General features: G+C 40.5%; 3 protein-coding genes across 3 annotated transcripts; 1 reads left to right on the forward strand and 2 right to left on the reverse strand.

Moving 5' to 3' along the window:
- Positions 1–1,695: 1,695 nt before the first annotated feature.
- Positions 1,696–16,773, forward strand: LOC140564315 (solute carrier family 22 member 13). The gene is made up of 10 exons (XM_072689668.1): positions 1,696–1,926; positions 2,094–2,194; positions 2,302–2,456; positions 5,121–5,289; positions 5,375–5,477; positions 5,618–5,748; positions 11,252–11,469; positions 12,116–12,224; positions 13,168–13,401; positions 16,160–16,773. Exons 1-10 carry the CDS (start codon positions 1,717–1,719, stop codon positions 16,260–16,262), a joined length of 1,533 nt encoding a protein of 510 aa, XP_072545769.1. The 5' UTR covers positions 1,696–1,716; the 3' UTR covers positions 16,263–16,773.
- A 2,084-nt stretch (positions 16,774–18,857) lies between these two features.
- sh3yl1 (SH3 and SYLF domain containing 1) lies at positions 18,858–55,978 on the reverse strand. The gene is made up of 10 exons (XM_072689669.1): positions 55,726–55,978; positions 39,827–39,937; positions 37,655–37,768; positions 35,623–35,687; positions 33,240–33,352; positions 31,234–31,362; positions 30,945–31,095; positions 30,264–30,336; positions 29,932–29,997; positions 18,858–19,875 (listed from the first exon to the last, which is right to left on the reverse strand). Coding segments are annotated over exons 1-10 (1,014 nt in total). The 5' UTR covers positions 55,727–55,978; the 3' UTR covers positions 18,858–19,684.
- A 16,120-nt stretch (positions 55,979–72,098) lies between these two features.
- Positions 72,099–76,301, reverse strand: alkal2b (ALK and LTK ligand 2b). The gene is made up of 6 exons (XM_072690466.1): positions 75,864–76,301; positions 74,990–75,285; positions 74,174–74,227; positions 73,980–74,060; positions 73,738–73,811; positions 72,099–72,883 (listed from the first exon to the last, which is right to left on the reverse strand). Exons 2-5 carry the CDS (start codon positions 75,237–75,239, stop codon positions 73,747–73,749), a joined length of 450 nt encoding a protein of 149 aa, XP_072546567.1. The 5' UTR covers positions 75,240–75,285; positions 75,864–76,301; the 3' UTR covers positions 72,099–72,883; positions 73,738–73,746.
- Between the last annotated feature and the right edge of the window lie 46,214 nt (positions 76,302–122,515).

Here is a 122,515-nt window from a genome sequence, read left to right on the forward strand (position 1 = left end):
TGTCACCGGTTTACTGGTTGTCCTTTCCTTGGACCATTTTTGGTAGGTACTGACCACTCTATACTGGGAACTCTACACAAGACCTGTCTGCTGTTTTAAAGATAATTTGGTTCTTGGTTCTCAAAGTATCTCAGATTTTTACACTTGCTGTTTTTTCCCACCCCTTAACAGGTGCCTTAATGTTATGGCTATATGTCTTGCAATTCGGTTCTGAAGTTCATCATTATATGTTATTATAAGGACTAACCTGTCCTTTTTTTAGCACATATATTTCTTTCCATGATCATTTGGTGACTTATGCTATGCTTATTATCATATTTAATGACCTATTAATAATAAGGTATTCAGATAAATTATTTATAATAAATCAGACTAAAAACCTCAGACATACAAAGGAAAACACATTTCCCAGTGTAGTTAGAAATATACTGAATAAGCACCAGAACATGCATGAAACTAATATGTCTGTTAATTACGTATTTTTTTATTGGTGTATAACGCATTAGATTTCATAGCAACAGCTGTAAATGTAGAATATTTTATGCGCCTAGTTTTACATTTAAACTACTATAGACCACGGCCTCCCGACATCACCCTCTCCCCACACTTGCCCCATTTGCACCTAGTTTTACGTTTAAACAGCTGTTGACTTAAAGCCTCCAAACCGTGCCCCCTCCCCACACTTGCCAGACCAATTTGGCACCATGGGAGTAACAGAAACAAGTGGATCTGCGACTAGTTCATGAAAAAGCCCTTTCTTATGTGATACGATTCAGCTAGGCAGCATAAACAAGCCGGTGGACTGAGCCGGTGCCCTGTCAGCATGTTTCTTCTTGCCCTCTGCTATCCGAAACACGTTGATGACCACGGGTTTGAGTTCAAGGGATAGTTGGTCACTCCCTCAAATAACCCCAAAAAAGGGGTTATTCAAAGGAACCTCATTAAAGATACTATTATAAACAGAATCGTGACAACTAAAATCATTGGTTAGGTGTTTACATGGGATTTTATGGTTCAATGTTTATTCTTTCGGGTCAAAAAAGCACATTTTGTGATACTACATAGAACCGCTTTGCGGTGTCCTGTAGTGCTGGGAGAAAGCTAAAGCCAAACTGAAAGGATATGCTGAAATCATAGGGATTTAAATCTATCTACAGTCTCTTATAGAGAAACTACAGTGCTCCACACACCCCTGTCTGCTGTGTGATCCTTAGAAGACATTACCCAGAAGGTGAAAGAGAGACCCCTAAGCTGTTCCTGGATGTTCTGTTGAAAACCTTATGGGGTAATTGTGGTTGCGAGGTGTTTTAAGCATTAGCCAAGCTCACTGGAAGCAAAATTACTGGTACCAGAGGTAAAATGATGTTTTCTTTCTCAAGTACCTCTGCAATTCCCTCCAGCTCTAACTTTAAAGACTTTTCAGGTTGTTATCAAGTGATTAACTTCCTCAGACGTCTTTCTTAGGAGGACCTCCCACGTTTTAACCAGCACAAATAAACACACCGACACTGGGCTGAAGAGCCCCAGCTTTCTCACTCCTGTGCCTTCGGGCAGTTCTACTGGGGACTTCACCGGCGAGTTAGAGCTGGACGATGATAACCACATGGGCTGTAAGGTCAACACGCTGACATTACATCTCCTTCAGTCCTCTGAGGAGCTAAACTCCCCCCCCCTGCCCTGTTCAGGCAAACGGCTAACGGCTAACGCAGCAGCTCCATGGGTCCCCTTCAGAGAGACGTGTGCCTCAGGCTCAGTTTGCCCATCTTTTTCACGGCTTTCCTCTTTTTCGTCGACGTGTTTATTGAAACCAAATCCTGCCATACGGACACGAGCGACCAGCTCTTCAACTTCAGCCAGGGAATCGACGGAGACTACATCTCCCAGCGGTCCCTGGAGTGGCGGAGTAATACCAGTAATCACATTAACGTAAGTAGTCTGAATGTGCAGAGCCGCAGCACGGCGGCTTTCGAGTAGAGCCTGTGGTTTTAAGTCTTTCTGGAGTCAAATAATAATAAGCAGAAAATGTTTCACCTCATAGTTGCCGTCCTATACGATGGTCTTCTGCTGTGACTGAGTCAGTTGTGTGCCTGTAGGGCTCCGTGTGTACAGTGGAGAGCTCCTTTGCTTACGGCCAGGCGACTTACATGACCGGGCTGCTGGTTGGCTCTATATTCGGAGGCGCTCTGTCTGACAAGTGTGTGACTATTATCCAAGTTTTCTATAATCCAGAATGAGTGAGATGAATGGATAATGCGTGTGTGTGTGTGTGTGTGTGTTTATGATGACGTCTCTAATATGCAGGTACGGGAAGAAGTTCCTGCTGGTGTGCTGCTCAGTGCTTCACGCCTTGGTCGCGCTGCTCACCGCCTTCCTCCCCGACGCGCTGTTCTACCTGTGCGCGCGCTGCGTGGCGGGCATCGCCTGCTGCGCTGTTCACATCTGCACCTACAGTCTGGGTTAGTGTTCACTCACGCGCGCTCCTGTTTATCATTCACCAACACTGAAGACAGTGTTCTAGGAATTTAGCTAGTTTTCTTTATTAAATAGAATAAAAAAAACACCTGAAAACAAACAAACAAAAAAAAAACAACACGATTTTTAAAACCTTTTCTTAAAAGAAAAAAATAAATAAATAAAATAATAATAATGTTCCTAGATTTTTCCTTAAGGGTACTGTGGCCTCATACTGGTCTTAGACTGCATGACCAAAAAAAAAAAAAAAGCCTCTAAAATTCAGTTTAAAGAGTTGCTCAAACTATTTGATAAAATTTTAATAGCTAAAACTAATGTCTAATGTAACAATAGTAAAAGTGGAGATGACATTCGTGACAACTTGCAAGGCTACTGTACAACCGGCCTATGTAAGAAAACCATGAAGAGTGTGAAGAAACTCTCCAACACTTTCTTAAGAGGGTATTTGAGAATGATATTTTTTGGAGATTTGTATTAAAGAACAGTTTATGCAGTTTTCATGAAGATTCTGACATTCACCAGTGTTGTCTTATTTGGGATTTGTTCAGTTTACGATGTATAGCACCTTTTGCTAAGTAGTTTTACAGAAATCCAGTAATGAAACAAAGCATCAAAAACCATAAAAACCCCGGTAAGCAAGTCAAAAGCCACAGTGGCAGTGAAAAGCTCCCTCAGAGCTGGAGGAGGAAACCTTGGGAGGAACCAAGATCACGGGGGGGATCATCCTCCTCTGGTCTAAACTACTTATGAATAATTGAGAAAAAGTGATAGTAGAAGCACAAAAGTGTGTTGCTACGCTCAGGTATACTGATGTGGTCATATTAGTTATGGTTAATAGTAGTAATAGTAGTAATAATAATAATAGCAGCTATTTGAAGATTAATAGAGTGTGAGCAGGCAGCATGTACCGCCTGCCACCAGCAAGGGCCCAAAGTAGGAAAGCTGGTGGGGTTGGAGCAAAGAACTCCAAGCCCCAGAATTCCCAGCGGTAATCAACGCTGACCAGACCCACCTTTGTGGCACGGTATAAATTCACCAAGCACACACCACAAGAGGAGTAGTTTCATTTACTCATAATAAAACTGCACTTGAGTCCAAACCCCACACCACACCGTAACATAGAGTCCATGTAACTTCAATGGAATCGGTAATGGAGGGTGGGTAACTAGTCCGAGGCAGGTAGCAGTAGCTGGAGGGTGAACAGCTGGTCTGTGCCGCGTAACAGGGGAGGCTGGACAGGCGGGCAGTCATATACTTGGAAAAGGGTAAAGGGATGGAATTTGTGTTTGGACTGATGGAGTACAGAGGATGTGAACAGAAAGTAACACAGACGTGGGAGTACCCTGATACTATTGGCATCCGTCCACCTGGTTTTAGCAAGGGTCTGACTGCAGCATTTTGAACTAGCTGAAGTTTCCTGGAGCATCCTGACAATAGTGCAATGCAATAGTCTAGCCTAGAAACAAGAAAGCCATGTAGTCATTTTTCTGCTTTTGAGCCCGAAAGGAGCCTGTTTTCTCACTGTCTAGGCGGAGTAAGTTACGCAATATCCAGCATTTCACGCCTTTTACACATAGGGTTGTCATCAGGTTTGGCAGATATGTACAGTTGTGTATCATCTGTGTAACAGTGGAAGTTAATGCCATATTTGCTTATAACTTTACCCAGTGGCAACATGTATAGTGTGAATAATAACGGTCTTGAGATAGGGCCTTGAGGGTTTCCACTTTTGTATAATTGGAAGATGCATCATTTACCTTGATCTTATCTATTGTGGAATCGTATCTGTTGTGAACATTTTATCTCACCACAGAGTCTTGGTGTGGTTTACCCATCTTTCTTAAGAGGAACAGATTTGTCAGTACCCAGGTTTTGTGCACATTTATGTAATGGCCAAAGCACCTGTAAAATCACACACTTCCAATCTCATATACTTAAACATCTTTTAACAGCTAGCTCTAACACAGCAATTCACTTACTTTTTCTAGCCTGAACTGTGAATGTTTACTCAGAATGCTCAATAAAAGATATGAACAGTCCAACTGCTTGAGCATTATTGCTTTAGAAAGATTGTGACTTAAATAATGATCAGACCACATTTTATTAGTACTCAGTGCAGAATTCCAGTTCATTCCAAATGGATAAATGACATACAATGACTACTTGAAAAGGTTTTATATGAAGTTATATAAATGGTTTTGTTGAGGCAGTGGCAAAATCCATTTTGTGCTACTTTTACCAAAAAATAGTTTTAATATGAAATTATTGAAACTATAGTCTTAAGAACTTTGATTTCACATCCTGTAATTTTCCTGTAAAACCTTTTTATAGTAATTTATAATACATTTATTAAATAGAATTTACTTTACTGTAGAAATGCCTGTAGTGATGGTTCATTTGTTTTTCATAAAGGTACTTTTGAACAAAAGTGTGGGCTGTATAAAGCAGCCCAGGTGCTGATTCTACCAGAACAGAATTATAGATAAAGAAATCAAGAACTAAATGTATGAATGGCCTTAAATGCAACTGTGGAGAATGTAGATTTCTTTGCTTAAAAATATATGGAGTATAAACTAGCCACAAAACCTCAGTGTGTTGGAATATCATTCTAAGGAGGCAGTAACTGATGTGCTGATCTGCTTTTGCAGGGGTGGAATGGAGTTTACCGAAGTATCGCATCTGGCCGACCACTTTACTCTCCTTCATCTTTAGCTTGGGCATGATGGCGCTGGCTGCTGTGGCTTACCTCACCACAGGCTGGATGCAGTTCCACCTGGCCCTGGCCATTCCACAGATCCTCTGTCTGCCTCTGTACTTGTTAGTATCTGTGCTATAGTTGTTATTACGTGGAGCTTTTTCTAAATGTGCAGATTCATTCAATTCTGATTTCCTTTACGTTCAGCTCAATTCCAGAATCTCCAAGGTGGCTCCTTCTGAATAAGAGGATGCATGTTTTAGAGGACTATCGCAACAGGAGTCCTGAGGACAGGCATTATCTTGATTTGGTAAGATGACTATGAAGCTCACAGTGAGTAAGAAATAATGTAGATATGTGTGCTTTTACTTATAAACACACTTCTTCTAACGTAAGATTTATGTATTTTTTTATTGATGACTGCAAAACTTCATTGTGTTTCATTGACAGCTTTTGGAGACAGCAGGGAATGAGAGTCAGAAGGCAAACAAAGAGGAGACAGATCGTAGAAAAGTTTCTGATTTCACCCATTTTAAATCACCCACTATACTCCTGCGCCTGTTCGTCATGAGTTTCATTGGGTAGGTAAGTTTGTTCAGTTTTTGTGTTGCGCTTATTAAAAAACAAAACCGTCCCCAGCTGCTTTTATTTCATGGGGTTTCATAAACAATTTTCTAAAATAACTGATTCAATATTTTATGGTATGATATTCCTTCAGAGACAACAAAACACTATTAAATAAGTTTAGTCATTTTTCAGGTTTTCAGAGGAATTTTTCAGTTTCCGGGGGGAAATGACCTTTAGCCCTTAAGAATGTCTTTCATGTGGTGTTGTCGCAAAGCTCAGGTTTCTCAGTGGACAACTTAGAGTGACATAACTGTTTACTTTGTGGCTTTATTCAACTGAATCCACTGGACAGTGGACACGGGTGCTGTATGTGTTGCAACGCAATCATCTGCATCATCTGATTTTACTAATTAACTCTTCATTTCTGTAAAGGAGAGTTGATTAGTAAAGTAGTAAAGAGGGTTTTTTTTGCTTATTTAAGTTAAATGATGCCTTCGAAACCCACCCAAAAAAAAATGAAACAGCAAGCTCTCCATACATAGTTAATTACCATTAAGATATTGTCGGCCTCTGGTTTTATAATTAGATGTTTATTAAGGCATTAAAATTAGGGTTTAATGAGTTTTAGTGATGCCTATAAATAACCTCACTTAAGAATATGGGACACTTCTTGTTGTATTACTGATTCATTAAGCTCATGTTGACTCTAAAGCTTCAATAAACTCACAGTAAGCCAAAGTGAACCAAAGTGCTGGCAATGACTCCCTAAAAACATAGATCATTCATGCTCAGTGGTTTGCATAACAGGCTTTTAAGCCTTATCCATTATGATCTGTACTAGTACATACATACATACATACAGACAGACAGACAGACAGATAGATAGATAGATCACTTTATTTGTCCCATGGGGAAAGTCAGTTTTTACAGCAGCAAAATCAAACAAGAGAGCAGCATAATAAAGGCACTTAAAATAATAGTAAGAAGTGGCAAATAGGAAACAGTAAACCTGACTATAAATACAGCTATATTAATAAATACAGCTATAATATACATAATATAACCCAATTATATAATAAGAAGTACTACAAAAAGTGATTACAGTGCAGTAATTACATTAATATAATGTAATATACAGAATGATTTATGTGTAATGTAACAGTGCAGTAACTACATTAATATAGTACAGTATAAGTGATAAACAATAGAGTTTTAAAGTGGCAGTGCAGATGACAGAGCTGTGTGGCAGAACATAGTGATGAACAGAATAGTGTCCAATTGAGAAACAGCGGGACTTTTCTGTTAGTACACTCAGTGGACAATAATTTCCCGGCACAGTGACGAGGCGTTGTACAGTGAGATCGCTGTTGGGAGAAACGATCTCCTGTACCGTTCCTTGCTGCAGCGGAGCTGAAGGAGCCTGTTACTGAAAGTGCTCCACTGCTTGACCAGTAGATCATGGAGGGGGTGGGAAGTGTTCTCCAGAATGGCAGTGAGTTTGCTCAGAGTCCTCCTTTCCACAACCACCTCAAAGCCTTCCAGAGAGCAGCCCAGGACTGATCCAGCTTTCCTAAACAGTTTGTTGAGCTTACTGGCATCTCCACTCCTGATGCTGCCTCCCCAGCAGATTGCAGCAAAGAAGACAGCACTAGCAACAACAGACTGGTAGAAGGTCTCCAGCATATTGCTGCACATGTTAAAGGACCTGAACTTCCTGAGAAAGTAGAGTCTGCTCATCCTCTTCCTGTACACAGCCTCTGTGTTGGCCTTCCAGTCCAGTTTGCTGTCCAGGAGGACACCCAGGTATTTATAGGTGTCTACCCGCTCCACATCCTGACCCGTGATGGTAATGGGACCGGTCGTGGTCCTCTTCCTCCTGAAGTCCACCACCATTTCCTTGGTCTTGGCCACATTGAGAATCAGGGGATTCCTCTCACTCCACACAACAAAGCTGTTAACCAGGTCCCTGTATCCTCCATCCTCATCATCCCTGATGCATCCGACTACCACAGAGTCATCAGAGAATTTCTGAAGGTGGCAGAGTTCTGACCTGTACTGGAAGTCAGTGGTGTACAGGGTAAAGAGAGGGGAGAGAGAACAGTTCCCTGTGGTGCTCCAGTGCTGCTGACTAAGCACTCAGACCGGTTGGATCCCAGCTGCACATACTGGGGTCTGTCAGACAGGTAGTCCATGACCCAGGCAACAGTGGACCTGTCCACCTGCATTCTGTCCATCTTTCCCCCCAGCATCAGAGGTTGGATGGTGTTAAATGCACTTGAGAAATCTAAGAAAATGATTCTCACTAAGGAGTTGTTCTGGTCCAGATGGGCGTGTACCTTCTGCAGTAAATAGATGACAAGTCAAGTCAAGTCAAGTGGGTTTTATTGTCATTTCAACTACATACAGAGTACACAGTGAAACGAAACAACGTTCCTCCAGGACCATGGTGCAACATAGACAGTGCATACAAGACACAAGTGCAACACAAACAAACAAGTGCGGACAGACAACACAACACAGTACAGACCAGAGAATAATAAATAATTACGGTAGTGTGCAAATTGTGCAATGTGCAATAAATAGAGTCCAGTGAGGTAGTAAAGTTATTAGTGCAAATGCTTGTGCAAAAAATGCTTCCCATGTTATCTGGGGTAAAATGGTTGGAAAGAGAGAGAGAGAGGGAGAGTGTACATGTACCAGAAAGATATCAGTTCGGAAGTTGAGTTGTGTTGAGGAGTCTGATGGCTTGGGGGAAGAAGCTGTTGCAGAGTCTGGTCGTGTTGGACCGGATGCTGCGGTACCTTCTTCCTGATGGCAGGAGGGAGAACAGTCTGTGTGAAGGGTGGGTGGAGTCATCCACAATGCTGGTTGCTTTGCGGATGCAGCGGGTGGTGTAAATGTCCATGACGGAGGGGAGAGAGACTCCGATGATCTTCTCAGCTGTCCTCACAATGCGTTGGAGGGACTTGCGGTCAGAGGCTGTGCAGGTCCCAAACCAGGCAGTGATGCAGCTGCTTAGGATGCTCTCTATGGTTCCCCTATAGAAGAGGGTGAGGATGGGTGGAGGGAGACGGGCCTTTCTCAGCTTCCGGAGGAAGTAGAGACGCTGTTGGGCTTTCTTGGCTGTAGAGCTGGTGTTCAGGGACCAGGTGAGGTTCTCCGCTAGGTGGACACCAAGGAACATGGTGCTCTTAACGATCTCCACAGAGGAGCCGTTGATGTTAAGCGGAGAGTGGTCCGGTCTTGATTTCCTGAAGTCAACAACCATTTCCTTGGTCTTCTCTACATTCCAGTGAAGGTTGTTGACTGTACACCAGTCTGTCAGCTGCTGCACCTCCTCTCTGTATGCTGACTCGTCGCCTTTGCTGATGAGACCCAGCACAGTTGTATCATCGGCGAATACCACAAGAGAGGACTCAGTACACTGCCCTGGGGTGCCCCAGTGTTCATGGTGATGGTGCTGGAGCTGCTGTCCCCGAACCGGACTAACTGGGGCCTTCCTGTCAGGAAGTCCAGGATCCAGTTGCAGAGGGGGGTGTTGAAGCCCAGCAGGCTTAACTTCCTGGTGAGGTTCTGTGGGATAATGGTGTTGAATGCTGAACTGAAGTCTATGAACAGCATTCTGACGTAGGTGTCCTTCTTCTCCAGGTGGGTAAGGGAGAGATGAAGGGTGGTGGTGATGGCATCGTCCGTGGAGCGGTTGGATGCAAATTGCAGGGGGTCCAATGAAGAGGGCAGTTGGTTCTTGATGTTCCTCATGACTAACCTCTCGAAGCACTTCATGATGATGGGCGTGAGAGCTACGGGACGGTAGTCATTGAGGCAGGACACCGTGGACTTCTTTGGCACGGGGACGATGGTGGTGGTCTTGAGGCAAGTTGGGACAGTGGAGCTGCGCAGGGAGACGTTGAAGATGTCCGTGAGAACATCTGTCAACTGGTCTGCACACTCTCTGAGCACTCTGCCGGGGATGTTGTCTGGTCCTGCAGCTTTCCGTGGGTTGACTCTGCGCAGTTTTCCTCACGCCCACTGCAGTCAGGCACAACACATGCTCGTCCGGCTTGGGTGTGGTCTTTCTCACCAACGCGTTGTTCTGTGCCTCAAACCGTGCATAAAAGTCGTTCAGGGCATCGGGGAGGAAGGCATCACTGTCACAGGACGGTGGCATTGTCCTGTAGTTTGTGATTTCCTGGATGCCCTGCCACATGCGCCGTGTGTCACCCGTGTCCTTAAAGTGGTTGTGGATTCTCTGGGCGTGTGCGTGTGATGTGAGGGCCACAGGTCTATAGTCGTTTAAGGAGGAGGTGGTAGACTTCTTTGGAACAGGAACCAGGCATGATGTTTTCCACAGCACTGGCACCTTCTCCTGTTTAAGGCTCTTGTTGAAGAGGTGCTGTAGGATACATACATGGAGATCTGCGAAAGAATTGTGAAAGAATTAATTGTAAATTGTAGTTGTAATAATGCACAATTAACACTTTGTTAAGACCCTGTTACGTAAATTATTAGTCTAATAAGTGAGTAGTGATGAGTGTAACATACAGCACCTAAAATGTCCAGTACACGATTTGCGGAAGATGGGCAGATGTTAGTTTAATCCTTTTAAAAACCAAAAGTTGATGAAATGTGAATATAATAATATAAATAATAAACAAATTCTTGCATGGAACTTTTAATGACATAAGAGATTTAATTTTTTGCACCTAACGTACTGTTAATAGATAGTAGAGTTCATGATGCAGACTGACTGATTAAATACTTATTTTGTGCTTTTTAGACTCTACTTTAGGAGGCGTAGAATATGAAACACTTCCAGTTGTGTTGGTGACTAATTAAACTCACAAAATTTATCATTTCACACATACCTAATAACTGGTTGTGCCATCTTTAGCAACACAAAAGCAAAGCTTCCTAGAACTGAAGATCAATCTTTTTATTGCTGTGGAGGAATTACAGCCTTTTTTCCTTCGCAGAATGTCTTTCATTTAGCCACATTGGATGGCTTTTGAGCATGTCCTACCACAGGATCTCAAAGGGGTTCAAGTCAGGACTTTGAGCAGGTCACTCCAAAACAGTAATTTTATGGAATTTCCTAAACCATTGCTAAAAGCATGTGTAAAAAAACAGCTAAATGTGGTCTAAACAGCACAAAATGTCTTTAGGACCAAATCTGTGTGTAGCTGCTTTAACAGTCATGACAAAACGCTGTGACATTTTTACCAACCAGCAAAAACAACAGACCTCAGACAGACAGTTCTCAATGTGGAACAGCAGACGAAATCCTGAAATAGGTTAGAGATCATGTGCACCTCTGTGCACCATGTTCAAGAAGAGTGGGCTACAATGGACTCTGATGTAATCCTTACCTGACAAAATTGGCGCTGTTATAGGCAGGGAGATAATGGCGTTATAAAACTAGAGATGTGGCATAATTTTTATGTTATACTAAGCCAACATATAAAACATATGTCCCCAAACGTTTACTGGCCAGTGTATGAATTTTCATCTTGTTCTCAGGTTAGCATCTGCCCTCACCTACTATGGGATCTGCTTCAGCATTGGGAGTTTTGGGGTGGATATCTACTTGGCTCAGTTCTTCTCAGGGTTGTCAGAGTCTCCGTCCCTCCTCCTACCCCTTCTGCTGGCACGATGGGGACGTAGACCTTTCAGCATGGCGAGTCTGCTGCTTAGCGGCACTGGCTGCTTGCTCTCTCTCCTTGTCTCCAGATTCTGTGGTAAGGAAGACAGTCTGCAGATATAAAAATGTTCCATTTAATGTCATAGACTAGACATGGAACAAGAGGTAGGAACCTTAAGAACCAAGAACCAAAGGGGAAACCACCCTTTTCTGATTGATGCTGGAGAGCAAGAAAGCAAAGTAATCAGAGAATACCAATGGTTATTGTGATGGTCAATGTGAGAGCATGACAGGAGTTATCAAGGTAGAGTGAAGTTAAGGAGAGTACTGATGAGAGTCCACATCTTGTGGACAATCAAGAGGTCAACAGACATCACACACAAAAACCTTGTATCCCCAAAATTTTACAGGAGGAGGACAAAACCTTCTTAACTTTCAATGGAGGTCAATGTACAAATATTAGATTTTTCATTTTGGAGCATTTCTGTCACCCATTAATCTTGAAATTCTGACACTGCAAAGTGAACAGTGAAAAACAAAAAAAATGAGATTTAAGATTTTTGCAGGTCAGCAAATATAAAAACATAATAAGTCATAGGAATTTAGCCATGTTTAAATGATAGCATCCATACATCAGTAAACTAAATAAATTATCCATGTTACAAGAGGTTCAGCAAAAACGTATTTAGTAGGTATGCTTTCAGTCTAGAAAAACTGCACATGCCTCATTTCTATGTCCTTAGACATACCTGCTCTGGTGATGGCACTGGCTCTGATAGGGAAGCTGTGTGTGCAGGCAACCACTTGTGTTTCTCTTCTCTATGGCATTGAGCTCTTCCCTACTGTCATAAGGTAAGTCCTAAATTTTCCAAAAGAAGACTGTCATTAAAGGTACTCTCACGCTATAATGTGACTACAATTCATGCTATGCTGTTCCTAAAACAGATTCATCCGCTACACCGTCAATTTCTGTGGTCTTTCTGTGGTTCTGTGGGGGCTGCAAAGTCACACCTCAAAAAAACAATGTTTTTTAATGAGGCTGTGCACAACAGCACTGAGGCTGAAATCCTGGCACTGTTTGAGTTCTCTATGCATCCTGCAGGATTTGTGTCATTACTGTGTTAAATCAATAAGAATGAGACCACAAAAAGGCATAGTAGATGACATGGGCTTGACATTTACAATGACAGTGATTCCTAGTAGTTGCTGTATGCCTGGCAGCTTCCAGAGCTGGCTAAAAATTAGGGGTGGAAGAAAATATTAATAATATATCAAAGTACTAAGATATTTCACTTTTTTATTTGACTGAATTTGAATAGATTCTGCAAAACACACAGATTTGACATTAATAGTTTACATGTAAAAACAGATGGCAGACAGTAGTTCATTTTATGTTGTGCTGTACTCGGTCTTCAGATCCCACTGGTCTTATACTCAGATTGTATGCATAGGATGGTATGTTCAGTCTAGTATATCGTCTTACTTACAGTCTCACAATATATCACTATATATTAATTTGTAACCCCTGTATCATGATACATATCATATCATATCAGTTCTTGCCAATACGTAGCCCTATGAAGCTTTAACTGTAATTATAAACACTTATATATATACTATGTTTATGAATATATTACCATGGTTATGAATGTTGCAAAAGATTTATATTGCAGTCACATCTGTTTCAGAAACTTGTGGATACAATCTACAGTATGCTACAATCCTCATTAAATTTTATCTCAGTGTGAAGCAGCATCTGTTATTAAACACTACAGTTACTACAAATCTCTTACAGGCAGAAGTGTGTTGGTCTAGTCAGCCTATGTTACCGGGTGGGCTGCATTGTCAATGCAGTGGTGGCCCCCAAAGGTGGGGTCTCTCTTGGAGCCATGATCTGTTACAGCAGTGGGCCCATCCTGGGTGCCGGACTATGCTTACTGCTCCCAGAGACCAGCGGCATCCCTTTACCAGACACCGTCCAGGACTGCGAGAAACAACCCAGGCTGGAACTCGGGTCCTGCTGTCCTCAGTGAGACACTCTTGTATTTAACACTTGATGTCATGTCTACAGCTCTTGATTTCTGTGTTGATGAATAATAAAACGTAGTCTGTTCATTAAATGTAGTGACAATTATAGACACACACAATCTGACTAAACTAGTAACGCACAAACAGTTGGACTGTTCATGCCTGAGCACATTGAGTAAACATCCACAGTGCAGGCTAGAAAAAGTAAGTGATACTCTGTGTTGATGGCTTCAAGAGGTAACTGGTAAAAGGTGTTTCAAGTAAGCAGATGAGATTGGAAGTGGGGGTTTTACAGCTTACCAGGCACACAAAGCCTGACAAGTGGATAGTTTCTAAGAGGAACAGATTTGTCAGTAGCCAGGATGTGTGTGCCTTTATGTAATGGGCAAAGCACCTGTAAGATCCACACTTTTAAATCTCATCTACTTTAAGGCAAACAACATTTTACAAGACAGCAAAGGACATGTTATGAAACATGAAACTGGACAATTTCTAGCCTTCTCCAGTTGTACATCTCTATGTACAACTATTTGTGTGTTTTCAGTGTAGTTAGGCTGCGTTTGTCAATAACTGTGACTTTCGTAATGATCAGAGCACATTTTTATTAGTCATCAATGCAGAAATCAATGGTGTGATGCAACAGGTAATACCACTGAGCAACCACACCATGTCGAAGACCAGGGTTTGATTCTTGGTCTGGGTGACTATGCTGCGCTACACCAATAAGAGTCCTTGGGCAAGATTTCTAACACTACACTGTCCCACCTCCGTAATATGACAAAACCTTGTATGTCACTCTGGATAAGAGCATCAGCTAAATGCCATAAATGTAAATGTAAATCCAGCTAATTCCAAAGAAGTTAGAGTTAGTACACTTACTTTCTTCCCTTTATATATATATATATATATATATATATATATATATATATATATATAAATCAAATATAAAAAAGTACAATGTAGACCCTATTGTACTGATACTTTTTACATGATCCAGAATGCAGTTGTCTTTTGAATATTTATATGTAATGATTATGAAATTATTATTATAACTGAATTCTGTCAGTCTAAATTTATTGCATCGTGAGAAAAGGTTCTAGAAATCAGCTCTTGTGGAGTCTGGCTCATTTGGTTTGCAGTCTAGCAAGCTTTTCTTTTTGTGCAGCAGACTGTTAGATGAGCTGCTCTATATTGAGCAATGTGTGCTTCCAGATCCTTTTTAGCTTCCATATATTTTTAGTCACTTGTTTTAATAGTACTTGGAACTCTCTATTAAAAAGGTCACTGAGCTTTCATCTGTATGGACCGTTCAGGCCTGCACAATATTGAATCCTCTGCATATAACAATCTATTCCTAACCAGTCACGTTCTGTTTAAAAAAATGGAATAATGGTGTTGAAGACACTAAAATCTAACCTCTATAACATCTAAAATTCTGCTGTCTGGTTCTTTTAAATAAGCCACAGTCTTCTGAACTACAGTGATCTTAGCCTACAAGATGAATGTAGTAATCTTTGTGGTAATCTTTAAAGCAGATTGAAAAAAAGTGACATTCATTTTGTAAAATACTCCATATTAAAGTATGTATTAGCATGCCAAAGAATGCTTTTTTAGTATTCAAGTTAGTATTTAGAAGTATTTATTGTTCCTTATTTATTGTTAAATATCTGGCTTTGGTTGGGACAAAAATGCTCAGACGCAGTATTATGAGTCTGTTTACAACCCTGTTATTTTGCCTCAGAATGAACCCCCCTGCTTTTATTAGCTGGTTCACGACACCAGGACAGCTAACAGCTTCTAGCATAGCTTAGTGTAGCTTTTTGTAATAATTCACAGGTTTTGCTGTCCTCTCTGGGTCTTCTCAGTGTCCAGTCTGCATGGTGCGTGGTTAGGTAGCTAAAGAGATCATAGTAAAGTCTGGTAAGGTTACATTTTAGCTCCCCCCTCCGGCTGTTGCATCCAGCTACCTTTATTGGCTTCCCTCAGTGCATGGATTTCCACGGTCAGCTGTAGCTTCCAGCTACAGCTTTACCAGGTCGGCTAACATTAACTTTTAGTCTTTTTAGCCTCGAAGTAGCCATTGCACTTAGCCTCAAAAGGCCTTCACCAGCCGGCTGGGTGTATGTAAACTTGAAAGTGTAAATAAAGAGTCAAGACTGTTGTGTAACAGTTTTAAAGCTTTGAAATTGGCACATTTTACAGCTCACTGAGGTCCACAGTATGTCCACAGCACGTCCATGTATCAAACTCTCATTATTCAACTCTACCAAGACACAGTTTTCCATTCTAGGACATGGAAATCCTTCTCAAGCAAGTCAAGTTTGTCCATACTGCTGCTGTGATATTTGCCATGATGCTCAGGGCAGACAGATCAAGCTGTCTTTTAAAGACTTGAAGATGGAACAATAAGCCGTCAGACTTATTGGGACTGTGTTGTGAATCACTTAACTGCATTCTGCAAAGGAGGAAAACATGGTAGTCTTATATATCATCTAAAAGTTAAAAATGCTGATAATTCTCATTCTTTGAACGAGTAAATGTGCTGCTCCAAGTGTTGAGGTTTATGAATTTGGCCAATTCTCTCTCTAAATAAACACAGATTTATCCTTAAGGTCACTCAGTGCAAAGACAACAGCAATAGTTTCCTATTAGGCACCACACTGTGGTATAGTTCTACACCCATTTTCTAATGACGCTTTATAAGCTACAGTCATTGTTACTGACTGAACCATTAATGTGGTTTTTGCTCCTTTTGACAGGTGGTCATCAAAGCGCAAGCCAAAACAGGAAGCCGCTTTTACTAAGGTAAAGGACTTGGAGAGCCAACTGGAATCCAACCCTTCCTCCAGCACTTCACCATGAACGTTGAATCTTCTGCAAAACAGGTCTACTCCATTGTCCCTTTCAGCAAAGATGTGAAGTGGTCTGGCTTAGAAACTCTGCTGCCTCGGCTGCCTTCATAATCATTATAATCTTAAGTGTTTATGTATATAAAATTTGAAAGTCCCTGAAAAGTGCCAACCAGTCGAAATGCAAGCAGCAACCGTACTTTGGACCGCAGGGCAGAATTTCATAGATGTCCGTAGATTTTTGTTTTGCCTCTGCTGTTCAACAGGGCAAATGCTTTTCACATGATGCTGTAGACAATGTTACGGACTTCAGTGCTTACTGACCATATGAATGTGTCCTGGAGACACAGGATGTCCTGGAAGAACCTCTCCCTTAGTGAGAACTGTCTGTGAACCCAGATCCATGTGCTGCATGCCGGAGGCTGATGCAGGAATGGTTACAAAAGCCTTTTTCTTCAAGATGGTAACACAAATGCCAGTAGAACCTCTTTACAGAATGTCTTACACAAACACACACACACACACACACACACACTTGGGTCAGTTGTTTTTTCTAAGCTTTTTTCAGCCTTTTAATTTGAGCACCTATTTGTTCAATATGAATTTTATGCTTATATCTATTCATTTTCATAAAGAATAAAGCTCCTTTTTGTAACCATCTTGACTGCCATGTGTTGATTATGATGTGCTAATGAACATGATTCCATACTGTTGGTCTAGATCACAGGATCCTGGAGTACAGCATACCCACTGGAACTTAGAAAGGACCCAGTATCCCAAAAGCAACCTTTAAAGAACATTGATCCAGTCTTTGTCCCCACTTTCCTGCAGCCTCTACTCGTCCAGGAAGGCATTACACTGGGGTCCAGTTTCCTAGACTCCTAGGGATTAAGACTAATCCTGAAATACATAGCATTCCATCCAAGCATCATCTTATCTGCTTCTTCCTTGTCAAGAAATCTTCATTCATTCTGAATGGAGATTTCCTATTGAACAAAAAATACTGTTTATTACTTACTGCGTGTCCAGTAAACTGGCATGTTAAATGTTGGAACATTGCATTCAAGATTTGATTGGATTCAGCCACAAAAATATTAGCAGTTGGTTACTGAGGTCATATAAACACCACTCCAGCTCATTTTAGGAGGTACTAGATGGGGCTGAATGGCATTGGACATAGTGACCTTAAGCTCATGTGCAGGTGCTCCCAAACGTGTTGCACTTTATTGCTATTGTATTTCTCACACTCACACACACACACACACACACACACACACTGACCTGTGCAACCAATGGTCCACTATTCAAATAATACCATCAGTGATATTATGGTGGTCCCTTTCCATTGATGGAATAGAGTAAGGGTAATTAATTATGCAGCAACAGATGAGCTACAGTTAGTAGCATTACATCTACCTAGTACATCTATAGGTAGGTGGACCTGATTTGGTGCAGAGGTGGCTCAGCAGTTCCAGCTCTGGGCTATTGATGACAGGGTTCGATACCCAGGTTCGGCCCTTGAGCAAGGCCCTTACTCTCATTGCTGTGTGTCCACACATGTTTGATACAAATGGTGAATGTGAACATGTGGTCAGTTAGTTAATTAATGAGGATTCATTCACCATTCATTGGTGGTTCAAGATTTATTACATGAGCGCACTCCACACCTTATTCAAATGCCTACTCTACAGGCATTTGTACAGTCCTTCTATCAGAGAAAACAGATGATCAAAAGGCAAAAAAAAAAAATTAAGGAGGTTGCATCAAACATCTTTAGCATTCAGGCAGCGGTGTGCGAGTAGTGGGAGTAGTTTTCTTTGGCTTTTTTATAGAGATGTTGAAGCTTATCGGTCCAAATGCTTCCTTATATGATGGTCATTTGTAACTTATTGCAGTGGTTTGTGGTAATGGTATGATAATTGATGAGATGTGCATGCGTAACCTATTTGCGAACCATTGTTACTCATTAGCATACGCTCGTCCTAAACAAACTGCTGGTGGAAAGTTTTCGGGAAGGTCCATTATACTTGTAATTTACTCACAGATTTGCTCATGTTTTCACAAAGGATTTATGAATGGAGAACGCTGAAACCTCTTTCCCATAAAGAAATAAGTACAAGTTAAATGATGAAACTAGGAATGATTATTGGCTGTTTGTATTTATACATACACTGTGTCTGGTCTTTGCGGTGTGAGGTCATTTTAACTCTTTAAAGCCTGGACCCTCACATAACTGGCTGAAAATTCTAATTTGTGAAAGCTGGAGTGTTCATTTGGCCTTTTTAAAATAACATTTTCCATATATGACTTTAATTTTTTGTTCCACACTCAAAGCCCCATCTCCAAAAGTGCATAGCTCAGAGGGTAGAACAGAAAGCAGGACAGGTATCAGAGGACCGGAAGGGAAACTTTCAAACATATAGAATGAACGACAGCCATTGTCCTACTTGCTACTAGTGGAGTTAAGACAAAGCATTGTCTGCCCTCTTGTGGGAAAATACACTGGCAGTTTCAACAGTTAGAAACATCCAATGTGTGGTTTCAAAGCATCACAAATCAACCAAGTATTATTTTAAGGTATTTATTAGAATCACTATTAACATCAGCAGTAAAAAGAATGATGAGTACATTATTCCCATATTAAATCACCCAGTAATATCCACTGTATAATTTCTTATGTTCTGATCTGCTAGCATTACAGGGCACAGCAAATCAGGAAAAATATGGCACACTGAAACCTTTGCGATAAATATATAAGCACTATATTTCTTATTTTTTCCTTCCATTACTTGACAATACTGATCATATGATCTGTTAATGTATCCTCAAGAAACTGGCACCCACAGCAACAAAATTCAAATCCAGTCATTATATCTATCTACACACACACACACACACACACACACACACACATTATTTTTTTGTATTAAAGGGTATGTGTATAAATGAACGCCATGTCAATGAGTGTATGTATAATATTATGTTTTCTTATTTGACTACTTCTAGATTTACAAAATCTATATTAATCTGTTAATCAGCAGAAAACAAACTATAACTATATAAAATATACTTTAAGACCAAAAAACACAAAAACTGATCAGAAGCACTAAATGTACCACATGATCTACAAGCAACCTCTAAACCAAACCAAAGGTTTATTTTTATGACCTGTTTAAAATAGTTATATCATACGACAATAGATCTCAAACCTTAAAAAGAGAATAATACCCTTCTGACAGCAGGTTAACACTGAAAACCTTCTTCACTGAAAGTTGACATCTGAGCGTAGCCAAGCACCCGCTTAGGTTGTTAATAATAATAATAATAATAATAATAATAATAATTAATAAAAACAAACCAAACCAAAAAAACTTCACTATGGAGCCTGGACCTTAAATCCCCAAGCCATACGCAAGGGCATTCGCATTAGTGTTCTCAGTAGGACACAAAGTTGGCAGGGAAAATGCCCACCTGGCCCCTCAGCTCTCCTTCCCACCAGTCGTACTGCGAGTCCGTCTTGGTGAGGACTGTGATTCGGTCTCCCACCGCAAAGCTTAGGTCTCCTGGCTGCTGGCCAGCAAAAGGGTGCATGGCTGTGACCACCAGAGACCCGCCGGACGCTTGGCCTGCAGTGGAGGTAAACAGGAGAGGGGAAGACGGGGATGAGATGGAACATAACTAGGTTAAAGTGCTTTGGATTAATGCCAAAGCGGTACACACATGTTCAGCAAAGCATCTCATTTACACTCGACAGCAGCCAGTGGATATTTTGGTCCCTGAACTCTAATGCAGTAGTTCTCACTTACAGTCCTGATTACAACAGTAGGTCAACGTCTACTGTGAAAAATAGATCACTGGACACTAAGACTTAAGGTCAACAGAATTTCAGATTTCTTCTAGTTTTACATATTTACTCTCTGCTTGTATAAATCACAAACCCACTATACAGCCATTGCACAGCAGTACAATGGATTTTAACCCTTCTGTAGTGCTGAACCCACACCCTCACATACTAGTGAATTCAGGGGTGAGAACACCTATCCGGAGAGGTGGTCAGAGGTGCCTTGCTTCCAGGGTATGGAACCAGGCTTAAGGCCAGAAGGTCACTGTCTCTTTAACCTTCATTATAACTTTGACAGGGACCAATCATTTACTTTTAAAAAAGATGGCAGCTGACCTTCAGATTATAACACTACACTTCAGTTATATCACCTGTTATAGATTTACAATGCAGCTCAAAGTGTTAAATGCTAAAAGCAGACTAATTCTGATGATATAAATGAATAAGATAAGCTAAATTATCTTGTATAAGCTCTTATTATCGAACTTTAGCATATTTAAAGAAGCTCTCTTTGACTGTCTCCTGAACAGGGGGACTTCTTGATCCTGGAGGGCTGGATTCCTACACAGTTTTGGTGTTTCGCAGTTTCTCACCTCTGGTCTTTACACTTGCACAACAACAAAAAAAAAAAAAGAAGAAGCTTACCAAGCTTAACACTAGGGGGCAGTGTAGTATACCTACTGGAAGCTTTGCCAGGGACTTGAGCAGAAATTGAGTACCCAATAGATATACACAGTAAGGTAAATGGTCTTGTTCTATTACCTGCAGGAAAGGGAGATTCTTATTTTCATATTTGTATCTTACAGACCTGTCAGTGGCCCTGATATGAATATGCACATCTGGACAAAAGTATTGGAACAGCTACATGGGTTTTTATGACATTCCATTTCAAATCCATAGGCAATAATAAGGAGTTGGTGCCCCTGCAGCTCCTCTGGAAAGCCTTTCTACAAGATTTTGGGGCAAGTCAGTGGAAACTTTTGCCCATTCGCTCAGAAAGGGCAAAGCCTGTGAGGTCAGACACTGATGGTGAACGAAAGGGCTTGGCTTGCAATCTCCGTTTCAGTTAATCTCAAAAGGTGTTTGATGGGGTTGAGGTCAGAGTTGTTTGCCGGCCAATCATGTTTTTCTACACCACACTCATGCCTTTATGCACCCTGTGCACTGGGGCACAGTCATGCTGGAACTGAAAAGTCTTGGTGTGTTGAAGCATGATGACTTCCCTTCATTGGAGCTAATGGGACTAGGTCCACCCCTGGAAAACAACCCCATAGCATTATCCCTCCTCCACCAAACCTTACAGTTGGCACAATGCAGTCAGGCAGGTAACATTCTCCTGACTTTCACCAAACTCAGACTCGTCCATCACGACTGACAGATACAGAACACTTTGCATGCAGCTGCTCGGCCAAGGAAACCCAAGCCATGGAAGTTCCCGGTGCACAGTTTTTGTGCTGATCAATGCCAGAGAAGGTCCGGCCCTCTGACTTGGGGATTTGTAGACTTTTATGCACGGTTATGTGCTTCAGCACTTTGCGACCCCACTCCCTAACACATTCCAACAGCAGTCAAGGTTGCTGTTGTTCTTCAACGCTCCCACTTTTCAATAATGCCACTCACAGATGAGTGGCCCTGTGGTCATGGAAAAGGGGCAGTTATTTCACAAACTGACTAGTGAAAGAATAGGTGGTTCTGAAGAGTTCGCTGTTGCAACTAGTTTTTAACTACTGTGTGTGAATGATTAAGCACCTAGCCACGCAGTCTGCCACATTAATGAAAGAATGGGTGGTTCCAAAGTGCTCACTGAACCACCCATTCTTTTACTAGTGTATGCAAAGGCAGACTGCCCGGCTAGGTACTTTATTTTACACACCTGTGGCAAAAGGACTGGATGAAACCGAATTCAATGATTAAGAGGCATGTCCCAATACTTTTGTCTAAACAGTGTATGTATCAGTTGGGTTTTCGGAGCATGAACAATTACATGAAGAAGCCTTTTTTAAAACAACAGGAAGAAGGTGCGAAATATGTGGGTGTACATACTAAATGTCTCTGGTTAGATCACTTTTGTGCCCGCTGGGGCAAAATCATTCTTCGTCATTCTTAGGCTGGCAATCTTTGCTCATTACAATCTGAGCTCATTACAATATTTTCCATGACTTTTAAGAAAATTTCAAATTTTGTCATTTTTCAAGGACTATTCAGTACTGGTTTATTTTCCATGACTTTCCAGCACCCGTATGAACCCTGAAACATCACCAGAGAAGATACCTGTTGATGTCATCATCATAAATTGCCATCATTGGCATTTTGCAGTCATCACACGCTAGATGTATAAGTACTAAACATGACTGCTCTAAAATCATGCTTATTAATGCCATGTTCCAAACATTCTGAAATGCATGCAAATTACCCCCCCCCCCCCCATCCCCAATCACCTTGTAAAAAGTCCAGGTAGAATATAGAACACTGGAGGACATGGAATTTGAAAGTCTGGTTAAATTCATCCCAGACTGGAACATACTAATCAAGCAGCTCCGGCATATGAAAAAACTGATGGAGCAGGACGTGCTGAAGGGATGGGAGGGGAAAACAGGTGGCACGGGGAATGCAGAAGACATACACATGGGAGTACAGGCCTAAAGTTTTTTTTCGCTTTTGGCACCTGCGAAAAAAACGCAGGCGCTGCCAGGAGCTGTAGTCGGCCGTTTTCATGCTAAACACTTTTTGACTTGAATCCTAAAATAACTGCATCCAGTCAACGTAACGTTCGTTCCCCCGCTACCACAAGCTACAAGACGCAACAGGTCGAGGGGGAGTTTGACAGCAACACAATCCACAGAGTTTCTTCAGATCTGTCAGGTTCGTGTGTTTTGGCACAGTCATGACATTCAAGCTATGCGGTTTTCTGCTCGCACACGCAACATCCAAAAAGTGACAGCTCATGAAAGAGGGGGGCTGGTGGGGGGTAAAACTCAGTCATCTCTTATGTCTACACCTGGGTGCACTCTATGATTAGAGCTAACCGAGGCCTGGTCCCATCACGCATACTGTCAGAAAGCTAGCAACTGTTTTTTCTTTTCCCCCCTAATGCAATTGTCAATCTTTGGTGGTACCTGAGAAGCTTGGTGGTGAAAAAGAAGAAGCGAGGAAAGTTTAATAAAGGTCAATCATTTTCTGCCAGCTGATCTTATGTCGCAAGCTTGTGTATTTAAAAAAAATTATATTAAAAAAAGCAGAAGTTGGATCAGGCCAGTGAAAGCTGCAGTACAGCCTGCCCTTCACATCTTGGGAAACCACCAGAAAACAACACACTCAAAGAACTCCTACTTCCCAAAGTCATTGCCCCCAGATAAACCGCACTCGCACAATGCTCTCCATTTATACAGCGAGGAGAAGTGGTGTCTTCGAAAAACGACTGCGTCTCTCCTACTTTTCACCAGGAGAGTGTCTTAATTACAGTATTTGCTACGTGCTAATGACCTACAGTGTACGGAAGGAACATTAATGAAACGCTGATGAGTGAGAGTTTTGGAGGTCTCCTCCTTCACCAGCTCTGGTATAATGATAGCTGAAGGAGTGATGAGCCTGACAACCAAGACACAGGTTGTAAACATGACAACCAGCAGAGGTAGTGTTTGGAGTTTCCTGGAGAGAGGCATAAACACTACGCTTTTGCAGAGACATCTTTTTAAACGTTAGCTATATCATATCCAGCTTTATAGGAGACGCCAGTCTGCATTGTGAATGTCTACAACAGCTCGAATAGTGGTTTTAAACCTGTGAGCTGCAGCCCCCCAGTGGGCTGTAGTGGTACTCCAAGGGGACCTTTGACCATTAGTTAAAATAAATAAATAAAAAGTCCCAAAAAAATATACAATTTTTTATTTGTTGAAAAAAAAAAAAATACAAAAATCATTAAAAAGCTGACGTCATTGTGATTTAGCGGCAATAAAAATATTTTTTTTTTGGCAATAGATTTTTTCCCAGAGCATTTTTAGTTCATCCCTCATGTATAAATGGGTTTGTAATAATGATAATGATAATAATAATAATAATAAAAATGGGTGTGGGTGATCTATAAGACTGGGTCAGTTAAATCATCTTGTGGTCCATTGAAGCGCTTGTGGTCAATTGTTTGGCAACTTGTCAAAAACCTAGCTGTTACTCCATAGGCATGTCTGGATACACCACGTTGGTGAGCTGGCTAACTGCTTATCCACACAATGTTTCCCAATAATAAATACATAAATTCATAAAAATGTTGAATTATTCAAAACACCTTTGAAAATGACTTTTTTTTTGCAATATTGAGTCAGCATTACATGTATTCACATGCCAGACAAGCAAATCTCAGACGTAGTCTTACAAAACAGTGGGGGAAGGGGAGGGGGGGGTAAATAAATAAATAAATAGACATGGTTAAGTTATGGACAAAACAATCTAAAAAAATTGAGCTTTTTGGCCAACATGCACCCCATAAAATGGTAAATACTCAAAACCATAAGAAAGAAGATCACACCAACCATGCTGCATAGTGATGGTAGGGTGATGGTTTGGAGACACTTTGCTGCACCAGAACCTGGACATCTCTTTACTACTGAGGGAACCAGAAGTCTTGCTTTTGCAAGCTGCGTTACTTCTTTAACTGAAGTCAGGTCATCTTTTAAGTGCTAAGCTCCTCACAGTAACAAATTTTGACCAGGGTGCCCAAACATTTGCATGCCACTGTATATTAAGCACCACCCAATTCCCATCAGTTCTCCTGTTATAGTACAGAGAAGAACTTCTGGTTTATGTAAAAGAACCGGTGCATTAACTGATTCACCATGTGTATCACTCAATAAGCCTAACTAATGAGTCTGAATTGGAGACAGAAATAACAACAGAAATGCACCACAATGATGCTTAAACCAATTAAAAAAGTGAAGACGGGAAATGAGTGATACCAGAAAATTGTTCTAATAATAAGAGATCATGGCTCATGATTACACATGGGAGGGAGGGAGCGTGCACAAAATGCACCTATTCAAGTGAGGCTATCATTTGATATTGGAGGCTTAAGTTGTGATATTTTAAGCAGGGCTGCCTGGGTATGAATGAAAACTAGAAGAGTCTCCTTTTCTTTTCTTTTTTTTTTTTTTTTAAATCCACCCACTCCTAGACACGACAGGTGATAGGTAAAATTAAAAATGGCAAATAAATAAAATAAACATTTTTACAATCCAATTTAGTAATGCTGGTTGGTATTTTTTAAAAATTAGTGTCACATGACTAATTTAGCATAGTGTGTTGTCAACTGGTGATATAAATGTCCAAAATGGGCCACTTCATTTCTACAAAAACATTTTAAAAAGCACCAAGCACACATGAAAAGAGAAAATGATACGCAATATTTCAAGTATGGGTTTACTTTCATCAAAGTGTGTGGGGAGGTAAGGCTGCATTGTCATCTGTCCATGAACAACTTCAAGCTTATGTACAAGCGTCCGAGTTTGCAATCCGTTCAACTTATCATCTGAAGGACTGAACAGGAATTTAGGCTACTTATGGGCCGGACTGGAGGTGAAATAGTTCTAAAAGTCCAGAATAAACAAAAAATAGAATAGAACAAAAAAAAAAGGGCAAGCTGTGATCTCTGCCAGATAGCCGATTTCCAAATACTGACTTGGTGTCCAAACAATTGTATATTTTCCATAGCACAGTTATTAGTTTATTTATTTACCCCCCCACACACCCTTTCAGGTCCATCAAATTTAATATAACTTTACATATACACTCCATATATGAAAATGTAGCTGAAAAAACAGCCAATCACTTTCTCTCTGATGAGAGATGTTGCTGCAGAGGTAGTGTTTATTACCTTATCTTAATTTTTCCATATTTTTACACAATGTGACATTTATGTAATCTGGCAGTTGTTCTTTACATTGTGTGGTGAATGGATCTTTGCCAGGGGTGCACAAAGATAAAATAGAACTGTACAAATAGGTTGTCCCAATTAGACGTCCAGAAACTGATAAATCAGTGTCGGACCAAACAAAAAAGTAACAGCAAATAAATGTTTAGTGCCCCGATAAACAGCTTCTCATAAAAACGTTCAGGTAGCCTTAGCCTTTAGCCTGGTTCTGCATACACGGTCTGTGTATGACAGCCAACATTCTGATGCTGTTGCTGTTGAGTTAAATCGCCAGCACCTTCACACTGAGGCAAGGACCCCAGTAAACACCTCAAACTGTAGTATAAACACGTGCCGGCGCCAGGCCCACAATAAACTACAACACCGCAAGAATTCACACACATCCATTTGTGAAATCGTTTTTCCATACCATGACTTTGAAAATTATCAATTATTATGATATGTAGTGTCAAAAAGGAAATGTATATTTATCATCTGATTTATGAAATCAAGCAAATTCCACAATGCAGACGTTTTGTTATTCTAACCCACCACTATTGGGGAAAATAAAGCAAAACATTTGACCAAAAACAAAAAATATAATAATAATAATAATAATAATAATAATAATGCTTTTGGCTTTAAGGCTTCCATCAGGTCTAACAAGGTTTTATCAAACTTTGTGAACATCAAATGGAGATCTGTCAATTACACCTAGCGGCGGCTCAGTAGTTTGACTGCAGGGTCACAATCACAGGATTATGGGTTTGATACCAGACTTTATCAAACTGCCACTGTCGGACCCTCTGTGCGTTGGCTTGTAGAGTTTTTTTGTTTTGACCAGCAGATGTGTTTTCATCAGCTTGCAATGTTTTAAACTTCTCAGAACAGTAAATAATTTTCCTTCATGATTAATTAAATAGTTTATTAGCTTAAAAATGCGTCCAGCTTGTTTCAGAGGTGAACACTGGGAGTGTATGGTACACGTATGTTGCAGATTTTTGAATTTAGCACAAGTGAAAAAACACTTGTTAAGACTATAAAGCAAAAGTGAAGAAACTTCTGTAGGATTTACAAAGGTAAAGCAACAATCGCAAAGTAAAGACGTTGCGCTGGGAGTAGTAAAAGATATGCAATCCATATGCATCCACAAGGAACACACAAAACCATTTGCAGAGCAAAAAAAAAAAAAAAAAAACCTCTGGGCACTGCATTTTAATACAGGCTGTTTATAGTTTTTCTAACACATGGCAAAACATATAAAAACGTGCCGGCGGGCACCCAACATAAAGTCCTTACTTGTTAAGACTAAATGTGAGGACGTATTACGTATTTATGAGCTGCCAATGTTCTAACCATTTTATTGTTCTTTCCTGATATTTCTCTAGCAATCTTAGAAAGTCACAAATACCGTCATGCATTATGACTCTGATGGGATGCATGGAAAAGGGTGTTGTGTGGATGCAAAAAAAAAAAAAAAAAAAAGGTCACACTCAGTTTCTGCCTTCCAAAACAAAAATGTCTAATTTGCATGTATTTATGTACATGTATAAACTTTAAGTATTTACAGTAGTACTTCAATATGGTACTCTGGTTGGAAACAAAAGCTTAAATCTTAAAACAGGAAAGGGAAAACAGTGATATCTGAACTGACAGAGTCAAGCAACCTCTTTCATTGGCTAGGTCTCCAGGAGCAGAAATGAAGGCCTTACACATTCAACAAACCCAAGAGAATTAGGAACCTGACATGTGATGGACTAGTTACATGAGGAAATGCTACTTTAGACCCTCTGAATGTCCTAATAACACAATATACAAAAGTAAAGCACATGTTAATCTTAAGTTCCAAGTTTAAGAAGCTTCATATCTCCAAGGACAGAAACGTTCATGCGCACCAGCATTAGCTTAGTGCTAGTGTACCATAAGAAACCCCATTAGGGCTAGGCTCCCGCATGGTACAGCTGTCTAAGCGTTGGCCCCATTATAATTTAGGCTCGCTGATGATGCCACAGCCATCCGCAGCTGAAAGTCCTAGACAGCATAACTGCCCTCACTCCCCCTCCGGGAAGGTAGGAACTGGAGGCTCATATCTAACGGTCAATTGTTCTTCCCTGGGCAAGCTGGAATACTTATCGGTAATCATATGAATGTGCATGCAGCTACAAACACACCCTTACAAAAACATAAAAAAACAAAAGAAATGTTGTTATGAGTGAGTGGCTAGATTTGCATCTCCGCCTACTGGACCAGAGAAGCAGCTGTTTAAAATGTAAGATCATGGGGGAGGAGGAAAGTCAAATAATGAGCCTTATGGCAATTATTTTTGATAACCATAATTTTATCAAGGGATCTAGTCCTACTCATACATACAAACTGGTGACACTTTGCTACACCAAGAGACAGGTTACATCTCACCATGCATACTAGTGAGACAGTTGCTGAGCTACATATTTCTACAAGACTATAAAAATCTTGGCCCTGTGACACGGTTTTGATTGAGGGAAAACAAAACGATAACCTGCTGCATGCTACCTAAATAGTAACACCATTAAGATAATGGCAGCAAAAGATCAAGACTAAACATGGTCCACGGTGAACTTGTTTTTCTAGGTCTGTTGTCGCTCCTCGTTTCGAGACAGATGATGGTGGAATCTGACCGTTTTGATATTCTGGGCAATGTGTGGAGCGTTCCATCTAAGTCCTTCACTCATAAACAGACACCAGCTATTGGCCAGCATCGTGTGTAATCCTCCCTCTCCCTGTCATCCCTCTGTGGGAAAGAATGCGCCCGCTGCGCAGCTGACTTCTGACACGGCAAAGAGCATGGAGGCCTTTCCTATGAGGAGATGAGATGGGAAACAGGCCAACCTCCAGCTCATGGGGTCTGTTGAAATCTTCCCAGACAAGCCAAGTGGCTTCCCTCAAAAACGAGGGCAGATGGGGCTGTGTTCGGTGCGTGCTTTCTTATTTAATCCTCGCAATTCAACTGTAAACACAGGCCTCTGTGAGACTTATGAAAATAAATGCGCCTCTCTGACTGAAGAGAACACAAATCATTCACCACATGCAGACCTGGATGAATGGGAGCTTCTAGCGTTGCAACTGATGCATTTTACAGCGTTAATTGTGCATCAGTAATTACCACTAACGCTTATTAGATTAGCATTTCTTTACACGACTAGCACGGGTGTCCAGCACTGTTGCCTCGGACTTCATGGTTGTTAAACGCTCTGTAATTATGGTCGAACGATGGAGTAGAGAGAATTACTCGTAACAACATACGCTGTGTGTTTAAGACATAAACCCCAAAAAAAGGATTCCAGAGGACAATGAAAACTGATTCTTTTGAGCCCCAATAAAATCTGCTTGTGAAGGGATTTAGAGACACTAGTCCATTTGCCAGGTCTATTGGTTCAAGGCCTATTCTTGGCTCAGAAGACTATAAACGCTTATAAATTTTGGAAAGACCGTATAAGTTTTCACTCAGTTAAAAACAATGGGAAACATTATCCAAGTTTTACAGACCAAACAGAAGGCGTTCTAATGTGCATCACAAAACAAAAGTTGGGAACATTTTCTGCTTGTTTAGTTTAAGAGAGTGTAATGTGTTGTGCACAGTGTTCTATAAAATCAGCTTAACAATGTCCCACAGACATTTCTGGACAATGAAAACTTTGTTTGACTCGCTAATATAGAATGTAGTGTAGTACCGTAGGCTCCTCTGTGAAGGCAACAGGATCAAATCTGGGTTATACATTATATACACACACACACACACACACACACACACACACACACACACACACACACACACATATATAATATAATGTCATCTCCAACTCATATTTTAGTTCACTCTAAACTACCATTCTCATTTCTAACTCTTTTCTCTTAATGAATATTCTGTGGCCTATACACCTGTTAGACTGTAAATTCACTTACCCGAGCTCTCAGTTGACCAGTTGGAGATGTTAGGATAGAGTGCTGGTTTTGTTTCTGCAAAGGAAGCTGTGAAAGTAATGACTGTTATTAATAGAAGCTAATATACGGATAGATATTCATGGCCAGATTCTGAACTGTGTGCAGAGGGCTATTTCAATATTACTCAAACTAACTAAAATAATTCAAACCCCATTAGGATATCAAAGAACAACAGTAGTGTTATGGACTTAGTGGGGAACAAATGACTCATCGTGAGCATCATGAGCCAGTCATTAAGTCAAGATTCAGCATTTCTATTCTTAGGGTTCGGTTTCATCACTCTAAGGTCTTACCCGCTGCCCTTGGAGTGAAGGAGGAAGTAACCTTCTGTCCTGGAGGCCTTGGTCTAGTTGGGGCTGCACTATGCTGTGGAAAATAACCAGGTCTGTGTTACACATAGTTTATTAACCTGGATCACTCAAATGGAATGGATTGAAAATGTACCTTCTCAATGAATTGACAGTGATTAGAATGGCATGTACTGTCTGCATAGGACAGTTTTAAGGGGGGCTTTAGTTAACCTAATTATTTAGCCCCCCTAAATGTGAAAGATTTACAAATGTACATTTACTTATTACTCAGCAGTCCCATCCAACTCCAAATTCAAATTCAAAGACCTGAGGGAGGCGCTGTTGCTTCTGCTCTTTTCTAACATTGGCTCTCTGGCTGCTGTACATAGATATACAAACCTGTATATGGCTACAGAAAATGGAGAAGCCAGATCAGAAGGCCAGCCAGGCATGATTTTGCCAGTCTGATCAGGTACCAATCCGTATAAGTGCAGTTTACATGACGAACACACATTTTGGCCCATGTTAACTATGAACCTGCTATTAACCTGACAATCAGCCTACAGAGCCAGCCGATAAGACCCACAACTGTATCTGTTTATTCCCAGAACTAAAGTCTTTAAGGAACTGTAGAAAAGTGATAAGCAAGCAAACACTGTTTCCAGTGTTCAGCACTACACTGACCTTGCTGGAGGACCGGAGGTGTTTACTTTGCCATTCACTGGTGTACTTGTCTGCATAGTCCTCCAAAATCGCATAAAGGTCATGGGCTTCAGGGGGAGGTTCTACGTCTCCATTAAGAATGGAAGATGCACGAATGTCCTGGGAGTAAAACCTTCCAGAAAGAAGAAAAGCAAGGCCAACATGAAGAGCAACAAAAAGTGCTTCCAGTCCAAACAGAAAGTTCAATAGCAAAACATCACATACAGTGCATCAGTATTGACCTAATAATAAAAGGTTCTAAAACACTTACTTTCTGTTTGTGTCTTTGCGTTCAATTAGGTATGATCCAACAAGTGACACTCCAGCATAGAGGCCACGGGACTTGCAGTAGGAGAACACAGCCGCTGTACTGCGGAACGCCACATCGGCCTCTAAATTCCTGTCACAGATGCTTAGTCAGATGGGCTCGTCTGAGTGCATGTAGGCAGTGTGCAGCACAATCCACATTCTAAACCTACAGTCAATGGAGGGATTATACCAGGCCAGTCGCACCTGCAAAAACTAGCTGGAACCCACTGCTACTCAACCATCCAGTTCAATTCCTGTAGACTTCTGTTCACATGTTTATTTTCTGTGTTCAAACATCGGTCAGGTTTCAAATATTTGAATTATTAAGAATTTTGGGTGCATCAAGATTAAATGAACAGAGCTGCAGATCATTCTGCAATAAGTGAGAAAGGGTTTACAAGAAATGTAATATTTTCAAATGACATTTGAAACATACTATTTAAGATAACTTTATTAAATTTATTTTAAAAAATGCCAATACAGTATTAGTCCCTCCCTGACCCCAATACACTTGAAACACTGAGTGAAATATCTAAATACCTTCTGGCGTCCCAGCTATATTGTCTGTCTGTCTAAAATTTATATATATATATATATATATATATATATATATATATATATATATATATATATATATATATATATATATATATTTATATATATATATATATATATATATATATTTTTTTTTTTTTTTTTTTTTTTTTTTAGAAATTTCTATATATATAGAAATTGAGTATAAAAAGAAGTGATTCCACATCCTTTATTTAAACTTATAAAATGGACAGATTCTATAAGTATAATACTAATACTGACATTATGCAAAGTGTGGCAAGTGTTTTTTATATAAATGCTTAATAAAATACCTTCGAGACTTAAAAAGGTCATTTTGTTCCAGTATATTATTTTGTCATTTCAAAACTGGTAAGCTTGGGTTAACTGTTGTTCAATTAAGTCCATTTAAATTGCTTCATCGGTTCCTAATAATTCTGATTACGTAATTACTTGAACAACAATATAATTGGTCATTTTGATGATAAATTTACTGGGTTATGATTTGTATGAGATATATGGTTATAGAATAGAATCGAAAGTTATAACCCTTGGTCTGTGGTTTTCCTAATTGAAAAAGCTGGCTGGTTCAGTCAATAAAGTGCACAGTCACTGTTCTAAAAAGTAGACAACTCACAGGATAGCAATAAAGCCATCAATCAAACCACCAGTTCTTGAAGGAATATAGTGCTTAGCAAAGGTTCCCGTCATTATATGCAATTCTCACAGAAATGTCTGTACGTGCTCATGCTTGTTGAATGATGGATAATTGGGCTGCCGGTTAGAGCTGGTGCTGGCAGCGCTACCGGATCTGTTCTCTATATAAATCACCTTTCATCAAGGGTAATAGGTCTCTTGAGATGCCAAAATTAAAATCAACACAATACAAAAGACAGCTATATTTATCCCCATCTGAGAGAACAGGAGCTTCTCTTTGAAATATTGCAGTCTGAAAAGCGAGGTGTTCTGCTACCCCTCTCGCCTTCAAAATAGAGACGTCTAATTACAGATTTTACCACAGAAAGGAGTCTCTGTAATCATTAATAGGGGAATTAAGTAAAAAAAAATTTCGTTCTAAAATTCAAGTGAATTACTGGCCAAAGCCTAGTCTTTACTCCTCCTCCATTCATTCAACACTACAACGCTACAATCAAAATAAATACAAATCCTCTTAGCAGCACATCAACAAGCTTGTCTGCAGCCTCAGGGCACACCTATTGATTTCCAAAGATAACTGCACCGGCCAGAACGCAGCCACATGAAAACTGCAGTAATAACCACGTCATTTGGTTTTTAAGCTTAATATACAAGGTAAACGCCCACATTTCCAGCTCATTAAGCGTTTCAAAGCTCCCTCTTGCTCACTGGCACCAGGCTGAAGATGTCTGGCATAGAAGGTGATGTCAAGGCTCCTACCTGCCAAGAGGCCCAACGGCCACAGTGCAATTTCCTCCAAATGTGAGATTTCCTCCTTTGCTGAAAGCTTCCACAGCTCTGCGCTGATTCAAGATGATAACAAAATCGGATGCCTGAAGATGAAAAGCAATTAAAAGACAGTGAAACAAAAGAGTGTACGCGTGTAGGATTACAATTGGCTAGTGAATTGAATTCAGAAGACATGGTGTACTCTTTTTCTGATTTACCACCATTTTACCATAGTCAACATTATAATGAAAGACCGTAAGGCCACAAGCATGTCCACTGGCCATTTAGGATAATGAATAAAAGGATGATAATAGATATTGTAGCTCCTGGCTCCCAGCACCACCAATCAGTGGCTATATTCTCAATGCACAATTTGTGCAGAGAAGGGTGTTTTATCTACGAAAAAACTGAATAACTGCAGGATGCATACAGAGAAACATAATCTGGCAAATATTCTTTACATTGTGTGAGAATTTTACCATGAGCAGCCTAACAGAAATATTCTAAAATTAGTACTATAATGCTCCATAATTTTCATTGAAAAGTTTATTTTTTCCCCTTTAGTAAAGTTGCCGTTTCTGAGATACAAGGTTTGTGCGGTTTCCATAAGATGTTGGTAATATATTTGTTGGTTGGGTTCCACTGGAAGATTTATTTTAATGAAGGACTGGATATATATATATATATATATATATATATATATATATATATATATATATATATATATATATATATATATATCAGATGTTTAATAGTAACTACATATACTGGGATTCTTTGAGGAGCGTTTCGGAACAGGAAACACATAAAATCACATTGTATTGCTAATGTATGTATATAATATTGGTGCGTTTTGAGCAAATAAACACTTACTGATGATTGTCAAGCTTTTTATACAGCACTGTATACTGCATAATATGCCAAAACACTGAAATACCAGCTGAAATACTGAAATAGTGTACCAGCCACCAAACAGCACTGCCTTTACCATCCCCATGAATTGTGAAAGTCAGGTTCCATAAGATCTCATCCATGAATTACATTCTTCTGAGTAATCTGCTCATACATCACTCCGACAGCCACCATGACATCTATTGTGCATCTGTCATCAGCACAACATCTAAAAAGCAAATGTATCTCCAGACTCAGTGAGTGCTTCTTTAATTGGTCTGAGACGATTTGGATGGGATTCAGTTGCAGTAACATGTTGTACTGCACTTTTAACCACTTGCAACTGAAGCTGTGAGGCCACTGCAAGAAATTAATCAAGACAGTCAAACCGCACAGGCACTCGGTACACAATGAGTCATCCGAAGCTGCAACTGCACATGGCCTTGAAACTGTGCAACTTTCTCTTCCTGGTGCTGACAAATGACCTCAGCAGGAGCGAATGCTCGTGATTTCCTGGGCCTGAGAAAGGAGGATTCGCTCAGCACGCTGAAAAATGATGAAGCCAGTGCTCAGGCCACAAATAGCTCCTGTATAAAGGGAAGCGGTTTTTGAGTGTATAATACTTCAACAGAAAGTCAGCGGTCAAAGCAAAGGGCAGCCTGTATTTATGAGAGTTCTGAGGGTTTTGCAGGTGTCCTGTTTAGGGTTTTTCTCTGCAGGGTTTTTATTTATTCAGGATTACAGGAGAAATATGAATAATAATACAAATAATAACAACAATAATAAGTAGATCCAGTCTACCTTGAAAGCTTCATGTGTTATGAAGCTTATTCTTTCATCGTTTCTGCTCCTTGATTTGGTTGGATGTTTTAAGAAAGGCATTAATGAGAAGCATGAGTGACACCAACTAGACATAGTTGGGCTCACGTCTACACTCTGGACTCTTTGGGCTCTGGAATCAAACTCTGATAGGCGATGGTCTCTCTCCTACTCAGGAGATGCCTAGCGTGAGAGGTGCCGGGTGGATGTAGAATACACAAAGGGCCCTGGCCCTGGGTAGCCTCACAGTTGGAGGTTCTTGGAGAAAGTGGGTGGGATTCTGGAGAGGGTCTTGCACACTCCATTGTTCCGATGGGTGACAGGGAAACCTGGAGAGGAGTGATCTGCCTGTTCTGAACCTGAATAATAGGATGTTATTGGACTTCTGTGCTAGTCATGGTTTGTTATGGACAAATACCACATTCTCTCATAAGCGTACTTGTTAGCAGAGCCAAAAATCAATGATCTACCTTGTGGTTGACATGAGGCCATATGTTTTGGACACTCGAGTAAAGAGAGGTGCTGAGCGGTCAACTGATCACCTGGTAAAGTGTAAGGATTTGGGTTGGAGCTGAAACCTGTAGGAAGGCAGCTCTCTGGGAGGAGGGCTGGAGACCACTGCTTTAAACAAGAAAACAACCAATCAAAAGTAAGCAGAACCCACCTCCAGACCGATTTCAAAACCTCCACCAAGGCCAGCAATGCCAATGGCTGATGGAGCAGACCAACCTACATTAAGAAAAGGAAAAATGCCACAAATTAATGCTACATTATAGTCTTCTTGCATTCCATTAACATTACCCAGGATATAAAAAGTTGAGTTTCCATTACAGGACCTTTCTTTTAATGTTTTTAAGTCAACATTAGGAAGAAATCATAATGCATGTTCCTGCTTTAATGTGAGGTATTGAAGTGAAACAGGACATGCGGGCAGGAAATCGTTGTTGGCGGGACATCATTTTATTCATCCGAATTTGATTGGATCGTGGAAATAGGGCATTATGAAACAAACACGGAGTCAGACCCGTACACTAGCCTGCAGTCAACCACGGAGGAGTACTTGCCTCCTGCAACCCCACATCTACCTCCTACGCCCGCACTTAAAGAGGATGAAATTTCTTTAAGCCTGTACGTACAGCCTCTGGAGACTGGTGTAGTCTCTCAATGATGGGTGGGTGGGGTGGGAAGGAAGAAAAAGTGACTATATTTCAGTTTTCTGGGGGGGGGTTGTTGTTTTTTTGAGATGGCACAGTGGGTTACTCCTAATATGTCCAAGGACATGAACTAAAACTGAAAAGTAAGAAGGGGGAGGGACATTTAGTTTCTGTTAAATGTAAACAATGTAATTAATTTAATTAACTAATGAATGTGTAGACTATATGTTAATATATTTATAATTATACCATTTCAAAATGATTTTATTGTTAAAAGTCAGCTTATTGAAAACAAACTGGAAAAAAAACTCTTATATATTAACATATATTATACTATATTTATAACAAAATGCCCGAGGGAGCAATGACGATCAAAATGGAATTGAAGGGAAGAATGCACTTTCAGTGCCAAAATGGCTTCACTCCAAAATGCATTCCGTACTGATATATAGACATATGACCTCATATGAAATATACAGCATGTTTAGAATTTTTCCCTAAAAAAAAAAAATGATAAAAGAAAGTTCATAGACGGTCACAGAAACACAAAGAACAGCTCTCTTGAGGACACAGGAAATAAAAACTCAACTCGTCTGCTAGAACAAGACACAGTCATCCCTAACTGGGCATCCGCTAATCCGCTAAATAACCATGCCTCATATTTGTTTGCTACGGAATAATAGATTCCCAGCCATTTATTACTACAACTAAGAGAAATGGAGGAGCAATCCAAAGCGAAACATCAAAAAGATGAATGTTCTATTATAATGTCAGCATACTGAAGCCGTCTCATTACTGCAGCTATTTCAGCTCATGGCTTCAGGTTCTAATATGGATTTGAGTGGTTAGAATGTGTTGTGATTTGAGTTTTAGGAATAGTTCCATTAGGACCCAATTTTCACCTCATTTTTAGCAATTTCCAATGTCCACCCAGTAGCTAGAACTCACCCATTACAGAACTCTGAAGAACCACATGGTAACCTTCGTCCTCCGTTGTCTGAGGAAGCTCTACCACATTGTTTCAAACTGACACTTATGCTACACCACTGGCCAGCTGAATGAGCTTGGGGGAAATGCTAACTTCTAGTTCTGTTACAACAGCTAACAGACACCTACACTGACTAAAGGCCAACTTTGCTCTCTGGTACGCCAAGCTACAGCTGGCTGTGGTCTTACCAGGTATCGAACCAGGAATCTCCCAATGACCAGGCCGGTGCTTAAATAAGGAGTCCGATGCAGTGTTTTTTCTAAAGGCTGAGTCAAGAGAGGCTTGTAGTTCTTGAAATATTGTTGTTGGGTTCCTCTTGGGATCACTTCTTGGATGATCTAAAGCCCTTAAGATGTTCCATATTTATTTCATCTGGACAGTATTGCTTTGATTGAACTTTAACCTTATGAGCAGCTTTAAGCATTTTCCTGGAGATTCTTCAGTAATTTCTCTTCTCTGGTACGGTCATGCCATAGTGTTAATTTTTGCTCACACGAAACCAGAAGTGATATAATGGGATTGTAATGGGAAAGGACGAAGAGAAAACAACTTACTTCCATCTGCAAGACGAGCAATCACTATCCCACTGCCCCCTCGAGCAGTGATCATGAACCCGGCTTTGATGACAGATAAGATGGCCAGTCCCTGGGCTTTGGCAATCACATGGGCTTTGGACAGAGAAACAGAGAATATAGTCAGTCTACTACCAATCTAAAACAAAAGGGGGGAGTACAGATAGAAAAGACTGATGGATGGATAGACTGATAAACCCATAATGCAGTGGGATGGCTGGATACCTTTAGAAAGTTATAACTAAAAATATTTAAAAAACAAACAAAAAAAAAAAGCTCTTAACTAGGTGCGCTCCTAAAAACTACTGATCCCATAGAGTAAAGTTCTTGGCTCTGACATTTGGACGCTCTGAAGACTTCATTAAATAGATGAGGTGCATATGGGCAATATGGCCAACTTCATGCAACTATCTGAACAATGACGCAATAATAACACAGAGAGGTGATAATCTGCATGTTTTCTGCCAATGCTATTATATTACAGGCTTTTTTAAATAGCTATTATTTTTTAATGTTGTTGCCATAAAGTAGATACGAAATCCATCTTGGCTACAGTAGAACAATCTTATATATTATAGGGCTCTAGCGGAGCATAGGTTTTATTTATATAGGTATAGGTTTGGTTGCAATTTCCTATAAAGGAGAGAGATGAATAAGACTATTCTCAATCAAATACGAATAATCTGAGATAATAATAATTGTGTAAATGGTTAAATTGTCTGTTTTGTAAGTTTATGGATTGCAATGTGGATAACTGCACATTATGGAACAACTGGTATTATTACTGAGTTGTCTTCCATTTCACATGGTCATTAACCCTCTTCCAAGACATCTACCTTGCTATAGAGAGTATTTCTAATCCTTATGAGGACAGATGGGACCACTAGTCTAAAAAGTAGTAGGCTGGTGTATAACAAAAGGTCAGCAACAAGTGTATTCTTGTATAAAACAAGCCATTTTGGGAGCAATTGCACAGAAAGACAATTGTTTTTTATAAAGATCCTTTGTACATCTAATAACGCGAGGGAGTTTAAATGAACCTCAATGCAATTAAATTCAAACTTTAGCTATATAGCAATTTGTACAATGAAGGTCATCAAAAAGGCCCTTAACATGACCCTTTAAGTTTTCTATAGTAATTAATATTTTTTTCTGTTATAAGCAAACATCCAAAAAAGCATTCAAGAACATTTATTTTTAAATCTGAACTTCTTTGGTGGAGGGCGGTGGGCTCTGTTGGCTTTGTTTTGTTGGGATTATCAATCGAGAGGGCTACCAAGCAGCTCTGTCAGCTTAGACAGTAGTGTCCTGTGACTACTCTCCACATCTGTGGTGTACATGGTCTACAGAAGCACAACTGGCTCAGTCATGTAAGAAACACATAAAATAGTTGGCCCAAGTCTGGTACAGAGATGACAGCAATCAACTGAAATGCTCTGTGAGCTCAGTAATAGGGCTTCTATGTCAAGTATGGTTGCAATTCAGGCACGTAGGCAGAGAGGGTTTGCGCATTAAGCATTGTTTTAAAGCACTTTCTTTACTGTTGTTACAACAGCCATCTCAATCTTGGGACATAACAGGCTGTGTGAGTTTTATAACAGTATTGTTTGTGTTAAATACTCGATGGCTCCATGCCACTGTTTTTTTAATAAAATATAAAGTTATGCCCTGTTAATTTATTACACCTGGGCTTTCTGCATTATATTTTCCATTTTCACAAAGTTCACTGGTTTTGGATGTTGTTTTTAGGCACAATGTGGGTTTGTTTTATGTATTTATTTATTTTTACTGTAAGAGAAGGTAAAAGTTTATTAATCAAATGCCCAACCCACTTTTCTGTTGCTGAGGGGAAAAAACTGGATATATTTAAATATATATGTAAATTTCTTTGTCATTATATCAAAATTGCTATTGTGAATCATCAAATTTCAATGGTATTACAACAGACAACCTAATTTTTGGTATTTTCAGTACCAGAATTAGTATTAGACAATACTAATCACAGCAGATTTCTACCAATAATTAAATTTCAGTTTATTTTATAGTAAAGCTACCCCTCCCCCCACCCCCCTGGTATTTTAAACATATAAAAATAGATTTTTCCACAAATTCATTCAGTCAAAAAACACAAAAAAAGGAATCTAGGCCATTTACCTGGAATTAGCTTGTCAGGACCTTGTCTGTTTGAAATCTCAGTAAATTCTCTGAGGATTTTAGCAGCCTTCTTCGCCTCCGACTTTAAGTTAGATGGAATTGGATTGTTCACTGAAAATGGAGAGGAAAAATGTCTTCAGTTAAAGCTGAATGCCAAACACTTGTACCAACTCGCTCAAAAACTTTTCTGGCAAACTCAAAGAAATCCAAAACACATTAAACAAACAAATGGCTGGTCTGTGACCAATGCAACCACTCTCTTGCAGCATTTTGTCAATTTTACACATGAAATCTGGAATAACATGACCTAACCTATACGCGTGTGCACACACACCCCATTAAAAGTAAACATTTACAGTGTTCAGGCACACTAATTAAAATGATAAAACTACTTATTAAAGATGCTTGTATCATCACATATTGAAATAAATACACCTCTCATGTCTTGCAGCAGGGGCAGGACAAGAGCATGTCTTCAAATTAATCTAAAATAGTCTTCAAATTAATGCCAGTTCGTCAGCTTTGTGCCCTCCGGTGATTACGTCAATTACAAGCGTCTAGGCCTATTCTTGGATTTCCCCCCGGTATTGCAACAAAAACGTCATTATTTAAGCATTTCAAGGTTTTCTTATCGGACCTTTCCTCAACATGGAACACAAATTTAAATTTTATCATTGTTAAAGTAATAATAAAAAGGGTGTAAAAGTGATACCCAGAGAGTTCTAAACCCTGCATGTTAAACCCTGGTTTTGGTGATCTACTGCCTTACAGCTTAATTCTAACATGGGAGGCTCCAAAATTCAGACTGAAGTCTACTAGCCCTACTATTTCAACTACTTCCACTACTACTAGGACACCATCTACTATGATGTCTCTACTATCACTGCTGCTTCTAACTAATACTACGAGTATATCAGCTACTACTACTATCATCATAAGCACCATCATCATCTACTACGATATAATCTACTGCTGCCAGAACATCACTTACTGCTACCACTGCTACTTCAATGACAACAACTTCTTCTGCTACTACTAGGATAGGGTCTACACCTACTGCTACACTGCTCATCTACTACTGCTGCTGTTACCACTACAGCATCATCTACTACTACGGCATCATCTGCTGTTATTTCTACTACTACGGCAGCATCATCTGCTACTACTACTTACTATCTACTACTACTATTACTATGACATCATCATCATCATCATCTACTATCACTACTACATCTACTACGGCATCATGTACTACTACTGCTGCTACTACTACAGTGTCATCTACTACTACTACCACCAATACTTACTATCTACTACTACTATGACATCATCTACTATTACTACTACATCTACTACTGCTGCTGCTACTATGGCATTATCTACTACTACTACTACTACATCATCTACTATTATTACTACTACTACGTCATCTACTACTACTGCTAATGCAGCATCATCTGCCGCTACTACTACTACAACAACAACAGCATCATCTACTACTACTACTACTGCTGCTACTACTCCTACTGCATCATCTACTACTACGGCATCATCACCATTAGTACTACTGCTGCTACTACTGCATCATCTACTACTATTACTGAAACATCTACTATTATTACTATTACTACAACAACATCTACTACTACTGCTGCTGATACTACTACTACTACAGTGTCATCTACTACTACTACTACTACCACTACTACAGCATCATCTATTGCTGCTTCTACTAGGATATTATATACAACTACTGCTTCTACTATAACTGCTATTACTAAAGACACTACTACTACAACCACCACTAGAGAGTGGGGCATGACTACAGTAAGAACATATCACTATAACAAAGTATTACAATGTTTTGCAATACTGCATCAATTCCCAAAAACACTTATAAATGACACTTATATAAAAAAATATTCCATTTTCATTTTTCTGGTTCATTTTGTGCTGTGATTAAACCCAAATCGCAAGACAGTCTTCAGGTCCCACTCTTCTGACTGCACAAAGTCTCAACTTTAATTAATTTAAGGTTTATTACATATGATGAAGTGGTTTTAAAATTGAAAAACAGTATGTATCAAACAGTATTACATAAGCGGTCATTTTTTGCCTGGCATTAGATTGTGTCCTGCTCACCTCCACTACAAGTCAACAGCACTAACAGGAAGCCTTTTTCAAAATCATTTAATTCTAATCTGAGCCAACAACGTGCACAACCGTCCAAACGTTTGTTCGATAGTTCTGGAATTACTTAAGCTGAAAACACATCATCAAGCTGGTTTTTTACAAGACCATTTTATATATTCTGACAACTGCCATCATTAGAAAAGTCTAATTACCCTAATTACATTTTGATCATTTTAAAAGAAAGCAAATAAGTAGATAACAGGTTTTGGGAGTAGCCAACTTTTAATAGCCTCTGGTCAAATATCACTCCTTCTCTGTCTGATGCCATGGGTGTGCATCTGACTGCTGCCCCCACCCTCTTCTTTGTCAGAAATGACGCACTGTTGCGGTTCTCTCTTACACATTAAGGAAGCATTTTTACTGTACTTGCAAAAAAAAAAGAAACAAAAAAACACCTACGTAATCAGTAAAAACTACGATCATTTTTCTGACCTACATTCTTATAATACTTATATATTAATACTATGATAAAATACTGCCACCCCAGCACTAGCTTCTGAAAATGCACCCCCATTTGTTGGTTACAAATTATTTGGTATTCACATATTTATTTTCTTTTGCTTGTATTGGAACAACACAACACAGCTAAGAAGGGGGGAGGGGGAAAAAGTCAAAGTCAATAACTTTATGTTTCACAATAAAAATATTTGACACAAAACATGTAATCATACACTAAATACATTAGTAGCGACAAATATTTTAAAACTACTATTCAGATACTCTCCCATACTGAGTACAGTGATTTTTATTCAAAATATGCTGCACATAATCCAATTAAACCAGTCTAATTACACCGTTTGTAATTAAACATGCAGCTAATCAGTGTTTATTAAGCACAAAAAATATCCTCTATATTATTTAGAAAAACATATTGTGTATAATAAAACAAAAATACATATGATAAAATTGTCATATCGCCCAGCCCTACGTTCAACCAGTTTAAGTTGACTCAATCTTTGTGACTGTGTACCACTCTAGCACAGAGAAACGAAAAGCAAAGAATTCTTAGAGGATATGAGGATCAAAGTATGGACAGGCTACAAGTCCATCTTCAGAGGTTTTAAGGTTCTGTGTCCACTGTGTGTAACCTCATTAAGATCATTTACAGCCCATGACACTGTAGCTAACCTCCCTGGACGTGGGCGTGGACTTTGAAGACAGCGAGCGACTCTGATGTTCAGACACCCAGGGAAAGTTTGTGCCACCACTTCGGTGCCAGGACAGAAAAAAGCCTGGACGCTTGTCTCCTGTGGATTTTGAGGGATGGCGGGTCGAGCCGAGCCGTACTTAAAGCTTGAAGGGCTCTTGGTGCAGATCAGCTTTTGACCATTGCCGTGAAGTACGGCGGCAATTCAGAGCTGTTCAATGACAACTCGATCAACCCTATCCAAAATTTAGTGTTACCCAGGTTTACCTTAGTCTGTCCCAAGCCACATTAATATAGACCACCTAGGGATCTACTTAACTGATAAGCTACGCTAAAATACACTCCCACATGTTTAGGTGTCCTTCTACTCATGCATTCTTACAAAATTCCATCACACCTCTCCCTTGTTTTTGCGTGCGCCATACTTCGGTTTGCAATGACTCATTTTAAGGGGTGAAGCACTAGATTTTCAACCTGAAGATCAAACAGTCAAATGGTACAGACAAAAAGTTATTTTTGGCAATTGTTCCACTGCTTGCGGTTTACCCAGGGAGGTGCTTGCAGAACGTCACTTTCAATGCAGTCTTTCCAGTTTAGGAATTCCCGCTAAACCAGCCATGTCAACAGGACAATTCTCCATTGCACCAGGGAGACACCCGCTTCAATACCAAAATTGTAAATCACAGGGTTGCCACCAATTAGGGAGTTTTGAGACAAGATGCCAGTCTTCAGTCTGGGCCCTTTCAATACTTTCACCCATCGAAAGGCCAGCTCATGAGGAGATCAAGCTGGACGACTCACAAACAACAATGCTGCGCTGAATGCTCACAGAAGAGCACCGAGGAATGACATCAATTCATTTCATTAATTAGAAGGTGGAAGGTGAGCCGAATGAAAAAGACCACTGTCATTTGTAATGCTTGGGATAACAAGAGAGTGACTGGTCCATCATACTGTGGTGTCTGCCACGTGTCCTGGTGCAGAGTTATTCTGGCTAACAGTAAAGACACGTTACCAAGTACCAAGAACATCAACTGTATCTACTTGTAGGTCCTGTGAGGACATCATAGGATTGTTGGGACTTTTTTTTTTTCTTGAGGTCTGCTCTGGACTGAACTTGCTAGGACGTCCTGACCTGGCCAAGGTTGCAGTTGTTTCACTTTCAATTATTTAGTTTAATCGATTTTTTACCCTTTTCAGGCTCTACAATCTGAAGTTTAATTAAGACCGGCTACTCCAAAATCCTCTATAACTACATTCTAATCATCTGTAGCTGATTCTAGATTTACACATTGAGAAGTCAGAAATGTGTGAGATGTCCAAACTGCATCCTCACCAAAAAAAAAAAAAAACTGTAATTCTACTCATTATATTTCATATATTGCTTCAACCCTATGGAGTTTGAGGCAGTCTGACCAGCCTTTTCATTTTTACAAATTTCACCTACCAAACTTTTGTTCTCAAAGTGCTACACAAGCTTATATTCAGCACAATCCCAGCAGCAACAACAACAACAACGTAAGAGCACTTTTGGATTAAATCTACTGTAAACAGAAAAGATCAATCTTCAATGTGTTGTTATATTACCTCCATTTCTCAACATTGTCAAGGTCAAATGTCCATATGTTTAATGTTTTTCCTAACTGTACATGTTGAAAACCTAACAAATGCTAATACATGAGATGAACTGACCAGTTCCTGGGTGGTCTTCACCAATTTGTAAACTAATTCTACATTATTTAAATCCACAAATCCATCTTAAGGCGCAGTTTTCCTTCAAACGTTTAAACTGGCTTCCTGTAGCTGCTTCCCGCATCAGATTCAAAACCCTGACGCTGGCCTACAAAGCCAAGAACGGACCAGCCCCTCCGTACTTGATGGCAATGGTCAAAAGCCGATTCGCACCAAGATCCCTTCAAGCTTAAAGTACGGCTCGGCTCGACCCGCCATCCCTCAAAATCCACGGAAGACAAGCGTCCAGGCTTTTTTCTGTCCTGGCACCAAAGTGGTGGAATGAACTTTCTCTGGGTGTCCGAATGGCCGAGTCGCTCGCTGTCTTCAAACGCAGACTGAAGACCCACCTCTTCAGAGAGTACTTGGGTGAATAGCAGAGTGGTCACCTTACTGACTTGTGTTTAGTAGTGTTTAAACTTAGAGGTATCTTTGAACTATTAGTTTATTCTAACTAGCTGAGGTTTTTCTTGGGTAAATAGCAAAGCACTTTTGTAAGTCGCTCTGGATAAGAGCATCTGCTAAATGCCTTAAATGTAAATGTAAACTTGAGTAAAGTGGTGGCTTTTTCATCACATCTCTGCTGTGGTTGACTTCTCCTTTATCATACACATTTTTATGTTACCTCCTCAGCACCCCTAGCTGTAACAACTAGCTGAACGTTACACGCGTTTAAAAAACACATTTTAAAATTTGAGGCCAAAACCGAAACAAAACTGACCTTAATGCCAAAGGAAAACAGTCTCTTGAGCATCAGTCAGTGCATCCACAGCTATTGTGTGTAAGAACTTTGAGAAGCATTAAACACTTCAGACTTCAGGTTCCTAATCTCACCACTGTGAACAAGTCTGACTCTTGGTGTTTCACTTTTTTACATCTTAACCAGTTAATCATGCAGGGAATTTGGAAGAATCAGTGAATCTATGGAATTCATCTTAGCACTTAGTTCCAGCACTAAGTTTACTAAGTTTCAACTTGACAGCAAATAGTAAAAACAACAGAATTGCGAATTACATAAAGAACTGTTTTCAATTCTTTCAAAGGAACATCCTGTCCTTTTGCCTCATTCATTCATGAAGTCATTGTCAACACCAACATGTGCTGTTACACAAGTGCCCTCATCCTGATGTTTCTCTTCTAGCACTCTATAAACATCAACTACTCAGGGTGGAGTTCATAAAGAGGTAAGGCGGCGATAAGAACCAGGTGTCTGGCTCAGGTGTATTAGGATTGCAAAAAAAAAAAGGGGAAGGTGGGTAAACACACTCCAGCGGGACAATAAGTCCTCAGTAATTATGTAAAAATACATATAAAATGTTAGTATGTAATATACTGTATTATATGCATTACCATGATATTTTACATCTTCCCCAGTAAATTAGTGTCATTATTATTTCATGTTTTTATTTATTTATTCATTTTTAAAACAGTTAACTAAAAAATTAAACACTTCTAAGCTAATGCACTAAAGCGAATTGTGCTGATGGTGGATTTTTCTTTAAAACTGATGGATCACTGATCCTCAAGATTTCAATATGAAGAAGAAGAGATTAAGCCACTCGGCTTGTTCTCCTGTGATTGTAGATTACTCATTGTCGTCAAATAAAATACTGGCTTTTCATGAAAACCAACTTGTCGTTAACATCAAGCGCACAACTACTTGTTTCCTATCTTTGAGCAATCTTGGAATAGGGGATTTGACAGGTTTCTGTCATTTGACAAAGCACGACCCCTCCCCAGGAGCATAAGATAAGATAGCTCTGCAGCGTGGCTGTGCCAAGTTCGAGCTCAAGTTTCAACTAAGGTTGTGATGTTATGCCTTCAAAAATACCATTTGCACTCCACACGAAAGGTCACAAACGCTCCATTTCCCTCAAACATTGTTTTATTGTTCATGTGGTTAGATCACATGAACAAGCAAATGACTTTCAAAGAATGCCTTCACTGCTGCTCTAGAAAACGCACACAAAGGCAAAACTGTGGAGCAAAGTCTTTTACTCCAACACAGAGGAATGTTTGTGCCAGCACTAGAATATCTTGCCAGCTATGTTTAGAAAGCAGGGTCAAATCCTCCAATTTGTCCCCCCCACCCTTTTTTTTTTTTTTTTTTTGACCAGGTTTCAATACATGACCATTGGTCAGTACACGACAATTGGCTACAATCACTGCAGTGGTACTGGAGGATGGGTTCTACTGCAATAATAATTACTGTCCAAATATAACATAATTCTCATTTGCTGCAACTGATCTGAATTCTACGCACTCCTAAATTGAATATGCCATATAAAACCCTAGTCAGGCAATCAATCGATACATAAAAAGCTTTGATATACCATAAAACCACACATTTTTGGTCTTACTGCTCATTCCTATGTGATGTAGTTCATTGTTCACCTTGTATATTTGCTCTTAAATAAGGCCAGTGCACCGTAGCCGTTCTCTGGGTAGTAGTATTTTTTCTGGCAGTATTGGCAAATATTTATATCACAATACAAGTAAAACTATTAAAGCTAACAGTATAAATTCAGTGCAATAAATTGAAATTTTTTATTAATTAGAATAACTTTTTAAAAATATATGGTCTAATCCTTACCCAAGTCACAATTATAGACAAACATAATCTAACTACAATAAAATAAAACAGGAAGAAATTTCATATCTTCTAGTTAACACTCCCAATGCAGGCTAGAGAAAGTAAGGGAACCTCTTTATTAATGCCAGTGTTTTAATTATGGAGATGAGATTGGAAGTGTGTTTTACAGCTGATTGGTCCAGTCAATAAGGGCACTCAAAGCCTGGTTACTGACAAATCTATGCTCCTCAAGAAAGACTGGTCGGTGTGAACCATGCATGGGTTACATCTCAAGTTTGATCAATCCCTAAATGCGCTTTGATAGTTCTATAAATTTAAAGGTGAATTGAAACGTTTTATTAGAAAATCTAAATGAACCAACGCAGAGTTGTGCATTGACACGGGTTCAGTCCTGCCCGCAAAATCTAGTATCCACCCTGCCCTCTCGCGAGTCTGCCCGCTTCATCCGAGCCTCCGTACAGACCTGCCCATGTATCTGTGCTTTGTGTCCCAAACCAAACTCTACAGTGTTTTAAAACTAGCCACTAATAGCGTTAAAATGTTACACCTTTAGTTATGCTATTAGAAGTTCCCAAATATGGAAAACTGCATTTAGTTGATTAATGAGAATTCCATTAACGGAAGTGACAAACTGTAAGCCCCAAAACAGAGCTGTGAAATGGGCCAATTCCAAAACCACAGAACTTACAAACACAATCCAGTAGTGAAAGCCATTAGGGCTTCAGGGAAACCCAGAAGAGAGGCTACAAAGGCTAAACGTTAATGCTAAGCTAGCTATTACCCCACACAGAGGCAGGGGAAAGGACCAACCGAAGGAAGCTGATTGACCACTGTGCGCTGGTGGGAAGCCGATCAAGTCAGCAGGATTTGGGATAGGTGCTAGGCTCACCGAGAGGACAGCAATACTATTCAGAGACAAAATAACAGGGTTGTAAATTGGCTTGTTAAATAGCTTAATTTTTTTAACAATCTAAGGTCACATATTAATTATATATCAAAGAATATCTTAAAATACTCAATAAATGCATTCTATGGCACCTTTAAGGTCATTATGAAACTCATACCTCGAACGAAATTTAAATCGTATACCGGATGAACCGGTATCCCGCCCACGACGACGTCTGAGCATAACTGAACCGAGCTGAGCGACTTCAGACCTGTAAATGCTGATGTCACACCTCATGAAGTCACTGGAGTGGCTTGTCCTGAGTCACTTCAGAACACATGTGGGTGTGCCATTGGGCCGCTTACAGGGTGTTGCGAGTTAAGAATGCCATGATCTACCTGCTGCGCAGGGCTTACTCGCACCTGCTTTCGACAGGGACATGGAGTCGCGTTGTTTTGACTTCTCTAGTGACTTTAACGTCTTCCAGCCCCTCCAGCTGAGGGACATGCTGACTAAGGATACTGAGGGATACTGCTGTGGTGTCCTAATTACCGAGCCCCTGAATGGCAGGCTGCAATCCTACATGCAGCTACTGAACTAACACACCATTGTGTCCATTGGATCTCCAGAAAACCATCTACAGAAAACGACGCCTCCTCCAGCTTCTGTCACCATCCAGGGTGAGAACATCAAGACGGTTAACACCTACAAGTATCTGGGTGTGCATCTGTATGACAAGTTGGGATGAAAAGTGAATGTAAACAGGCTGTTCAAGAAGAGCCAGCGCAAACACCACTTCCTGAGGAGACTGAGGTCCTTTGCGTGAGAGCCGCTATGAAATTAAGAGGAGGATACTGGGGAAAGCGTCTGATCATAGGCACTCTAGAAAACGTTACAGAGACAGGAGTACACTAAGCAGCCTTGCCCTGCCCTGCTGTAGTTCTGGGTCTCTAGTACACAGGCCAAATTAGCCCATTCCCCCACTGTAGAAGCTCATTGATTGGTGTGGTCAACAGCAGGTGGTGTGAAACAAGACAAAAAAAAAAAGGGGGGGGGGGGTGTAAAAGCCTCTTAGCTGTGCGTTTAGCGACATGCTGAGTTTGAGTAAAAGGCAGAGCAAGCAAACCTGGATGATTTCCAGTGCCTGCTTAATGTGCCTGAAAACCCAAAACCATTAACTGGACCTTGTACTCTCAGATATGAGGTTTAATCCTAAAACGTGTGTGATTTGAGCCTCAGTTAACTGAAGAACAGTCTGGACAAAAAAAAACTCTCATATTCCGTCTGCCTGTTGCTTCTAACACCAGGCAATTTGCACAAAGTCTCAAAGTGTTCACTTAGTCTGCAACCCTGTGAGAAAACTTCGTGTTTGATTGCTTTTCAGTTTTAAAATAATGCAGGACAATGGAGGCCACATAAACGCATAACATTCTGAGCTTCTTGCGCAACTTATGCTACCCCACCCCACCCCACCCCAGGTAAGAACATATATTTTAAAATCACATGGAAAAGGTGGACATTTTAAAATCACTGGTCCGTTGAGTTGTCTATAGCGAGACTGGCGTCTCTGTCATCATCGTTCTTGACCCAGACGGCTGGCTACTACACTATATTAACTTCTGGATCAATAAAGTATGTATCTGTATATCTATGTAACTTTAGCACTGAGTAACGTTATATACTAAATAACAAACTCTCATATAAGTCACCTGACCTCAACCCACCTGGCCTCAAAGCAACTGAGAACACTTAGGGAATACAACACTAAAGGCAGAAACACCCACAAACAAGCAGCAACTGAAAGCAGTTCACATAAAGGTCAGGTCAGTACTTGGTGCTGTCCTTGGGCGCCAAACTTTAGGCAGTCATTGGCGTCGACTCGCTCATTAGTATTGCTCTATACAGGAGGAACTATGTAGTTTACCAAGTAGCAGCAGAAACACAAATAACAATAAATAATAAATGGAATCATCTTTGCTATGTTGCTTTGTAACATAAGCCTACCCTTAAACTACAAACCCCAGAGTCCGGTGGCTAGTAACTATCCCTTACTTATGTGTGCAAACTTCGTCAGCTCCATTTCGTTCCAATGTCTGTTGTTATATAAAGCATTTCGTCCACATTCAGCTCATATCGTGACCACGCTGCAACGTTCACAAGAAATTAAGAGTGCATTGTGGGAGATTGAGTTCCAGTTCACGATTTGGAAACAGTGGTCACTAGCGTCCTAAAAATGTACAAAGAGACCCATACCCAAAGTATTAAAACCACAAAAGCCGTCACTGTATATCCTATAGACCTGAACATGCACAGTCTTTTCTATTTGCTATTATTTTACCTTTACTGTTGTGTGTAAACCGCGGTTGTCTTGTAAGCATGCTGCTGGAACTCCCTACTTTGCCATTAGGGATTAATGAAATCTAATTCTATGTAAAACTGAAACCTTTAGTCAATAAAGTCCTCTTAAATTTACACCCTGATGTCAGCTGACACTGAACCTTGTAAGCCATTGGCTTTTTTTTTTTTTTTTTTTTTCTTCATTGATCTCAATTTAAAACTTCAAAAAATGTGCTACGAGCACACCAGAGAAAGGAAATGTGCGGTAAAATGGGCCAAAATATTACAACAATTATATGAAATAAAGAGACCTTCAAGAAAAAGAATAGAAGACAAGATGGTAAGACAAGAAGGCAGCATAGTGCATTGGCGCAGTTTACAGACAGAGATGACTTGTGTTATTGATTATTTGCGAGCTTGGACCAGGTCATCAGCATATTATGAAGTGTGAAGATACTGTAAGAAGAGAGGGGGTGGGGGGGTTACTTAGAAACTTGAGGCTGTAGTTCAAGTGGCTTTCCTTTTTAGCTAAAAGGCCAGCCCCGACCTCTGATACGAGTAGCTAGGACTGAGTTAAAGGTAGGAAGCAGGGTGGCTCTGGGTTGCGAAGACTTCAGCAGTAATTAGGAAGATAGAGAGGGAAATTTAGAAGATGCTGCTAGATTTAGGCTTCAGGCATGCACCGCCTTTCAAAATTCATTTATTCCACAACTCCAAGTAATCACTAGCATTTACTATACTGCTTCTTAACCCTTTACGAATTTAATGCAAGGCATGGAAACGGAAACTGTCTGTAATATTTCATTAATGTGAACAAAACTTTGTTCAATTTAGAGCCACGTGACCGATTTGCTGAATGCGCCTCTTACAGCAAATACAAAGGCTGCATCCTAAACACTGTAACCCACACTGAATAGTGCATTTAAAAAAAACAGCGTACCACCATTAGAAGTGCATTTATTGGGGTAATAATAAAGTGTACAAGTGTGCAGTTTGGGAAACAGCACAGGGAAGACCTGAGTGTTGCTGCTTTTATTTTAGCTCTTACAGAAAGTGCTCGAACATGTCCATACATCAGATAAACCGGCTCTCTTGATGTAAAATAAGATGTTTTTCCAAGTAATTTAGAGCATTTCTATTGGCCTACTTATCCGGAATTATTTACACAGTGTACAGAGCAGTAACACGGCTCAAACCAAACTAAAAATTGCCAAAAAAATGGAGATACGTGGTTTTTATTGAACAGCAGCGATCTACAACAATGCCCTGTGCAGGAAGTGCCACTCCCCAAAGCGTTTTAGTCAGTCAATGTAATCGGCTGAGGCTTCTAAAGGCCACTGGGAATGGAAAAACAGGTTAAGGAATGAGCAGAAGAACCAGATCAATCCAACTTGCTTCTTTTCAATCACGCCTTTAAAGGAATATTCTAATTCTCCTATAGCTGGTGAGGGAGTCTTTAGATGCAGCACGATCATCTAATCTGCCTAAATGAATCCATAACAATCCTGAATTTAAACTCTCGCCAATGCTCTTCAGCTAGTCCCTGGAAATAAAGTATTTTTGTTTTGCATAAGTCCATTTCCCCCGACACATAAGCTCGAGAAGCCTCTGCCGTCAGACTGGGCTACCTGCCCAAAGAGGTGGACTAACGAATGCAGGTGTCATAAGGAATAACAATGAGAATACAATTTTTGTCATTACTACTGTACCAATAATTGCTGCTTACGCAGATCTACACAATAGATTAGTCTGCAATTAGTCAATAAGTGAGTCACGGAGCAAAAGGAAAGAAGAAAGCAGGGAAAATGCAAATGCTTGCGACAATGTAATTAGCTCCTAATTCACAATTACTAGAGATAATGACACATTACAATGCAGCTTCCATTCAGAGAGAGAAAGCTCAAACATCTGCTGTGATGAGGGCCAATTTAAATTTTGACACAGGATTAATTCGAGAGGGTGAATTCTGCACAGTCACTACAGTGAGAGCTACTTAACACAGAAGATAAACAGCTTCACCATCAGGGAGGAGATGTTACTGTAGAACTGTTACTACCCAGCAACTGCTGCTTACAAGACTGGAAGAGCAGGCCAAAAGACCTGGATCCATACACATTAAGGCTTCATTCAGACATGCAGTCAAATCCTAACTGCAACAAATGCCTTTAACCCCCCCTACACACGCCTGGACGTGTAAATGAAAAGCATTTTAATAAATAAATAAAGCTCTGCACCCACAAAACTTTGTATAATCATTCAACTACATTTTATAGCGTTTCCACCACAACTAAAGGAATGCAGAGAACACCAGACACTCATGACACACTGTCAAAACGGTGTCTGCTTCAAAGTACAGTGGAAACACTTACTGTCCCCACAGGGGCCAATTTAATTGCTTTTGGCGATCAAGTCAAAATAACCGCAACTTCAATGTCAAACGAAGAAGAGATCATTCACCAGCCACTGATCTATCCATTCAGATCAGAATATCAAGGCCTACCGAGGAGGATTTCCCCTACATTCGCTCAGATTTCATTTTGGACGAGGCAAATTTACAACCTAAACAATACAACAGCAATTAGCAAGTTCTCCTGCAGCACATAACTGCACATACAGGCTCCACTGTGTCTATACTGAGTTAACCCACTGCTGCTTATTTAGTACTTCATATATTCTTTATTATTTAGGACTTATTTGAGATGTCTGTAGAAACTCTGTACTCAATAAAATACTTTAGGTTGCTTCCTGAAGTACATAGAAATTCACAATGCATGTATCGTCATGTTATTATTTTAAATATTGCTGATCTTTTCCCCACCACTTCATGAATGTGCAGTCTGTTTATTTTGTAACAGTAATGCAGTGAAGTATAGAAATATAGAAGCAGATAAAAAAAAGGCTGGGTTTAGAGCATTGAGGTTCATCACAGGGTGTGACAGGGGTAATTTTCAAAAAGTGCCCACATTTGGCACTCTGTCTAATTTTTCAGCTGAAATAAATTTGTTTTTCCAAAGAAATAAATAAATAAAAATAAATAAATCATTACCTCAATCATATTCTGGGGTAAAGCAATATGTTCAGAAACCTGTATTAGTCGTCAGTCAGCTACACCAAAGTAAGACGGGCTATATTGGCCACATCACTTTGCGGTTGCCTTTCTTCTTGAAGGTATTCTTAAAGGTTTTAAAAGAAAGAAAGAAAAAGAAATGTAGCAGATCAACCTGTAGGGTTTGTCAAATCAAGATAAGAAGGAAAAGCTCTGTCGTATTTCAGTGAGTATTAAATGAAGAGCAGATAAGTGCATCATGAATCCAGCTCAGCACCACATTCTGCTGATAACTGGCTTCAGATGATCTAAGCTGGTCCTTGATGGTCAAGGTGGTTGAAAAGCTGGCCAACGAGGAGAACACCACACCCCCATGTCGCTTAGCTGGTCTATCAGCTTGACCAAGCTGGGTATATATACTCAAATTGAACTGGAACTGGACCAGAACCGGAATATAATCTAGATATGCCAAAAATCATAGCCTTAGAAGTAAGATTAGAGCTAATCGTGTCTCTCGGCCGGCGAGTTAGAGCTGTGTGCCCTGGGTCAGGGGTCTTTTTAACCCGTTTACAGTCCAGCATATCGGCAGCTCTGCTGAGGCCAGCACTCAAAGCTAACCGTTAGCATGTCCAACTGTTACTGAGAAAAACTAATAAATTATTACGCTTGTCATTCTCAAAATTACTGTCCTGAGATACATTAACATGCATCTATTTGTTTGTAAGGGTTTGCTACATTAATGTGCTGAGGTTAGTGCTAGCTAGCTAATTCAACTTGTTAAGGGCGGTATTAGTTAGCTAGCTAGTTAGCTAGTTAGTTAGTTAGCCACCACAGCTAACTATTAAAGTTAGCTCCAAATTCTCAGCCGACAAGTTCTCATGTTTTTGTCTGGGCGTTTGAAACATGATAATATGCAAACTACAGATCAATTCGCTCAATGGTAAGTTAGCTACATTAGCGAGCTCTCCATCTTCACCAAGCTAATGTTAGCACTAGCTAGCTAAACCGGAGTGGGCAGGCCAGGTGCGTTTCCTTCAGCGCTCCGTCTCTCCGCGTAGTTCCTGTTAAACTGTAGCTGAACTCGTGTTACACTGTAAAAAAAGAGGGCATGGAAAAATCACAAGTGTGGAGGATAACATCCTCGGCCTGCGGCTGGTCTTCTCAACAAGACAGGCTCGGTTTCTGATGTAAGAAGGGGTTGTGAAGAGGGAAAGACTGGAGCTCTGTGTTCAGTGGATCGCAGAGGCTGAGCACCCCCGCAGAGCCTGCAGAGCCCGCAGCGCCGCATCCTGAGAACAGGCTCGGCTGTACAGCGCTTTCCCCGGCTGTGGGTTTCGCTTGTTTATTTGCAAGTCGTTCGTTACTGGCTTAACACGGATCACATGACTGGCCAAATGGTCGTATGGACCAAAATAAAATTAATGCCATCTTTAATTTTACAGTAATTTCATACATTTTATGTAAGTATTATTTCCGGGGAGCTTACTATAAAATAAAAACTAATAAAAAAAAAACAAAATAAAAAGTTAGCTTTTTATGGACATTTCCATAAACGAGATCGTATGAGGACGCCATGCATAAAACACAAAAGTCATCAGCCCGTCTAAAACACACCGACTTCAGCCTAAATTAACTAAAAAAAATGATTTAAAAAATATAAATAAGGCATGGACAGCAATCTTTCAAAGCTAGTCTGCAGTTCAAGCCCGTAACCCCGGTCCAGTGCTGTGTAAGCGCCTGTATCAGTGTTCAGCAAACGCGGCCGCTTTTCTGAATGGAAAACACTAACGCTGCTCTGCCAAACCCTCGGCTTCCCTCTGGGCGTGTGGTCACACGAGGGGGATCTGTCGGACAGCCTGCTCACACAACAGCCTCTCCAGCGGGCGCTCGGCTCGGCTGGATGTCGCGTTGCGTTTGCGCTACCTGTTTCTTTAGAGGCAGAAGGAAAATGGACTTTTCTACTTACTTTTACAGAGAGCGGACTGACTGCCAGGGCTGGAGACGCCTCAGAGTCTGTTCTCACCTGGCTCAGGTAACGCAGCCAGATGAAGCTACTTCCGATACACCTGTCAAACCTGTTGCTGCTTAACTTTTTGTCTTAAAGGACCCAAGTCACGTTAAACTGGGCAAAACGAAGCATGTCGCCAGATGTGATCCTCAAACCGTGTGGAGGGTATTCTGGAAAAAGCTGTATGATGGTTTAGGCGTAGACTGTAAACACTGCTTAGTCCAACTTTGAGCATTTTGGATCAGGCGATCATTTGGACAGATGAGGGACAATGACGTTAGGTGAAACATTCAGGACCCCCTGGAGCACCTTTCCTTTTCTTCTTTTTATGTTTATTATTATGTTTATGTTTGTATGTTAATTTTTATTGTATATTTCTTTTCTTATTTATATGTTTATTATTATGTTAATTTTTATTGTATATTTCTTTTCTTATTTATATGTTTATTATTATGTTTATGTTTGTATGTTAATTTTTATTGTATATTTCTTTTCTTATTATTATGTTTATTATTATGCTTATGTTTTTCTGTTTATGTTTTTTTTTTTACTGTATATTTCTGTATGACTCTCAGTTCAGGGGGTTTAAACTCTGTATTCTGCTAAAAAAAATAATAATTGCAAATGGAAAAATGACAAAGCACATTCTTCTTTGGCCACAGTATGTAATTGGCTGTATTTAAGGTTGTCACCCGTCCTGTAAAATACAGAATCCTTTTTTTGGCACTTAAATGTTGCGTCCCGTATTGAAGCAATTTTGTTCCATATTTCCATAAATGTCCAATACAGACCTGAGTGGGAAGATTGACTGGACAGCGTCAGTGGAGATGATTACAAGGCAAATTGTAGACTACAGTAGACTATTGTGGTTTGATTGATTGTTTAGGATGTTGAGTTTTTAAAGTCGAATGAATTATAATTTATTTAATATTCAATAGTATTAGCCAATATACATATTATACATGGCCATTTAAAGAACAAACTATAAGAATGGAATAATAATTAATACATAAATACATCAGTTAAGAGAAAATGTTTATTCTTTAATACATATACATTTCCTACATTAAAATTTTTGTAGTCTGGCATCACTTATTTTCATTTCTGAAAGGTGGCAACACTAGCTGTATTATAATTGAGTCTGATTAACTAGTTAGTTTATTTCTTAGTGTTATTTTGTTTGTTTGTTTGTTTGTTTGTTTTTTACAGTACACTTATAGTACACTTTCATGTGGATGCTTTGTGTGTTTCTGTAGCTCATCTAATGGTGTCTTTAATATGTGTGTTTATGTTTCTTTAGCCTAAGGAGTATAAACCTGTTTAGTGTTTATGGATGCTGGGCATGTGTCAGCCTAATGTGTGTGTTGCAAGTTTGTGTGTTCATACACTTTCAGAGTTTGCAGGTAAGGTTTGCTTCCTATGACTCTTCCATTAATGGTTGTTCAAGCAGCGCTGTACACTGGAACGGTGCTCCACCACTCATGACTCAGCTGAACTTTCCTGTTCTTGGCAGTCATATGGGGTTTTCGACTTGCCTGTATTACCAGTATACGAGCACTTCTCTTCAAGAGGTTTTTATGGTCTTCCAACACTCATCGTGACCTCCACAGTTCCCCATAAATAGGATTGGTGACATTAGAATTGGTGAGATGTTTTCTGTAGGCCTGATTTGCTAATCAAGGTCTGAGACCTTGTCTAAATATATATATATATATATATATATATATCAAAATGGACTGCAACAAATGCAGCCACCAGTGTCAATCACATGGACTTTAAAAATGTCTTAAATGAAAATGGATTAAAGCGCAGGCCGGGTGTAGATTTAGAGCTTGAGAAACGCTTCTTGTACCATCAACGTTTTAATTCTGTCCACACATGAGATACTGATACAGTCTTGAAAATCTAAACATAACCGTTTACGTTTTTTCAGATACAATGTGAAGTGGATCGTATAAACATGAAAAATGAGCTCTGGTATGGTCTATTTTTTTCAGAATCACTATACTGTATGTTGATGCAGAAATATTTTTTAACAACATTATTTGATACTAATGATAGATTTTATACTAATGATATATTGAAGAGTTGAAAAGTATAGTGAAGTGGTATTGCTTACAGCCCTATAAAAAGGCCTTAGTGTAATTAATGTTATTGGAGATAATAAGTTATAATGATATGGACCAAGTTATAATTCAGATTCCTCAGTAGTGCTGCTTTAATACCTCTGAGCATTAGGTCACAGATTTTTTGTGATTCCTTTTAATTTTGTCTTTAAGGGCTACAATCTTAAAGCTGTGTTAAAGCAACAGGTACATGAAAAATTGAGCACGATCAGCGTCCATAGATACTTAATGAACAGGCCTTAATGGATATTTAACCAGTTGATATTTAACCCCATAAAAAAACGTTGTCTTTTTTAATACATTTAATCATTAGGACATTTGATCTTCATTTAAACAATATTTAGAGATGGAGGTAATATAACTAAACACATACAACCGAATACATTTTTTTTTCAAATCATTTGTAAAATGTAATGAATAGAAATGCAGTTTTCTTGTGATTAAAAAGTTAGGACACTCTATGGCCTAATAGCTGTCATTTTCCAATTTGGGCTGAACTAACTTCAGTTAAATGTTTCCTATAATAACCTACCAGTCTCTGACATTAAAGGGAATCAGAATTCTTTCAGCTATGTAACATTTCAGAACTTGTTTTTTGACAGATGGTCTCAGATTTCCCTCAAACTTCCTAGTGGATTCTATGTTGGAGAGGTCTGCGGGCCCTACTGCAGAACGGCAGCCGCAACTCAGGACATTTCCACCTCTATGCTTCACAGTTGATATGGGTTCTTGGGCTCAAATGGTGTGTCCAATTTACACCAAACATGCAGTCGGTTACTGTGTCTAAATAATTTTAACTTTGGGTCCATCTGTCCAAAGCACACTGTTCCAGTTGTCCTGGTCTTGAGCTAGGTTTTGGCAGTTGTTGCACTTGATGATTTCGTGGACCAGCGGAACGGCTCATTTCGAAGTGTTGTGAGATCTTTTTAAATCAACCATCTTCCTGAAGGCTCCTGAAAACTCTCACCATGGTAATAACACTCACTTTACCAATCAAAAGAAAACCAAACTAAATGTCTGAGGTTTAAATAAGCCTGGCTCCTCCAAAATCCTCTTTAACCATGTTCTAATCACCTGCAGCTGATGTGCTGCACCTGATTCTAATTGTAGGCATTAGAAGTAAAAACAATAATAATACGTAATAATAAATGGATATTTTTATTTATTTAAAGACATTTCTTCAGTTGTATGTGTTTAGTTATATCACCTTCATCTTCCAATATTGTTTTATATATATATATATATAGAGAGAGACAGAGAGATAGATATAGATATGGATATATATATCACATGTTGGTTGGACCTCACTTCAGTCTTTGTCTTTGAGGAGTTGAGGAGTTTCTTCTGGGTACACTGGTTTACACATCTCAGTGGTTGGGTGGTAGGTGAATTAGTACCCTGCAGTGAACTGACACTCTGTCCAGAGGGTATTTCTGCCTTGTGCCCAGATTCTGGGGAGGCTCCATATCCACCAAGACCCTGACCAGGAAGAAGCACATAAGAAGATTAACAAATGAGAACTATAATAACTGTATGCTCATATATACAGTGTATATGCGTATACAGTATATGAACAACCTAGCAAAGTATGTATGCCTTTTAAATTGTGGAACTGGGGTGTTTTTTTTTTGTTTGTTTTTTTAGATTTAAGAAATTTTATGACCGTGTTCACATTATCAATGATCAATATGTAGTAAAAATGTCCCACACTTGTCTGAGCCCATAAAAAAGGCAACAGAGTTCATTTAAACGGCCCTGTATTAATTTTTAGGATAATCAGCACATTGTTTGGTGCATTGAAAGGGCTTTGTGTTTGAACATCATGACCTTAGTAAGGCATTCCTCAAAATAAGAAAATATCTGTTGGCCTGTGTGTCCTGGTCTTCTTCCCTTCTGAAACATGACAGCTGTTCTCCACAAAGTTTGGCAGTGCACATCATGTGCTTCACACTGTCAGTGGCTCATGATGCTTATTCTTTAAGTCCAATGAAGTGTCCTCAGGTTTGAATGTTCACGTCTGATTTTCCTTCTGTTTTTGGACCAATTTAAATGTAGTGATGGCTCTATCCTTTTTATCACTTTAGGCGATTGGTGCGGCGTGTTGACAGGAATCCTCTCAGTGTCTTGGCATCTCTGGAAAAACCTGTCTTATGCCCCCTGTCCTGTCAAATGTGCTAAGCTCCGATTCCTCTGTGGTAACATTATAGCTCAACAGAATTTGGAATTACGTAAATGTACTGGCATGCGCGTGTGTGTGTGTGTGTGTGTGTGTGTGTGTGTGTGTGCGCGTGTCTCTACGCACCTGTGTGCGCAGCTTTAAATACACAGAATTGTTATCCAGTTTGTGGTATCTGTACTTTCAAAGCAAGCTTTTACATTTTGTTTATTAAACTGTAAATGATCATGTATCCTTCAGTGAATCTGATTTGAATTATGTCACATAAGACTTGGTACTTGGTACTGCTCACCATCATTGACACCATCGATGCAATTCCTTATGATTTATTAGTTATACTTGGAAATGTCTGGAATGTAGACCATTTACCTATTACAAAAGAAAATGATTTTAGATACTTGATATATGTGTATAATTATAATAATATATTTTTTTCAAGTAGGCCAAAGTTGTAGAACCGTGGCAGTGTATGTGTGAGGGTGGAAATACCTCTTAACCCATGTAACTACAGTATGTTAATGTACATTTACTCATTTAGAAACATCAATAAATAGCCTTAATAGCCTATATGACCAAATAACCTCCAGTTTACCATACAATTTAGGCCTTATCTGAATCTGAACCCCCCTAGCCACAACATCCTAACTGCAGTGGACAAAAATATGGTCACCCAAATGTTTTTAAGGTGATCAGCACACATTCAACCAGGTGTGTCTTAACAATTGACTGGTACTGTATGTATATACAGTGAGTCCAAGAAGTATTTGATCCCTTGCTGATTTTCTTCGTTGGCCCACTAATAAAGACATGATCATTCTATACTTTTAATGGTAGATGTATTCTTACATGGAGAGACAGAATATTAAAAAGAAAATCCAGAAAATAAATCTAAGGAATATATATTAATTGATTTGTATTTCATGGAGTGAAATAAGTATTTGATCCCTTAGTATTCATTAGCAGTTCTGGCTTTTACAGACCAGTTAGACACTCCCAATCAACTTGTTACCTGACCTGAAGCCACCTGTTCTCACTAATCACTTGTGTGAAAAACACCTGTCCACAGAATCAGACAGATCACACAGATTTCAAGTCTCCAACATGGGTAAAACCAAAGAGCTGTCACAGGACCTCAGAGTCAGAATTGTTGACCTTCACAAAGCTGGAATGGGCTACAAAAAGATTAGTAAGGTGTTGGATGTGAAAGTAACAACTATTGGTGCAATTATCAGAAAGTTTAAAGAGTATAACATGACAATCAACAGACCTCGGCCCGGTGCTCCAAAGAAGATTTCGCCTCGTGGGGTGGCAATGATGCTGAGAACAGTCAGAAATCGTCCTGCAACCACTCGGCAGGAGTTAGCAAATGACCTGAAGGCAGCTGGGACCACAGTTTGCAAGGAAACAATTGGCAACACTTTGCGCAACAATGGATTCACATCCTGCAGTGCCCGAAAGGTACCCCTGCTGAAGAGAGCACATGTGGAGGCGCGCCTCAAGTATGCCAATGATCATTTGAAAGATGAACCAAGTTATTGGGAGAAGGTTTTGTGGTCAGACGAGACCAAAATTGAACTTTTTGGCCTCAACTCCACCCGCCATGTGTGGAGGAAGAAAAATGCTGCCTATGACCCCAAGAACACTGTGCCCACCGTCAAGCATGGAGGTGGAAGCATAATGTTTTGGGGGTGTTTCTCTGCCAAGGGTACAGGGCTACTTCACCGCATCACTGGGAAGATGGATGGAGCCATGTACCGCACAATCCTGAGGGACAACCTCCTCCCCTCTGCCAGGGATCTGAAAATGGGCCGTGGTTGGGTCTTCCAACATGATAACGACCCTAAACATACAGCAAAGGCAACAAAGGATTGGCTCAAGAAAAATCACATTAAGGTCATGGAGTGGCCCAGCCAGTCGCCAGACCTCAATCCGATCGAAAATCTATGGAGGGAGCTGAAGGTCAGAGTTGCCAAGCGACAGCCCACCAACCTTCATGATTTAGAGAGGATCTGCAAAGAAGAGTGGGCCAAAATTCCCCCTGGTGTGTGTGCTAAACTTGTGGTTAACTACAACAAACGTCTCACCGCTGTGCTTGCAAACAAAGGCTTTGCCACTAAGTATTGAGTGTGTTTGGCAAGAGGGATCAAATACTTATTTTCCTCATTGAAATACAAATTAATTAAAATATATTCTTTAAAATTATATTCTGGATTTTTGTCTTGATATTCTGTCTCTCCATGTTAGAATATATCTACCATTAAAAGTGCAGAAGGATAGTGTCTTTATTAGTGGGCAAACAAAGAAAATCAGCAAGGGATCAAATACTTCTTGGACTCACTGTATATATATATATATATATATATATATATATATATATATATATATATAATTATAATAATATTTTTTTTACCTTCAAAACAAGAGGGGACTGGGGAGGACAAATATCCACTGTAGTTAGAGTGTCTGGGCAGTTTCAAGTAGGCCAAAGTTGTAGGACTGGCCTTATCTGAATATATTATCTGTGTGTAATGGGTTTCTTCCCGTAAACTGACATGGTAGATGAATTGACTACGTTATGGGGGTGTGTGTGTCCTGATTCCAGGTATCCTCAGCAACCCTGATCAGAAAGAAGTGGATTAGAATGAATGAATAAATCATTTTTAAAAACTTCTTTTTACAAATTGACATGCCTCTCATTATTACAATAATTATACAGTTCAATATCTATATTATCTTGATCAAATGAGACCAATTTGCGCTATTTCACTAAAAATATCCGAAACTGGGCTTCTCCGTTCTTTCACTGGGATCTCTGCCATCTCTCATATGCTTAAAAAAAGTGCCAAACTGGCTTGTCATGTGTGTTTAGCTGTGGCAATCAGCTAAAAATGAAGTTGTCCTGGCAGAGGGCACATACACACGCGCACAGGAACGCATGCACGCACGCAAACGTGAATCACTGCAGATGAATCACCAAATGCAGCTGCACAGTCATCAGGTTCTCATTTCCTCAAGCAAGCTCCGTATGCCTCGGCTCCTAGAATGCAGTAGCAGCTCTAACTGCCCCGGCGAGGAAGCCAAAATAAAGATGCACTCGCTGCTCCTGTCTGGGTTTTATACAGCCACCCCCTCAAATGTCACTCATCCACACCCAGCTATGCAAGAAATGTAACAAGTGTCTCTTTTCTCCCTGCCTGGTAAGGTGCATTTAAGGCATGGAAAAGGCACCTGCATGCAACATAAACAAATCATGTGGAGAAAGAAAACTACTTGTTTGATGGTGCAATAGAGTTCACTGTGTCTCTGCAGGCCAGTTACTGCAAATCCATTTCTGTCAGCTAAGAACAGAAAGCTGAGGCTGCAGTGGGCACAGACTCACCAAAACTGGACAGTTGAACACTGGAAAAATGTGGCCTGGTCTAAAGATTTAGGATTTCTGCTGAGGCACACAGATGGTAGGGTCAAAATGTGGCACCAGTTGAACACTGGAAACATGTAGCCTGGTCTGGTTCAAATGCTGCTGGTGAACAATTTTGACCCTACCATCTGTGTGCCTCAGCAGAAATCCTGATTCTTTAGACCAGGCCACATTTTTCCAGTGTTCAACTGTCCAGTTTTGGTGAGTCTGTGCTCACTGCAGCCTCAGCTTTCTGTTCCATGGGCTTAATCTGTCTTGGGTCAGCAGTCCAGGCTGGTGGAGGTGGTGCAATGGTGTTGGGAATGTCTTTTTTAATGGATACGTCCAGTATGATAATTAAACTGGTTTCATGAACATGACAAGGAGTTTAGTGTTCATCAGGGGCCTATTCACTGAATCTGAATCCAACAGAGTATCTTTGGGATGTAGAAAAATGGGAAATCTGTAGCAGAAAGTAAATGACACATCCACATGGACTATAATCTCAGAGGAATGTTTCAAACATGTTGAGGAAACTATGGCAAGACAATTTGAGTTTTGGGGGTTTAGAGTAAACAGATCTATCTAGTCAATATACAGTCTTCCTAAGATCCCCAAATGACCATTTATCCTAAAATAGGTGTCCTAAAAGTGTCCTATCACCAACGTTCTTTGAGGAAATTTTTACCTTTATGGTAAAACCTTTGATGCTGAGAAAGAATCTCTTAAGGTATCTTCAAGGAACCTTTTTCTTCTGAAAACCGTTTCTTGAAGGTTCATCAAAGCACCTTCAAAGGTTCCTCAACTGAAGAACCTCCAAACGTTCATCTAGGAACTTATACCTTTAACAGTGTACGTAGCTGTGGTTCTCAAAGTGAGGTCAAGAGACCCCCAGGTGTCCATGATATATAGTCAGGGATCTGAATTTTAAGTTGATGTTAAGTTGACAAGAGATGAACCAAAAGAAACGGGGTAATGAGGCATGCCCAGACATCACTACCCCCATTATTCATTCAAGTCAACTGCATTTCAGTACAGTTATGACTACGTCCAGTCTGGTTTTAGTGGTTTTAGCAAACGAGGCCATGAAGCTTACTGGGCCACATTTGGTTAGATAGCACAATGATTGCACCAGCAACACAAACGAATTCCTCAAACACAAGAATGAGGAGGACCAGCGAGTCTAGACACTCCATCTACAAGCAAACAGGTTCTCTAGAGTAGTGGAACAGTAACCTACTACACCTAAACCCAAAAAGTCTAACATTAACCCAACCTAACCTAAATCTAACCCTTATCCTAATGGCAACCTCAAAACTCAGATGCGAAACTGCAAAGCGAATCATTTATTTATTTGAAACTCAGTTTTTCGTCACATTGCTTCAAAAGTACCTAGCAAAATGAGTCAGTTTTGGTCAGTTTTCCTGACCCCCAAAAAAATTGTTTAATTTGCGTCACACCGTTTCGACTGGTTTCCCGCGTTTTGTTACACGCCCTAAGAAAGTCTAATGTTTTGATCTGAGTTCATGATGTTTTGACCCAAAAGCAGAAAAATCTTATCTCTGATCACAAAACTGTCATTGTTTCGTGACACACGACAACATTGACTTCGGACAATCTCTTTATTGTTACTGCCATATTATTTTACAAATCATGGAATCTGTTAAAAGGAAGGATCTCTTGGGATCATATTTTATATTGTATTGTATATTTTATAATATTCATATATTGTATTTTATTCCACCATTATGAAAACACATTTCTTGCGATTGTTGGCTTCACTATTTATTGACCACCAGATGTCACTATGGTGCGATGAGTCGAAAGTTTTTCAAAGATATTTTTTTTCCCCCCAAATAATTCGCTTCGATCTCTCAAGAGTCTCACTGATGCCTATTTTAACCCAGCCCTTACCCTACCCCTGATCTTAAGCATAGTAGGCATTTCCATCCATTAAATCATTTTCAGAGGATCAATAACGGAGAAAAGCAGCATGATCGTAGCTGTAGCGACAAGTTTTATTTGGGAAAACAGCGCCACCAGTGGACGGGAGGTGTAGCGTGAGTCGTACGTAATGAACGTATAGAATTTCTTGAGGTTCACTATCAGTGAAACGTGTATCTTATTGTTTATGCATGCAAATAGTTTTTTCATTTGTCAGGTTCTGGATTAAACCATTGCCTTTACAAAAGAATCATCGAATAAGCATTTATTATGGTGTCTTAATAAACATCTACATTTACATTTAAGATATTTAACGAACAATATTTCTCCAGAGCGACATACAAAAGTGCTTCACTCTTCTCTCAGAAAATATCTTAAGCTAGTTTGTATTGGCTAAGATCCAAAAGATACCTTGAACCTTAGACACTACTAAATGCAAAAGTCAGTATGGATACCTAGACACACTATTTTCAACATACACTACACTTCACCCAAGTACTTGGAAGAGCTGGGTCTTCAGTCTGCGTTTGAAGACAGTGAGCGGCTCTGCCGTTCAAACACCCAGGGGAAGTTCGTTCCACCACTTAGTTGACAAAACAGAAAAAAGCCTGGACGCTTGTCCTCTGTGGATCTTAACGGATGGTGGGTCAAGCCGAGCCATACTTAAAGCTGCAAGGTCTCTTTGTACTGATCGGCCTTTGACCATTGCCATCAAGTACAGAGGGGCTGGTCCTGTCTTGGCTTTGTAGGCCAGCTTCAGGGTTTTGAATCTGATACGGGAAGCCACAGGAAGCCAGTGAAGACAAGGCAAGACAACACACACACAGTGGACAGTGAGCACACATGCCCGTAGCGGCACCCGGGGGGCTAAGAGGGTGAACAGTGGCAGCTTGCTGAGCCTGTGTAACGAACCCACAACCCTGTCATCAATAACCTGGAGCTCTAACTGCTGTGCCACCTAACTGCCCACAAAAGAAGGAAGCTCAGCAGAGTCAGCAGAATTACATGGCTGAACTTAGAAGCATTGAAGACAACCCGTGTTACTAAAATCCAAATATCACACTAGAGATGAGGTTGTGCTCCCATCAGATAAAAAACGATGGTACATATTTGCCTAAATTTGAACAGTTGGAGTGTATTGAGTCGTTTAACTAGTCTAAGAACCATTAAAGCTTTCAGATGGTTCTTTTAGGTGTCACTGGTCTACATAAACCCTTGCCTTTTCTGACAATCAGTGAAGAAACCTATAGTTGAAGGGTGTTGTGATTTATTTAATGCAGGATTACATGTCTAATGACGTTATTACCGTCTTAATACTGCTACCCTAACTAAAAAAATGCTCAGTGCCATTTAATGCTTTCCCCAGGCAATTATTCCTGAGAATAGCTGACAGTGACTGTTTGAAAAATACATACACATATTTAAGACACTGATTAAATGCACTGCTGTATCAGTGACGTACGGTATGGTTCTCTTGTATTATATGCCATTGGGACGTAGGACTTTTCTCTTATATACTATAAAAGGTTTATAGTGTCTGTCCAGTAGTTTGTGCCAGGGCAATCTTCAGAGAAGTGGGTGGTAGTGAATTCGGTTGATTAAACACACTGCGACAGTCATTCACTCAACTGAGCATGGGGGAGACTTCTTTTGCCCCTTTCAGAGATCATTGTCTTTGACCCAGTTATTTTCTTAACCTGGTATAAAGAAATAAAGTATAGAAAACAGCTGAGAAGCATATTTCTGTAGAATGCCTGAAATTTAATATGTAGGAATTTAACTTGGCAGATTTGATATTTCCACATCCTGTTAAGTGTTATAACATGATTTCTAGAATCCAAGCTTCTTCATCTGTCCTAACAATACCAAAATTACAACAATACAAGTTTACCCTAACTGTGTTTAGCTGTAACTGCGGTATATTTAACCCAAGCGCCTCTGTTAACCTTTTTGTTGGAGATAAGTGTATAAGGCTGAAAAGCTTTCAGTGGTAAATTGTAAAGGGTCACTACTTTGAACATTCTCAGATCATGTGCTCCCCAAAGGTCCAGGCCAGTAATCAGCTTATGGAGTTCCTTGAATGCTTCACGTCACTTTGAGAAGAATTAATGTTTTCCAGAGGGTTTGTTAACCAGTGTGAGAAAAGGCAGCAGAAATGCAGCAGAATGACATTTTTGTACCTAATGATGTTGCTGTTTGTCCAGATAAAGACCCATGTAATTGTTAAATGTTAACTCATTAACTTTTTTGATGTAATTTGCAGGTCCACCGCACTGTGGCCATTAGTCACTAATGTCGTCGTGTCTGAGTTTAGGAAGACCTGACCTCTGTGGCTTGCAAAATTTAGAACATTTAGTCAACTGCTTGCAAATCTGAACTGAAAATTCAGAATGAATGTAAGACTAAAGGCCATTGTTTGCATTGCATTGTTGTAATTATTGTACACATTTGTAATTAGGATGCCGTGATGCATATTCTGCTTATAACTGCAACAGCTGGCACAATATTTGTTGGATAAAGAAAATGACAACACACGTTCCATCCCAACTCATTTGTCATAAATCAATCAAAATGTGATTGATGAATGTTATTAAGCTAATTTTTTTAGTAATCTTCAGAGAAGTTGGTGGTAGTGAATTCGGTTGATCAAACACTGCGACAGTCATTCACTGAACTGAGCATGGGGGGAGCCTGGTTTTGCCCCTTTCAGAGATCATTGTCTTTGATCAAGTTATTTTTTTAACCTAATTTATTTAGCAAGCTAACGTATTACTCATCTCATAGTCTATATATAATCTATATAGAATCTAGATGTATTATTTTCTAGTGTTTTTATTAGTATTAATCTATTAAAAAGATAATCACAACAATATTGTGTGATTAAGAATGATTAATCAAAGGTTAAAATGCTAGCTAGGATGTCTTTTTATTTTTCTAATAGCTTAAAAAAGGCATTGTTTACATTATATTGTTTTGTATTGTTAAATTAATTATTGGGATTTTCCAGTTCTTTCAATTTTCATGCATGCCAGTCACACGCCATTTGAAATCCAGAGCTTTGGGAAAGATGTGTCAGAAGAACATCCATCATATCATCTTTTGGCAAAATGTGTCCATTCTCCAAAACTTTTTGTGATGTCAAAACTCTTCTATGTAATGAACAGATTTATTGCCCTCCATAGAAAAAATAAACTGTCCCTAAATTGTATATGTTTTGGGTATGTGTGGTAAACAGCCCCTTCACCTGTTTTTAGCAGAGCTTTCGCAAAATAGTTAAGGCCCACTAGCCTAGAGCTGCATTTGCTCACTAGCACTACCTGCTGGAGACCTCCTGGCAACTTTAAATGGGCATTTCATCCTAAATTCATTGTTTAATATGTGATCCCTTATAGCAAAGTCAGTTCTGATGGGCTTAGTCAGCCTTTCTGTGGAATTCTATAGTTGGGAAATGGTCTGTCAGCCACATCTCTGGTAGAAAAGATGAAGTGAACTATAACAATGTGACTAAAATGACCCAGGTGTTGCATTCTGCTTCTTCTTCCATAGATTTCCTTAGTCCAGCACCGAGCCATAACCTACTAGCTTATAGAAAGCACTAAAAGACTAAATTCATGCTGTTCAGTTTCTGAGGTGCCGATATTCACTACATCTGTGACCTACACCTGTACCAGTATGACCGACTGTGTTCCAGATCTGATTCTTCTTTTGGGTGGTCCTGTCAATCAGAATCTTAAAAAAAAAGAAGTTTTTATTTGTACAACGACGTAAAGTGACCTTGGTGATATACAGCAGTGAAATGTCATTCTGTAAATCTGACCTTCTGTCTCACTACAATGGTCACCTGTCAATCACCTATGGCCTACATTAAGCAGCACTCACTGTTTTACTTTCTTACCGTGATTTGGCTCCCACCCAAATCAATAGTCAGACCAGCTAAACCACAGTGTTGGCAGCTACAGCTAGTGGGAGTTTCCCATGGATAGAGAGAGAGAGAGAGAGAGAGACAGAGAGAGAGAGAGACTGTCTAAGTTGACTCAGTTGACAGATATACTCCGCTTGCACATGCACCGCCTAGACACAGACCACATCCTGGTAGTATGGTTATAGTTTTTATCTATGAACACGAAATATTTATTGTAATATATGTTACTGAATATGTATTGTGAATGCAGTGGCATGCAAACAATTTGGTCAAAAGTTCCTTAATAATACTGCCACTTGAATAATTAAGTGAGTAGAACATGTACCGATCTCCAAAAAGCTTAATGCCAAGTTTAAAACACGAAACATTTTAGCAAGATTAGTGTATTATTTGTCTTTTGTACAATTTCAGAGTGAAAAAAGGAAAGGATCAGCATGATAAAGTTTGATTAACATCTCAGACCTTAATTTAAAAAGGCCAGGTTGTGCAAATTTCTGAGCTTTATAAACAATAAACTTTGTAATCATCCGCCTTGCTTTGGAAGGCCAATTACCAACACATGTGAAGCCAGCCACCACCTCTTCTCGAGCTATCGCTGATGCAGCATTGCTAGGCAGCCAGCATGCTCGGAGGATACAACAGCTAACAGATGCCTGTGCTGACCAATGTGAGTGCCATCAACATATCCCTGAAAGAGCCAGGCTGATTGTGCTCTCTCAGACTCTGGCTGCCGATGGCAAATAGCATGACCCAGCGATCCATGGATCATAGTGTCCTAGCCATGCTGTTCTAAACAGCTACTTAGCACACTGACAATTATAATTATTCATAGGATGGTTCTAAGGGTCTGTGAATGACAGGGGCCCTAAAATGTATTAATTCAGTATTTTGGCAAAGACAGAGTTGTGGGGCCCAGTGAAATTCTGGAAGAGCACCTGTAAAAAAGGTGAAAAGAGAATGAATTAGTAAAGATAGTGATCTTTATAGATGCAAGTTGAAGGTTTTGCCATGGGCCTCACAGACCCCTGACCTAAACAGCATTAAAAATCTGTGGATAGACCTCAAAAGAGCAGTGCATGCAGGACAGGCCAAGAATCTCACAGAACTAGTGACCTTTTGCAAGGCCTACAAAAAGTGTTTAGAAGCTGTGAAAGTTGCCAAAAGCGGGTGTCCAAATTTTTGCTTTTGGTTCCTTTTCTTGTTTTCATATTTATGTATATATATTGCATATTTGTTTTCGTATTATATCTGGACAGAAATTTGGACCACTATCTTTCTTTCTTTCCTGAGTATGTGGACGGTATTCATTCAGCTGCATGAATTCTGTGTACAGACACGAAGAGGAGCCTGAGGAATCGTTACATAAACAGCTTTTGGAAAGTGCCTTCTCATCATGTGCTATTTTCTTTTATAGGATTTTGATTCATGCTCAGAGATCTGATAGCAGGGTAAGAAGTTCTCTTAACTTGTGTCAATTCAGTGTAAAAACTGGTATCTGAGGAGAGCTTTCATCAGAGCCAGCTTCTCTTTGCCTACATGCCTCGATTAAACACATTAGCTGCCTGTCTGCTTTCGTCCTCTAAAGTAATCTTCCCTCTGCTCTCCCCCTCACGTTGTCATTCATTGGGTATTGGCCATCTTCACATGCAACAAGCCCTTTGATGTGACTCCTTATGAATGTACAGCTGTTAGCTAATTGCACTGGCGGATTTAAGCCTGTAATGGTCTTAATTGCATGTTTGTTTTGAGGCTTTTCTCTTTGGGTGTCTCTTGATTGAAGAATTTCTATAAACTTGTTAGAGTGAGTGCTACCGCGGCATGCCTGGGCACATTACACAGGATAGGTCTGTGGGTGCTGTGGGCTAGGGGCCTAATGTTTGCCAACAAGTGAGCCTTCCGCCAACCAGGGAAACAGGAGAAAGTGTTACAGTAGGAAGACAAGCTAATTCACTGACACACACACACACATACACAAAAACCACATGGCACTGGGTTGGCGGGCATGCAAGCAGTAGGTTTCCCTCAGTGGCCGTCGCTCAGTCAAGCAGCGCTGTTTTATCTGCCTGATTTACTAAAGCATTAAGCATGAATAACGTTTCTGCATTGTGTAATGCCAGCAACAGGGCTGCTGATTGGCCACTGCGCTCGCTACGCGCCAGGACGCGTGCGTGCTATTGGTTTCAAGCACTTTTAATCCGGATGAGTCAGACATGACGATCCACAGTGCTTTCAGGAGAAATCAGACAGGGAGAGCAAGAGTTTATGTTAGTCATGCTCTCCAAATCCCTCGGAGGCAGTCTCATAGCCTTGAGCAGACTTCATGCCTACTATTACACCCCGAGAAGGTTGGCTCAAATTGCAGCAGGTTGCTCTGGTGGCATCATTGCGTATATATCTCTCATAGCGATATTCAAAGGCAATTTGTCTGGGTGATATGCATCCAATCAAAAAGCTAGCTAACATAGCCTGAAACCAAACTGGAGCTCCTAAATCATTCCTTTTTCGCAGGTAGAATGATAGTTTTTTTTAGCAAGAAGATCAATCAACTGGATGACGTTCCTGTGGTTTACGGTAAATCATTGCTTTCCTCACCACACAGTCCAATATAAGCATTGTTCTTCCGTTAGGAGCCAAACACTGTCATTAGGAAGGAGCAGTCATATTTTCCCACACTCCTTTGGTAACAGAAGTCTGGTAGTGAAGATAAGCACCAGCATGTTCACACCTCAACACACAGTCTGCATTTATATAACAAACGTTTATTTATTTAAAGATCATATATTTTCTTATATTTACAGTATTTACATATTGCACTGTAGCTGGGATGCATTTATATGTTTGACAACAGCAACTGACAATAGCTTGAATATATAAATACATAATAATATATACGATATGACATTCATATTCAGGAGAATGGTGTGTGTTTTTTTTTTTTTTGCCTTTTATAAAATAAAACTGCGCCCAGCACTGTTTGTCACTTATTTCTGCCAAAAGAAATGTCTTGCAAATACAAAAGAAAAGGCAAGAATTCACCGTGCAGTTCATATTTCAACCGTGGGACTGGGGGTTTGTTCTGAGGACTGAGGCTAGAGTCAAGAGTATCGCACCACAAGCCGTGTTCAGCCAGTGAGGGTTCTCACCAAACTAACTGAGCAAGACTACTGGAAACACAACACAACCCGTGAAGGCAAATTAACCGACAAGCATTTGCAGCAGTCACAGTCTTTTGGCAGCGGGACATTTGTTCATTTGCTTCTCCGTAGAGCATCATCTTCACTTGCACCATTAGAGTCATCAGAAAGTTCAGCGATAACATAGATTTCGTCCGTCCGCAAGGAATGACGAGATACTGTGTGTAGAAATCTATGGAGGAGTTCCATTTCGTTGAAAAAATAATAAAATAATAATAATAATAATAATAATAATAATAATAATAATCGAACTAAAAACAAATACAGATTTTCGGAGTTGATTCGATTTTCCCTGTTCTTCTCCAAGGCACTTTTTTTTCTTGGTTCTCTTGATTCTCTCTTCAGGTCTGTTGAGCTCTGCAAAAGAGAGAGATGACCATTGACATTTAGGGAACTTTGTGCTTGGCTGCAGAAGAAAACATGCACTGCATTACACTGGACCTTCATGAAGCAAGAGTTGATGTACATTTGCTTGTAGCTGGATGAACGAATTAACAGCAGCACCACATCAACCCTTGAGGTTCTTTGAGCAATGCCACAGAAGAACCACTCTTGGGTCCATAAAGAACCATGTAGCTCTTCTATAGCATCTCTCAAAGAACCTTCATTTTTAAGAGGCAAGATGTAGCATTATTAGGTTTGCAGAGGACGATGTCTTCCAGGAGTTGGTCAACTCAACCCTTTAAACCCCTTGTAGCCTGCATGTGGACTCACAGGTCAGCTCCTCATTTTCTAAACTACATCACCTGCATATTAGTCTCACCATCATTTCTCAAGTCTAAGTCTACTAACCGAATAACAAGTGAATATTCTCAAGGGGTTTAAGTGCAGAACACATACAGGTATATTGTGGAATATTAGTATAGTAGAGTTACAATAGCAATGTTTTTTGTTCTCAGGATCACCGTTTAATCACAGAGAGTTATCAAGCCACTTGAAACCTTGAGACAGCACTCTCTGGTACGTGTGTACATTTTCCCACAGAACTTCGACCTCACCGTTTTCGCACTGGGCCACATTTCAATGAGAACACTGAGATACGCTTGTGAACCGCTGTGAGAAGAGTCCTAGGAATAAGCTGTGGACCTGGTAAGACATATGAATGGACGTTTGTTTGTTGTGACCAGGTTGGATAAATGCTCCAGCCAACATGACCCAATGAAGAACAAGGGTGACATCATTCCACTGTATGCTGTGAGTTAACAATTTACCTGTGAGGTCTATCCCTCTGAGCACCGCTGACTGCCTGCTAACCTTGTGAGTAGCCGGGCACATCTTTTATAATCTGGAAAAGTGAACAGAGCAAACACATTACAGGCTATTCACAGATACAGGTTCCAAATAGCTACAATAAGCACAAGACAGTAAGACAAAGCTATCAATGCTAGCGTTTAGTACTGCATAGAGCTTTATGTTCAATGTGTGTCATGATATGTAGGGCGGTGGCACTTACAGGCTGGTATCGTGCAGTCCCTGGTATTATGATATAGTCTATAAAAGTGTTTGCTGCACTTGGGGCTAAAATAGAGAGGCCCTGAAACAAACAACAAATCCAAAACTGGTGTTGATACACAGACGCATGATCAAGTGCACACAACACTACATAGCACAGTGCAGCACACTACTGAGCCACTGCACGTTGCTCACCTGTTAAATGTTTCAGGAACTTTTCCTTTTGCCGCAGATCTCTGGGAAAGACCTCTGTAGCAAAGTGAAAAAGGAAACCACTCATTAGTACCCCATGCATGGACATTTTTTTAAGGCATCTCAGCCCAATTTCTAGTTACACTAGACAGAGAAAATCATATGCTAGACATAAAAGGGTTATCAGGCTGCTACTGAAATCACACAGGGTACAAATATCCAACAGTCTTGGCCACATGCCACACCATTCACCAAAGAATAAAGACCCTTCCCGCCATATCTGAGGCAGCATAGTAGCACTGATAAAAAGTATATGTATATACACTGATAAATATATATGTATATGTATATATATATATATATATATATATATATATATATATATATATATATATATGTTACATTCTTATTTGAACTTTTAATGGAAATGTGCTGTATGTCCAGACTTGGTTACAGCAACACCTTGCATTTATTGGCCGAACAGCCAACCGAATATGATCAAATATGGGATGGATATGGGATGTTTGCAATATAGGGGCCAATACAATAAAAATAATCATCACTGTCATGCAAAACCTCTCCAATCTCCATAATGGCAACTTTACAGAAGAAACACCTTCTAAACCTTCAATAAAAAAAGTCAAAAGTAAGAAGATCTTATCCCAAGATATTTTGGAGCATTTCTATTAGTCCATTCATCATGAAATCTAGACACAGTGTAAAGATACAAGTTTCAAATATGTTCACTGCATCACTTTTCATCCCTATACCAAATATTTACCAATGAAATATGAACAAAATTGCAGACTGGCTACGCACCCAGTATTTGGTCGTGCTGGTAGGATTTGTTCACTTCGTTCACCTCCCTCGTCTCTATAGAATAGTCTCTTTTAGGGGGCTGCTGGACGCTTGCCGGGCTGTGGTCCGCTTGCTGCTGCCGTCCTGCTCTGCCTGTGTCCATCAGCAGCTCCAGGAGACTACTGCCCTCCCTGCTGCCCTCCCGGCACGAGCCAGCGGTCAGAATGACCAGCAGGAGCCCAACGCAGACCGGGGAGCGCAGTACCCTCATAATGAAAGATGGGCGAAGGCGAGACCCCCCTGACTGCCCTCTAGCCCTGGAGGAAGCACAACACAACGGGTTAGGGACGTCTTTGGCCAGGACCCAGCCCAGGACATTGCCACAGTGGTTTCATCTTTCAGCTTCGGTGCAGTAAAAGCGCTACAGGTCCTCATGACCTTTGTCGACTGTTTGGGTGCTATTATTTTTTTTCCTTTTTTCTCTTGCAGTGACACGGTATAGCTAAAGGAATGAAAGACATTTAAGTTACGCCCTGACTACGGCTCTTTCTCCTAGTCTCTGCCTGGCATGAAGCTGTGACATGCAAAAAAAAAAAGAAGTGCCCGGAAAACTTTAAGATACACCAAGAAATCAGGACGGATCAGGTCTTCAGCGGCGGCAGTGCCCTTTAGCTACTCTGCCTTGTAACTCTCTGTAAGATCTCTGGAACACAGATTACACGCTGCTGGGATAAATGCAGAACTAACTGCGCGACTGTAAGAATAACAACAGCTAGAGAAATACAGGCAATAACATCAGAATCCCTCCAGAAAGTTTGTGCGCCTTTGCGCACTTTACGCACGACCCCTCCCGCGCAATGCGAGCCTCCCAAACTGGCGAAAGGAGCCAAATTACCTGGTTTTGGACGCAGCACCCTTGTCTCTCGACTCTTGCGTGGCCTTTCCCGGCTGCGTTCAGTGATTCTAAAACTTTCAAGCAGCGCAGACTAGGACGCACTTCCCCTCCAGGTAGGACTGCAGCACTTACACCCCCCCACCCGGAGCTCTAGTGCACCATGTCGGCAGCAGTCTCTCTTTTATATGTTTAAACGCGGCACTGGGTCATCTGTCGTTGGAGTTGAGTGGGTAGTGGGTGGAAAATAATGAGAGCCCGCTTGCTTTTCCTTTTTTTTCCCCCTCCCTCCCTCTCTCTCTCTCTCACTCTCTCTCTCTCCGGTGGCGTCTCTTGAAGATGAAGTTTGATTTCCCCCACTCATCCGGCATGGGTCCTCTCACTTTTTATCCCCCGTCGCAGACGTAAGGACTTGTCCCATGTGGATTGTTCCATGTGGATGTCGTTCCTTGAGAAGCGCATTTTACTCGTCTTTTGCTGAGCACCCCCACCCACCCCTCCACGTTCACCGCCTCATAACGCAAAGAGGGACTCCTCCATTTCTCCACATGAGCTCCAGGTAAAGTATTTTTCCTCCTCCTCCTCCTCCTCCTTCTCCTCCTCCTCCTTCTCCTCCACCTCCTCAAGCGGGGATCACTGTCTCTCTGTGTGTCCCTCCACAGACGAGAAGCTGCGCTGCGCTGCGCTGCGCTGCGCCACCGGTCGTTGTCAAAAGTATGTCCTCTTGTCCGTTCCTCCAACAGTCGAGTCACAGTGGTTCACTCACATTTCGGCGCAATTGCTGGAAAGCCCGAAGAGCAGGTATGATTAGACGCGATTAGGGTTAAGTAGCCGCATGGCTCTGTGAAGAACTGCAGCACGAAGGCTATAGCCTCTCCTCAGCGCAGCCACGGCAAGTGTACACTGTGCAGGCCCTGCTCCAGCACTGCTTTCGTTTACTCAAGCCCAGCTTTACCACTCCCTTTGCGTATATAAAAAAAAGAATCACTCATATTTCACTCCCCTCCTCTTTTTTTAAGGTTAGCTTTACCGTTCTAGGCGAGATGGACCACAGTCAGCCTACCACAGTGGCCTTTGCTCATGGTAATCAGGATTATAAAGCTTTGAAAGTATTATTAAACATGGTGGGGTGGTAGGTTTAGCAAAGTGTACAAGTAAGGTATACAAGTGGCTCAACAGTGCCACACAGTGAGTCTATATCCAGCCCTTATTAATTATGAACTGAACTTATTACACATATTGGTGTGTCTGTTACCTACTACAACAGCTGACCTGCTGCTCTCTCCTAGCCTTTTTCACTTGCTAATCTACAAGCAACTTTTTGTCCTGCCATAATTTTGAAGACATCCGCAGAATACTCAAAATATGTATTATACATACATTTATTAATGGATCTTCTTTAATGCAATATTGATTTATTAGCCTTTTACAGTAATAACAGTCTAATTAGCATTTCCCAGTGCGAGGACAACCCCGTTACGTAAATTTACCCTACATAAGACATTTAAACGTTTATAATAACCATGGTGCAAACACATTGTGGACATTATAAAAACATGAAGTAATGAAAATAGTAAAGATACACATGAATTTCATGTAAACAGCAGTTGCTGTCAGTGTTGGTGGTGGAGTTTGTGGAATGTCCAAGAATATGTGGCTAATGTGGCTAAGCTAAGATGTTTCGTGGGTAGACATTCATGTGAGGTGATTGTGGGGCGACGTAGATAGCTTAGGACTGTGTGAGTGCTCTCTGGCATCAGGGGTGTAAAAGGGTCCAAGCATTTGAAGCTCTGGAGCTCTATAGCAAAAATAAAAACTCATATCGCTGCTGCCCGCCCAATAAAAAACATGTATCTTATTCATATTTTATTCATATCATATTTTTGTCCATTTTTAGTTAGAGTAGCCTGTGGCTGCTCTGTACTCTGTAAATAATTCTGGATGAATGGACCAATAGAAATGCTCTAAAATGAGTTGGAATAAAATGATTTTACATTGATTTCCAGTGCAAGTTAAGAAGGCTTTTTGCTTGTCTTGTAAAGTTGCTGTTTTGGAGATACGTGTTTTTCATTGGACAGCGTCGATATTTAGTGTAGAGGCTGCTGCCCTCTAAAACAACGCATGGGCCTCTTTCCCAGCCCTTCTCACTTTCTCACTGTGTTTTCTCATTCTGTCATTTTTGCGGCCCCCACCTCCATGGGTACAGCAGTACGCTTAGTCTTTTCTCGCTTTCTTGTGAATGAACTCTTCCTGCCTCCCTTATTTTACCACCTGTTGCTATAATAGGGGTGATCCTTTAGGATAGGATAACTCTTCAGATGCCCTCTATAATCGAAAGGATTTAATAAGCCTGACATGATAAACCACAGGAGCAAGCAGACTTATGATAACAAGCACAAGTAATGGCAGGTTGTGAGCCCTCCAAATGTGTATACGGAGCTTTAGCGTTCTTTTGTGTTGCTTACTGGATTTCTTTTTTCTCTCAGTTGCTTGAATGGTTTTCTCATAACTGTTTGCACAGATCAGGGCATATGGCGCAAATCATCTTTCAGTCACAAGGCTTAGTTCATACTGAAGTTATTCATGTATCTAGGACTGCTTGCGTTAAACAAGCCTTTACTTCATACTGCAGTTATTCACGTGTTTATCACTGCATTCCATAAGAGCTGATGCTTTTTTAGGATCTTCAGTTGACAAATGTATGTTGCTCTTGTCATACCAGAGCCTAATGACTCTCTCTGTCTTTTTAGACCAACAGAAATGGTGTAAAATGATATGGAATGAAATACTAAGTACTAATTAAGCAACTTTACAGAAGAATAAAAAAACCTTAGTAATGTTCAATGAAAGTCAATGTCAATCGATATTATTAAAAGTCACTTTGGAGCATTTCTATTGGTTCATTCATCATGAAATTGGGATGCAACGTTAAGAGCAACATTCACAGCCAGATTCACGTTATATCAAAAAGTCAAACATGCCAAAATTGGAGATACAAGATTTTTTTGGAATCTGGATTTTGGAGATGCAAAACATCTTAGCGTGAAGATCATCTTAATTAGGTAGAGAGGGAGTGTTCAGTTGCAGCGCAGCTTTAAGACGAAACTCTACTCCTCCCTCCTATAGATAGACCATTCTGCTATAAATTACCCAAGCCTTTAACCCTAGGAGAAGTCCCATGCTTTAAAATAACTCACCCTTAATGTGAAGGTGTTCCGTAGAGTGTGCCAGGAGAGTGTGCGTTCACATCGCCCCCTACGGGTCTGTAGTGTTGTTGTCGGTCCTGTGGGACTGAGTGCAGCGTTTCCTAATGTGAAATCCATTCATTTAATGAAGACGTACATTACGTACTAGACATACATAGGTTGACACTGACACCCTGGACAATTAAACAGATTCTTTTATGGTCATGACCAGAGCATGTCCCTCACATTCAAGCATCAAATCTTAGTATTTCAGTAGAAAGAGTAGTCAATAGAATCAAGTCAAAGCATCAGGGTTCCAGGTGAACGTCAGTGACAGTCAGTGACTTCACATACAACTGGGGACAGTGCTTTGGAGTGTCCAGGGAGTTTGACACAGCACAAACAGCTACACTAAGCCCCCCACGTGGGGCCTTTATCCTCATGTCTCTGCCAGCCAAACTGATGGGCTCCTCCCACTCCTCATCCTGATGCACCATTCTCCAGAAACCCTTCTTCTACTAAACCGTGCTAGCTTCGCATTATCATTTGCCAAATGGTTAGCATTCATGCAGCCGGTCCCGTTTCCACCCAGCACCAAAAACACACACCGTGTCTGAGCCAGAGCCTGCAGGTAGAGGCTGATCTCAAAATCCACTGATCGTCTTTTAGTCATTAACTCATTAATCTTAGCTCGTGCCAGTTCCCTGTCCACAGCTTTAATCCGACCTGACCTCCTCGCTGTAGCTGATACCATTGACAACTTTGACAGCACTTTCTCCATAATTTTATCTTATCAGATATGCATATTCTTCAGCGTGTCAGTCAGCACCATATGTTTGGTGTTGTGTGAGTTAAGACATCAGGCCATACATGGACATACCTGTAGATTCCAGTTTTTCCAGACCTTTTGAGGCTTGTTTGTTCTGGAACGTTACCTTGGAGCTTCTTTGCACCCAGCAGGATAGCTGAGTCAGAGAGTTTACCTTCATGCTTGTGTTTCTGCGGTCGCTGGTTGTTCTAGGCAGCCCTGTTCTAGACTGTCACTTCTGCAAGTGCAGGATGAAGATCCTGCTACTTGCTGTCTACACTATAAGGACAGCTGCACCTGATCCTTAAACAAATTCTAAATCGGAAGTGATCTGTCATGGGAACATGGTGCCATTGTTTTTGGAAGTATGCAGAAATAGAAATGATGTTTTCCTCAGAGGTTCAGGAGGCAGAGGTGTTTTTCATGCTTACATGGTTACACCAAGCCCACACCGCATCATTAGGAACCCATTACATCATGCCTACAGTGTCTGAATTCATCTTACCTAGCCAAACAGTTCTGTGTGTTTGTGTCCTGCCACCCCAACCACCTCCTCCATTCTTATTCTTTGACTTGTTCTCCATCCGAGCTCTGTTGTTGATCACAAGAAGGCCAGAACCAAACGTCATATCATCTCTAAGTCCCTAAAGTGGCTCTGTTAATGTATTGCTCTGTAAATATTTCTCACTGTGCAGATATGTTTGCATATGAAGATTGATGTTGATTCCCAGCCTTTTTTCCTCATAACATGTAGATGTTGAAGACGTCGTACCTTCTCTGTGACAACCAGTAGCAGGGGCATAATGTAAACTGACTTTATGAATTTAACTGCTGGCTCGTTTTCAGCACCGGGGCCATACGTGCCACTTCATCTAATTGGCTAATGCTGCAAATCTCTTAATTCCAACCAGCACTGGTGTCGCTTGGTTTGCCTGAGCCCAAACTTGCTTATCTAAACGTTTAAGCCTTTGAGGACAGTAAAATATCGTCTTTTAAAAGCAGTGAAACTTTTTCGCCTCGGCTTAGCAATTCTACAAGCGGGAGGATTGCAGAGGAGGGTGCAATGAAATAGAGGCCTGATAGCTTTAAAATGCCAAGTAGGATTGTATTGGCGGCCTGGGGTGGAGATAAATAAGCACTTATGTGTGGTGAACGAACAGGCCAAATCTAACTTTAGCTAAACATCTAAATCCTCCTCTGACTCTGAAGACCAGATGGTGAGAAGAACCATGCTCTGCAGTAATAAAATGAACTAATAAACAAAGTGTCAGAAATTAGAAAAGGAAAGGGGATCCTCATTAATTCTTCACTGGAGTAAAAGTTTACAGAGCTGGTAAATGGATTTCCTTAAATAGCATGTTTGTTGGATGACCTACACTTGAAAATAATGCCAAGTAGCACATGCTCTCATTAGTTACCATCAATAAGGAGTCCCACAAAGAAAATAGCAGGGAGTCTCCCTCATGTCCTCATGTGCTTCCATGGAAATGTGATGGAAAACTTTATGTAAAATGGCCAGATTTGGTTACCTCAAAAGCTTGCATTCTTTGGCCGAACAACGCAGCACGTTCAGCATGACTGAATACTTGAGAAATGTTTGCAATGTGGGGGCCAGCAGAGTAAAAATCATCACTGTCACACAAAACCTCAAATATCTGAAATGGCAACAAACCTTCTTAACTTTCTATGAAGGCAATGTAAAAAGATCTTATAAGTCATGGAGATTAGGGCTGCACAGCCATGTTCCCATTTACCATGGCATATCTACCACAGGCAGATTATATCTACCCAAGATCAATATTTTAACTATACACAGAGGGCATTATTGATATCACGGCATGCTGGATCATTGAAAAATCGGCTGAATTTTTTTAAACATCACAATATATCTTGCAGAACATATCAGAAAATGTACATTTTTCCAGCATTGTGCATCCCTACTATAAGGTTTTTGCATAAAAGTGACCAAATCTTAAACAGAATTCATGTACCTCATGTACCTGACTTTGGTGCTTTTGTGCTCAGTGAGGGCAATAGCAATATCTTCATCTAGTGCCTCTGGAGGTTGTCCATTGTGTATTTGGTGTATTTAGAACCATTAACCTGTTATAGAAGCCATCCACATTTGCTCTTCAGGTTTTCAACATACTTAGTGATGTTTACTTCCAGAATTTACTGGTATTTTTTTGAATCCCTTCCCCCCCCATACACTATAATCCCACAAAGTAGTTTTTACCCAAAGAAAGAATGTCTGTTATGTGTAAAAGTGGATATATCCCACATATATTGATCAACTTTTTGAGTTATGTAATTATTTGTGATCCTTTTTCAGGTCTGGGGGAGTAGGCTGCCGTCATGACTGCTCCAATCACACTTTGCCTTTATTATTTATTTTTCACTGCCATTTTTTGTCTTACCATAGACATCTTATTTCTTCACCATGGCTCACATTGGTTATGACAGAAACACTGTTGTTGAGGCTGAGCACACAGAGCACCCTCACCCTTCCTGCTAGCCAACGTCCAGTCTTTGGATAACAAGCTTGACGATCTCCGTGCCACCATCCAGTTCCAGAGGGACGTTCGAGACCACAGCCCTCTCTGTTTCTCAGGGTCATGGCTTAGCCCAACGGTACCGGATCACGCAATCCAGCCAGCCGAGTACTTCTCAGTTTACTGCATGGATAGAACAAAGGAGTCTGGGAAGTGGAGGTGTTCCAAAAAAAACCTCAGCCAGCCTGCCTCAATGACCGTCGCCCAGTAGCCCTCACATCGGTTGTGATGAAATATTTAGAAAAGCTGGTCAGAGACTTCATCACCTTTTCACTGCCAAAAACCATGAACCCACAACAGTTTGCATTCTGCCAGGACTGCACTACAGATGATGCCATCACACATCTGCTCACACAACACTGATTCATGTGTACAACAGGAGGGGTACTTCTGTGAAAATGCTGTTTGTTGACTACAGCTCAACGTATAACACTATTATCCCCTCTGAACTCACCAATAAGTAATAACCAATAAGGACAATCATGGACTTTATGCATCCCTGCATTACTGGATCTTCAGCTTCTTGACGGACACACCACAAGCAGTGTGGGTAGGCAATGTCTCATTCACCCTCATCCTCAGCTCTTGTGTCCTGAGCCCCCTGCTATACTCACTGTAGACTTTTGACTGTGTGGCCACTTACAGCTCTACCACCATTGTCATGTTTGCTGATGACACTGTTGTGGTGGGTCTGATCTCTGGCAACGATGAGAGGGGGAGATTTAACACCTTGAGAACTGATGCCAGGATAATAATCTCCTCCTCAATGTCAGCAAAACAAAGGAGCTGATAGTGGACTGTAGCGTAAAGCACAAGAGGAGCTACCACCCTGTCTTGATCAACGGACCTGCAGTGGAAAGAGTGGACAGTTTCAAGTACCTTGAAGTTTTCATCTTGGATGATCTGTTATTGTCTTGCCACATCAATTTTCTGGTGAAGAAAACCTGTCAGCATCTCTACCAGCCTAAGGGACTACAGACAGCAATCAAGGTGCTGCAGAACCTCTACTCCTTCACAATAAGGGGCTCTCTAGAGGGTGGCGTGTTCAGCTGAGCACATCCTTCGGACAGAGCTCCCTGACCTGCGGACCATCTACAGCAAGCTGTGGTGGACCAAGGCCAGGAAGATTGTAATGGCCTTCAGCCATCCAAGCAATGGACTGCTCTCTCTGTTGTGGTCAGGGAGGTGCTTTTGCTCCCTGAAGGCAAGCCATTCAGACTCTGATCCAGGACAGTGGCTATTAATACTGTTAACTTTGAAAGAATATAACATATAAGAATATAACTGCCACCATTTATGTGCATTCTGAATGTGTTATCCCCCCTTATTCACTGTCTGTGTAGTTGTTTCCCCCAGGCAATCTGCTCTTAGCTATACAGTTCTGTTTTATATAATGATTGGCTGCATAGCCTCAGTGTTGTAGGCTGTAAAAGCGAAAGCAATTTGACCCTTGCTTTAACCCGAAGATTTTACTGTCTGTGTTTTTGGCATTCTTCAATGCCAGTTAAGGATTGAAAGTTTACTTAAATTCAAGGTTATTCACCTTCATTCTGGATTATAAGTTAAGTTAGTTCAAAAGATTCAATTAAAGTATTAAATTAAAGGTTTTTTTTATTCACAGCTACAGCTATCCGTTACCACAGTGTTCACTGCATGCCGAAGTCGGCACATACTCGTGTCAAACCGCATTGAGTTCAGACAAACTTGTTTAAGTGGATTTCAACATTATTTGGCATACTTCACCTATAAAATTGCATTCTTGGCATGGTTTGAAACTAGTGTGGTTTATGCATGCAGATAACACAATGCTAACAGATGAATTGCGGCTTCAGTAAGTTAGTAAGTACGTTAACCATGTAGTTATAGTATAAGACAAAACTGCTGCAAAAAATTTTACTAGACGCCATGCTCTTCCTGGTCCTGATAAAGCGCCACAGCAAATGAAAAAATACGGGTACGTACCGGTCCGGCACAGCCTTAGAAACCTTTTGGCCCTACAGTGGAAAAGAGGCTCAGTAGCGAAAAGTGTTATTACAAATTTCTATTACCAAGGAAGAGCCCCAACAGTTTGTACTGAAGTCCCTTTAGTTACTGAGTAATACATCTTGTGTGTAAAAAGCTTTGCAGCATTCAGGGGGTAATGAGGTCACGTAAAAAATATCACAGCCTATAAACAGGGAGCACTGTACCGATAACTACAATCATAACATTATGAATAGGACTTAAATACCGTGCTACATTTTTGCATGGAATAGCGTGGCTATCACCATGTTAAGAGATAAAGAAAGTGATAGAGAGAAGAAAGTTGTAGTAAACATGGCAAGAAGAAGAATGAAAGGAGATACTGTTACTTCTTCAGTTTGAAAAAGGGATTTTGAAGGGTGTATGACTGCTCTGTAAGTGCGGTTTGTTAGAGTAAGTGTGAACGCTGCTTTTCAAACTGTGCACCAAATAATTCTTAATCTGGTGAGATTCATTTGAAGTATGAACACAATACGAACCAAAAGCATTTAAATTAACCAAGCGCAATGCGTGATGTCACAAGGTGGTGGTGTTGTAGGCGTTCTTGCAGCTAGAATGGTGCACAGGCAAGTGCTTCCAACTGCCCAAACCACACACTACCACACTATACAGTGTTTCAAAACTAGCCACCATTAGAATAGCTTTATATTAGTAGTTGCCTCAGTAAAAAAGTTGGGATGCAGCCAAAGTTATGTTTAATTTTACAGCTTTACAGCAATTTGACAAATTTTACAGAACATTCCACAGTCGTTCTGTGGCAATAAACAAATCAGCACGAGTACAGTATAAAACATTTGGGTTAAATCTGATATCAAAATGACGTGATTTAATAAGAGGATTTAAGGATCGGTTCGTTTTTACATTTTTTAACACCCGCCTTGTGCAGACCTCTACAGCTTTTTTTGGTTTGAACGCAAAGCAATCAAAATGCATAATTTTATATATATTGACTACAATTGAGAGAGCAAGGCCAATTGTGCTCTCTCTGACTCCGGCTGCTGATGGCGAGCAGCATGACCTGGAATTCGAACTAGCAATCCTCGGATCATAGTGGCAGAGCCTTAGTCCAAGAGAACAAGAGAAGTATAAACACACCCTAAGGAAGTGTTTTCTAATACTTTGAATCATCTTTGTTTTTCAGCTTTATGCCTATTTTTTTTACACAAACCTAAAAACAGCAGCTGAGCAGTGCTAGGAAGTGCTAGTGCTTGAGAACATTTTGGCTGCGATTTATAGAACTAGTTCAGTCCGAGATTAAAAAACGATCCTTGAAATCTAGGCTTTCATTTTCCAGAGGTTTCTGTGAAAGCTTGGCACTAAATGAAGGATGTTCACAAATTGATTTAATGGTTGTTAAATTGGAATGCGCCGTTCCAGCGTCTGCGGAACAACGCTCCCATCTCTCTCACACATGCACCGGACGTATGAGGAATTCTTACAGATGTCTTAGGCCGAAATGCTAAATAATGTAGTTCTACTTGCAGGCAGACAGATGAATGCGCAGACATGCTGACAGATAAGACAAACATACACACACACACACACACAGTACATATCACCTGAAAGCGTAATGAGAACCTGTTCTCACAATTTAAAAAGACACTTCATCAAAAGTACGTCACAACTGATGCGCTTTCACAGTCTTTCAGGCATGCACGCGTTGACAGAGGCTGTGGCTACGCAAATGACTTCAACCATGTCTTAACCACCAAACCTAAACTCTGAAAAACTTGTGGATTTGGCTCACTTGACTTTGTTTGTGTAGCTTTTCATGGTCTTTATGTGTGCAAATGTCTCCATGGCATTTCCATGACACTGATTATGATTCAGTGTTCTCCCGGTAAGCCCATTATTGTTTTCACTTTTCTTTACTGGCTTTCACAAATGGTCGATGTTGTTTTAATGGTCATTAAAGAAAGACAGCGTGTAAACAGTAAGCGCAATAGAAAACCCAACTCATGAGGCAAAAGGCAGTAATGTAAGCTAAATCCTCTAATACAAATAATACCTTTCATAGCTTCTGGTATGGGTGTATAAAATAGTGCGTGCCTAAACTGTTGTTCTTGTCCCCTACTAATGAAGTTAGCGTTAGACACTCCTGGTTGTTGTGCTAAATAGGCATGCGATAATTAAGTCACGATAAAATAACTATGACTAAGGGTAGTGGTGGCTCAGCGGCTAGACCCTTGATGACAGGGTTGTGGGTTCGATACCCAAGCTGCCACTGTTGGGCCCTTGAGCAAGGCCCTACACCCTCTCTGCTCCCTGGGCACTGGAGTTGGCTGCCCACTGCTCTGGGTGTGTTTGCTATCACAGATGGGTAAAATACAAAGGACACTTTTTACTATGCATAGTGCAGTGACAGATACATGCACATTTACCTTTTTTAAATGTTGATTTTAGCCAGTCGTGCTGCTCTGTTCTCCTTTCTGTGCTCTCTGTTAGAGACAAGGATGGTCTGTAAGCAGACAGCGACATCTGTTGTGTAGAAAAGAATAAAGTGCGCCCAATAACCAATGCATCAATAATGGTGCTCCTCTACACATTCACGGTGGACTACGGATGCAGATCGGCATGCAGGGGAACCACAGGAGTCTTGGCCAAGCTTAACCGTAATAATGTGGAACACAGTATTACTGCTGGAGTAGTCTTTCACACCATTTAATCAAGCCATACACGGACATTTGTAGCTTGTATTCCAGCAATGGACAAACGAAAACTGCTTTGGCTTTGCAACGTGTGTGTGTTTCGTCCACTGAGAAACATCGAGGATTGCGGAAGCGTCCCGGGCATCCATGCCAGACCTCAGAACTGCCATGTTGGATTTCACTGTGCAGTCGTTCAGCTTTTTTTCTTTTTTTTTTTTTTTTTTTAGCATATCTGACTCAAATTTACTCACAGCTACTGCAAGATGTGTTAAACCGACAAGCCTTTTGGGGAAGCAGAGATCCTTATATGACGATGGTAATACATCTATAGTATCCAAAGCTGCTTGCTTAAAACCCCTCCAGCCTCGACATCCTAACTACAGTGGATACCCTCGTGTCCGCAGGGTCCTCTTTTTTAAAAACAAAAATATGGTCACCCTAGTGTTTTGATTTCAAAGGTTCTTTAAGATGACGATCAGCACACATTCCACCTGGTGTGTCCAAACTTATGACTGATAGTATATGTGTTTGTCTACGTATGCATAGTAGTTTTGAGCAAGTGTCATTTGATGTTATTTATCTTATATTGTAGCGGTGCCGAACTGTCTTGGTAGGGGGGGTAACGTTGTAAGCAAGTGGATTTGCATGGTATTGTGGGAATTGTAGTGCCTTAGGAGTATTGCTGTGGTAACTGTTATCTTGTTTATGTCAGGGCCTCGTTCTCATGCTCTTCCCAGGGGCAATCTCAGGAGCCAAGCTTCTGGAGAGTGGCTGAGCATGCACACTGCAGCCGCTTCCCCCTCATGAACCTCATGCACAACACCTGGAACAGTGGCTACAAAAGCCTTCAGGAACTGGTTGCTGTGAATTCACGGAAACGTCCTAGGTGCAGAGATTTCCACAGCCAGTTGCTTCACGGTTTTTTCTTCACGGCGCTGCAGGTGGTTTTCTGTCCTCCTTATGCCCCTGTCGTCTATCCTGCCCTGTTTTGTTTTTGTTAATTTCTAGTATACCCAAGCTCCTGACTCGTCCCAGTCCCCTGTTTGTTGTTTTGTTAAAGTCCAGCCTGATTGGTCAAGTTTCTATTTTTTGTTGGTTTTGTCCCTCAGTTGCTGCTGCCTTGGTTTATCCTATCTTGTTTGTAAACTTGCAGGGATTGGACGATGCAAGACTTTAATAAGCACAGGTAGGGAAACACAAAACGTGTGTTTCCCTACCTGTGCTTATTAAAGTCTTGCATCGTCCAATCCCTGCAAGTGTTTCCTGGTTTTTCAGATTGCCCCCCACCCCACCCCTTCTACTCCTTTTTTCTCTCGTCTCTCACTGCACAATAAAACAAACCCTAATTTTATGGAAAATATATATATTTTTAAGTATTTTTTTGTATACAAAACCTTGTAAAATTACAGAAGTGCTCTGTAAATTAACCAAACGGCTTATGTGTATTATGCCAATAATTAGAAATTAATTTATTTCTATTTCCTATTTTTCTTTACATACATTTTATAGTGTTTCTGCTTACTTATATTAGAATGTATGTTCATTATAGTGATTATCTGTAATTAAATATGCAGATAATATTATAAAGGTTTATATACACACTCACAATTTTTTTTTTCTTTGTCAAATTTCATTACTTTCGTAAATTTCATTAGAATCGGTCAAATGACTGGCAGCAATGGCTGCCAAACAAAAAAATTTAAATTAAAGTGAGAAATTGAAATTCAGTGAAAAAACAATACGTTTAACTAAAATAAAGCTTCTGCAGAGAAATGCTGGTATTTTACAGATTTCTCCTGAATTATTTTGATCTTCACACCTTTTGTTTACATACAGGACGTGTCCTCCAGTCACTGACACTCACCATCAACGTGTTGCCATTTCCCCAGGGCTACCTTCACTTAGGTGCCCTTCTGTGTTTTATGCAGTGGTCTGCAGTGTTGCCAACTTCTCAGTAAGGAAACGAACTGCAAGAGTTGGTGTTTAATCACAATGGTTGACCAATTCATGCAAAATTATGAGGAAGGGGACTTACCTTGAGTGAAGATGAGACTGAGCATCAGCTAGCACAACCGATCTTAATGTCTGAGGCAGTGGTGTTGGTTTCATTACTACACTTTTGAAACATTTCTAAAGGTGTTCCACCAATGCAAATAACTCTTTATAATCAGGTGAAGAACCATTAAACATCCAGACTGTTCTTTAAGCGAAAGCACTGCTTTTACTAAAGAACCCTTTAAGAGACATTTTTTTAAATGTACAGTAGCAAGACTGAACCACTCCACGGCTTAAGGAGGTAAAGTGACCTGTCAGGGAAACTTAAACACCTCAGAACACACGTTCAGATTTTTCACAATCCAAGAAAAGCTGAAATACAGACAATATGTCTTTGATATTCTACAGAAACAGGATTGCATAAAAAACGTCGACTGTCAACAAGCTGTCGAACTTAGTGCAGTGCAGGGTCGTAGTGGGGTCAGTACATTTTAACTTCAGCACCTGTGCTCTGAAAGCTCCATGCAGTGCAACAACCAGCAGCTCCTTTTAAAGTGAATGGAAGAGAAAAGACTTTGCCACGGTAGCTTTAGCATTAAGCATGTGCAGTTTTTAGTGTAAGCAGTGATGCACAGTTATATCATAATATTATGATATTGTATAAATATTATATATAGTAAAAAGACTACCATTAGCTCAAATGACACTAGTGAGACATCATGGCACGAACTGTATTAGGTGCAGGAAGGTGTCCATCATTATAGAGGGTAACTGGTCCACAGTGGCATCAATGGCCTGTAGAGCACCGCTGTTATGCCTCTGGGAGGCACTTGATGTGCGAGAAGTCCATTCTCAGTACACCTTCACTAGAGCATATCTAGAACATCCCACAAAGTTAGCGGTAAGCTACCACCCTTCAGCCACTGACACAGTCATATCAAAAAATATTATGACCACCCATGGTTTGTGGACTGTGTATTTAGATAGCAGGTAGTCCTGACTGTGAGACACCTCAAATATCTGACAACACTGATGATCCAGATGTTGATGATGATGGCACCATCTCTAACACTCCTGATAATAGTATCTATAATACCAAAGGAGAATGTGTGTAACTCATATTAGCTACAGTTACACAGTTACACAGTTACCAACCCCAAACTGTCTCCAACAAACTGGATACAACATTACTAGCAGCCTGTTTAACTATAGAAAAGAGATCCAGCCTGCGGCAGCTTGAAGTTCACATCAATCTCCTGGTCATTCCTGAACATTAGAATGGAGCTGCCTCATTGGGCACATTAAAGATAACAACTGCAAAGACTGGAAATTGGAAATGTGAAATTAAATATTTATTTAATATATGGATTCGACAAAGAGAACGATGGATAGCAGTCCTTTGAAGCAATGCTGTATCTATGCCAAATTATTTAGACCTCTGGATGTACTTGCCACTGTATGACTGAACGCACTTGCCACATTTATGTTTGGGTCACTGAGATCTTCATGAAGTAAGAGTCCAATAATAAGCCTATAGGAAACTGGCTGGTCTGAGCTGGTGTAAGGCAGTTCTTTTCCTGACTCATGGCCAATTTGACATATGTTTCGATGGAGCCCATGCATTTAACACTGGTTGGATCTCTGTGGATGTACATATAAGCTGATCTGATCATAGAGGACAATCTTCATCTGGGTGGCAACAGTTCCGCTTGCACAGACCTTAAAAAACACCCTCAGAATTAAGAATAACCTGAAGGGCAAACTTTTGAACTATTGGTCTGGTTGGCTTCTTGTTTTAATGTGATGGGCATCCTTTTTTTGGGGGGGGGAGATCTGCGCCAGTGACAAAATGTATAGGGTGGCGAAATTGCGGTTTGGAGACCAAGACTAAATTGTTGTTCTGTGCTGCAAGTCTTGATGTCTCATCATTAAGCCAATTTGCTTTTAGTAGCAGTTGGTGGAAAGCCAGGAATGGTGGTTCTATGGCAGGAAAGGAAAATTCTGTCAACCTGTTGACCTGAAGCTGTTTCTCAGCTAGATATGAAGGCTGGCTAAATTCCTGGGATTGGGGGAGGCTTTTAGCTGGAGAAGGGGTTCCTAATTGCAGGGATTTGTGGGACATCGCAGGACAGCCCCAGTGTTTTCTTCGCTAAAGCTTTAAACAGGGTTCAAGGCCCATAGGTACATATACCATATGTCCAAATGTTTGTGGACACCCCTTCTAATGAATGCATTCAGCTGTTTTAAGTTGAACCCATTGCTGACCCAGCAATTCAGAATAGGAATAGGACTCTCTGGAGCAGATATACATACCTATACAAACCTATTAGCACTATGCCTAAGCCTGACTAAGTCAGGTGTGGGCTTGGTCATCACCCCACACATCTAGACATTTCAGAAGATGTAATCACAGGATTGGTGCTGGTGGGAGTACAGTTATGTTATGATGAGAAAGGAACTCAGAGAGTACTTCATATAAGGATGTTTTGTCCCCACTTGGTCCTGGGCACAGATCTGAGCATCTGAGCTTTACTGTCTTAGACAGATGAGTAAGAACCTGTCTCAGATGATCTAAACTGAGGCACAGTGGGTAATGCTGTTATTTATTGTCTAACGGTGACTTGCGCAAGGCCTGAGTTGAACGTGGAAAAAGCTGACTTTAACTATGTGCTACTTCTGAGTTGGGAAGTAGGAGCTAGAGCAGCAGCATTATCCTAAGCTAAAAGTCAGCTTGTAAAAAGGTTGCTAGGATGGGACAGGATCCTGAGAGAGTGTCTTTGGCTACATTCACACAGCAGTGTCCCAAATTAAATTTTCTCAATATATTTAATGTCTTTCTCACTAAATGCTATCTTTTCTACATGACATATTGTTTTGGTTTTATCTTCGCCAGCATCACAGGAGCTATTAAGTTCCAGTGGCTGATAGCTCGCTGTAAAAAGGGCATGTTGTTCAGCCACGGCCTCTTCTTTTGGTTTGCATTCTTGGTTTCTTTAAACTTTCTTCAAACGTTTTATTGTCTTTTGACACGTTCATATATTTCTTTAGACATTTCCTTAAACACGGAGCGATTGCGATATCTGCCTTTTTACCACAGAACAAATTCAAGTCTGGCCTACAGAAAGTATTCAGAAAGCTACAGCTCCACTGAGTATCAGAAAGCCCAGTGAAGCTGCTGTTGACTAACTGCTGAGCTACTGACACAATGATTGTCGTTATCCATTATTGAGCGACTGGTTTTAGGGAAAACAAAGGTGAAATGAGATCGGTTTTGCTGTCTTTGGACTGGCAGTTGGCACTGGCATCTGTGCTTAAAAATGTTAGCTAGCAGGCCAAACACCGCAGCCCAGACTATGCTCCAGCTAAGTTAGGCTCAAATCACACACGTTTAGAGGGTAACATCTCATGTCTGAGAACACAAAGTCAAAGAAATGGTTAGCCTTGCAACTACCGTGGGTTTGTTTTTCCCCGCCAGTTTTCAGAGCGTGACATCAGCAATCATAGGCATCAGCAATCAGTGAGCTCCCACAGTGTCCCCACCCTGTGGGTCTATATAATGCACATGGTGGAATGATCTTATTTATTTCATTACAAATGATAATAAATCTACTTACCTTAAAACTGGGCATGATATGTATGTGATGTGAGATGATTACCACTCTTCTCTGATCTAGTCTACTTTTTTTCAACCCTTTGCCCACTTTGCTGACATGCTACAGCATCCCTGGAACAGAGAAAGTTGGACCTTGCTCTAGGGCCTAACAAAAGCAGGTTTGCGGATGCTGGTATCGAGCACAGAACTCTGTGATCAATAACTCATCGCTCTAATCACTGAGCCGCAAAAACTAAACAGTAAAAGTCACCATTACAAAGGACTTGTTGGACGAAATACTAGAAGGTTCCCAAAGGAAGTACTAGGAACTGGCCTTTACAATCTTGTTGTGGATGCAAGCAGCCAAAATGAGTTTTTGTCAGGTAGCTGGGCTCACTCTTTGTGATGGAGAGGTCTGATATTCAAGGGATGCTGTTAATAAAGTAGTAGAGCCAAGCAGAGGTGGTTTGGGCATCTGGTACACCTCCCCGGTCACCTCCTGGTACACAAGGGCACGACCAACTGGGAGGAGACCCAGGGGAAGGCCCAGGACCTGCTGAATGAATAATATCTTCTTGCTGGCCTGGGAGCGCTTGGGGAGGGGGAGCTGGTACAAGTTGCTGAGGACAGGGACGCCAGGGCTTCTGTGCTCACCTTATTAATAAAGTTAATAGTTAAAAGTTTGTAGTTCTAAATATTGACTCATATGAAGATACCTAATTTTTTACCTGAATCCCATTTCTATCAGAAACTCCCACATCTTGTCCTCCCGATTTTACTTGAAGTTTTCTATTTAAAACAAGTGACAAGTGAGGGCAGAGTGAAACCCGAGATGAAACTAAATGAATGTGTTACAGTGTGAACTGGTAATAAATGAAATGTGCAAATAATGTGCACCTCTAACACACGGAGTAACAGAGTTTCAAAGAAAGCCTCAACCCAAATTCCTCTGCTAAATAGGAGCAAACGTTAACATCAGGCCTTACAATGAATCTTAGATTTATTTAGCAGCGCTACGTTCAAAGCGCACACCGGCGCTTTGTCATCTGTTAATATTTCTCTTTGATATCATCGTGTGCTTGCCTAAATGAAAAAGGGGAATTCCTTTTGATGATTCTTTAATGATGGAAGATCCGCTCTAAGTTTTTCAGGCACAACCTGATGGGATATCCTTGTGACGTCAATACAGACCCACAACAAAACGACAGATAATTGAAATGGCAGAGAGAGTGCAGTCCGAATGTTATTTAACAGTTCAATGACCTTAAAGCTTCCTTGCTTTAGAAGATTCAAAATTGGATTATTTAATGTGACATTATTTTTAAACTACATTCGTAAAAATAAAGGTGCTTCCAGTGGTTCTTTGAGCGATGCCTTAGAAGAATCACATCTGTAATAGAGATACTTGCATGTGAAGATCCCTAAAGAACTCTAAAGAATCTCCAGTTGATGTAAATGTTCGAGATTTTACGCTCGTCAGTTTCTGTTAGCAGGTAATTTCGTTTTTCGGATGAATCAAAAGAAATGGCACCGTCCAGCTTTAAGTTGTGCTAGTCCTTGATGTGCGCTAGCTACTTATTGGCTGTGTGCATGCGCAGACTAGGGACCTTGGGTGCAGTATACAATCTTAACTGTTTCTTATCACCTCTGTTACCTTCTTGTTACTGATTTTTCTCCTTAGACTGGTTTTATTAGATGAAGAGCAACAGATGTTACTGTAAAATTACTGTACTCAAAATGGGAGAATATCTGAATAGTAGTTAATAAGAATCGTACTGATGTTTTTTGTCTGTGATTACATGTATCATGATAAATATTGTGTATCGTGAAAATGTCTTTAAATATCGGGACGTAGTATTTTTACCATATCGCTCAGCCCTACCTTGGATATTCAAATAATCAAACCTAATCATTTCTTTTTACATATAAATTGGCCTACATCACCGCTTGAGAAATGAGGAGGGGACTCCCCAGCAGGTTAACCAGATTGCTTTTTAAAATTAACAGCATTAGAATGTGAAAAGGGTGCATTTGAAAGCTGTATTACAGATAAGGGTCATTTATAGAACCAAAAGTGGTTCTTCTAAGTGGTTTGGGTGCTTTGACCCCAGAAGGAATTGTGTCTGTACAGTTGCAGTTCCTAAAACCACATCTACAAACATCAACATCTACAAACAGCTTTTTTCGACTCTTGAGTTGTGAGTTGCAGATGCGTCTCCATGTCTGAGGTGATAGAGTACACTGCTCAGATTGCTTCAGATCTATCATTCATGTAGATAACATGGATGCTTTTGCATGGAAGCAGCCAGGGACACACACATTCTCACGTAATTAAGAACACAGAGCCAAAGTCAACACATTTTTGAAGATCGCAACTGTTTGGAGAATACAGGCTGTCAGGCCGACTCCGAATACCATCCGTCCCCCCGTTAAGATAACAGTTTATCACATCTCCACCGGCCAAAGCGTTGAGTTGAAGAGCACGTTCCATGCACAACTAAGCAACTGAGCCAATATGTACAATAACCCGGGATGTGTCAGGAGATTTTCCACTGCTCTTCAAAGTGTCCAAACAGCGTGAAGTTGATTTGGACAACCTGTGCCTGTTTCAGCTTCACCCAGTTTCATGCTAGAACTCCGTCTCATTGTGTAGTTTTGGGTTTGGGTAGTTTTGGGGAATGTGTTGTTGTTGTTATGCTGTGTGTTCCAAGGGGGCTGTTACCATGGCGAGGTTTTGTTTTTGTCACTTAGTAACCTTACAAATGCTGTAGGTCACGTAAAGAGCTCCATTATTTTTAGCATGAAAATGTAGCCTTTGTTTGTACTGAATCTGTAAACACCTTCAGATCTTTTATTTTTAAGAGGAAGCTGGTCTGAGCTGTCAAGTCTGGTAGTAACAGCAGGGTTCTGAGGGCTTTCTGTAAAACTGAGTTTTCTCAATTCTAACCAACACTTTGAATTTTGGAATTTCATACATTTTCAGTTACATTTACGGCATTTATCCAGAGCGACTTACAAAAGTGCTTTGCTATTTACCTAAGGATAACCTCAGCTAGTTTGAATAGACTAATAATTCAAAGATACCTCTAAGTAAGACACTACTAAACACAAGTCAATAAGGTGACCACTCTGCTATTCACCCAAGTACTCTTGGAAGAGGTGGGTCTCCAGTCTGCGTTTGAAGACAGCGAGCGACTCTGCCGTTCGGACACCCAGGGGAAGTTCGTTCCACCACTTTGGTGCCAGGACAGAAAAAAGCCTGGACGCTTGTCTTCCGTGGATTTTGAGGGATGGCGGGTCCAGCCGAGCCGTACTTGAAGCTGGAAGGGCTCTTGGTGCGGATCGGCTTTTGACCATTGCCATCAAGTACGGAGGGGCTGGTCCGTTCTTAGCTTTGTAGGCCAGCGTCAGGGTTTTGAATCTGATATGAGCAGCAGCTACAGGAAGCCAGTGAAGAGAACATGATGAAAAATTATCATTCCAACATGTTCATTTACTGATGGAGAATGAAAATTAATGAATTCTAAGGTTTTAATGAATATGAAAAAGAAACTGTAGAAAACATCAGTAATGTGAATGACTAGAAATCACTAAAAAATGTTTTACTGGCAAAATTAGTATATTAGAAAGATAACAATTTAATCCCTGAAGATTTGAGCACACACACCCATCTAACAAACCTGAAACTGTACTTTCCCACCATACAACATGCGATCCTTAGACAATAAAACAGCAAATATACTTACTGAGCATGACAGATGAGAATTTGTACATGTTTGTGGGTGTTTTCCTTCTTCGTGGGTGACTGTGATTGCGCCGGCTGGATTTTGCTCGTGTGTGAGTAATTTTGACACCCTCCTCCTGCAGACCAAAAGGTCATCTGCTGATAACTCCCCAGAAGTTGTCAGGGATGACATGCAATACACTGACCCACGATTCAAACCCATTTGCACTCCCCAGGCAGCGCAGAGACTCGCCCCTCCAAGATGTCCAGACTTTTCCTTAACACCTTTCATTTTGCAAGTCACTGGACACCGAATCGTTGCTGGTAATCTGAACATGACCTATTGCTTCATGAAGCATTCATGTAATATTAAGTCTCTCACTTTCTTCTTTTTTTTTTGGAATTGATCAATATGGTTTCTATTGCTTTCTTGTAAAGGTGAATCAAAGTGGCATGAGTAAGGCAAAATGGTCATGAGGGGGTTTAATTAAGGCTAAGGCACAGTATATAGTTTGTATGTATGTATTGTATGTATTCTATGGTCGCCTTATTGTATTGTGTTTAGTAATGTCTAAGCTTAGAGGTATCTTTGAATTATTAGTCTATTCTAACTAGCTAAGGTTTCTTTCTTGGGTAAATAGCAAAGCACTTTGTAAGTCGCTCTGGATAAGAGCTTCTGCTAAATGCCGTAAATGTAAATGTAAATGTATTGTATGCATGGGTATGTGCAGTATGTGCAGACATGTGATGCTATACTGAAGAAAAAAAAATTGCAGTGGTTTTATTATCCATGACATATCTACCATTTATTTTACCCTAATCTTCGATACACAAAGCATTATTAATATCATTCAATATTACATGTTGAATCATTGACTTTAAGTGAAATTAAGTGAAAATTCTAGTGAATTTAGTTGCAATTTCAGTTTTTTCCAATATTGTGCAGCCCTTGTTCGAATATAACAGAATAAGGCCCCGTCCACGCGTATGCTTTTGTCTGTGTTTTGGCCTCCTGCCTACATGAAAACACTGTTTTTGGTCTCTGAAAATGCTCTCCTTTTCAGTGTTGTTGTGTGGATGGGGAAAACTGAGCTTAATGAAATCACTGACGTCATATTGTATGCATGTTTCTGGCTGAATCTCAAATACCTCCTTACTTCCTATATAGTGAAATACATAAGTCATAAAACTACAACATCTACAAGCAGATAGCACTAGATTTCAGATTTCGACATATGAATAAATGTCTCTGTTTATGAGGTACTGTCCCCCCATACAGGGCTAGCATGCTCATGCAAATGTTTATGTCTCTATTTGGACAAAATATTTTCCAAAACTGAGGGAGGGAAATGTTCTGTTTTTAGAAATACCCAGATACATGTGGACAGGGCCTAATGGATTAGCAGAAAATATCCATATTCATATGTATGTTCATGTTTGAAGCCAGCATTAAAATAATACTCAATCATGTGAAAGGAGTTTCAGCATATGTGAAATGTATGTACTTATGTTGTCTCATATATCACAGAAATTAGATTTCAACAGGCCTTAAATTGGATAGGTGAAACAGTGCAGATGATAGAACATTGTATCCTTCAATATACTGTCTCTCACAACAGCCATTAAGACAGTAAGAACAAAGTCTACGAAGCGAACATATCCAAAGCTAACTAAATGTATAACTGTAGATCCATACCATTCTTACCTTGGTGTGATGTCTTTACAGCCTGCTTAAGGATGACAGTGAATCATTCAGACTGAGTCAGTGCCTGGTGGTAGCCTTCATAAAAGTTTATTTAAGGCCATGTACATAACTTTGCTGATGGGGAAAAAATACTGCGAGAGGTTCTTTCTGGACTGCATTGCTTCACGTGCACCTTAAATAACATAATGTGAAGAATCCTGTCGCTGATTAGAAACAGCCTCTGCCAGTGGTGTGATATGCCAACAGGTAGATCGCTCTTAGAGGAGGTTAGAAGGAAAGCAAGAGTGTCTGAACTTGTGGGACAGAAGATAAATGTGTAAAAAGGCCAAGAGGAACCAGTCCTATTTCAGCAGCATGTTCTGAATTCTTGCTTTGGAGAATTATCCAAACTATGTCCCAAAATAATTGAGAACTCGAGTGAGGACAATGAAACTAGCATGCAGGTTATTTCAGGTTTCCCATTTATCCTGGAAAACTTGTGAAAAAATGTATATCCTAGTTTGGCAGTTATTGGAAATACCTAAAATAAAATAATATATTAGGGGAGATTTAGGCCTGGAAAAGTGAAAAGTTGGGCCATGGAAGGGAAGCACGAGGGAAGCACATGCTAGCTTACACCCTTCCACTGATAAAAGCATTGCATTTTGGAGGGAAATCCCTAGCTACTGGATAGGAACTGAAAAATGGGAAACAAAAATAAAAAAACAAAAAAAAAACAAAACACAACAGCTTTGACAAAAACTGCATGGTTGTACTGAGTAGATGACCTCTTAGCTACTTTAGGTTGCACTATGCCTAATGCCAGGAGTAGGCTAGAGAGGTATAATACCCCCCAGCATTGAGCTGTGGAGCAGTGGAGCAGTGGAACTGTGTTCTCTGGAATGATGATGCTCCATCCAATACTTTTTGATGAGCTGGGGAGTTGAGGCTGAGGTGGGTTGGTGATCATCCAGCATTCTGATCTCAACATGTCTAACGCTCTCACTGATGAATACAATTAGATCTTCACATCAAGCCTAAAAAACTTTTAGAAAGCCTTCCCTAGACTGTAGAGACAAAGTTACTCAAACAAGCAGCAGGATACACTCTTTTTTTAATACTTGATTTCGGAAGAAACAATAAATGATCCAGTGTCCCAATACTTTTGTCTATACCGTGTAAGCTGAGTTGATATTCTTTAAAGCTTTAGTATGCTACGTGCTGTTTAAAAACTACGCTGTTTGGATAAAGAAGTGACTATAGCGGTTTAATTATTTATTGAGCAATTTGTCTTTTATCATATTAGATTTTGTTAATCTGTTAGAATCTTCTTAAATAATCAAATTCATTCCACATCTGCCTGTTTCTGGGGACATTTACAATTAAACTAGTTCAGGTGCTGTTTTGTTACGGGGTGGTGTCCTGTTATGAATCACTATGAAGCACGTCCAAACGATGGTAAAAGAGGTCAGCAGTCTTAGTTCATTGATGAGAAAATTCATCACCTCAACGTCATTTCCTCATAATGTCACATTAAATATGGTGGTGCCTTTTATAAATGTCCTCCCCTGTCAGCCCTCACCCCCTCCCTGACTCCCCCAGAAGCCCACATTCTGCAGTGGGGGGAAGGCGGGGGCGGACATGGGGAAATCCTTCTCCGACATCAAAGCTAAAGGAGCAGACAGGTCCCTAATGGCATGTACATCAGGCAGGAATACCCCCAGCTCTGTCTTTGCTTCTGCACTATTGAACACTCTTTGGAGCCCCAGGCTTGTGCTTACTCTAGTTTAGCAGGTAATAAAGTTCTGGGAAGAAACAACATGTTCCTGCAATCAGAAGGCTCTGAGAAGCCAACTGGAGAGAGCCTCCACTTTGGACAAAGAGGAAATCATCAATCGCTATTTTCTAACTGCCAGACAGAGAGAGTGGAAATAGAGCATTGGTGGTTGGGTGTGGATTTAAGAAGTGTACACTTACAGGGACTGGGATTGCACAACGAGAGGATGCACTGTGATAGACCAGATATGATAAAGGAGCACACATGCTATCACGTAGGATCTGTTTCAGTTTACATGCGTTTTCGAGTAAAAGAGCAGTAAAACTGATGGAGAATTAATTGGTTCCTCCTTTTCTTCCTTTTTCACTCTTAAACTTTGTACCTTGAGGTCATTTCATAGACTATTAGGCCTGCCTCGCAAGTGCTGTATTTGTAAATGGGTTGTAATTTACTCAAATTGCTTGTTACCTCAAATGTCAGTCTGGATACCCCGTGCCATGCAGCAATTACTACAACCTGGGCCAGACTGGACTACTGTAGGAGGGCTTTTTTGATCATTGTTTGATTTTACACATTTTTTATTCCATCTTCTCACAAATTGTTATACTCACAAAACTTTTGTAATGCAGAATTATTATAAATATTTCACCTCAAGTCAAGTCAAGTGGGTTTTTATTGTCATTTCAACTACATACAGAGTACACAGTGAAATGAAACAATGTTCCTCCAGGACCATGGTGCAACACAGACACAGTGCATACAGAACACAAGTGCAACACAGTACAAGTGCAGACAGACAACACAACACAATACAGACAAAGAGTAATAAATAAATTAGAAGTAGTGTGGAAATTATGCAGTGTGTAATAAATATTGAATCCAGTGAGGTAGTAAAGTTATTAGTGCAAAATGCTTCCCATATTGTTCTGGGGTAAATGGTAAGTGAATGAGAGAGAGAGAGAGTAAGAGAGAGAGTGTGTGTGTGTGTGTATGGAACAGAAAAACCATCAGTTTTCACCTGGTGAAAATTTACATTTACATTTACATTTACGGCATTTAGCAGACGCTCTTATCCAGAGCGACTTACAAAGTGCTTTGCTATTTACCCAAGAAAAGCCTTAGCTAGTTAGAATAGACTAATAATACAAAAGATACCTCCAAGCTTAGACATTGCTAAACACAATACAATAAGGCGACCATAGAACTATTCGTCCAAGTACTCTCGGAAGAGGTGGGTCTTCAGTCTGCGTTTGAAGACAGCGAGCGACTTGGCCGTTCGGACACCCAGGGGAAGTTCGTTCCACCACTTTGGTGCCAGGACAGAAAAAAGCCTGGACGCTTGTCTTCCGTGGATTTTGAGGGATGGCGGGTCCAGCCGAGCCGTACTTGAAGCTGGAAGGGCTCTTGGTGCGGATCGGCTTTTGACCATTGCCATCAAGTACGGAGGGGCTGGTCCGTTCTTAGCTTTGTAGGCCAGCGTCAGGGTTTTGAATCTGATATGAGCAGCAGCTACAGGAAGCCAGTGAAGAGAACATGATGAAAAATTATCATTCCAACATGTTCATTTACTGATGGAGAATGAAAATTAATGAATTCTAAGGTTTTAATGAATATGAAAAAGAAACTGTAGAAAACATCAGTAATGTGAATGACTAGAAATCACTAAAAAATGTTTTACTGGCAAAATTAGTATATTAGAAAGATAACAATTTAATCCCTGAAGATTTGAGCACACACACCCATCTAACAAACCTGAAACTGTACTTTCCCACCATACAACATGCGATCCTTAGACAATAAAACAGCAAATATACTTACTGAGCATGACAGATGAGAATTTGTACATGTTTGTGGGTGTTTTGCGGCCGTTCGGACACCCAGGGGCAGCTCGTTCCACCACTTTGGTGCCAGGACAGAAAAAAGCCTGGACGCTTGTCTTCCGCGGATTTTGAGGGATGGCGGGTCGAGCAGAGCCGTACTTGAAGCTCGAAGGGCTCTTGGTGCGGATCGGCTTTTGACCATTGCCATCGGATACGGAGGGGCTGGTCCGTTCTTGGCTTTGTAGGCCAGCGTCAGGGTTTTAAATCTGATGCGGGCAGCCACAGGAAGCCAGTGGAGAGAACGCAGCAGTGGAGTGACATGGCTAAATTTTGGGACATTGAAGACGACCCGTGCCGCTGCATTCTGGATGAGTTGCAGGGGCCTGATGGTGCGCAGAGGGAGACCAGCCAGAAGAGAGTTGCAGTAGTCAAGTCTGGAAGTGACGAGAGACTGAACAAGCACCTGGGTGGCCTCTCTAGGGAGGAAGGGTCGAATTCTCCGGATGTTGTACAGGAGAAATCTGCAGGACCGAGTTATGTTTGCAACATGACTTGAGAACGATAACTGATCATCCATCACTACACCAAGGCTTCGGGCTTCAGTAGAGGGAGTGACCAGTGAGTTCTCAAAGGTGATGGCAAGATCGTTTCTTGGTCCAGCAGTTCCCGGGATGTACAGCAGCTTCGTCTTGCTGGGGTTGAGTTTGAGGTGGTGAGCCGCCATTCAAGACGAGACGTCGGTGAGGCATGCTGAGATACGGGCAGAAACCTGTGTGTCAGACGGTGGGAAAGAGAGACTTGAAGGCCGATGGTACCTGACCTGACGACAAAGAGCTGTTTATGATAGAGGAGATGAAGGGAAGGAGGTTTGGAGCGATTGTTTGGAACAGAGGGGATGGAACAGGGTCTAGTGGACAGGTGGTAGGATTATTGGAGGTGAGAAGATGTAGGAGGTCATCTGTGGAAAGAGGAGAGAAGCAGGTCAGAGAATAAGGAGGAGGAGGGCAGTGCCTAGAGAGCGGGGTAGAGACGGGGGGAAAGATCGGCGGATCTTGTCAACCTTTTCTTCAAAGAAGGAGACAAAATCATCTGCAGACAGGGTAGTGGGAGGTGGGGGAGTAGGAGGGTTGAGGAGAGAGGAGAAGATGGTGAATAGTTTGCGTGGGTCAGATGCAGATGATTCCAATTTTCCCCTGTAGTAGGATGCTTTAGCGGCAGCAACTTCCGTTCTAAACCTGGAGAGAAGAGACTGATAGGAGTGGAGGTCGGAGTCGTGTTGTGACTTCCGCCACTTCCTTTCAGCCAGTCTTCAGAAATTTTATTTATTTACAAATGAACTTATATAACAGTGTTTCTGCCACATATATTACTACTGTAATACTGTTCTAGTACCTGACATCCTAACAAAGACCATCTTCACATATGCTGATGGCATAACTTGTCACCAACACCCAAAACAAAAACTAGGCCCAAAAGGTGTTCTACTAGGGAACAGGCTCTACACAAGTGAGGGTCATTAGCTTTTTCTATGCCGTGCGCTCGTCGGCCTGTTCCTCAGAGTTTCTGCTCCCGTGTGCTCCTCTCTCTCTCTCTGTGTGAGGGCTGAGCTAGCCCTTTTATTCTCCACCTGGGGCTCGTTGTACTGATCGGCCCCAGGTGTGTGGCATTACGGCAGTGTGGGGCTGCCCCACGGATCCCCCGCCTCCTCACCGCCACACAGTACATTAACATACTGTAGTTGCATAGATTGAGAGGTATTTCGACCCTCACACAAACACATTGCTATGGTCCTACAACATGGGCCTACTTGAACCCCCCCCCCCCCCCCCCCCCAATAATATCCTAATGCCTGTGTGTCCCCAGTGTCCTCTTTTTTAAAACCAAAAATATGGTCACACTGCATGTGTTTGCTTTGGTTGTTGCTTTTACTGGAATAAAAAAAATACAAGAGTTTCCTTTTTTTATTATCTCTGTGTAGGACAGTTTTACTCGGTATGGCTCCTCTTGGCCCATGCTTCCTGTGGCTGAGCTGTAGCAATCTGTTTTTCATACACTATTAATGACCAATAAATAATGAATGCTGTATTGGACACTGGTATCAGTTGACAGCTTGATGGATTGACTTTATTAAATAGCACATGTTGTGCATAACCAGTAAGAAACAAAATATCATTCACAGTCTCATTCATACACATTTGAGTCTGTGAAAAAGGAGTTGAACATGGTCCTGTGTAAGTGGACAAAATGGTTAGAATTATAACTAAGTACGAAAGTCTGGAGTTCAAGGGCTGAATTCCGTCAAGTATATATATAACCATAATCATGTTCTGCTAGGAAACCCAGGGTCCAAGCATTCATATATACATCAGTTTGACTAGGTACATCTCTTCATGGCAGTGGTATTCCCTTATGGCCCATGGCGTCCTTCAGCAGGATACAGCATCAACTAAGAATATGATTAGAGAAATGTTCAGTTCTTCTGCTGGCTCGGCAGATCTGTGGTAAGATACATGACAACCTATATGTTGAGATTTTTAATGTTAAGAAGTTTGCATTCTGTCTATTCATCCATCCATTCACCAATGGTTCAGCATCTATCTAATGGTCCAAACTGAAGCATAGCTTATAGTAGTATTCACCCTCTGCATCAGAACGTGGTAGAAAGACTTTTGGCTGCAGTTAAAGCTGCAAGTTTGTTTGGCAAACCCCAAACATGATTTCATCTGGTTTCCATAAACTTCTATGGAGTGTTTGGGCTGTAGATGTTCTGTGAACAATTCAGTCCCATCCAAAGTAACCACTGGAGTTATTGGTTGCTTCTCGGACCAGTGACCTCCAGTAACCTATCCAATTGCCTTCTTCAATACTTTTGGTCGATGGCCTCCTTTAAGGTTTGCATTTTAATAATAGATTTCTAATAGAGCGCTTTATAGCTGATGTATTCCAGCCAATGCTCCTTTCCTGGATGCCTGGATACATTATGCATATTCTCAGAAATACAGTTTTTCAAAGCTTTATACACCTAAAAGAAAATTTCCAGATTCCAGATTCTTCTTCATCTTCTTCATCTTTGCCAGCTGTATTTCATGTCAGACGTTCTTTTCGATATCTCTCTAAAATGGATGTGTTGACTAAGATATGGTAGTGGAGGAGGAATTCCATTCTCCACATTCATTTCTGCAGTGACTCGTTGGATTAGCTAACATGGAGACCATAAGATCTATGACTTTGTGCTAGGCAACCAAAGGTTGGAAAAGGTAACAGCCTAAAAAAAACATACTATTAACACTAAAAAAAGCATTCCCTCAGGAGTTACTTTTTGTATTCGACCATTTAAAATACCAAGTAGCCCTACAAGCCTCAGACAACCAAAAACATAATAATTTTTTTAAGAAATGTTGGACGTTTCAGTTAGACACTGATGTAGTTTTAAAAAATAAATGCCAAAATGTACTTTGGTGCAATACCACAGAAGAACCATCTTTGGTAAGAACCTTTAAATTGATATTTGTGAAAGGATACTTTAACTGGGTATATTAAAGAGATTTCTGTGAACTTAATTCACAGAAATTTTTGTTTTCACTCTGGGGAAACATTGTATTGTTTATTTCATTGAAACAAAGAGGATTAAGCCTCAAATAGAAAATCATCCAATCAAAATGATCCAAATTCTTACTGTGGTTTCTGAATAGATACAGCTTCCCACTGGTTAGGACTTCAGGAGCTGGACTGAAGCTCTGCTGTGTCAGATTAACACACTTTACTTTACTTTAACACATCACATTACAAGTGGATTTACAGTGGGCGCAACTAATTTCATTAGAAAAACTGATCACTGTAGGTCTTCTGGAAGTCATAGATATGTCACTGGCTGTGAACACAAGATGTGACCAGTCAGTTGTTAGAAATAAAAACCAGCAGCAGCAGTAGCTTTACAACAGGGCTCATTATTGAGTCACTGTTAAACTGTAACATACAAGGTAAATATACAAGAGGTTCGCTGGTTCAAATTTCAGTCATGCTGCCAGCCATCCACAGCCGGGGCCGTGAGAGAACACTATTGGCCTTGCTCTCTCCAGTGAGGATAGACGTCACTCTCTTCCCATATCACAGTGCTTGCTGACACTGGCGTCTGCTGGCTGGTGCATCGGAGAATTGGGTATACGGCACTTCCCTCCAGACATGTTGGTTGCCCGGTGATGTTGCATCGGCGTCGGTTCGAAAAATGGAGGGGTTGTTGTGTGTTGGCTGTCACCCTCACTAGTGTCGGGAGAATTGCATGCATTAGGAGTAGAATACGTATAGGCTGGGTAATAGGTGATTCAAATAGAGGAGAAAATGGGAAAAAAACAACATAAATTATTAATAAAATATAAATTAAAAAGAATAATAATTAAATAAATAATAGGGAAAAAATGAAAAGTTAAAAGGAAGATAAAAAACATTTTTATCTAGATTAAGTATCAGTATGGCTGTTAAGCCCCTACTAAGTACTTTGCAATCAACTGCCATCTAAAGTCACATAAATAGATGAATGGAATCCATTTGTGAGCAATTAAAGTGTTGTGTAATCTCAATATGAATACGCCGGTTTCTGAAAGGCCCCAGAGTTTGTTAGAGGACATACCTAAACAAACAGTATGATGAAGACTGAGAAGCTATAAAAAAAGCCATGAAAAATTAAAAATATCCCAAACTTTAAACATGCCATGGGACACCATGAAATCTATTTGAAGGAAATGCAGAGCATATGACAAAGTAGTGGCTCTGCTCAGAAGAGGCCATCCACCAAAATTCTGGGCAGCGGTCAGAAAAGCAACCAAGAGGCCAGTGGTAGCTCTGGAGGGGTTCAAATGGGAGAAATACAAGCCTGAACTCTCCATAGAGCTTTATGGAAGCCAGATGAAATCTTGTTTGTGGTTTGCCAAAGTCGAAAAAGGTTCTCTGGTCTGATGAGATCAGAAGACTTGCAGCTGTAACTGCAGCCAAAAATTGGTTCTACCAAGTATTGATGCAGAGGGTGATTTCTCAACCAAGGTTTAATCAACCTTAAATAAATCACAATAAAACAAATAGTTGTTGCTGTAAACATGATAGACCTATTGGACCAGATTCATGAAGCACACAGCAGAATAACTGACAGTAAAAGTAAATAGTGTCACAGTAACATGTTTCATCATGTTTTTTAGAAATGAGGATTAGTGGCATGTTGTACAGTTTCTGTGAAATCTGGCATTATCACTCTTCTCCCTCATTTGTAGGTGCTGTTAGTGATTCGTAAACCACACCACCCAGCAAAGAAGTCTGCATGGATGAACCTGGTAGTAAATGTCCAGCAGTAGGCAGAACATACAGGCTACAACCTAGAGCTAACCACCATGGGTGCATACCAGTCGGCATGCACCTGGTCTGAGGCACTTAAAGTTACCGTCACAGCGGAATACAATCAAATCATTACAGCAATGCTTCAAAATCTAGTAATAAGAATGAGCAGGTTTCCCCAATACTTCTGTCCATATAGTGTATGAGACTTTGGTTAAGGCAAAGTGACCCAATACACCCATTAAACACCCTGTTTTTCTACCCGTAGCTAACATCAAGTGGTCACTTGACCCTACAAAGCAAAACAAGTGTTGCTCAAGGCCACAGCTGCAAGGCTACGTGCACCTCTACACCAAGAAAAGGTACAAAACCAATACATGTATTTTCACAATTGTTTATTGACCTGTAAATGTGGACATTTCTGGCCTGAACTTGGTCAGGATTTGTCACTGATGCAACCCATTAGCCTCATAGGACCAGGGCAAAACCAAAAAGACTCCAAAGATTATGTACATATCATTTTTCACATCATTTTACATGGGCTGGAGACGTATTCATCCCATGTGCAGATCCAGTCATAGCTTTGCTTCCAAATATGTGTATCTTTATGATTTTGTAGATTAATAGTATATATTTTTCCAAAAATGTCTATCTGCCTTTCATTTCCAAACTCTGAAAGGCCTTTTGTCCCAGTGACCTCTTCAGAGGACAGCTCTGAAACAGCATTCCGTCATGCTGTGGCATCACTAGTCAGACTCTATCGCTCTTGGCAAACTCTCAGAAGGAGGTGGGGAGCAAAGAAGCGTGCGCCCAAGACACTGAAGCATTTTCGTTGGCATTTATGTGTGTACTGAGTCACCAATCCTGTCCCCCGCTTCGCTTCACTCTGCAAGAAAGGGTTGCAGAATTCTGTTCAGTTAGCCGAGCTTAACCCAATCACTGCGAGGCACTGTGCCAAGGTGAAAGATACAGACCCACATCCAAGGTGCTGCTCCGGGCCTGGGTGGGTTCCAAGCACTGCTTACCATCCCATATCATCACCTATCCAGCAGGCCAAAACAAAGCCTGGTCTTTGATGCGGAGCATGCGTATTTATGTTTACACAGCCCTCTCAAGCGTTAACACTCTTTCAGATAACTACTTAATGGGCCAGAGCTGTATGTATATATATGTTTGTGTGTGTATGTGTGTTGCAGCCAAGTATGGAGGTTGCTGGTATTGTATGGATACATGATGTTCTTTCCGTGCCTTGAAATAGCAAACATTCCTGTTCCATTTTATCTTCTTACCTATCACCATGCAGGCAGATGTGTATATGTGTGAATGAAAAAGACGAATATGATTCTGCTGCCAGATCAATGCACTGCCCTTCTACAAACTCAAATATCTTTTAATATGCACTATTCGCCCACATCTTTAGAGACGCAGTCTATAAATCTTTATCATCTATCTGCAGTAACAGCCCCCAATCATCTGCAAAGGCTAGATGCTGGAAAACTGCTACACTGTTATGAGGATTGCATTCATCCACAAGAGCATTAGTGAGGTCAGGGTCTGATGTCAGAATGATTAGTTCTGGACAACAACTCATCCCAAAGACGTTGGAAGGAGCTCAAGCCTCCAGGAGACTTTACACCCCTCTGGCCCACGGTCGGGTCGGTATGGTGACCGTAGGCTCATGTGCCGCTGCTTCAGAGCATCCCATTTTTTTAGCAGTGCTCTTCTGAGCAGATTATTAAAGTATTGTAAATTGTTCTTTGATGTATAAACAGGAAATACATTGTTTGTATTTGGCACCATGCCTAATGCCATGCGTGATCTAGAGGGATGTAAAGCCACCCATCATTGAGCTGAGGAGCAGTGGAACTGTGTTCTCTGGATAGGGGAGTTGGGGATGAGGCGAAGTGTGGTGTGGTGACCTCACTAATGCCCTTGTTGCTGAATGCAATCAAATCCCCACAGCAATGCTTCAAAATCTAGTAGTGAGAATGAGTAGGTTTTCCCATGTTTTTGTCCATATAGTATATAAGACTTTGCCTCAGAATGAAACACACTGCAGATGAGCTTTTTTACGTCACTGCAATGGCTCACAGGAGCCACGTAGCATAGCATAGCTTTTGTTTTTAACATAGTAAAACAGTGCAGTTCTTTTTTGAAAGTCAAGTCTAGATTAGTCTACAGTCTGGATATCTCGCTTTCCTTGGTTTGTCTTCCTTGAGACACACAGAGCTTTCTCTTCGGAGGTGTGTTTAGCTCCAGTTTGGTAGTCAGTTGAAGGGACTGGATGTTGCAGAGAAGACATGATAGCTAGCATGAGCTTTTAGCCTAGCATGGATTCCCACTTACTTCTCTAGCTTTTGCTCCATTGCATGGCACTTAGGGCTCCGCTTCAGCGGACATTGGCAGAGGAAAAGCTACAGTCACAAGGCCTGGTTTCCGTAGCCACTCATATTCCGATAGCTAGCAGAGTTTGGAGGCGATGTTCTCTGCTCTCCAATGTTACAAGTAACAACAACACCATATTCTCCTGAAGTGGCTGGCGTGTTTGACCGTGTCATAGCTTTACTTGTTGAAAGTCTTTGAAGAGACTTTAAAGAGAGTATTTAGGGTTCATGCTAGGCCTCAGTATTAAACTATGTACTGTTTACCGAAGTAAACATTGTAGGGCCCTTTTAGTAGTTATGTTCTGGAGTTATGTCCCTGTGCCAGATGCAGTTATGTTCTGCATCTGGCACAGGGTTTTTTGAATCTGTGCAGGGTACAATGAAATCTCAAGATAATCAAGGGATTCTAGAGAGAAATGTGCTGCCCAGTGTCAGAAAGCTTGGTCTCAGTCGCAGGTCATGGGTCTTGCAACAGGAAAGTGACCCAAAACACACAGCTAAAAACACCCAAGAATGGCTAAGAGGAAAACATTGGACTATTCTGAAGTGGCCTTCTATGAGCCCTGACCTAAATCCTATTGAGCATCTTTGGAAGGAGCTGAAAAAAGGAGCTGGAAAAGGCACCCTTCAAACCTGAGACAACTGGAGCAGTTTGCTCATGAGGAGTGGGCCAAAATACCTGAAGTCTCATTGACAGTTACAGGAATCGTTTGACTGCAGTGATTGCCTCAAAAGGTTGTGCAACAAAATATTAAGTTAGGGGTACCATCATTTTTGTCCAGGCCTGTTTCATGAGTTTATTTTTTTTTAATAATTCTGTTGAAGCATGGTTCAAAATCAATGTCTGACTTTCATTGGTTAATTTTTTATAGTATTTTTATTTATTATCAGATTCAAGTTATTTTAATTACCAAATAATAAAATAAAGGCTATACAGAGAAGAACTCAGCTGTAATTGCAATGGACAGGAGGTCATGGCAGAGGGTTTTATCTTTGGATCTTGATTGATTAAGTCATTGGGAGTTTCTCGTGACCATGCTCAGGTCATTTGCTGGGTGGCTTCCACAAGGTGACGCGAGGCTAATCTCTCATAAGCCATCACAAAGTGTTTGATCTTTCAAACTGACTCCAGGCTGATCCTCTTTAGCCACCCATTCAGGGAGGGATAAGACAGGGCACACATGTCTTAAGTGAGACTGAGATTCTGTACTTTAAACACTGAGGCCAGGATTTCCCTCCCTACATTAGCCACACAGCTTTTTACATCAATGTCTAATGATACTGCAAGGTATAGTATAGTGTAGTGGGTGTAGTTGATGTAGTATAGCCAAATGCTGTGAATGTGAACCTAGAGGTAATGATGAACCTTAGGACAAAGACCTGTATTTATCTTCTTAACAGTATATTATCAAATTTATTTTTAACAAAACATTCAGAGGCACAATCCAGTTCCCCCAGTGTAATTGGCCCTTGTCCACACTAGGCATGGTAAAATATTCATGCATGTGGAATTGGAGCTTTTTGTGCTGCCATGTTTTCTATTACTATATAAAAGAAGCACTGTGCTTCTTTATTGGCCTTTATTGTTGGTTGCCCTTACCATAATAACCCACACAAACCTGTAGGTTTTGTCAAGTATAGTAGTTCCATCAAAAAACCTCTGCCAAGCAGTAACATAGAAATCTGTGGAATGATTTTAGTCAAATTTCAGGATCGACCTATGATAATATCTTGCAGTAGAAACACTGATTCTTATTTTATGTTTTACATTAGTCTAAACTGGGCTTTTTCATAAATCTTCATTATAAAACCGTTAACAAGTTCCATAAACAGGTAAACCTGAAGTGGTACTTAATGTTGATTCATTTAATCTGAAGTTACCAAAGGAGTACAAAGGTACAAGATTACATCATGTTTAAAGTCATGAGATCAAACATGATGTCAGCGAGTGAAATCACTGGTAATCTGTTGATATTGGATGACAGCCTGGTTAAAGTTTTATGCTCATCAGTATCGCCATAAAGGTTATTGACCCCAGACCAACACACTGGAGTGCCACTTTCCCAACATTTTAGTTTAGTTTTTTTGCCCCAGCATATGTTTACACTCCATGAACACTTTATTAGGAATACTGCATTAATTCTGGGTACAATTCTCAGTCTGTGGCATTCATATGATAATTGATTGATATTAGCAGGCTCAAAATGTGCCAAGAACTCATTACACTACCGCCACCAGTCTGGACTGTGGATTCATGGATTCATGCTGCTGATGTCACATTCTAACTCCACCATCTGTTTTGCTGTGCCTTAGCAAAATTCAAGATTCATCAGACCAGACTGTATTTGTCCGGGCTGCGATTGTCCAGTTTTGGTGAGCCTGTGCCCCCAGCAGCCTCAGCTTTATGTTCTTGGCTGAAAGAAGGAACCCCTCATGGTATTTATTGTAGTATTATGCTGTTAGAGCCCTCAAGATTGGACATTTTGTGCATTCGGAGATGCTTTTCTGCTTACTACAGCCTTTCTGTCAGCTTGAACCATAAAGTAAATAAAGTGCTCAGCGAATGTGGATCTACACAGAAAATGTCACCTGCACATGGTGTTGCTGACTAGTATCATTTCTGGACAAAATCAGTTCCAGAACTTCACCATTATAATGAAGCTTGAAATAAATATGTGACACTATTTTTCAACACATACCATACATGGACAAAAGTATTGGGACATCTGCTAATTTATTGTTTCTTCCAAAATCAAGGGAATCAAAAAGGGGATTTCATCCTACTTTTGTTGGAGTTACTATCTCTACTGTTCAGGAAAGGCTTTCTTCTACTAGATTTTAGAGCATTGCTGTGAGGATTTGATTGCATTCAGCCACAAGAGCACTAGTGAGGTCAGGATGTTGAATGATCACCACCCCACCTCATCCTCAACTCTCCAACTTAGAACGTATAGTATTGGGATGGACCACCAACCATCATTACAGAGAATGCAGTTCTACTACTCCACAGCTCAATGCTGGGGGGCTTTATACCCCTCTGGCATGGTGCCAAAAGGTTAATGTGTATCTGCTTCAGAGAGTCCTGTTCTATTGCCAGTATTTCTCTACAAGGACTAGACAAGCTGTGTGTGTGTGTGTGTGTGCGCGCACATTGCAGTGGGTGCAACTTAAAGTAGCTGAATGCATTTATTAGAAGGAGTGTCCACAAACAAGTGTAACAAAGTGTATTCCTCTCACCATTTTCCAGATCATTCTGTTTTTATGTGTGTATTTTTCTTGTCAAAATTCACAGAACAAATATACAGCCCTGATGGGCTTACAATGAGGAATTAACTTCTGAGGCAGTTTTGAGTCTAAAAAGATTTGTAGGCATCCAAAATCAACCTGCCTTGAGTGACTTGTTTGTTTTCTGGTTATTATGTCTTTTAATAGACTTTCCAGTTAAGCTGTTTGATTATGTGTAATTTTGCTGTGATTCCAAAACCAATAAAATGAACTACTGGAGATTCAGTGGTCCATTTCAGAACTAAATGTCAAGCTTTGCACTTTGCAGCTATAAGAGGTGCATTTCCATTTTATTTACCCCTCTAAAATCATGCCAAAGACAAAAAGAGGTCTAGGCAGTAGGAGTTACTTTCATTAAAACATGAGTATTTAAGATCTCTGATGTTTGGCCAGAATAAACAGATTTCGGTGTATGAACCACAGGTAGGAAAGTTATCAGTGTTGAAATATGTGAGCTTCCCCAGGGAAATGTTTCCCAGTAGGGTCAAACCGCAGCGTGTGTGTAGTGTGTACTGATTAAATAGTTGCTGAATTAATGTTTGGACAACCGCAATGAATTAGCTAAATCCATTCATGTGATAAGTGCAATCTGTGCCCATGTTATCCTGCAGCAGTACAGCGGTAATATCTGCAGTTCAGCCCACAGTAGAAAGCTAGATTTAAGGCTAAAAGTCCTCTGGAGAGGGGTATGGAATGGTATCTGGCACCAAAACGTTAGCAGCAGATCCTTTAAGTCCTGTAAGTTGTGAGGTGGGGCCTCCATTGATCACATCAATGAGCCTCAGGTGCTCATGACCCTGCCGCTGGTTCACCCGTTGTCCTTTTTTGGAGCACTTTTGGTAGGTACTGACCACTGCATGCCAGACATGCATGCAACACCCTACGAGACCTGCCTGATGTTGTGGAGATATTCTGACCCAGTCGTCTAGCTTAGATTCTTTATCTTGCCCATTTTCTTATTAACTTATTTTAATTTATTTTATTAATATTAATAAATCACTTATTCTGTTCTCATTAGCTCTGTTTATTTTTGTTTTGAGAGTCTTAGTTTCTGAGTCCAGACCGTGCTATGCCTTACCTTAAGTGTTATGGACACTGACTAAAGTGATTCACCATTAAAATCATACTTTTTTAGGCTTAGGCTTAGAATTTAGATCTGTGAATGCAGACACTATATTTTTTATTTAATTGCAAATAATATTTAAAAAGGTTCCTAAATAGTTCTTGGCTTGTATATCACTGCTTTTACTCACAATAACCTTGTATATCCATTTTTGCAGTCATTGCTGTTTAACATCATTTGAATCTGGCAGTTATTCTTTACATAATGTCAACAAACTATGATGATCGGACCCATGAAAATAACTTGCCATGGAATCTTTTCACATTGACCACTGAAAGTTGAGCTGTTTCTATTCTTCTGTAAAGCTGCCATTTGTGCAGATGTAGAAACTTAGGCAATGTATCTGACATGGGAACATGTCTTATTTCTTATTGTGGAGGTTCTTTGACCTTTACACATGTTTCTCACACTCACTGCTTTTCAAAGACTCAAATGAAGTGTAAAGCAGAAATCAATCATTTATGACGTTTACTTTTAATAAAAGAACAAACAAACAGATTTTGGTATATAATCAGATTTGATCAGATGGCTTTTAAACGCAGTAGAACTCCCAGTGAGACTCAGCCTCTGACTCTCTGGGGGTTCCTTCTCTGAGTAGTGTCTTCCAGGTTCTGAGACTATTCATGGGCAAAGTCTCACTTTGAAATTAAGTTGAGCAAAACAGGCACAGTCCTGATTGGTGGCCACCCGGGCAAATGTCAGCTGTTGAAAATGATGTATCTGAGAGCAGGAGACAATGGGGGCGTAGCGATATCCCCTCACCTCTCATGGAATGAGTAATGCGCTGCCTGGCCAGTGACTCAGCCAGCAAAAGCCAAGACACACACACACACACACACTGGCAGAGAAGCCCAGACTATCATCTGTTCATCTTTTAGGATCGATAAGGCAGCACAAGCACTTTCTCATGTGGCACCACGAAAACAGAAACATGAATGGAGAACACTGGTGAAACTCCCTCCTCAGCTAGGTGGTCTTCAGTAGTAAAAGTAATGTACACTGTTTCTATTGGTTCATTCATCATGATACAATGTGAACTACTGCTTGGGTTTTTAAAATTAGGTTAAATGTACAATTTGTTGCTATCAAAACAAAATCTCATGCATTTCATAAAGGTGTTTGTCCATTAGAAAGTACATTCATTATTAAAAGTTTGTGGACACCCCTTCTAATGAATGCATTCAGCTACTTTAAGCTGCCCCCATTGCTGGCCATTGCACACACAGCTTTTGTAGTTCTTGTACTGCCAATAGAATAGGACTCTCTGGAGCAGATAAACATGAACATGTTGGTGCCATGTCTAACATCAGGCATGGTCTAGAAGGGTATAAAGCTGTGGAACTGTGTTCTCTGGTTCTTTTGGCTGAGCTGGGGAGTTGGGGATGAGCTGGGGTGGTGACCATCCAATATCCTGACCTCACTAAATTAGTAAAATGCAGCAAAATCCTCACAGCAGTGCTCCAAAATCTAGTAGAAATATTTTTGGACAGTAGAGACTCCACCAAAAGCAGGATACACTTTTTTTAATACCCTTGATTTCAGAAGAAAGAAAAATGATCCCAGGGATCCCAGTACTTCGGATAAAACATATACTTTTATGGCGTTATTCAGGGTCCAAGTGGGTAGGTAAAAATGTACTTGGAAAAAAACAATATAGCATATTTTACCTCACATTAGGTTGTGCCCTGCAGCCACCTACATTCAAATGGCAGCAATTTCCAAGTTCTGTTGAAATGCAGTAACGTGAAACTTGGCCTTGTGTATTTCCAGTGCGTTCTGAAACTCTGGTTCAGTCAATAACGTTTCAAAATACCTCACACAGCACTTTTTTATTTATTTGCGCTAGCTGTGCACGTGTCTTCCATCAAGTTCTGGCAGGGCCAGAGTCTTTCTCTTGTTTCCAGGTCATGTTGTTGGACTGGAGTCATACTGTCTGTGTGGTAATACAGTGACATTGTGAAACGCTGTGTCTGTCCTTGGCTGCTGGGAAGACTGGGTTTTAATCAGTCTCTAGCGCATGTTTGTTGACACAGACTGATTATTTGATTACTCAGTCGAAAACGTTGCCGAACCTTCAGATGTACGGAGAGATAAACACAAGAGCTTTAAACCTACATAAGACTTAGTTGAGCTTCACTAAAGTGCTGGAGCTTTGGGGACTATTATTATTCATTGGGCTTCGATTATTAATGCTTCCTGGTTCTCTGGGCTTCTCTACTGGCATTTCACTGCAGAGGCTCATCCCAGGCCACAAAGTTCCATTTTTCACTCTCAACCCACCAAGCTTGCTTACAATTTATGAGGGTGTAATTAAAAATAAATATCGGGGTGGAGGGTTGTTCAAATACCACATCTATTACGTTACATCAGTTAAATGATGTGAAGTGACAGGTCATTGGGAAGCGATGTATATATCCAGCTTTTGGGAGGTCTAATAAATAATGAGGAGGCGGAGGAACACCTTTGCTGCTACAACCAAAAATAGAACCAGACACATTCATTTCAGAGTTTGTTGGCGGACCCTCATGTTAAATGGCTTGGTTCGTCTTCTTCAAAGTACTCTGATAACAAGCAGAGCATGTTAATCTTAATAATTCATTTGTGTTAGAAATGCAGATGATTTCTGGTCACTTGCCAAGTCACACAACACAATTTTTTACATTTAACTTTTAATGTAAAATGTTTATATTTCAAGTCATTTTGGAGCATTTCTATTGGTCCATACATTTAAAAATACTGACACAATGTAAAGAACAGCTGATTCAGATTGAAACAAAAAGGGAAAAACAGCACATCTGAACATCAGCCAAAACACTATGATCACTCACAGATGAAGCAAATGCAATGTTTGATTTGAATGAGATTTCATCTTTGATGATGGCTCAGTCAGTAGACCTCCAACGTATTCTATTTTAGGACACTGGCTCATGTGTTGTTCTTGCTCCAAAATCTTTATTTATGGAAAAAGATTTTATCCTGCTTTTTGTTGGCAACTATCCAGGAAAGGCTTTTTACTAGATATTGGAGCATTGCTGTGCATTCAGTGACAAGGGCATCAGTGAGGTCAGGATACTACCTCATCTCATCCGCAACTCTCCAATCAATCCCAAAGGTATTGGATGGAGCACCATCATTCCAATGAACACAGTGCCACTGCTCCACAGCTCAATGTTGGGGAGCTTCATACCCCTCTAGCCCACACCTAGAATTAGGCATGGTAGCAATAGGTTCATTTGTATCTGCTCCAGAGAGTCCTATTCTATTGGCAGTACTTCTTTACAGGGACTAAACAAGCTGTGTGTGCTTGAAGTAGTTGGATGTACTTAAAGTAGCTGAATGCATTCATTAGAAGGCGTATCCACTTAAAGGGTCAGCTTCCCAGACAGGAATTAAGCCTAGACTTCAAAGGGTATCTTCATTCAGCATGCTGTGTAGTCCAGGACTAGGCTTAATCCCTGTCTGGGAAACCAGCCCATAGTGTACTCACATATTCATACACTGAAAATGAAATTGTAGCCCTGGCAGAGACGGACGTATTCATACTCCATGACCTAAAAACCATCATAAAAGTTGTCAGAAGCAGCTTTTTACATTATATTCCAGAAATAGTATCTTAACTAATGCTAACTGTCGCTACATGTGTCCCCAAACATGACATTGTAATGATATCACTGTTGTAAGTGTCGAATGTGAAGAGGTCACTACCCTCCTGGCCAGTCATTAGCAGAGCTCAGCGTGGAGCTGAGGAAAAGAAGCACAGGCGTACACAATAGTTTCTTTGGCTTATCTAATGGAACACAGATGCACCTGGCAAGCCATAATGAGAGCATTTTCTTATCTTGTAGTCGAGAGGTGAAAGCCTGTTATTAAGTGTAGCCCTTGTTGTGACGCCCTTTAAGGGAGTGAATGTCCTGAATAGACTCATAAACTTGTATCTCTTTCGGCCATAGATCACACAGTAACCAAGTGTCCTGGACCAACACCCTCTAATAAATGGAAAAAGGGGAGGATTTCCTGGATTTCCTTCTGTAGTTCTGTGGATAGATTGTTTTCTTTTACACATGAATATACAATATGGTAATGAATAGAGATGTCACATTGTCCCATGATAGTAATTCTACCATATCATGGATGGCGTAACAACACTGAAAATGCCCCACCCCAATACAAACGGGATAGTTTAAGAAGTTCTTATGAAGGGATTAAAAAGAGTAGCTTACAGTCTGAGCTGTGTCATTTATTACTTTGCAATATAAACTGGTTTGAGGCTCCTTTTTTTTACCCATGTTTCGCACATACTCCTGTTAGTGCTGTCAACGTTAACTTGTCAATTCACACAATCTACAAACTTTAACGTGTTAACCTTTTTAACGTATTTTTATTTAGCGATTTAAACGCAGCGTCGCTACTGTTGAGCTCAGAGGGTTGATACACTTTATTAATGCTGAAATATGGATAAATCTCATAACTAACTCTTATTCTCTCTGTCTCACACACACACATATAGCTGCTCCTCTCTTAGGTTGCTTAATCCAGACCAAGGCCTCATCATTTATTTATCTCTTTAAAAATGTCTCTACTAAAGCTTCAAGTTTCATCGTGTTTGAGGCCGAAGTTCTCAAGATGTGACAAGACAATCCTATTCGCCATTTGTGTGGGACACTGATGGAATTTGGCCTTTGCCTATAAGCTCATCCATGCAGTGAACACACACACATACACACTATAACACACAAACACACAGTGACAGTGAGCACACATGCCTGGAGAAAAATTTAAATCAAATACCAAATACCAAAAAGCCTCAAATCCCCAGTCTACTACAGTATATATATATAGACATCATTACTATGGCAACTTAGGCCTTATCTCCTAATGGAAACTTTACAGAACAAAAAAAACATTCTTAATTTTGGATGATTTATGTTGGTCCATTCATCTTGTAATATTTATGCAGCCAGTTTACCTAAATAAAAAAAACAGCTTAGACCAGCATGAATTCCATGTTCATCTAAAATGCTGTAAGCACTGTTAAAAGTATAAGGTCCTAAGGGAACTTTTAGGGGTTCTTCACTTGAAACTGTGAGGGAACCTCTTTAGGGAAACTTCAAGGATCCTTTTTCTTCTAAAAATCCTTTCTTGGAGATTTCTCAAAGCATGTTAAGAAGTCCCTTCACTGTTTCAAATGAAAGAACTATGTTAAACAGTGAGCTGGTTTGTGCTGGTCTGGTGTATGCTGCTCTTTCCAGCATGGCAGTGTAAAGGGCTGCTGGCTTTTTTTAGATTATGTAAAAAAAAAAAAGTATGTCAACTAATTATTGTTATAAATAACATTTGCAAGGATATATAACATTTAGCTTTTATGTTATTGTAATTAGTACTGTTATTAGTGCTATAATATTACACAGAAACGCCTGCCTGCACACCTAACCTGAACACTCGGTTAGAAAGAAAGGGAAGTGTGGACAGAGGTCAGCTATTCTGCGTGTCAATGGGGATATTTTATCTTTACATTTACTGGATACACTGGAAGGCATCATGTACATTGGGCGATGATATTCCTTTCATTTTTGCTTTTAGAAAATGTACTTTTGAAATGTCCATCCAGTGAGGGCATTTTATTGCACACTGCATGGAATGGAATGGAACCCACAAGCTTAGGATTCTCCACAAGGGGGTGCTATTAGCCCTCAACTAACATTGTGTGGATCATTAAAAAGGAAGTTACAACGAACCACATTAACAGCGGAATTTTACAAATATTCACATATATGCACACTGTTTACGAAAAACACCTTCCCAAGCCCTGAAACCATTAAACACAGACATTGAGAGTTTATATAAAGCTCATCAACTCATACATTAAAAAAGGTGCAGAATTAAATGAAAGGAGCGAACAGCTCTCTAACTGTTGAACATGTGAGTGGGTCAATCATGGTTTGGGCTTGTGTTGCAGCCAGTGGTGCAAGGAACACATTTCACCATCTGAAAGAAAAAAAAAAGCTAAAGCTAAAGCTGAAAAGCGGATGGTTACTGCAGCAGGATAGCAGACCTAAACACCTCAGAATCCACAATCAACTACCCCGAGAGACGCAAGGCCCATTGCCCTTACACTCTCCCAACCCAAACCTCATTGGAAATCTCTGCACAGACCTCAAAAGAGCAGAGCGGTCAGACGGCTTAAGTATCTTACAGAGCTGGAAGACTATTGTACAAAGAAATTGGTGAAAATCCCCCAAACAAGAATTGAAGGACTCTTAGCTAACTACAGTGTAAATGTGTTTACAAGCTGTTATTTCTGCCACAGGGGTGTTACTAAGTGCTGACCATGAACAATGCCTAAATCTTGGTAGGCCCCTTTCCTTTTTGGTCATTTGGAAACTGTAAAATATGGAAATAGCCAAATATTTCATATTTAATGCATTTTGGAACTCATCATTTCATTTGGAACTCATCATTTCATTGAACTATTTCTTCACTATTTCTTGCAACAGATATTTTGACCAGGGGTGCCCAAACATTTGCATGGCACTTTATAAATTGTTACTGGTATTTTTTTTGTATGTGTAAAAGCCTTGTGATGGCGTTATTATTGCTGTAACTGTTATTGATATTATTTCACAACACCCACTTTAATACCAAATTATATTCAGTGGACAAATACACAGCAAATCTGCTCATTTAAGAGTCTTTTATCATTACAAGTAAGATAAAAACACACATAAATATTATCTATGGCTTCCTAAGTGGGTAACACTATGCTCCAGGGCTCATGGGATGAAAGCCATCGGGTATGGCGCATCAGAGGGGCTTGATGTAATGGCTGGAAATAGTGTCAGGGGAAATCCCTGATGTCTTACATGAGGTTCTATGGAATCTGAAAATGAATAAATTAATGAACACATTACGGCCTAGAAAACATCAAATACCTCAGAGGAGGATGCATGATGCAAAGGCAGGGCTGCGGAGGTGGAATACCACACACACACACACACACACACAATTACACACATACACACTCTTTAAAAAGCCCAAATTCTTTAGAGCTTCAGCAATCCTCACTCAGGGAAGACACATCTGTGTTAACTAAGTGTGAATTAAATGTGAATCCCGCCGTCCATTCAACGTCTCAAAAACTATAAGTGGTAAAAAACGAAATAAAAATAATAATAGATAATAATTCATATATAATATTCCTAAAAATACTGTTATCAAAAAGGCTTATTATAATAGAGAGTACCTACACTACAATGACTGACTGTGCTGACTGCACAATCCCTCCAGGTTTCATATAAGCCAAAAAGGCTATGTGAACATGAATCACTCAGTAAATGAAACGCCACCTTGTCAAGCCCCATCTCTATGAAAGATCTCACTAGCTCTCACCTCAGCAAATTACAGTGCTCAGGTGTTACATATGTGTATAATGATTGCAGGGTCATCCGGTTTCAGATATGGGCAACATCTGTGTTCCGTGGAGGCCAGTGTTCATTCAGGGGGAAAAAGAGGCTACAATGACAATTATACCAATGATTAACTAAAATGAAGGCTTCTTTTCTAGTATACTCTGGATGCTCTGACTAAACGTTTATCCTGTGGACTACTACAATCATCCTGAAACACTGACCTCTTAGACAAGCACTTTAGTTCTTACAAGAACTGATATTATTGCTCCCACATTTAAACGTAATCTTAAAAAACTGACTTCTTAATCAACTAGAAATGATTCGTTTGCTGATATGATTCAAGAAATGGATCAAGATGATTCAAATAATTGTGACCTACTGGCCTATTCGACTGCATTTACACCTGGTCAGTTCCTGTGACTAGGATCTGGATTGGTAGTCAGGTGCATCTCAGATTAGTCCGACTGAAATTCGATCGCTGTGTGGGATCGAATATGTAAATTCAATAATTACTGGTGTTTTGGTTGTACTGGGAGGGATTTTGGTTGATGAAAGTGTCATGGTGATAGGGACGCGTTTACACTGCTATAAAAAGTGACTCAAATGCATCTCAGATCACCTTCTGAAGTGGTTTGAGTGATCGGATTTGTATCTGGGTTAAATGGGTCCTGGGTGTGTATACACTTGCATTTTTTTTGTGGCTTGGCCTCATCCAGATATAATCCTGATAGTCTAGACACATGACATGACCAGATGTAAACAGGGTCTTTTACAGAACGATACCCATTTACACCTGCCTGCTTCATGCACTTACACTCAGTGGGCAAATGTGTCTCCAGTTAGTCAGACAAACATGCAAATCCACTTGTTGCGTTGCAGTAATTACTGGTGTTTTAGTTGTACTGGGAGGGATTTTGGTTGATGAAAGTGTCATGGGGAGCCGGATGTGTTTAGTGCTATAAAACATGGCTCTCAGACTATCACCTGTGCTTCGAGTGATCGGATTTGTATCTGTTTTAAATGCGTCTAGGGTGTGTTCACACTTGCTCTGTTATGTGGCTTGGCCTTATCTAGATATAATCCCGATACTTAAGACACATGAGGTGATCAGGTATAAACGGGGTCTGATACTCACACAAAACCTCAACCTGTGTACAGTGCCAATTTTGGACATTTTTGTATGTGTCAAACTAAATGCTTTTAGTTTAGATTAAGAAATTTAGGACAAGAAAAACCTTAGGAAATACAAAATGCAAAAAATACTATTTCATTTACTAAAGAAAAACGTTTTGCACACAGACTGTGTATTATCTGTGAAAAAAGAAAAA

The sequence above is a fragment of the Salminus brasiliensis genome, chromosome 10 (assembly GCF_030463535.1).
Source record: "Salminus brasiliensis chromosome 10, fSalBra1.hap2, whole genome shotgun sequence".
In the NCBI taxonomy this organism is placed as follows: domain Eukaryota; kingdom Metazoa; phylum Chordata; class Actinopteri; order Characiformes; family Bryconidae; genus Salminus; species Salminus brasiliensis.

Coding starts and splice junctions, on each gene's coding strand:
- LOC140564315 (XM_072689668.1), top strand. CDS start 1,717: ATGGGTCCCCTTCAGAGAGACGTGTGCCTCAGGCTCAGTTTGCCCATC. Junction 11,470..12,115: donor CCTTGTCTCCAGATTCTGTG/GTAAGGAAGACA, acceptor CTATGTCCTTAG/ACATACCTGCTCTGGTGATG. Junction 13,402..16,159: donor CTCGGGTCCTGCTGTCCTCA/GTGAGACACTCT, acceptor TCCTTTTGACAG/GTGGTCATCAAAGCGCAAGC.
- sh3yl1 (XM_072689669.1), bottom strand. Junction 29,998..30,263: donor CTTCACTCCAAGGGCAGCGG/GTAAGACCTTAG, acceptor TTACTTTCACAG/CTTCCTTTGCAGAAACAAAA. Junction 19,876..29,931: donor CTGGTCAACTGAGAGCTCGG/GTAAGTGAATTT, acceptor CCTCCACTGCAG/GCCAAGCGTCCGGCGGGTCT.
- alkal2b (XM_072690466.1), bottom strand. CDS start 75,239: ATGAGGGTACTGCGCTCCCCGGTCTGCGTTGGGCTCCTGCTGGTCATT. Junction 74,228..74,989: donor CCAGCACGACCAAATACTGG/GTGCGTAGCCAG, acceptor ACTTTGCTACAG/AGGTCTTTCCCAGAGATCTG. Junction 74,061..74,173: donor GTTCCTGAAACATTTAACAG/GTGAGCAACGTG, acceptor TGTTTGTTTCAG/GGCCTCTCTATTTTAGCCCC.